We start from the raw sequence: 133,663 nt of genomic DNA on the forward strand, positions 1-133,663 counted from the left end.
TTTGGAGACACTGCCTTGTCGACTGATTTTTATTTTATTTTTTTAATCCTTGTTTATTGTCTGTTGGGGCAAGGCCCTATGTTAGACAGTACATACGGGTATTGGTAACTGCATATTTTGTAATCATAGTGTGTGACTTTTACAATGGTCCAAGTGTGAACAAGGATGGTAATGCCTGCTAAAGGTGGAATTTTGTGGTGGTCATGACTTCCCAATGTATCAGTACACCCCCCCCATTTCCCGTACAACTCTTCCAACATGTTTCTTTCAAGGATAAGTAGTGAATCATGTGACCCCTCAACCTCCACATGACCTCTAGACCCTCCTATTCCCTCCTGGCTAACAACGGCGCTGATGTGCCTCAGTGTGGGGCCGAAATTGGTACTTAGATAGCTCTCAGGTTAACCACTCCCGGACGTGTGGGCCCCCCACTCCACATGCTACCTTCAGTTCCCGGTATCGGTTTTTCCCGCTGGACTACTTGCACTTCTGAATGCAGAGATAGGTTTATTTGGTAGTGATGTTTCATGGCTGTGTGGGGATCACAGTTGATAAGCGGTTGAAACTGGAGAAAATTAAACCTGATTTTTCCTCTGGGGCAGGGGCAGGGCTCGAACTTGAGTCCTTGTCTCGCTTTTTCCCAGTTTATCCAGGTAAGCAGGCAATGGTACTGTTAAGAACATGCTCAAAGGTGTCAGATCCGAAGGGCTTGGCCTCAGCTCGTATGCTGTGCCCCTTACCTGAGTACTGCCCTTGATTTTAGAAGGCTAAAGTACCACATTCAGAAGAGTGGATGAGTACCGTAGAGTCAATCTGGATGACTTCCGTATATCAGACGAGTAGTGTAAAGGCTAGTCCAGACAAAGTCATAGACTAGAAGCGGAACAGAGAAAGACTACCCTAAGGTAGAGTCAGAGATAAGTCAAAGGAATCAATCCTAAGACCAGAGGTGAACAAGAGAGAACTCAAGTTTGGACAGAGGCAGGAATGAGCAGAATCTAAGACGATATTTGAACTAAGGTTCTACAGAGTTGTACACGAGTGAATATACTGTAGGTAGCATAACAGAATGGTCAGTCAGCACGGAACAAAGCTATGTACAAAGCATGTGGAAAGTCTAATGGTAAGTCTAACGGATCAAAGGAAATGAAGTTCGGACATGAATGCACAGGGTAGATCAATAAGCAAAGCGGAAGGGATGATAACCAGTGTACCAGAGAAGGTAACGCCCAAAAGGAGATAGATGCTGAGTTAAGGTTCTGGGCTTGGAAATGAGTTGTGGACCAGTAAACTGCATTGTGGACTGGATAGCAGTATTATTCGTCAGGATCTGATCAGCGGACCAGTGTCCTCTTACTTAAGGGTCTTATGTACGCCACTTATATAGTGACAACACAACTATACAGGATAAGACTTATTGCCAGTCCTTAAGTACACAGTCTATGGCTTTTCTAGTTTTTGTGGTAGATAATGTGTGAGTTCTTGGGAGGATTTATTTCAATATACCTTCTTTCCTTGTTCCTTGGTTAGTTTAAAACAATTTGATTCTGTATACTGAGTCTATGGTATGATTTGTGTCTGAGAGTTAGTGTGCTCGTGTATCGTGTAGCATAGAATGTGTAGCATGAATCATGTCTCCCTTCCTGTAAAAGAGAGAGGAAAATAGTATGAGTTAAACTTAGTTAGATTAGCTGATATATTATATAATCAACCCCTGTAAGGTAGTATATAATTGAATAAATGTTTCTTAGTCTTACTTTGAGGCTAATGATTTGCCTGTACTTAGGTTCTTACTTAATCTCACACTGTTTGAGATGAGTGAAGTGGGAAGTGCTCCATTTATTACATGGCAAAATTGAGCTCCTCATATATCTTTTGGAGGCCCTGATTACAAAGCATGAATCATCACATGGATTGGTAAGAATGTGCTTATTAACAATGCCATTTGATGTACTGAGTCAGCCTGTTTGCTAATTTACATTATAAATACAGTGTAGTTTACAAAGTATGATGAATCATGGCATGAGTCATCACATGGATTGGTAAGGATGTGCTTACTAACAATGCCATTTGGTGTGCTGAATCAGCCTTCTTACTAAGTAGCTTATAAATACAGTTAGGAATCTTACAAAACATGATGAGTCAAGCTCAATCTTTACAAATCATGATATCTACCAGTCACATGACATGCTTACAAACATGCTTCGTGGCTGAAAAGAAAGTCTGTTGGCTGAATATGCCTGAGGAAAATAGAAAGAGATGGAATGTCATAGAACAAAATAGAAATACATGGAAAAATGGAAGTGAAGTTTGAAAGTGAAAATACTAGCTAATAACTAGGGGAAAATGATGGGGTAACTTGGTGATAGGATACAGTAGGGTCTATTATACCTTCCTTATCACACCTCTTGTGTATCTGTCATGGTATGAGTTGCATACCATGCATGACACCAGATCTGTAGACCGGATATCAGATTGGTGGATCGGATCTGGATCTGATCTGAGATCTGAATGCATGGATATGACAGGTACTGCTACACCATGCAGCCCCCTTTGTCAACTGATTTTGTCAGCTCGCCCCTGGTCCTCACCATCGATTTGGTGCAAATTTAATGCAGGCACTGTTTGCATATCCAAGTTCTTCAAGTTTTTCCCAATGACTAGGGCACCAAATATTCAAGTTATTTCTTCCATGTATGATCTGTTCTCCACTCGCTCTGGCATTCAGCCACTCGCCCTTGACATAGTACCTGGCCTCCCTGCATCATGCACCACTGCACTTTTCCAGGCTCAATGGTAAAGACAAATCCTCCGTTTGGAGAGTGGACGCTGGGAGACGCATTCTATCGTGTCATCAACTTCATCACCCCTTCAGTTAATAACCTTCAAATGTCGCTTGTCAGAGCTCAGTGGATTCAACACACTGAATCTCTCTCACTTACACGTCCTTCGTCAACATCATTTACTTATGTAGCAGGTAGGAGTGAGTCGGAACCAGATGGTATGACCATCTGATTTAGACCTACTACTACCTGCAACAATATATGTCACTTTGAAGGCTCCATTTTTGTGATTTCTGAGTCCCCTTATCTGTAGACTGTTGTGGTGGTTCTCACTCTCACCAGTGGGACATTCGCAGACATAGATAAGCAAAACAAATTCATCCCTAAGGAAATTTCCTAACCTTTTGATTCAGAATCAGGAAGTGCGCGTCTGCTTGATCCTGCTGCCTCACTTGAAAGCGATACTATTTTCCATTGTGCATCAAGCTTGCATTGCCCTCTCTATTACTGTTGGCGTGGTGGATGGAGAAGAAGTGATTTTTAAAGACAGGACTTCTCATGCATCTTGTGCAGACTGGTAGGCATCTTTGGGAACGAAAGATCGTGAGCACATGGTATATTGTATCCATAACTCATAGTGTGAGCCCAGTGAAACTACACAATTTAATTAAGGGTGGTCATGAGATAGAATAGACTGCGAACCACAGCAAAATTTACTTTTTTTTTTTTCAAATGTTACTGCTTTCAGGTATACAGCAATACCAGGAACATAAGCACTACAGAGCAGACATACAGCAGCTACATCAACATAGTATAAATACAATCTTGATTGTGTTATGATGGAACCTCCCATGACTATGCATCATCATCTGAATCCTCCTTCACCCTCTCCTCCTCCTCCTCCTCCTCCAATTCCTCACCCTTCTGAAGTAACCTTAGTTGTCCCCATGCTTCCAACAGTCCTGATTGAATCCTATCGATATTGGGATTGCAGTAGCAATAGTACGACTTGAAATCTGATAGAGTTGGAAACACCTCAGCTAGGAAATATGGAATGCCCACAACTTTCAACACCTCAGAGTGTCCAAGATGCAGCTTTCGAAGGGCTGTTTGCATGGGCCAAAGATCTTCCATCCCGTCCGGTGCTTGAGGAATTGTCGTTGATTGTGTAGCATCAAGCGTCAGATGTAAGGTGTGGAGTGATCTGCACCTTGACGACAGCGATATCATGGCGGTGAAGGTGATGGTATAACTGGCACATCTCATTGGAGCGAACTTCAATGCCCAAATTTTCAGCCAGGCAACTGTGACATCATTGATGAACCTATCGTCAAGATTGTAATTTCCAATGCCGATGAATTTGACAGATGACAGCCTGCTGAACTTGATCAAGTGCCAGAAGATTTCGGAGGGGAGTGCGATGACCAGCTTAGGGTCACAGTCATCTGATGCGTCCATCACATAGATTTGTTTCAAGGATCCAATTTGGCACAAGGTGGACAATAATTCCACAAATGCGATGATTTTGGTTGGGGAAGCAGGTTTGGAGTACCTGATACTGATATATGATAGTTGTCAGGTGGTGATTTGATGAATGAAGTGTGTGCACTGTGGTAAGGAACTGCCAAAGAGACAGAGGTGTTCGAGACTATGCAATTCAAGGGGCATACCACCTGCATCATTGGAGGTCCCACGCAAAGTAAGCATGAGGGTTTGTGTTAAGACCGTGCTCAAGGATCGACGGGATCTGAAGGGCTTGGCCTCAGCTCGTACGCTGTGCCCCTTACCCGAGTATGGTGCCCTTGATTTCAGATGAAGTCCAATGATGGTCTGACGAAGTCCGAAGGACTTCTGGAGGCTGGCTACTCTAGTAGAGTGCTGGAGGACTTCCGGAGGAGCGTGGGAAACGTCCGGAGGAACACGGGAGAGTTCTGGAGGAGTACAGGAAAGTCCAGAGGAGTTTCCACTGCATGGAAGTAGAGAGACCCTAAGGTATTGCCTCTAGAGGAAACAGAATGGAAGGGGGACTGCAAGGAACAAAGTCCAAAGCAGGGTAGAGTGGAACTACATCAGGAGGATAGGTCCGGAGGGCCGAAGGTACAAAGGACAGGAGGACAGGATATAGTTCCGGGGGTACGGAGTATGGTGTGACAATCATATTGGCGCTAGGCATGTATACCTGCATAAGCCTTAATAGGTGGACCAAAGTTATCCCTCATATTATTCACTGCTCCCCTGTCAGCAGTTTTCACTTGTCTCAGCCATAACCCTTGTCCAACGCTATTCCGCACTTTCCTGCAGCGCTACTCATGCTCCCGCGACTTATCCGACGCTATTCCTGCGCTTATAGCGCTATCAGAACGACCAGCAATGTGTCTATAGGAGCATTAGTGCATGTCCGCTCTATCTAGTGCTTGTTCCCGCACTTAGCACTTATTCAGCGCGCTGTTCTCGCGCTCTAGGATCCACCCGAAATGTCGGAATCCATCCATTGTTCATCCTACCTCATTGGTATGTAATTTGCCTTGCCTTGAGTTTGTAAAAGTGCTACAGTCTTATTACATGTATATCCTATCCCTTCTGAGTCCAAGATGGTATAGTTTACTAGTATGAGAAGCCTATGGTGACTACTTTCAACATTACTTCCCTTCAACTGTATTTCCTTCTCCTTAGGTTTTACTTAGAAGTAGTCACCTTTAGTTGCGCTCTATAGCCCCTATTGGTTTACCTTGACTTTCCTTACCCTTGCAATCAATACCCTTGATCTCACTCACTATCCAGCACCCTCCTTTGACTCAGTGTCCGCTTTTCTTGACTCCTGCTTTTCCCGCGCACTAGCGCTCCACTACCGACGCATTAGCAACCTGATAGCTACCCGATAGCGACCATCTAGTGACCCGCACTTCCGCTTTTCTTGTGCCATAGCGCTCTATAGTTGTGACATACTTTCCCATGCACTAGCGCTGTATCTTGCAATGCACTTTCCTGCGCTATAGCGCACTTTCAGGTCTTTCTATCTTAAGTTGTCCTTAGTAGCTTTTCCCTTGGGTCAAACATTCTTGCTTATTGTTTGCAAGTATAGCAGCATAGGCAGAGCTTAGACATATACTGGCTTAGTACCTTTACAAGTGCCTAGTCAGGTTGTGTTATTCACAACGGATAGGGGCTACATCAGATGCAGTCTGAAGTAGAAGCAAACAGAGAAGGACTACACTAGGTAAAGTCGGAGGGACAAGGATTAGACAGAAGTCTTGGAAAGACAGGAAGTGCCAGAAAGGCAAAACTCTGGTCTAGGGAATCAATCCCTAGACTCAGGACGGAGACATAAGGGACATATCCGAAGGTCCGGATTTCCGGCCTAGGGAATCCATCCCTAGGCCTTGATGGAAAAGGCAGGACTTAGATGGAGTGGAGTCCAGAAGAAGATTGGGCAAGTCTAAGTTGAAAGAGCAAAGTCTAAGATAATATTTGAACTAAGGAACTCTAGGAGTTGTACAAGGGTTTATATACTGGAGGACATATGAAAGGATCAGTAAGCAGAGGGACTAAGGCTATGTATGAGCATGTGGAAACACATTAGTAAGTGAGTCGGAACATAAGTAAATGAACTCGGAGATGAAGTATGCACAAGGATCAATCAGCAAGATGGATACACAGATAACTGAAGTCCGGAGTCAAGGGGATTACCATAAGGGGATAGATGCTGATTTAAGGTTCTGGGTTCAGGGATGGATACAGATGATATCCGGAGATCTGGATATGAAGGTATGGATCCGGACATCGGGTCAGGCAGTCTGGATATTGGATGTGCGAAGATAAATGGATCTGGGCCGATAGTGGACTGGAAGTCTGGGGGCATGGATAAGGGTATGGAGGTCCTGATGCATGTCCAGGAAGGCATGGGAATGTTATTGGATGTAGGTCCGGAACATGGGAGTATTGATATGTGGAAGTACGGGGGTGCATGGATGAGGATATGCGGATGTGTGCATGTGCGAGGGTGCAGGGATCCAGACAGATAGAAGATCAGAGGTCTGGAGGCTTGTACAGGGGGCATGGAGGTCTGGATGTACATCCAGAAGGTGTGGGAATATCATGGGATAGGTCCGTGGCACAGGATATGACAGTTTGAAGACACCGAGCGTGCTGGATATTAGTGATTGTCTGCCTTGTCAGGCACACATTTATTCCATGAATGCTCAATATAATTAACTTGGACAGCTTTCTGAAACTCGGAGGAACTGTAAAAGTCATGGTACCATGGCCCTGTTAAGACCATAGCTCAAGGGTTGATGGATCTGAAGGGCTTGGCCTCAGCTCGTATGCTGTGCCCCTTACCCAAGTACGTGCCCTTAATTTCAGAATGAAGTCTGGATGGTATCCAATGAAGTCTGAAGGACTTCCGGAGGCTGGCTACTCTTGGTGGAGTGCTGAAGGACTTCCCATGGTAAGCTTCTTAGATGGAAACACATAGAGGAGGGACTGCAATGGACAGAGTCCAAAACAGGATAGGATAGGAGGAGTGGTCTGAAGGACAGGACGTCCGGAGGTCTGAAGGTTATGACATCCAAAGGTTATGATGTCCGAAGGGTACAACATCCGAAGGTTATGATGTCTGAAGGTCTGAAGGTTTAGGAGGACCAGAGGGGCGGACAAGATTAGGACAGGATGAGAAAGGCTACTATGGACAAGGTCCGGAGTAGAAACAAACAGAGGAGACTACACTTAAGTAGAGATGGAGTTGACAGAGAGTAGACAGAAGTCTCGGAAAGACAGGAAGTGCCGGAAAGGCAAAACTCTGGCTTAGGGAGTCAATCCCTAAGCATGGATGTAGACAGAAGGATAAATACAGAGGACCAGAAAGTCAGCCTAGGGAATCCTTCCCTAGGCCTAAGGAAAGGCAATACTAAGATGGACCAAAGTCCATGAGCAGATGCAAGAGAGAGCAAGTCTATGTTGATATTCAAACTAAGGAAACTTTACAGGAGTTGTACAGAGGTTTATATACTGGAAGGGATCTGAGAGGATCAGTAAGCTGAACACAAATGCTATGTACGAGCATGTGGAAACATATTGGTAAGTATGAATGGAACATAAGTAAATGAACTCGGAGATGAACAGAGTACAAGAATCAATAAGCAAGATGGAAACACAAATAACCAAAGTCCAGAGTCAAGGGGATTACCATAAGGAGATAGACGCTGATTTAAGGTTTGAGCTTTGGATATGAGTATAGGTCAGATCCAGAGGTCTAGAGATATTGGATGAGGCGTCTGGATATCGGATGAGCGGATCCGGAGATCTAGGTAAAGATGAGACTAGGATATGAATTGTGGATATAGACCGATAGTCTAGAGAAGGTAGAGTCCGAGATGGAATGAGCTCAGACCCGATAGGGTCAAGGGTGGATGAAGCAGGCTTAGCTGCGGAGGTCTGGAGGTATGGATATATGGATGTACGAAGGTATACAGATCCGAACCGATAGTGGACTGGAGTCCTGGAGTCATGGATAAGGGTATGGAGTTATGGATAAGGGTATGGAGGTCCAGATGTGCATCCGGAAGGCGTGGGAACATCATCAGACGTAGGTCCGGAATACGGGATATGACAGGCCTGCCGGTATCGACAGTTGGCACAGGCCATACACTTCTGTGGGAAGAGCATCAAGCAATTGCTCTAATTCATATGTCAAGACGCCTCTAAGTACATCAAACCTTAGCACTTCCAATCTGGGCAACATGGTTTGGGAAGAGTGTGGTGGGAGGGAACTGCTTGAAAATCCTCTGTAGGGCACAACAACTCAGGATGAGATGTGGCTTTGGGGGAAGCGCACTAAGGAAGTTATTGTTATGGAGCCAGCATACTCTTGATGCGTTCATTCTGAGGTGCTCCCACTCAGTGGGAGCTGGCTCTGTAAAGATCCTGCAAATTGGAGTACAGTGAGGATTGTCCTGTCAAGATTCAAATGGCTTACTTCACTCACAATAATTTGGTCCTTTGTGACCTTCCAGGTGTCTTGTGGTAGACACATAATGAGGGGTGCCAAACTTGACTGTTCAGACCAGAGGATATTGAGGGCTAGGACCTGCTAGTGTGGAGTAGCTCATTACCACATTGGAATGGTGACACAAAGCACACACCCTGCACACTGCAGCAACAAGATGGAACAAGCCTGAAGACCAACAACATGTGACTACTCTCTCTAAAACCCTGCGCTCGGCAACCTCCGACGACTCTGAACAGCCACTCTGCTTCTACTGCCTCCGAGCCTACATGCACCTGACCTCGTGCCTCTTGCTGACACAAGCCTGCCCAAACTAAACCTCCTGGAACACCAGCCACTCTGCTACTGGCCCTAAACCTGCCTACACTCAAGCCTCTCGCAACCTGCTGACACCAGCCACTGCCTAACCAGGCCAAACAGAGCACCAGCCAAACCTAACCGCCACAATGTTCACCAAGTCCTTCGCAGAGAACTTGACGTGTTCTAATACAGCATATATGATATCTTCAGATTAAGAGTGCAATGCATGATTAAAGTTGTTGGTGGTGTTCAAGCATTTGCACAACACTGGGTCTTATATAACCAATCTGACAATGATCCACATACCCACAGGTCTTCTTGTGATTTGTTCACCTGGGTGTGACCACTTTTGGAGGTCATGACATTGTGGGCTCCATCGCCTGACCCCTTGTGGACAGTGGCCTATGAGATGTGACAAGACATTTTTCCACATGGACTGTACCTATGGTCCACCACTGTCACTAAAACAGCATCTTTCCACTAGATGCAGAGTACTTACAGCATGGTGTTTCCTGTAGAATGGCTGGACCAAAATAGATGCAATGGTTTCAAATCGTGAAAGACTTATCATGTATGAGGAGTAACTTTAGGATGGGAGCGCTGACAAGATCCAGGTGCTGAGCACTTTATCACTCAGCGCCAGCGCCTATTTTGACCATGCAACACCAGCCAAATAGGTTTATAAAGGTCTGAGCAGATTTTCAATGTACTGACAATCTAAGCAATGGTCAAAGTCCAGACCGTCAGTATAGCTCAGCTGAAGGGAACATGGTTCGTAATAACACTTCAGTCAGAACCGATTGTGATCTGGACCACAAAAGAGACAACTGGGATGCCAATTGTTAAGGAACTTGGGCAAAGGAAGCACGGTGCAACAGCAAGGAAGTTAGAATCCCAAGAACAATATGCACCGGAGCCCCACCTCCAGATACTAAATAAGTCTAGATTTTATGGAAAGCCCACACTCCCTCAGTCAGTGTGTTACGCTTGGTAAAAGCCATACCCAGATATTGGTCTCCATCAGTAGACAATATCCTCATTGGCACACACTTAGTTCTTTCCTGTTCTCTCTCTTTCCATTTGATTACATCAGTTTCATAGTTCTACAGTATTTAAACTTGTATTGATCTACTGTAGAGGTAGTTGATCTTCCCCTGACTGAATACATTTTAGTTTGGACAGTTACCTTGTCTGAATCCTTAAGTGTATTCTCTCGCCTTCAACTCATTCTTGCCATGTGAACACTCTCTGAGTGCCACATATTTTTAACTGCCATAAACCTAAAATCTATCCTTTTGCTATAGTCGTCATCGAGGAGGACTGATCACCCTCCAAAACCCCGACTCTTATACCCTCTGAAAACAAAAACCCCAATATCAATATCAGTAGACATGCCTTCTAGTGCACTAGGCAATGCCTCTTTGCTACCCTCGACCAGGTCGAGGGCACAAAGTGTTGATGCCAGCACTAATGGACTTGGAGTACAAAACACATGGTCTTGAGACAATGACATTGTCTCTGGAAACGAGGGGTTGGGCAGCCATCTGGCTGAGCCACCCCATGGATCAGGCCTGAGGGACCAAAACCCGATGGATCCTAATCCACCACAGGCTATGGACACTGCGAGCAGCCCCACCAGTAGTAGACTACCTAAAAATGAAAGAGCCCCCCACCTATGGGAGGTATTTGACTGGTCAGACTCATATGAAAACGAGGATCCTGGGTGACATACCAGAGTTCTCTGTCCTAGACCCAATCTTGAGCCCAACTGAAACCAGCCCCAAACTGAGTAAAATTCCCCTTGGGAAGGGCGGCCCCCCAAAGAAAGAGCTGTTAAACTGATTGGTTAGGAGACTGGACCTAGTTCAATGAAAACATGGCTGAAATGTGCACACCAGGCCCCAACAACTCGGATGAATTGTTTGCCAAACTGTAGAACGATGAAAATTGCCAAGGCTCTATCCGGATGCAGAACCTGGTCCTCTGTTGTTTTTGGGAGATGGCCAGGGAGGAATTCTCTGAGAAGTGCCTTGAAGTGGACAACCTCCAGGAGAGGGTCCGCGAGTTAGAAAAGCTGGTCATTCAGTCTCAGACCCATAAGGAAATGGCACAGCAACTAGTAAATGATGCTTACCGTGCCCCTGCCCTTAGTGACTCCACTGTCCCCCCCATTTCAGAAGCCCCTGAAACCTCGAATGAATGCCCCAATAAGCATAGCAGGAGCGAGAATGCCGCCCCATCTAAAGAAAATGACCCACCAAGCATAATTAGGCCTCGCCAGAACGACCAGGCAAAGAGCGACACAAGGTACTGGAGGGCGTCGTCATTACTCCTGAATAAAAGCTCGGTTAAGCAAGCAATAGTGGGTAGCAATCCTAGTGACTCATTGTCATCTGACTCCTCATCAGACTCAGATGACAACAGCAAACAGTTCTCAGATGAGGAACCTAGGCCGAGGCCTGTGAGCAAGTTGAAAGGCAAGCTGTTAACAAGTAAGAAACAAAATAACAAGGAGGACTCAGCCGATGACCTCAATGCAAGGCTCCTGGAAATGGAACCTGAATCTGAACACGACAGTGACTCAGATGAAACAAAATGGGCAAAACGAGCTGCTTGATGTAAGCATCGAGCTCAATTGTCCCTGCTAAAATATCAGCAAGGATTTCTTGAACATGAGCCACCATTTACCTACAATGGTGAGGCCAACTCGTCAGTTTTTAAGAAATGGGTTTGCGAGGTCCGAGAATGGTGTGACAGAGTGAAACTATCTACCCAGCAAAGCCTATGCATGATAGGAAAGTACCTGGGAGGAAATGCTTACCGGTTCTATGAATGTAATGTCCTGGACCTTAAGAAAAGGTACTCACTCACCAATTTCTTTGAACAGCTGTTCAATTATGTATTCCCGATGGTCCAATGACAGAAGTTCCTGGACTGTAAGCAGGATGGACGTCAGTCGGTGTGTGACTATATACATCAACTTCGAGAACTTGCAGATACCACTAGTGATGTTGGTGAGTGGGAGTTGGTACAGCAGCTCTGGATGAACTGCTAGCCCTATATCAAGGCCTTGCTTGTCAACAAAGATTATGACCCTAGCACGGTCAGTATGGACACAATTGAGAGAAAAGCTCTGTACACCAAGCATGCCTTTATCAAAAATGCCTGCAACCCAAATGTCCTACTTGCTTTGAACCCCACCCTAGCTGCAGGAATCGCCAACCAGGCCTCATCTGTTGAGAGATGAGGCCATTACCAGAGGAGTCACGATCGACGACCCCACACTCGCTCCCTGGTAGCAAACTCCATAAGCACGTCTAACTCCCAGGATAACAGACGCCCAGGGAATACTACCAGAATGCAGGATGCTCCTCATGCCCCAGATCGCCCTAAGAAGAGTGCAGATGCCATACAAAGACTGAGAGAACTAAATTAGTGCTTCAAATGTGAACAAACTAGCCATTTAGCTAAGGACTGCCCGTGAAGGCACCATCTCCCCCTCAATGTTCCAACTGAGTCTCTGCCCTCCAATTCAACGCAGTTGGGGTCACTGCAGCCAATATCCGAGCTGCTGCTCTCAGTGAGGGTACTGCTCAAGGGCTGTATGAATTCGCTGTTGGCCTGGCCGATGATAGTGACCTGTGGCCAGCTCTTGAGGCAGCCAAACACCTCATGGTAGTAGAAAGGGCCCTGTCCCTATTAAGAATGGCTGTCCCACTACCAACTGATGAGTTGCACAACCCAATTTATGACCTGCTGGGACCCGACTGCTTCCAGTTGGCTAACTGGGGAGGCCCAGACACATACCTATTGTCAGATAAGCATAACTATGACGATTACATTGTCTACTACTCACAATTGTGTGACCCGGACTTCGACATAGTGCCCTGGCTGACCAACCTGAAACTGCGCAACTATAGTGACCTCATCATAATGAAGTCCTCATTCAGACCTACCTGGTTCAGCAGAGCAATTCCTGACAGAATGGTTCACTCCAGAGGAGACCTGTATGAGGATATCTATGACAGCTCATCCAACTCGGGATGCCGCGAAATCAATTGTAAGTACTGTGATGACAAATGGGTCACTACAGATAACAAGGGCAGAGACATGGTGATCACTGACCCAGAGGTAGACCTCCCCTCACCTCAGTTTGAAGTCATCAACAATGACGAAGATGTGCCCGGGCTCCTCAGCTGCAAATCCAGTGATGAGGAAGGTCCTGTCAAAACAGGTGAGCTCTTCTGCAAGATGGCGAACCATTCTAAGGCTGACCTTCCTGATCTCTGTGCCCTTCAGCATCAAGCTGCTCAGCCCAAGTCCTCAGTATGGGTTCTACCAAAATCGATCATTGTAGTCATCCTTCTTAATGGGAAACCCTGTTGAGCTCTGTCAGACTTGGGTTCCTTAACAGATTTTGTGTCAAGTACCATTGTCGATCAATTGAAGTTGAAGTTCGAGCTCCTGGAGAAACCCATCCCGCTTCAGCTGGCTGTGTCCAGATCTTGCAGTACAGTTAAGGCTACAACAAGTGTTGAACTATCTTACCAAGACATTTTTAATAGTGCTTGTGTACCTTCAACATCGCCAACCTCGAATCCTATGACATGATCTTGGGCATGCTATTCCTACACCAACACCAAGTCCTACTTGGGTTCAACCCTCCTGAGATAAAGATAAGAGGCCTGGATCCCCTGCCCATCCACGGGGCCCAGACTCAAGTACTTGAGTTGCGCCAATCAAGTCTCTCTTCAGATAAGATCGATACTTACTCACATAAGCTGCATCAGTATGCTCAGGACATCTGTAAGGAAGCCATCAACACTCCCCTGCCACCCCTGCGAATCATCAACCATGTCATTCCTCTCATAGATGAGAGTCAAGCTTACTCTTGGTGTCAGTCAAAGTGCCCAGAGGCAATGTGTCCATTGTGGCGCACAAAGTGGGATGACTACATCCGTTCTGGATGCTGGGAATTTTTCAGCAGGACCAACGTGGTCCCAATGATCATGATGAAGAAGATGACTAAGGATGGTGAATTGCGCCTTCACACAGTGCTTGACACTTGTCAGTGCAACAAGAACACATGAAAGCTGGCATCCCCCTTACCAGATATAGAGACCATACTCCGCAATGTCACGTCTCACCCATTTTGTTCCCTACTAGATGGTAAGGATATGTACAAACAGATTCAGATAGTACCAGAAGATGTTCCTAAGTCTCTGTTTGCCACCCCTGATGGTACAATGATTAGTCATGTCATGCAGATAGGAGATTGTAATGCAGGGGCCACATACCAATCCCTTATGAATCACATATTCGGGCTACACATAGGAGTCTTCATGGACATCTACCCCAATGACATTGTCATCTACTCCAACACAGAAGAGGACCACATCCAGCATGTAAAAATTGTGATTGATACTCTAAGGACCAATCACTTCTACCTGAGTGATCACAAACTCCAATTCTTTAAGAGTGAACTTGCCATACTGGGCCACATGATTGATAACGACGGCATTTGCCTCAACCTGCACAGGGTGGATAAAGTCCTGCACTGGAAAACGCCCACCTTGAAAGAACTGCTCATGCAGTTTATTGGATCAGTCGGATACCTAGCTGCGGGATGTGAGGAAGTGCGAGTGCACATGCAGCACCTGTCAAAGGTAACCGCCCTGACTACCAAGTGGGATTGGACGCCCATGGATCAATGAGCATTCGACCTGGTTTGTGCATGCGTTAATGCACACCGGAATGTGAAGTGGAAAGCCCTGGACCTACCTTCAGCAATTAATGGCTCCGTGCCTGTCAACATAGCGACAGATGCCTCATTCACAGGTGCTAGTGGTGTCCTGTCGCAAGGAGACCCAATCCAGAAGGCAGACATCATAGCATTCTGGTTGGGGAAGTTTAGTTCCACTCAGCAGAACTACCCTGTGCATGAGCAAGAACTGTTAGCAATTGTTGAATCATTAAAATGATTCCGTCACCTACTGATAGGCATCCCATTTCAAATATTCACTGACCACAAGGGACTGGAATGGCTGACCACCCAGAGCAAACTGTCACCTAGGCAGGCTCAGTGGCTGGAGGCACTGAGTGAATTTGACTTCAAAATCACTTACGTTCCTGGGGCTGACAACACCCTGGCCAATGCTCTCTCCAGGATGTATAGTAACAAACCTAAGGGGACAGTTAGGTCCCCAAGTGAGTATGTAAGTATTGAGGAGGATGATGAACCTAGAACTCTCCTACTCAACTTCATCATAGCCCCCCTTTATACTGGTTCACCCCTATTCCTGGGAGCCACAGAGGCATAGCAATCAGCTTGGATTGCAGAGCAGATAATGAATAAGACTGGCAATGCTGCCCCTGCCCGGAAAGCAGCAAAAAGAACCCCTACCCAGAACCCTAGACCCACTGCACCCTTAGTCCCAGATGTTGACAGTGGCGTGCTGGACCATGGAGAGACAGACAAACCAACAAACTCATTTGTCATCTCAAAACTACCTAGTGTCAGTGGAGGGATGGAGAGTAGAGAGAGGGCAGATGAATCCAAAAACTCGTTCGTCATCTCAAAACTACCTAGTGTCAGTGGTCAAGTGATGAGTGGAGATAGGATGGATGAACCAGCCAACTCATTTGTCATATCAAAACTGCCAGGAGTCAGTAGTGATGTGAACAGAGTGAGTGAAACAGGCGAACAAACAAACTTGTCCATCATCTCAAAACTGCCAAAGGTGGACAGTGCCAGCGGGCTAGCAAACGACATGAGATCACTCAAAAATGCCCCCATGGGCACGCTCACCAGGGACAACATAGTGTTACCTAAGGGGGGTGCCTCAAAGGAAGGCCAGGGCGACATGGTACTCCCGGTAGATCAGGATATTATGGGCCCTGCCTTAGTACCTGGAAACCATAAGCCATCGACGGCTGTTGCAGGCAGAGAAGGCCACTCACCTATCACCAAAGTCAAGAAAGTGGTTTTGAGATTGGATAAACCCCCCACTAAACCACTGGAGGGTGGGAAGGTGACCGAGGAATCAAACAGTGAAAGCCTACCACCAGGAACATCCAAAAATGGTGACATCAGAAATGACATCACCCAGATAAACAAAGACCCACAACATGAAGACGAATCAACAAGCATTGCCCAGGACCTGTTGTCCACGTCCCCCCCTTGCTAACAGAGGTTATCGCCTTGGGCGACCCAAACATGGATATCCATGTGCATATAGCACATAAGTACAATGAGGACCCATTCTTTGCCAAGATCCTACAAAGTCCAGTGGCCTTTAAGAACTTCAAAGTCAGTAACGGCCTAGTATTCCTGAGAGACAAGGGAAAATGTATCCTGTGTATCCCAGACACCAAAATCGGCCAACGGCGAGTGCAGGAAATTGTTATATCCCATGCTTACTCCATTTTAGCTCACATTGGCCAGTCCAAGACCCTACTCCACCTGCGTGAAAATGTATGGTGGAAGGGCATGATATCAGATGTCCAAGCGTTCTGCAAATCATGCCCCACATGTCAAGTCTCAAAACCGTCCAACCACCAACCGTATGGACTACTGGAGACCCTTGAAGTTCCAATGCGTCCCTGGGAAACGGTTGGAATCGACTTTGTCAGCCCGCTCCCTGAGTATAAAATGCTGCAAGGCATTTTCGACATGATACTGGTGGCTATCGACCACCTCACATCCATGGTCCATCTGGCAGCCACCAAGCAGACCTACTGAGCCAAAGATGTCGCTGAAGTGATGTTCAACCTGGTCTACAAGCACCACAGGATGCCTACCAACATTGTTAGTGACCGGGACACCCTCTTTACAAGCACCTTTTGGCAATGCTTCCACCAGCTCACAGGTGTCGAACTAAGAATGTCGACGTCATTTCACCCCCAGTCTGATGGAGCGACAGAGCGCGCTAACTGGACCATTACCCAAATGCTTTGACAGATGGTATCTCCCAACCAATGAGACTGGGCACTTAAGCTGCCCGCGATTGAATTCGCCATCAACTCAGTGTGCTCAGGTATGACCAAATACCCACCTTTCATCTTGAACTACGGGTGACTCCCACCACCACTTATCTGGAACACCAACTCTGAGTTCCTGGGAGTTCGTGTCTAGGGATCTGCAGGGGTAAACCCACGGGTGTCCAAGGGACAACCTGTACCCTTACCCCTCAAGTACCCATACCCGCACACCCATGGGTAGCCAGGGGTACGGGTGTCTGTGCGGGTCCGCTAAGGGTCAAGGGTATCGCAGGTAGAGGTATACCCGTGATGCAATTCATATGCACAGCTTATGGACAGCAGAAGACCTTTCTGGCGAGAATGTTGGCAGGTCGAGGGGATTCACGGTGGTGCGATGCGGTTGATCAGCGATTGTGAGGTGCGGGCAAGACTGTGGGGCTGACGGTAAATGATTGATTGATGATACAGTAGTGGTGATACCTAGTCTAATTTAATGTAGTCCCACCCATCATCAAGTTCATTATCCTCGCCATCAACATCAGGAAGGCTTGCAACAGACTGGATGTCCTTGTCCCTGACTAAACCCAATTGGCTCCACAGGCCGACACACAGCAATGCACGTGTCATCTGTGCAGTAAGCCTGTTTTGGACATGAGAAAGTAATAAGTGTCTACGGCTGAAGATGTGTTCCACGTCAACAGATGTTGCTGTAGTATACAATATTAAAATATTCACGCACTCGAAAAAAAAACTTACCTGGGATGGTGAGATAGTCTAGCGCCATTCGTGATAGTCGTGGATACATCTTGCGGTGCCCATGCCACCATGCAATAGCATCCATAACCTTCTCAATGTTGGCATTGAGATATGCATCGAGTTCGCTGAATGAGGATCGAGCACCAGGGTTGAGTTCTGCGAGAGCAGGTAGGTGGTCAAATATGTTGCCAGAGTCGTCATCCTGAGTGTTTAAAGCTAGTGTCAGTGGTAAGAACATATATGACAATGTAATTTACGCACCTCGTCAATATCTTGACTTCCTGGGGGACTCGTGTTGACCGTGATTGAGCGGGAGGCATATGAGTGCCAAAATTCATCTCAGACGAGTTTTTCAGCCGTTTTGATCCACTGCTGCTCCCAGCCTACAGATCTAAAGTAGGAGAGTTTGTGACGAGGGTGAAGAACTAAGTAAAAATGAGTATGGCATAGTAAAAGTAAGGAGGAAAGACCCACCCATAGCAATATGATAAACCTCAGATCTATCCATCATTGAGTAGTACCGGTTAAGTGTGCATTTTGCAAGTCCAAGTGCGGTGCGTATGGCAGGTTCTAGCGTCTGCTTTTGACAATACCATTAGTAAAGACTTGGTCGATGTGATTAATTGCAGGGATGACCATAGCTAAGTTTGGTGTCGAATGCGAGAAGTATAAAGTTGCATCTTTGAGAATCTGTGTTGAACATTGTTAGTGTTGTCACGTCACATGTGTCACTTCTTACCTTCAACACATCTCACAACTGTCAAACCAGAGCCCACCCGTCCTTGGTCAGTTCATAGTCACCAAGCCCCAATTTCCGCATGTCTGTTATCTTGTCAATTGCTGCTCGGTATTCCAATGCAAAATTGAGCATATCGAAGGTCAAATTCCACCTGGTGGATACATCACACGGCATGATTCGCACACAGAGATCCAAGTCCTCGATGATCTGTTTCCACACAGGCAGAACAATAGTCGTCGAATGGATGATTTTGAATGCAAGTTTTCATAGCTGTGATCTGTGTTAGTTTGTGCAGGTGAGTTTCGCTTATTAACACTGTCACCTTCACTAAGACAAGCTTCACTGGACGGATACTGTCCATCAGTTCCTCATGCTCAGCCTCTTTTAACAGCTGTAATTCATCAACCCAACCCTCGTCATTATCTTTGCTTTCCTGGTCCTTGTTTGCATCTTCGTCTGCTGTTTGAGTGTCCTCAATCTCTATATTCCCAGTAAGTTTATCTAGTTCTGGATCTGTGCTACTGCCTGATTTTGTGTCAAACTTGCGAATTAAAGACTTTGCCACGAGGTTCACGACATGCAAAAAGCATCGAGTTTGGTTTGTCTCACCAGCGAAATGCGCCACTCGATCCGCAAGCTCTGCGACAAGTGTATCATTGGACGCCGCATTATCTGCTGTGACACTCAATATCTGCCCCAGTCAGGTAAGGATTTTATGGAGTGACTAACTTAAGTACCTTGTCTGATATGCTGAAGTCTTTTAGAATATCTGCAAATGCATCTGCAAGATTTGCGCCACTGTGAGACTGCAATATGTCAGCATGTGTTTGAACTTTGGGCGAGTGTATTTATGTACCTTCGCTACCTCAACTATGTCTAGTATCATTGAGAATGGCTGACCCTCATGCTCTAGATGCACGGAGATGGCTACATAAGCCCTGTGATTGGGCGATGTCCAGGCATCTGTTCCGAAATTCAGTTTGCCATCATAATTCTAGTAATTTGCTTTAGTTTGCTGATCTTCCGCACTACATTTGACTTACTTGTAGCATCCGCGCTATTTGTTCGCAAGTCTTGACAAAGACTTGCTTTACATCACGAGCAACTGTTGAGGGTGAAGGTATGTAATATTCTGGGCGCCCGGTCTTCATCAAATTCTGAAACCCTCGATCATTCACAGTTTCGAATGGTCTTAGACTCTCCGACACCCAACGCACGATCTCCGCCCTAGGTCCTATCAGTAGTGACATCGTCAAGTGGATGGAAAACAAACCTTGTCTCTGTGTGAGTATGCTGTCTGTGCGAGTAGGTAACTTTGCCTTTACCTTTTCGCTCGAATGAGCTTTTGATAGTTCCTGTCTCAAGCAGATCCTTAACAACTCCGTCTTGTGCAGCAGCAGTGTCCCTGTGCTCCATTGCCATTTGCAAGGCTGCCTCACCCCAACAACTTTTTACATGCTTTCGCATGTTTCCGGTATATTTTGCATCTTTCTTATCGAGGTATTGCCGAACCTTGTGTTTGCAGCCCCGCACTGCACATTTGAACACGTGACAACGACGGTTGTCATGATATTCAATTTCTGGAGTAGGTTCGAAGAAAGCATATATAGGTGATGTCCAATCCGTCATCAGCCTGTCTACAATCTTGTTAACTAAATTTTTAATGTTGTTTGAGCAGGTAGCTACCTAGTTCTGCATTGGAAGATTCTGCAGGGTCATCAACTTCGATATTGTTCTTTTCAGATCCATCACTGTCAGACTCGATGATGATGGCATCTGAATAAGTAGCTTCTTCTTCTTCAGTTCAAACTGTAGCTCGATATATGGATGGTGTAGTAGTATTGTTAGATTGTTCAATATCAACAGGTGCCATTACTTTTGTACGTTTTGATATCTCCATGGGGGTAGAAGGTTTATCATTAGCCTTTTGCTTGGCTCGGCTGCCTTCTGCAGCCATCGCAAGGGCCTTTTCAGTGGGCCGTGTGGTCTGTTTAGGTAACATGATGAGATGGCATGGAGGAATAGTTGTGAAAAGTTTTATCCTAGAGTTTGCATTTGTGATGTGGTACCATATAAGTTACAGACAATCAAGGTCCATTATTTAGTTCAGGGGTACCACCCGTGGTCCACGGGTCCACAGGTCATGAAATCCCTACCCATACCCTTACCCCTGGGTACCCCTACCCATGACCCCTAGGGGTTACCCATACCCCTGCTGATCCCTATTCGTGTCTTCACCCAATGTATGAAAGATGCAATAATGGATGCCCATGACTCTATCATCCCTGCCCGAGTCAAAAGCACAGCCATCGCCAACCAATGATGGATGGAATCTCCATTTGTCAAGGGAGACCTCGTATACCTGTCTACTGAGCACTTGTCCTTGCCAAAAGGACAAGCCCAGAAGCTAGCCCCCAAGTACATTGGCCCATTCAAAATATTGACCAATTACAAGAATAATTCCTTCTTGCTGGACTTACCACCGCAGCTTAAACAGCGAGGATTGCACCCTGCTTTCCATGCTCACCTACTGCACCTGCACATCCAAAATGATGACCACCAGTTCCATGGACGCCAGCTGGAACAAGTGTCCAATATTGGATGGCTGGAAGAATGGTCAGTAGCAAGGATTGTGAATCATCAAGGTGCTGGCACTGGTGCTCTATTCGAGGTTGAGTACGCTACCGGAGATGAAGTCTGGCTGCCATACCACCAAGTCTCTCGCCTAGAAGCCCTAGTCCAGTACCTGGAGGCACTAGACACCCCAGGAGTCGCACACTTGCCAAAGAAAATTTCTATGGCATCACGAACTATCCCCGTTCACTCGATCACCTCCTTCCCCCTGGCAAAAGAGACTGTCTTCAGAGTTGTTGCCTGAATGATTGATGACTTTGGTTCCAGTCCCTCACTTAGGCCATCCTGGATCAACCTATTTAAATGACCAACAGAATCAAAACTACTCCAGCCTTCATCCCTCTCCTCCGCCTTTACCTATGTCTTCCACCACCTCTATTCCCCCATCAGTCAATGCCATGGTTGTCGATGAGCAGGCGATGAGTCACAAACCTGGCAAGTTTACTGGAGACCCCAGACCTCCTCGCCAGCATGAGCAAGACTCAGACGCCCTCAGTGCCTTTACATGCTTCTTCCATGCCAAGGTGCAAGTGAGTAAGCCATCCCAGCAAGCTCACCCCTATTCTTTTACTCATTGCAGTAATTGTCCCTCTCAGAGGAACTAGCCATCTGCAAGGAGGCCCATGCCTTTGATCAACTTGTCTGGGCTGAGCGGGCTCACCATGCCACTCCCTATCATGCCTGTGGATGCAACTTGACCCTTGATCATTGTGGTCACCCTTGCGGGCCCCCTTTAGTAAAGCCACAAGTTCACAAAACTCACCATCCCTGAATGCTTCCTCTATCCTTGCTCCAGCCCCAGCTCCCATCGTCCCAGTTCCTGATCCAGGTCCAGATGTCTCAGAGATTGTTGCTGCTGCTGAGCAGCTTGACCTCAAGCAGGTTGGCCACATGCCTCATATCACTAGTGAGGACATGTTTGGTAGATTGATCTCTATTGGCTTATTGGTGTCCAACGTGCTCATCCTTGCTGTTCTCTTAGCTGTGTTTGCTTCTGTGACTCGATCTTAGACCCCAAATGTCTCGCTTCACCTTGTTCGAAGGTCCCCTCGTTGAGTGGACCTGGAGGGTGTATGTTATGCTCGGTAAAAGCCATACCTATTAGAGCTAGACACAACGTCAGCCCTCAGTTGTGTTGGAACAAACTAAGATTATCAAGTACCTAGACACAATGTCAGCCTAAGCAGTCATTAGTATCTAGGGCGGTTCGAGTAACTAAAAAGGCTTACCCTCAGTTGTGATGGAACAAACTGAGGGAAGGTGAGAACGTGAATTGGTATATGTATGGTGGTTCGAATTTCAACGTTCAACTCCACTAATCATGTCGGTGCGCATAACGTCAACACTCCTCCTCGATTTCTCACTGTAGACCCAGGCAAAGCCATAAATGTTCGAAGTCCTTTCGCGGGAGAGCTTTTGTAAAGATATCCGCAGCGTTGTTCAAGGATTTGATGTATAGTAGTTTCAGTTGTCTGCAGGCGACACACTCGCGGATCAAATGAACAGCGATATCGATATGTTTGACCTTGGAATGATATGACATGTCCTCAGATAGAGTAATGCCGCCAGTATTGTCGCATAGAAGGGGCATTGCGGATGGTTGGACAAAGTCAAGTTTGAGGAGCAAAGTGCATAGCCAGGTGAGTTCCTTAGCAGCATCAGAAGCTGCAATGTATTCGGCTTCACAAGTCGACAGGGACACAGTCTTTTGCTGTCGCGCACTCCAAGTGACCATACCACTGCCGAGAGTGAAACAGTAACCACTGACTGAGCGTCTTGTATCGGGACAGTTGGCGAAATCGCTGTCAGTAAATCCAAGCAAACGTGCGGGATGTTTGCCACCAAGGACAAGCTTAAGGTCTCGGGAACCCTTGAGATATCTTGCGATGTGTTTGGCTGCTTCCCAATGGACGGGACCGTAACAATTGAGATGTCGACATAGTTGTTGGACTGGTGTGAGCAATATCTGGGCGAGTGCCGACAGCAAGGTACATGAGAGAGCCGACGAGGAAACGGTAAGGTGTGCGAATCATAAGTTCATGTTGGGTGTCTGTTGAAGGCGAATGCATCCGGCGGGACAAGTGAAGGCCTGTTTCCATGGGCGTGGAGACCAGAACAGCGTCTGTCAAGCCGAATTGAGTGATTATGCGATCAATAAGGGCAGTTTGAGAGAGGCTGATTGTTCGGTTAGTGTGATTGCACTCGAGTGCAATACCCAAACAGAAGCGTGCTTTGCCAAGGTCAGACACTATCCATTCGGTATGAAGCTGGGACTTGAAGTCCATGATAACAGCTTTGTTACTGCCAACAGTGAGGAAATCGTCAACATGGACAGCGACAAGGAGAATGCCTGTGTCAGTCTTGCGATAGTAAGTGAATCCCCAGGAAAGCATAGCTTCATTCATAGTGCGATTCCAGACGAGTCCACCTTGCTTCATGCCGTAGAGTCCCTTTTGCAGTTCCCAGGATCCAGTCCTCCTTCCCAGGCTCGAGGAATCCTTCGGGTTGGTGCATGTAGCATACTTCATCGGATTTGAGTAAACCATGGAAGAATGCAGTCTTAATGTCGAGCTGGTCTATTTCCCAGTCAAGTGCGGCCCCAAGGTGGGTGAGAATATGGTGGAGTGGGGCACCCCTAGCAGGAGGTTCGAGAGCTTAGTCAGCATAGAGGAGACATTAGAGGCACAGCAGTAGACACATCGAACCACATCATCTTGCATCATCAACCATCAGCACTGGCTGGAGCTACTGCTCCATCGTGGTGAGAGAGTGGGATTTGATCTTCACATCAGAAAGATCTATCAGGTGTCACAAGATAGACTAATTAGTCAAAAACGCACCGAAACGCACCACAACAAACGACAATGAGGACGCATCTAGAACGACAATAGAACCATCAGAGAACACGTGTAGAAAGCACCGAAAATGCACTATTTTCCCAAAAGAACGTACAAAGCCCAAGACAACAACGCAAAAATGTCCCCCAAAATCCTACGAGTGCCCAACGGACGATTCACAGCTAGAAAGAAATCATCCAACCTTTCTACTAGCTCTTCCACTGCAACCTCAGCTGAATCCTCTCCATTAGACACACCAGAACTCAGAACCAGTGAGCTAGCAGCCAACACCTCGGATTCAGAACATGAATCCCGCGAAGTCCAGAAACAACTAGGCTGTGCAGAAGAAGAAGAGGCAGAAGAAGACCGGGAATCCTTGACAGGAGCCCTGAACCCAGACAAAAACACGCTCCCAACCTTCGAGGAAAGCCCAGAACTGTTGAAAGCGAGCTCGACCTTAACGCTCCCATTCCAACCCTTATTGTGGCCAGCCCCACCTATCACACTCACCAAACCGCCAACCGTGAATAACCCAGTCAAGCCACAGTTCATAACTAAAGCACCAGTAAAACCGTCAATGCCACTCCCAGCAAAGAAAAGGATGGCAGGCAACACACCTAACTGGTTTCACAGAAAGGCAGATGAAAATGCCCAGAACTTCCTTTGGGATGTAGATAGGTACATCGTGCTGAACGATCTAAAGACGGAAGCAGGGAAAGTCATGGTGTTCAGCACTCTGTTATCTGCGGGATCGATGGCAGATACATGGTGGATCAAACTAGACAGTTCGAAGAAGACTACCTGGGCAGATGTGAAGACAGCGTTTATGGAACGCTGGCCCGCAATCCCAGTCGCTGAAAAGACGGGACTAGACTATCAACGCGAGATCTTAGCGTTGCGCCTAACAGATGAGGAGGTTGGAACGCAGATAATGGTGGCAGGAGTAGCCACCTGGGCGCATCTCAAGTTCCACAACAATCTTCAACAGCTTGTCAGTGAAGCAGGAGTAGCCACAACGACGGGACTTGTGTACCAAGTTCAAGAAAACTTACCAACCATCATGAAGGAACTCACTACACCCAGTCTAGCAGAATGGCAGAAATTTCTGGACGAAATTAAGAACATCGATACGAACAAGTTGCGAGAGAAGGCGGAAGGAGTGAAGAAGAAGAGAGAGATCGAGAAGACACAGAACGCCCGGCTAGCCAGACTCGAAAGCATCCAGACAGACGCTGTGGAAGTAATGAGGCTACAACTCCAATGCATGAGCATCGAGCCCAGCCAAGTGGGACAGGCAATACCAAACGCCGCATACCCATCATTCAATCAGTCACCTCGCATTCGCTACAGCACCTAGAGGTTCATCACCTAACATACGTCCATCCTTTCGTCAATGCCAACCTCTTACACCAGAAGAGCGTGAATTAATGCGCAATCGCACCGAGGAGTTGATGCACCAGGCAGATACGGACAATGGCAGAACAGCGTATGAAGAGCAGATCAAACAGTGGTTCTCGAAGCATGGTCCAGACGGCAGAGTCACAGAAAGCACCCCATTCCCCCTTCGGCCGTGGAGTGCCATGATTTGCTCGGGAGAATGTTTCAAATGCGGAGCTCATGGACACATGGCAGCAGACTGTCACGTTCTGGAAGCATCACAACTCACCATACAGGAGAAGATTTGGCGTAGCATCGCAGCAAAGACATTAGGAAACTTCAACCGTGGCAACGCAGTTCAAATTGACGTAGCATTTGAAGATGAATACGTGCAGCAGTGTGATCAGGGAAAAGGCCAAGGGTCGTCAGTGTAGAGGAACAGAACAGATGACCCACAACAGGATGACACCTCAAACGGCTGGACAACCTGTCCTCGTATGTGAAGAGGCAACATATGAGGACCACCCCATCAGCGCCGTCGAAACATGCATAGACATAGAATCTACCATTGTACCAGCATCAGTTGAGCAATGTGATGTCGTGGACCTGTATTGACAGAAGACGCTAAGAGCAACAAGCGCAAAGACCAACACTGCACACCATTCTTACAGTTCACATCATTCATTGGACCGCACGGAGAAATAATCAGAGTTCAAGCATTATTTGATGAAGGCGCAATGACAAGCGTCATGTGCGCATCAGTCTTCAAGCGAGTCAAGCATCGATTAGGAAATTGGGGCCCATCAACGAAATGACTCCGAATGGCAAATGGAACGGTCGTCCAATCAGAGGCAGTGTGGAGAGGTGAAGTAATCATCGGAGGAATTAAGGCACAGGGAGAGTTTGAGGTACTGCAAAGTGGAGGAGGGTGGAAGTTCCTATTTGGAAAGCCATTACTACATGCGTTCAAGGCCGTGCATGATTATAAGGTCGATGAAGTCCAGGTCTCAGGCATTGGTGGTACAACGACCCTTTACAACCAAACGCCGAATAACAGCGCCATCGGAGTCGAAGAACAGGAAGTTCGAACAGTGGAAAAGCAGGAATCGGAAATGGGGGGGGATAGAACCCCCCTCGAGGCGAGTCAATGACCCATCATCAAACGAGACAAAAGAACAAGCTAATCACCCACCGGAAGAGTCATCAACACCAAAACCCATCGAATATACGGTACCCATATGCATCAGCACTGAATGACGGTCCAATACCAGAAGAGGAACTCGACTCCATCCTTAGGGACGTCCCTACCAATTTTCTTATGGATGACAAGGCAATCTTCACCAGATTCACACAACCGCATAATCCACTTCAAACAATATGGATCGTCAAGCGAGTTCAGTACGGTCAAGACCTCACTGCAGAAGAACAAGAAAAGGTAAAAGCTTTAGTCTCGAAATATGCTGATATATTCGCGTGTTCGCTAGGAGAAGTCTTACCGGTACCAGGCGCGGTTCATTGCCTGGATATACCAGACGGAACAACCTTCAATTTGCGAGTCCACCAACACCCACTAACACCCCCACAGCTGCAATTTCTACATGGGAAAGTAGATGAGATGCTAGAGGCCGGAATCATAGAACATGCACCTCCAGAAGCCGTCAAATGTTGCGCAAGCACAGTCCTCGCCAAAAAAGCACACAAGCAAGAGGGCATGACGCTCGAGGAACTACAACGCGCAGTAAATGAGCAATGCCTGCAACATGGCCAACCTCCGGCATTCACTCTACCGGAACGCAAAGTACAAGAAGGCCCCGATAAGGTAAAGTCCGAAGCAAAACCGCAGAAATGGAGGATCTGTCAAAACTTTAACGAGGTAAATCATGTTACTAACATCACCCCAATGCCCCAAGGAGACATTGGAGCAAAACAGCTGCGCCTCAGCGGACATAAGTACGTATCAGTGTTTGACTTTGCATCCAGTTTCTATGCTGTTGAAGTCCCACAGGAATCACGACCATATACAGTGTTTTACATCGAGGGCCATGGCTATTTCTGGTACAAGAGAATGCCCATGGGACTCACTGGTGCCCCTTCAATGTTCTCGGAAATGACAGCAAGCAATCTCCACGACATGCTAGCGGATGATACCATGGAACTGTTTGTTGATGACGGTGGATGTGCGGCAAATAGCTTCGATGAAATGATGGACAAGTTAGAACATATATTTCAAAGGTGTCGTGAACGCTCAATCTCATTATCTCCTACAAAATGCCGTTTATTCATGACAGAGACAACATTTGCGGGCGCTACTGTAGGGCCACAAGGTGTACAACCAGATCTTGCCAAACTGACAGCAGTAGTCAATTGGGAACAGCCTCCGGACGCATTGAATCTTGAATCCTTCTTGGGGCTAACTAGTCATTTTAGGGACCTCATACAAAGTTACTCATTACGCGAAGGCCCACTGCGCGACCTTGTTAAGGCAGCACCTTTGACAACACCGTACACAAAAAACTCGTATAGACACATTCTACGAGGTTTCAAACTGCAAGGTATATGGGAGGAAAAGCACACGAAGGCCCTCCTCAATCTCAAAGCAGCCCTCGTATTGAAGCCAATCTTACAAGCCCCGAAGTATGATGGCTCGAACTTCATTGTCACACCGGACGGATGCGCAGAGGGCTTTGCAGCGGTGTTATCTCAACGGACTCGTACTCAAAGTCCATCAGGAAAATGGACCGAAAGACTGCACCCAATAGGATTTTCTTCGAAACACACGTCCTCAACTGAACAAAACTATAAGCCATTTCTCTTAGAATTCGCCGCACTGAAATTTGGACTAGATAAATTCTCAGATACCATATGGGGATTCCCAGTCGAAATCGAAATGGACTGTCAGGCACTCAAAGACGTACTTATCAGCAACCACCTAAATGCAGCTCACGCACGATGGAGAGACGGTATACTGGCCCACAATATAGTTGACATCAGACACAGTCCTGGGGAAGCTCAATGTTATTGCAGACGGACTAAGCAGGCAATGGGAAGGACACCAACGAGACATCGGACTGTTGGACGGAAGTGAATGGACTGTCAGTGAAGACTGGGAGTCCAATTCAGGTTTGGTCAACAATCTCCTACAAATCACCACTAATGTTGACGATTCTGTAGCATCACAACTTGTGCAACAATTCACCGAAGAACCAGTGTTCCTAGAGGTCATCAAGGCCATGCTGCAGATCGACCAAGGAAAGGAAGTCCGGGAACGGAAACAAGCTAGGCACAGGGCGTCCCAATATATGATTGATGAAGGGAAATTATGGCGGCTACGAGGAGGTACCATGGCAAGAGCACAGCAGCAGAGTCGAATGTGTCACGCGAGAAGAGGCTCAAGAACTAGCCAGGAAGCAACATGAAGAAGGTGGACACTGGGGATGAGATGCAGTCAAGATCGCGCTAACAGACCGCATATATAGCCCAAGATTGGACGCATCCATCATGACGGCAATAAGTGATTGTAGCAGATGCAAAAACTTCGGTACGCCTCACCTTCACTCATTACTAGAACCGATAATGCTGGCGGCACCCATTCGAACTTCTAGTAGGAGACTATCTCACATTACTGAAGGCCAGAGGATACAACACCCTAGGGGTGTACCTAGACACATTCTCTCAACATATTTGGGCATTCAAGTGCAAATCAGGGACAGCGGTAACCACAGTTCAAGGGCTGACGCACATCTTTCAGAATTTTACAGCCTCAGAAACCTTCATGTCAGACGGTGGGAAACACTTCAACAACAAGATCGTTAGGAATTTTTGCGCTAAGTGGAATTGTAATACTCACGTGGTGGCCGCGTACTCACCATGGATCAACGGATTAGTTGAGGGCACGAACAAAATCCTATTGCACGTGCTGAAGAGGTTATGCGCTCCGAATCTAGGAGAGGACGATTACGAAGGATTATCATGGGACAAACTTCCCCTTAATTGGCCGGACCACCTAGATGACGCTATAACAGCCCTCAACCACCGTATACTCCCAGCATTAAAGTTCTCACCAAAAGAACTGTTACTTGGGCAGGTCTTCAACACACCTCGCACAGATCTTAGCAACAGCACATCAGCAATACGCACATCGGACACTAGCACACAGATGGCCTATGTGGCGCAACAACAGCTCGACGGTTACGACGCTGCAGTTCGGCACGCGATCAAACGTAAAGCGGCCTTTGATAAGAGGGTTCTTGAATGGAAACCAGGTGAGGTAGTCTTCTATCAAGGACAATTAGTTCAGTTCTATCGCAGTAGTCTCGATTACACATTTGACGCAACACGCAAGCTATTACCCAAATGGTCACCACCACATCGAATCACCCGGCAATTTCGCAACTCGTATAAATTGGAAACGTTAAAAGGAGATGAGATAGCGGGAGAATTTCATGCAAGACAACTAAGGTCATTCGCACCGCGAGAAGGAACCAAATTGGCAGAAGAACAGAAGGAGTTTGAGGAACGACCAACGAAGCAGAAGGAAGATGAAGAACGAGACGAAGAAGAACGCACCAAAGTGACAGAGAACCACGACGACGAAGAAGAATCAGAACAAGAGGAAGAAGACTTAGCAGAAAGTGAAGAGGAAGAGAACGAAGAGCAGCAGAGAAGCGAAGAGTAGACGACGAGAAGGCACAAGGAGGAGACTAGCAAACGGCGATGAGGACGCTGCCGGTTTTTTTTAGGGGGGCACTTGGAGTGGGGCACCCCTAGCAGGAGGATCATAGGAGCAGAGGTTTTGCGGAGGTTCGAGAGCTTAGTCAGCATAGAGGAGACATTAGAGGCACAGCAGTAGACACATCGAACCACATCATCTTGCATCATCGACCATCAGCACTGGCTGGAGCTACCGCTCCAATGGAAAGACTCGAGTCGTGCAGTAGACGCTGATGTCTTGGTATAGTCCTGGCCCCATACGGCTGAATAACCTCGACATACATATCGCGCCTTAAAGCATGTGGGTAGGCCATGCTGGTCGCGTTTAAGCTTAAACACTGGGTGGCCACACATGATTTTTTAACTGGGAGGAACAGTGGAATGAGGAACAAGTTTGTAGATGCCCAGGTCCCGTAGAGAGTCAAATTCATCTTTCAGAGCAGCAGTCCATTGAGCAGCATGTTCAGAGGCCATGGCCTCGGTGTAAGTGGATGGGTCATCGGGAAACTCGTGCTCCAAGTTATCGGGTATAGCAGCAAAGACATCGGCTAAAGCTGCAAACTCCTCCTCAGTAGAGATACCTGCTAAGGCTCTTTCGCTGGGAGGTCGGTCAGGTGATAAGGCATGTAGACGATCAGCCGCCAAGAGCGATTCGAGGACAGCACGTTGAGTAGATGATACATATGGCTTACCATCCATGGCACAACGATGTTCAGAGGGTACTGAAATACGTGAGGAGCATCGAGGTGGATCAGGTGAGGAGGATGAAGCCTGTGTAGTGCTAGATGAGGGAGCATCAATGTCCGGAACTTCTTCAATGGAAACGGATGTGTGACGAGGTGTAGAGGATGGTGGGGAAGGTGCTGGTAGTGCCAATGAAGGGACAGGAGGGCTCGTGCCGCACTGATGAGACTCTATGAAAGATACATGATAAGAAACAAACACTTTGTGAGTTTGGCGATGGTAGCAGTGGTAAGCTTTAGAGTCAAGGGAGTACCCAATGAGGACACACTCAATAGATCGACTGTAAACTTTCGGATTATGTTGATTTTGAATCAGGACAAATGCCTGGCAGCCAATTTCGCGGAGGTTCGAAAGATCTGGTTTACACCCATTCCAACGCTCAAAAGGTGTATGCCCGGCTTGAGAAGTGACGGGGGTGCGGTTAGACAGGTAGCATGCAGTAAGCACAAACTCATCCCAACAGTTGACAGGCACTTCGCAAGCAGTCCTCATAGCACAAGCCTTTCCCATCAGTGTACGATGCAAATGTTTGACACGACCGTTCTGAGCAGACGTGTGAGGGGCAGTGAATTGGTGTTGAGTACCATGGGAGAGGAGCCACTCTCGCATATTCGCAGTCTTCAATTCACCATTGTCCGATCAGTAGATACCGATGTGAAAAACACAACCTGACTAGGCACTTGTTAAGGTACTCAGCCAGTATATGTCTAAGCTCTGCCTATGCTGCTATACTTGCAAACAAAAAGCAAGAACATTCGACCCAAGGGAAAAGCTACTAAGGACAACTCAAGATCAAAAGACCCGAAAGAGCGCTAAAGCGCGGGAATAGTGCGTCGCAAGATAGAGCGCTAATGCGCAGGAAAGAGCAGAAGTCAAGAAAGCGGACACTGAGTCAAAGGAGGGTAATGAATAGCGAGTGAGATCAAGGGTATTGATTGCAAGGGTAAGGAAAGTCAAATAGGGGCCATAGAGCGCAACTAAAGGGTTACTACTTCTAAGTAAAACCTAAGGGAAAGGAAATACAGTCGAAGGGGAGTAATGTTGAAGTAGTCACCATAGGCTTCTTATACTAGTAAGCTATACCATCTCAGACTCGGAAGGGATAAGATATACATGTAATAAGACTGTAGCACTTGTTACAAACTCGAGGCAAGGCAGATTACATACCAATGAGGTAGGATGGACAATGGATGGATTCCGACGTTTCAGGTGGATCCTAGGGCGCGAGAACAGCGCACTGGACAAGCGCTAGGCGCGGGAATGAGTGCGGTAGATAGAGCGGACCAGCGGTAGATAGAGCGGACACGCGTAGATAGAGTCGGACAAGCGGTAGATAGAGCGGACAAGCGGTAGATAGAGCGGACAGCGGTAGATAGAGCGGACAAGCGTAGATAGAGCGGACAAGCGGTAGATAGAGCGGACAAGCGGTAGATAGAGCGGACAAGCGGTAGATAGAGCGGACAAGCGGTAGATAGAGCGGACAAGCGGTAGATAGAGCGGACAAGCGGTAGATAGAGCGGACAAGCGCTAATGCTCCTATAGACTCATTGCTGGTAGTTCTGATAGCACTATAAGCGCGGGGAATAGCGTCGGATAAGTCGCGGGAGTATGAATAGCGCTGTGGGAATGTGCGCGCATAGTGCGGGAAAGTGCGGAATAGTGTCGGACAAGGGTTATGGCTGAGACAAGTGAAGACTGCTGATAGGGGAGTAGTGAATAATATGAGGGATAACTTTGGTCCACCTATTGAAGGCTTATGTAGGTATACATGCCTAGCGCCAATATGATTGTCACACCGACCTTTGAGCCAGATTCGACCTCACGAGCACGTTCCCAGGCTTGCAGGGCAGGGAAGGCATCTGACTTAGCGGCAAGCGGAATAGCCCATGCATAGGAAGAGAAATTGTCAATAAGATCCATGGCATACTTATGACCAGCGGCCGATACAGTATCAGGGTGCTCCATAAGGTCCACATGAACAATCCCCAGCTTCCTACTTGCCCTACTTCCTGCACGAACCTTTGGGATGCTAGTTCTCATCTGCTTGCCAAGGATACAACCGTCACACTTGGGCAGTACAACAGAAAGGTTAATGGGCATACCAGTAGCATTACCAGAGCGCGCAAGGTCATAGACCGCGTGGTAGTTAGCATGACCAAGGCGACGGTGCCAGTACTGGAGGGTAGGGAGCTGGTGAGCCATATATGCGTGTTCCACAGACAACTGGCCCCTGGAAAGAGCATAGAGGCGGCGCGAAGTCAGAGTGCCAGAGAGCATACGGGTGCCGCTTCGAGCCTGGACCCAGCAGTTGGTGGCATCAAAAGACACCACACAACGATGTGCTGCGCAGAGAGCAGAGCACCCATGGCCTGAATTGACGATCCACCGACTCCATTAACAGATCGGGGGGGGAATGGGACTGAAGGCTGAAGAAATCCACCTCATCATTGCTGATGTGGACCGAAGCGCCACTGTCAAGGAAGAATGGGACAATGGAGGGGTCCACTATGGTCCGTTTACGCTGGTTGGGGGCCTTGTAAGTGATTCCAGCGAAGCTGACAATGCGCGCTGCAAGTACGCCAGTCGAGGCTAGTATCAAGGAAGTCAACAGCAGCAATAAGAGTAGTGTACTCATCCTCCTCTGCAGCGGACAGCTCACGGATAAACGCAGGAGTGATAGAGTCACTGGCCAGGCCAGCAAACTCGGTTGAGGAGGCAGGGGGTTCAGCGGCCTCTGGGGCACTGGCGACATAGATGGCTTGGTGGGTCTCACTGTCAAGGAGATATGCGCGGCCAGTAGTGTCATAACGAAGACCGCCGGACTTGCCAGTAGTTACTGCAGGCTTGGGAGTGGTAGGTTTACCCCAAGAGGACCCCTTTGCCTCATGTGTGGCGTGTTTATGTGCCAGCACCTCATCGTGTTTGCCTTCCATAGCTCCTCCCTTCCCGAAGCAGTCCTTCGTGGGGTGGCTGGAGTTGCCGCAGGTGCCACAAGACACACGATCATGGTTGTGGGTAGTACCCCCTTTCCCAGTGGCAGCCATGGCGATATCACCCCTTGGATTTCTTGGTGTCAATAAGCTGTTGTTCGACATCGAGGTGTGAATGGATGTTCGACGGACCGTAAGTGTTGGTGGAGGTGCTGGTAGCAAGAGCGTCAGCAATATGGTTACGCACGTGGGGGAGATCCTCTGCCATGGTGTTGAGCATCATGATGGTAAGGAAATCTTCCTCCTTTGGCATGCCAATGGCGTAGATCCACCGGACGAGTTCATTGAGCTGAGTGCTCATGGTAGAAAGACTCTCTGAACGACGGTATTTGACCACCAAAGCCTGCTGGATGAGTAAGATCTGGGCAATGGGGCCGACTTTCTCATGGCGAGACTTGAGAGCATCCCATGTGAGGTAGGTGTTAGTGTACCCACGGAGGAACTCGTTTTCCTCAGAACCAGAACGTGTGCGCAATGCAGCGACTATGCACAAGTTATTGAGATCCCAATGGCCCGCACTAACAGGATCCAAGGACGGATCAGGACGGGTGACTAGGCCTAGGATATATCCACCTCCATGTTTCAAGAGGAGATAGTTCTGCATGCAGTCAGACCAGGTGCTCCAGTTATTCTTACTGTGGTCTAGGACTTCGATCTTGTCTAAGTCAGTTTGACTGAGTGATATGGCCGTAACGGTAGCCTGCAGGGAGGACATGGTGGTAACGGCAGGAATCGGGTTGGTTTTCGATGCGTTGAGTGGTGTACCTTTGGTACCAGAGCTCTTAGAGCGAGTATGGGTAGTGGGCGGCATGAAGACAAGAGGTGGGAATGAATAATTCTTAACTTGCGGGTATATATATGCGCGGGTGATTGTATTCAATGCTTCTCGCCCGCAGAGGAAGAGGTTTCAAATGCTCTGATGACATCAATAGAGGTCAACGTTGTTCTCAATGACGTCAATAGAAGTCAGTGTTGATCTTGATAAGACAAGCCTGATGGTTCGATAACCCGGCAGGGTGGTTCCGGTTCCTAAGTGGCCCGCTGGTGTCTAGAAGGTAATTCCGCTCCTCGTTTACGAGAGAGCAGGGCTCATAACCTATTAGAGCTAGACACAATGTCAGCCCTCAGTTGTGATGGAACAAACTAAGATTATCAAGTACCTAGACACAATGTCAGCCTAAGCAGTCATTAGTATCTAGGGCGGTTCGAGTAACTAAAAAGGCTTACCCTCAGTTGTGATGGAACAAACTGAGGGAAGGTGAGAACGTGAATTGGTATATGTATGGTGGTTCGAATTTCAACGTTCAACTCCACTAATCACGTCGGTGCGCATAGCGTCAACAATACCCAGATATTGGTCTCCATCAGTAGACAATATCCTCGTTGGCACGCACTTAGTTCTTTCCTGTTCTCTCTCTTTCCATTTGATTACATCAGTTTTGTAGTTCTACAGTATTTAAACTCGCGTTGATCTACTGTAGAGGTAGTTGATCTTCCCCTGACTGAATACATTTTAGTTTGGACAGTTACCTTGTCTGAATCCTTAAGCATATTCTCTCGCCTTCGACTCGTTCTTACCGTGTGAACACTCTCTGAGTGCCACACAGTGTCACGCGTCCGTAATAGGTAATTAGAGGACTTCGTGCACCTTCGAGTCATCCGAGTCAGCAAATTTGCACCAGACCTTAGTTCGGTTTTGAGCAAAATTTTTCCATTATTCTAGGATTCGGAACGTTGTTCAACCACTGGTTCAACCCTTACTGTAGATCTGCTTCGAGTCTCCATCATTTGATTGATGATTTTCCTATGATGACTCGCGCTCACTCGCTGTCGGTCAGAACGCTGATAATCGCCACTACTACTACTAGTATCTGCGTGACCTCCTGCATGTCCATCTATGTACCGAATATTGTGGTGACTTGCTTTTCACGAGACGTAACTTTGCTGCTGAACTTCTCCATGAGCCTTTTGCTCAGTCGAGTAAACGCGTGCGCGCTATCTCGAAGGCTTCCTCACTCTCCGAGATAGACCAGACTGAATTGCAGTTGCCATGTTGCCTCGCCTCTGTTCCAATTTCCTTACTAATGCTTATTTTCTTGAGGGGCTTTCTTGCCTTCTGTCGTTGTTCACCTTATCACATGGCCGCGTCCTCGTCTTTTGCTCTGTCTTCGCCATTGGCTTCGGGCCCTCCTGTCTTGTTTGTCACAATGGGTCAGCAACTTGCAGGCGATGCTGTGTCCGTCGTATCTAAGCCTGCTTCGCATGAATGAATTTCGCGTTGACCTCTCTATTGATACATCCGTCCAGTTGCCCGTGTCTTGCTGCGACAATCCGAAGTATGTTCCGCCCCGGCATCAACACAAAACAGGAGCGCACGCAAACTACACATGTCAGAATGATATGGCTCGGTCTGCCACTTTCAATTCTCCCACCTTTAGCGTTCGAATCATCCTCGGTCACTTTGGAAGAGCCAACGACCGAAGGAGTGTTCATCGATGAGACTTCAGCGAGGCTGGGGAGGTCATATCATCTGCCTGACCGTCAGACTCACACTGTCCTTAGCTTGCGTGTATTCTTCTGGTCTCCAGCCCCATTAATGTTTCATTTGGTGGTGAATCTCGACAGTTTTGGTTAGTCCGTAGAGAATCTAGGTTGGCACGTACATATCTCAGGGATATACCTTATGTTTCTGAGACGATCCGCACGATGCATGAAGGTGAATTATATTTCATGGACAGACTATCACATCAAAAGGAGGTTTTGGCGCAATGACTGGGCCTAGTTAAGACGGAGCTCCGAGGAGCAAAAATGTTGTCAGCAGGTTTCGAACCGATTGCAAGAGACACAGATTTTGATTCTGTTGTGGTAACCACTTGGTTAAGACCAGTTAAGATGAGCCTCCGCCATGAGTGAATGTCAAAGTGTGTTTCGACAGAAAAAAAAACCTTGTCGTCGGCAGGTTTCGAGCCTGCGCAAGTCAGATAGAAACATATTTCGATTATGTTGTAGTAACCACTTTGGCCAGGGCGAAGTTGAGATGAGCTTCTGAGGAACTGTCCATCAGTGAATCTTCATGAAGGCGTGTTCGCATAGAAAAAAAACTCATCGACAGGTTTTGAACCTGCACTGGTACAGTCCAAGAGACAGATTTTGATTATGTTGTAGTGATCACTTCGGTCAGGGCGAAGTTGAGATGCACCTCCGAGGAATTGGGCGTGTTCCGATAGAAAAAAACCCTGTTGTTCGGCAGGTTTCGAAACTGCGTAGTCCAAGAGAAACGGATTTTGATTCCGTTGTGGTAACCAATTTGGCGAGGACGAAGTTAAAATTAACCTCCGAGGAACTGTCCATGAGTGACTAGTGAATCTTCAAGATGTGTTCCAATAGAAAAAAAAAACCCTGTTGTTAGGCAGGTTTCGAACCCGCGAAGTACAAGAGAAACAAATTTTGATTCTGTTGTGGTAATCACTTGGGCCAGGACATTTTCTGACCAAGTTTAGACGAACCTCCGAAGAACTGTCCATGTCACTGGCAGCAGGTTTCGAATCCGCACCACAAGAAAGCAGATTTCTAATCTGTTCTGGTGCCAAACGGTTAGCTATGACTACTCAAGATCATGATAGGCCTTGAAAAAATCTATGAATGTTACCGTTCGGGGCGTGGTAAAAGGAAATAGAATTTTCTCATTTGGAGACACCACCATCTCGACCAATTTTGTCAGCTGGTGACTCGTCCCTGATCCTCACCGTCAATTTGCTGCAAATTCAATGCAGGTACTTTTCGCGTACCCAGGTTCTTCAAGTTTTCCTCAATGAATAGGTTGAAGTCGCTTCTTCCATGTCTGATATGTTTTCAACCCCCTCTGGAATTGGGCCACTCGCCCTTCAAGATCATCTAGTACCCGACCGCCCCGCATGCGGCATCATGCACTACTGCGCTTTTCCAGGCTTAGCGGCAAAGACAAAGATTCCGTTTGGAGAGTGTGCGCTGGGAGACACCTTCCATTAGTTTCATCGCCCCTTCAGTTAATAATTTCTGGAGTGTCACATGTCACTGGTCAGAGCTCAGCAGATTCAACACACAGAACCTCTCTCACCTACACGTCCTTCGTGAACATCATTAACTTTTCTACTCCTACCTGCAACAATATGTGTCATCTCATACGGTTCACTTTTTAATCTCTGAATCTCTGAATTTGCAGATCGTCGTGGTGGATATAACCCTATCAGATACTGGTTCTCACTCTCGCCGGTGGGACGCTCACAGGCGTAGTTTGGTCGTGATGAGCAAAACAAATTCATACCTAAGCGATTTTCCTAATCTTTTATTTCAGAATCAGGGAGCTGCGCTTCCGCTTGATCCTGCTGTCTCGCCTGAAAGCATTACTATTTTGCATTGTGCATCAAGTTCGCATCACCCTCTCGACGACAGTGTTGGCGTGATGGGTGGAAAAGAGGTGATTTTTTACAGACAGGACTTCTCATGCGTCTACTAAGCGCGAACTGGTGGGCATCTGTGGGAACGAAAGATCACGAGCACACAGTACTAGTATATCGCATCTATAACTCACAGTGTACTAAGCCAAGTGAAACGATATGACTTAATTATGTAAGGGATGGGATGTAATAAACCGCGAACCACAGCGTAATTTCCTTTTTTTTCACGTGTTGCTGCTTTCAGGCATATATCAACACCAGGAACATAAGCATTACAAAGTAGATATACAGCAGCTATACCAACATAATATAAATACATCCTCGATTGCGTTACAACGGAACCCCTTATGCTCTTCACATCCAGTCATCGTCGTCTGAATCCTCCTCCCCCGCCTCCTCCTCCCCCCATTCCTCACCCGAGTCGTCGTCGTCGTCGTCGTCGTCGGCGTTGTCGTGGTCGTCGTCGTCATCGTCGTCGTCGTCATCATCGTCGTCGTCGTCGTCGTCGTCGTCGTCACCGTCGTCGTCGTCATCGTCATCGTCGTCATCATCGTCGTCGTCGTCATCATCATCGTCGTCGTCGTCGTCCAAGTTCCGAAGTAATCTCAGTTGTTGCCATGCTTCCACCAGTGCTGATTCCATAACGATATCGATATCGGAATCCCCAAAGTAGTCATACCACTTGAAATCCGATAGAGTTGGAAATACCTCAACTAGGAAATATGGAACGCGCGCAACTTTCGACACCTCAGAGTGCCCAAGATGCAGCTTTTGAAGGGCTGTTTGCGTGGGCCAAAGCGCCTCCGTCCCGTCCGGTGCTCGAGGAATTGTTGTCGGTTGTGTGGCATCGAACGTCAGATGTAAGGTGTGCAGCAATCTGCACCTTGACGCCAGTGACATCATGGCGGTGAAGGTGACGTTACAAGTGCCACGTCTCCTTGAAGCGAACTTCAATTCCCGAATATCCGGCCAGGCAACTGCGACATCATTGATGAACCTATCGTCAAGGTGGTAGTTTCCAATGCCGATGAATTTGACAGACGACAGCCTGCTGAACTTGAGCAAGGGCCGGAAGATTTCGGAGGGGAGTGGGATCGCGAGCTCAGGGCCACAGCCATCTGATGCGTCCATCACATAGATCTGTTCCAAGGATCCAATTTGGCACGAGGTGGATAATGATTCCACGAATGCGGTGATTTCTGTCGGGGAAGCAGGTTTAGAGTACCCGATACTGATATGTGATAGTTGCCGGGTGGTGACTTGACGAATGAAGTGTGTGCACTGTGGTAAGGAACCGCCAAAGAGACAGAGGTGTTCGAGGACTATGCAATTCAAGGGGCATACCACCCGCATCGTTGGAGGTCCCGCGCAAAGTAAGCATGAGAGTTTGAAGACACCGAGCATGCTGGATATTAGTGATTGTCTGCCTCGTCAGGCACGCATCTATTCCGTGAATGCTCAGTATAATTAACTTGGACAGCTTTTCGAAACTCGGAGGAACTGTAAAAGTCGTGGTATCATGGCCCGCTGAGATCAACAGTTGACGCAGGCCGTACGCTTCTACGGGAAGAGCATCAAGCAATTGCTCTACTTCATACGTTGGGACGCCTCCAGGTACATCAAACCTTAGCACTTCCAATCCAGGCGACATGAACTGCCGAAGTAGCAAGAATTTCGAACTATACTCCGACCGACCGAATATGGCCTCGAAATCCAATGCGCAAAGGTTTGGGAAGAGTGTGGCGGGAGGGAACTGCTCGAAAATCCTCTGTAGGGTACGACCACTCGGGATGAGATGTGGCTTCGGGGGAAGCACGCTACTGAATTTATTAAAAAGAAGCCGGCGCACTCTTGATGCATTCATTCTGAGACGCTCCCACTCAGTGGGAGCTGGCTCTCTGGAAAGATCCTGCAGATCGGAGCACGGTGAGTATTGTCCTGTCAAGATTCAAATGGTATACTTCACTCACGATAGTTTGATCCTCTGCGACCTCCCAGGTGTCTTGCGGTAGACACATAATGAGTGGTGCCAAACTTGACTGTTCGGACCAGAGGATATCGAGGGCGGGACCTGCCAGTGTGGAGCAGGTCATCGCTACGTTCACCAAGTCCTTCGCAGAGGACTTGACGTGTTCTAACACGGCATAGATGATATCTTCAGATTCAAGAGCGCGATGCATGATTAAAAGTTGTTGGTGGTGTTCAAGCATTCGCATAACACCCATTCTTATATATAACCAATCTTACAATGATTCACAGACCCACAGGTCTTCTTGTGATTTGTTCGCTTGGGTGTGACCACTTGTGGAGATCACAACACTGTGGACTCCATCCGCTGCTCCCTTGTGGACAGTATGAGACGTGACAAGACATTGTTCCACTTGGACTGTAGCGGCTATGGTCCACCACTGTCGCTAAAACGGCATTTTTCCGCTAGATGCAGAGTACTTACAGTACGGTGTTCCCTGTAGAATAGCCGAAGCAAAATAGACGCAATGGTTATCCACCGATTCCACGTCAAATCGTGAAAACCTCACCATGTATGTGGAGTAACTTTAGGAGGAGAGCGCTGGCAGGATCCAGGTGCTGAGCACTTTTTCTCTCAGCGTCGGCGCCTGTTGGCTGTCCTCGGAACGCCAGCCAAAGAGGTTTATGAAGGTCCGAGCAGAGATTCAATGTACTGATAATCTAAGCAATAGTTAAAGTCCAGACCGTCCGAGGGATAGCTCAGCTGAATGAGGGGAACATGGTTTGTAATAGCACTTCAACAGTCAGAACCGATTGTTATTTGAAGTCCAAAAGAGACAACTGGGACGCCGATCGTTAAGGAACTTGGGCAAAGGAAGTACGGTGCAATGGCAAGGAAGTTAGAATCCCACTCGCCTTCAGAACAATATGCACTGGAGAACGGTGCACATCTAGATACCTAAAGGAGTCCGACATATCGGAGTTCAAAAGCAGAGGACGCCCATCGTCAAGTCATCGCATTCGGAATCACCCAGTTACGGTGACCGTTGATCTTCTGCGGTTCCTTTCCCTTTTTGCCTTACTGTCTGCCTTTCAAGTTGAGATTAGCGGCGTCTCCAGCCTCCACTGGTCTCACCAACACGATCATTCCTTTGCCGTTCAACAGACTGTCGTCGAACAGCTCCCCGTGCGGACCGTCAAATGCTGCTGCCGCTGCTTCCTATATGGACTTCTTTAATCATACTAATAAAGTCTTCATGCAGGATCCTTCCACCTCTAACTTTGGTTATCCTTTGGAGTTTTCAGACACGACTTCTTTCATTACATCTTTTCCTCTGCTCTGCCGGTCCTCCCTTATTGTTGTCTTCTCAGGTCAAGTCGCTTCTATCTCACGAGAATCTCACGAAATGCGTCGTCTAGCTCGCTCGAGTCGTCATTGTCTGCAGTTGGGGACCGAATCGCTTCGCGTAGAAACGCCCGTGAATCGACCATGATGTATGTAGCTCAAGAACGAGCTATTTCAGGTCCACGCTATGGCATGGTCTGATAACGAGGGTGACAATAGTGACACAACTTTGCCAGCAAGACCATCCCCTATGTTTGCCAAATGAGTACACTGCATGCCCGGTGCATTGCAGTACTTATCGTTGGGCCAACCACATGTCCTATTTCATTTTTTGTACTCGACCTTTTGATCAACGCCTCAGCCACCTTCGGTTGTTCCTAGCGCTTGACGCTCCATCTCATACATAAACGCGCATATAACTCTCATTTCTTCACTCAATCTGATTCCGATTCTGATCCGAGTCCATCGTCATTCACTTACTACGTTTCAGTTCTACATATCTCTATCTCTATCATCATCACTCTTCGCTTCTTATATCACTCGTCTCCATTCCCAATCGAACTTACCCTAATTCTCGATGCGTTTATGAGCTTGTGCGATAACGAAGTTCCCGTTGACTGCGGCGTCTGAAGTGACATTCTTACTCATCGAGATTGTCGCAGACAGTACCGCTTACTGTTTAATTGGTCTCGCAATATGTCCTCCCTCGGTGAATTCATGAGCCAACCTACTAGCTCTGCGCTCTGACGGTACAATATTTAATGACATGATCGCCCATAATGTAGCTTTTGCCGAAGAGTCAGAGACTATCCTTTAGGACATCGTTTAGATCATAGAGCTGAATAGAGTGTACACCATTACTTTTACCATTTGTATGTATATTATTGCATTTATATAGACGATGTGTTGGGTTGTGTCTGGCGTTGAACGTTGAGCGTTGGCATCTCGCGGAGAGACCTGGACAGGCATTAGTAGTAGTAGTTTGCCAGCGTGGCTTCAGGGCTACTTGAGTCGAATCAATTCCTTTAATATGAGTACTCATAAAACCCCAACGTGTCAAGCTGACCATATAGCAAACAATTTTCGTTTCATAAATCATATATGCATATGCATACACATAACACACGACATACACGAGTAGGTAAACCAGTACCAAAACTCTCTTCAGAAACCAACCTCCGTCTCGATAAAATCACTGATGACGACCTTCCTGAGACCAATCAGTTCAAATGATACCCATGTTGCTCACGTCAACGATGCGGCGGTAACGGCCACCAGCGCGTACATCGAGGGGACGACGTTCGGCCAATGACATATGTATGTACCATTGAAGTGTCTTCTCGGGAGAGCGCGGCTCGTCCATGTCAAGATACATAGGGCGCATATGCTCTGGGCAGCGTTCCTTGCAAACAGGCGCCAAGGGATAACGATTGATCATTCCACGGAGGACGGTCGGGTCTTGCTCGTGCGAAATCTCATCATATTGGGAGTAAGGCCAGTATGACCGTGGATAGGCTGGCGCAGGAGTCGGGACGGCGACATTGGATGGAACTTCCCGAATATTTACGCTTGAGCTGTGTGCGAAGCGCGAGAGTGTTGGGTGTAAGGCGCGGGTGGTAGGAAGAGGCGGCGCGGGAGCGGTGGGAGGAGGGATGTTCGAGCGATGAGTACTCGACTTGGCGCGAATACGTTCTGCCAGTCTGCCACTGCGAGTATGGTCGTTAGGGGTCCGTAGTACATCCGCCGAAGCTTGATCAACAGTGGCCTTCAAAGAAAGTGCTCTGAAACCGCTGCGAGGGAGGCCCTCAGTTGGTTGAGGGGAATGGGGAAACTTGGCCAGCAAGTCTGCACGTGTCTTAACGTTTGCGCGAGTCGGCCCATGGTAATATGTGTGTTGCGATAGTTTGCCATGGTAGATCTCGAGCACCCCTGGAGATTGCTCGACGTACACGATGTCGGACTTTTTAAGGGGAGTCTTTCCACCGTATGTGGGTTTGACCGGATCGTCACGAGGAGGCTCACGCCTCCTCCCTTCTGAAGAGAATCCGTATGGCATCGTTTTAGAGTGCTTAAGTGACACCTTCTGGTCGTCGTTGGACCTGAGTGTATTGATTAGTATGATGATAATGAGCAGAAAACGAAAACGGTCGACTCACTTTTGGAACATTTTCTTGAACGAATTCATGATTGATATAGGGAAACAAGGAATGTAAAGTTGCGAAGAATATGAGGTGGTAGTGTGTGTGCTGGTGTAGGGAATCTGCGTTTCAGTATATAAAGGTTGGGCTACTGTGGACGCACCACAGCATCTACAACCACAACCACAAAGCAATTGCTCAATATCTGAAAACCATTCAAGTGTGGATGCTCCGGCGAATGTTCCGATTACCCACCTAGAATCAAATCAGTGGTATCGATGTGGCCCCATTTGCATCACAAAGGTAGAATATGCGACAACCAACCAATAATGGGCCACAGTTGCCACAAGCTGGCACAATGAATGCATCACGCGTCCTGCTCATTAACTCATTAATACCTCGAGCTCATAGCTTGTGCTCAATGAACGCACGATAAGATTATCGGCAATGACGGACAGCACGCTGACTCGCATGCACGGAACACAAGGATAGGGAGCGACGTGTACAGTGACACTAACAAAAAACAGCTCGCTTCATCCTTTAACAGTCTCGGTGCACCCGACCGGCTATATCTTAGTCCAAGTTGCTCAACATCGATAAAGATGCTTGGAGTGCATTCAGGCTGAAATATCAAGTAACCTGAAGGTGATGTAAACAGTCAACCAATTATTGATATTAATTCCGACGGAATTACACACATGGTCACTATGGCCTCTGGTATGACTGGAGGATGGACTCGGGACCGATCATAACCCAGAATGAGGCTAACATTGTTGATCTCTAGAAGTGTCGAGATACTCTAACTCCCGTCAGAACGAGCGGATCGTCGGCTCCAAGTCATGAAGGTCCAGTTACCTGTTTCATGGTCAAACGACTCAAATCTGGGACTCAGATTTACTTACTCTAACCATGCAATCCGCATACAAATCGTCGTACGCCTGTACATCATCATACGTGAATATCCCTGACAAAGCTATGGTCGCAATCCAGAGTTGCAGCGATGCAGAAGGGCATGATTGCAATGGTTTTTACTTTGAAAAGAAATTGGAAATTTACCTATAGCAATGCGTCGGTCCGCAAAAAAGTATGTAGGGATTAGGTGGCTGGAAATAAATTTGAACGGCATCGACAATTCGCAGTCTAGTTTGAAAAGAATTTCATTATGGGAGCTAAGAATTTTGCCAGTTTGCTTTGCGACAAAGAGGCGTCGCGTCAGCCGGTATGTTTGTCTTTGTTAGGAATGGAAGCTCAGCGCTCAGCATTCCTCATTTGACAATATTACCATATTTACTTGGATGCAAAGAATCAAGACGCTAGTACTTACCACTGACATGTTGAAATTCCGCGGGTTGTACTAGTACCGTGACTGTCAATGGTCACGGCGCAAATTTCTTGAGTTGATTAGTTTTGTCACTTGGAATTGCAAGATGATCGAACACGAGAACTGGCAGGGACTTGGAGAACTATAGTATAAGACACGGGGGCATACATGTACGAACCTTGACGTAGCGAAGGCGTAACGAGAACATGACGATAACACAACTAAGCGTTGTGAATGCAAAGTGTGTAAGTCGCAAGAAAACAAACCTACTGCAAAGTGCGAATCCTCTTCGAAGCCGCAGCAACAGAAACAAACATTTGAGCATCACTCTTACGCTTTCGATCACCTGCACTGGTTGGGATATTATCCTTCTCCGACTTCGAGATAGTAAGAGTAAATGTTGGTCGAGATGGATTCCGCCTGGGGTGACGGGTCCCCTACTACACCGTTTGACTTGCCTTCCTGCCGCAGTTCTGCCATCTGTTTCCCGCGATCAACGGGGCGTGTATCCAATGAAGAGTTGTATGTGAAAATGGGTAATAATGCCGAGATATCAACGTCATGTGCCAACCTATAGGCTTGGGTTCACCCAACTGCTGCCGTTCAATGATATGGAAATATTAGTCTCCCCGAGTTAAGGTGTGTGGAGACCTGAGACTGACCTCCTCCGCCAGTCATTGTTGGCCTTGAAGTTGAGAAAGGACACCGCGACACGAAGTGTCGCACAACTTTCATGCAGCAACGAATGATATAATGTGTGACCTGCGACGAATCTGAGCCTGGTGCTTCCTTGCTTCGGTGCGGGGTAAAGGAGCGTATCAATTCTCGAAGACCTCGATTCTTGGAGCACAGTCCCTTCGAGGATATTATAATGACAAGCTTTTCAGCAATCGGTTACAAAATATGCCTCTTACAAAGAACGTGTTCTGTCAGGTATATGTACCGTCTGGACACATCACGGTACTACAATCCAAATCCTCAATGACATCACTCAGCAAGAAGCTTCTCCACTGTAGCATCAATCGCCTGAGGAGTAGTTGTCGATGCCCAACGGTTCACGACTTTCCCGTTCTTATCAATCAAGAACTTCTCAAAGTTCCACTGCGAGTTGGAAGTTGCGTTAGTTGCATGCATATCGGCGATCCGACCCCACATAACGAACCTTGATTCTTGAGAGACCCATGAGGCCAGGCTTCTCATTCTTGAGCCATTGGTAAACAACGTTCGTGTTGTCACCATTTACGTCGGACTTCTTCATAAGAGGAAAGTTCACTCCGTGATTGAGCTCGCAGAAAGATGCAATGGCGGTATCGTCACCAGGCTCTTGGCCGCCAAACTATTGGGTGTTATTGAGCTCTATATCGCAGTGAAACAGTGACTGGAACAACCCACCTGGTTGCATGGGAAACCGAGAATGACGAGGCCACGTTCCTTGTACTTATCGTACAAAGCTTGAAGGCCTAGGTGTCCTTTGTCAGTTGCATATCAACTTCGAGAACCGTAGACTAAACCCTTGTATTGGGGAGTGAAACCACTGGAAATTCCGAAGAGTGAATCGCTCGTAGGTCTACCATAGTTACTGACTTACCACTTCGACGCAACATTAACAATTAAGACAACTTTCCCTTTGAGCTGTTCAAAGTCATACGTTTGCCCACTAGGCAACTCTGTGTTCAGATCATAAAAAGTGTTTCCAGAGGAAGAAGACATCGTTCGTCGTGAAAGTGAAGGTAGTAGTTGGAGACGTGAGGGTGCCGCAGTGACAGGTTGACTCCACCGGAATGGCTGGAACGACCGGCGGCAAGTCCCACCGGTTTCACAGAGTGGGACGTGGCTATATCGCGCCGCCCCGGATGATCCGGATCTGATGCTGGAATATTGTGTAACTAAGCATGATTGGGTCCGCGAAGGAGTGAGACTTTTGAATGATACAACCATCATCAACGAGCAAAATGGATGGCGCTTAGTGATATGCATCTGGACACGTGTTTATCTTATCTTTCGTACAACGTTTAGTCAATGCCGGCACCAGCAGGAATTTAACTGGATCTGCCATCCGAGTCTGCCCACCAACTCACAGGCTGATAGATTCCGACCACGCTACTTAGCAGGCAAAGGTCATATATTTCCACCACAGTCCTTCCAGTCGTTCACACGCTACGGGCTATTGTATCAAGTATACAGGACAACGATATCGAGATGTTCTTACCACGGCTGTGCAGAGTGTTCAAATGGTGGTGGGATATAATACACTGTACTGGATCGAGTCACGTACGAAGTCATTGCACTGGTATTCGCGATAAGTTTGCACAGATTTAAATTGGTGAACCGGGGTATAGCTTTGCTGAATGAAATCCTAGGGCGGCCTAACCATCCAACTTTGTCTTGCAGTCTGTGAGGTTACCAACCCAATCTCCATCCGTACAGGGGAAACGATCTGAATATCATCCGAGTCAGTTTGAAACTATAGTGTGGCTAGAGTCAATTTGCTGTATACGCGACCAAAAACACCCGCCCACGCGAAAGTAAGCCGACCCCGTTCCAAGAAAAACATGTGCAAGCTGCGCGTGGAAAACGGACAGGCGGTAGCAATGTAAGGATGATGATCTCTTCATCACAACACGCCCCAATCAGGCGACCAGGCTTGTGGATGAGAAGGTCCGGCGGGTTCGAATTGTATGTATTTTCCGACGAGCAGTGACTCGCGTATTGAGGTGCCAGATATGGACATAGAAACAATCATCGGTGGCGTCTTTGTCCAGGTTTAGGGGTATGATATCGAGGAAGAGCATAGGCAATTTTACTGCCCAACACACTGATTCGGTGGCTTGGGCGATGCGGAAAGCAGTACGCATGTCGGAGACCTCATTCCGACCAAGGAACCTTGATATGTGTCTCTGACTGCAGAGCCTTCGCGAGAAGATGACCATGTCAATGACTAGAATAACAAACAATATGCTGAAGAGAACCTCCAAACTCATGATTGTTGACTCCAAAGATAGCACATAGCCGCGCGTATGGGCCTCGGAACGATGGGTTGACATGTACGACAGTCATTGACGAAGATGAACGGCAGAGCTTCGGACGGAGATACGTGATTCGGCACTGAGGCGACTCAGCAGGTTCTTGAAATGCGTACACGGTCATAAGGCTCGAGCCAATCGCGACACTCGTTTGTTGGTCGGCTGTGGAATTGCTGCACACGACCATCTCGTCGATCTAATAAAAGACACTGCTTATATTGAGCAGTAGAGTTCTTAAGATAGATCAACTTACACTCTTCGCATGTCCCTTCCTCGAATCAATCACTGGTATTGATGTGGTGGACGAAGCAATGTCACCCGTTGTCTACACGATAGTAGAATTATCACAGATTCCAGGCTGTCTCACAACAGAAACAAGATAATCGCCTGGTGCATCAAAAGTATGTTTATACTCCAAGGAAGCACAGAAAGAGTCCGGATGGGAACGCTAGAATGAAGCCGACCGAAATTTCACCCAAAATATACGGTGATCTTGTCCAACATCAGTCACAAAGACAAAATCGGGTAAGAAGATTATGACCACAAGATCTTACAGAGCGTCGACAGTAAGACCACTCAGCGACCTGAGCTGAGAGGCAAGCGTGTATGGGCCACGTCCGGGAAAGGTTGGCGTTTGCATTACAATCCCGAATGAAGAGACTGCCCTGTCCCGACATCCATACTTTGCACCCAATCGGGACCCTCAAAAGTGGCCATCAGTGGCCATCAGTGGCGGCATCCGTGTCAGTGAGTCGTGAGTGTAAACATAGAAGATGAGAAAACCGGTTGAGTCCAATGATTGGCAGGAGAGCAGAACAACGCAACACCTTCGATTAAGGATGAGAAAGCCAACCAGCCCGGTACACCAAACGCATCTGCAGCCGCGCAAAGCTGTGCTTCAGGCAGAGCCACTGGGCTAGCGCTGGGAGCCCTGCTAAATTGATGTTTCGAGATTGTAACAAGTCGTAAAATGAGCTCATTATATGACACGATGTCGAGAACTGACAAGCTGTCACTATCGGACGGATCCGTTAATTCCGGACAAACCCGAAGTGCGGCGCAACCGGACGGAGACTGCCGAAAATTCGGATTGCCGCCCCCGCCGTATCTGTGCCTCGGGCAGGGTCGTGTCAAACTTGTTCCTTACCACAACATTGTGTACTGCAACTCAAAGGATATTGCGTACTACATCTATGTCGTAGTCCGTTGACAGACAGTGCCCAAATGATTCGGAAAGTGCGGTTCTTTGGATTTTCCATTCATAATTATCACAACTGACTCCCAGGCATCAACACTGCCAGTTTCGTACTCACCAACAATCGGTGAGATAGATACAGGATGCTGGCAGCCTGCAGCAGTACCTGTGCCTCGGTCGCAGCATAGCGCTCTTGCGTGAAAGAGAACTTTGTACCGGACTACCGGATGGTATCATCTCAATACCATCGCAATCGTCCAGCTGTACCGTCGGGTGTCAGTAAGTACTGTAAGCTACAGTGTGCCGCCCGAGGCTACTGCGTCAGGAAACAGAACACACTTTCTACACCCGCTAGGCCTCTTTTCTAAGTGCACGGCCTATTTATCCCCTGATTATAGCGCCGCACTTAAGGCGTTTCGTCATATCCGAGACAGGTAACAAGGCGTTCGGGATGCACACCGGTGCCCTGATTGTTATTTCTGGCAGCCGTGAGTAGCAGCTCTCATTTCCGCCTTGCCACTGAGAAAAGAAATTTGTAGGTTCCGCGGGAGATGTTATCGAGAGTGCCTCGTTTCATGATTCAAAGATGGTGGTGCCTCGGCACCGAAAATCGTTCAGGTTTACAAAGATGTTCACAGTATACAGTGCCTGTTGCCGGAACAAGTGTCACGAGTTGATCACTGCTTCCTGGACATCGCTCTTACCCCAGAGTAATCCCGATATGACTCGTACTGGTCGTCAACGGGGCCTGAGTCATGCGCTGCAGTGCGTGTCTAGCAGCAATGACGGCGTATAAATGGTATGAGGATCCCAATCATTTCGATATTCATAGTCACTGTATCCCAACATCGTCCATATAAGCAAGACTCGTTCACCCCAATATTTCTAACAATATGTTTACCTCCTTGACCCGCTTTACAATTTATCTTGCACTCTCATCATCTGTTCTTGGTGCTGCTATACCCGCAGCCACAGTTACCACATCTACCGCGGCCGCAACTTCTACATATTCTGCAGACTCCCAATATAGGGAAGCTAGTGGTGCTCTGTGGAAGAACAATGTTCACGACAAGGTCTATTCCTCTGAAGCACCTACGACAACACAGACTACTGAAGGTGACCTCTCAAATACGTCGAGTTGCAAGTTTTTACTAACATACACTCCGTTGCACAGTTCTCCGGCGGTCCGGAGAGCTCTGGAAGGAGAGCGAACACGAAGAGGTAGACCCAATAACGGGCCCCTCTCGCCGATCCGGCGAGCTCTGGCGCGGATTGGAGCATGAGGATATTTCCGCTTCCCCCTAATGCTTGAGGTTAGTTCCTGTACTAGCCTCACCAAAGCTCCTTCTGACGCCCCACGTACAGTTATTCCGAGTCATCCTGAATCTGGTATTGATTGTTCATGATTGAGGAACTCCAGCCCTTGCTGTGTATGCGGATATACAGCAAGTTGGCTACTTTGAGCCTTTGCTATTCATTACCGACCTTCGCATGATTCTTTTTTTGGCCAGGTGCCACCTTATACGTATTAATACCCATCCTACGGCGGGACCTGTGGGCCTCTGAGGGCATACCTCACTGTATACCGGTCCATTTCTCCAATGGACATCTTATTACTTTTATTTTGTTAAGTTACTTGCGGCTGTTTGTGTTTGTAGTACAAGTAGAAATGTAGTTGTTATTTCGTGGAATTCCTACTGAGACGGCCTTACGAGAAACCTGATTCAATTGAAAATGTGTGCATAGCCTGAAGCCTGGGGGCGTGTTGGTCATTTGCTGTGGTCTTCGCGTAATGGCGCCTCTGTTAATAAGACATTTAAGTGAATCATTTCTGGAATAACAGTGCGGTGAACCGGGTATGCAGTATTAATGTTTCCAAATTGAGACATAATTTAGCCGTACTGCGTTCATGGTATATTCTTAGATCATGCCAGCGAGGCGACGTTGCTTATTTTTAGTAGGGCCTTCAAAGTATTCAGCTACGTCAGCAACTGATTACAATCTCATCGATAGTACCTATAGCCCCCACCAGTCTAGATAGTACCTTGAATGACGGAGAACAGTTGATCATTTGACCTCCTCAATCACTGATTATCCAAATCTTTTGCCATCAGAATTCCGTTGCAATATGAAATCTAAGCGCCACATGTCCACCCTATCACTGTTCCAACCAAAATTAGATTTTTCCGACACAGGACCTAATACTCCAAGTACTCTGTGACTGTACTCATTATGTTCCCTGGTACCCCATTACATATAGCCCTTGTTCACATTTTCATACCATGACACGCTTTGTATCGGTCATGGCGACTCGGCAAGGTGGAGAGCTCGGCAACACTCGGCATCACCATAATCGATCTCCGCATCATGCAATATTTAACCTCCGCAGACAAATTTTTTGAAATCGCATTTTACCATCGCGTTTTACCTCGCTGTCTAATCACTAGCCTCTGTATCGACGTTTCAACGATGGCGCATTCGAAGGGCCTTCGTGTATGAGTGGTAAGTTTTCTCTCTGAAACTAGCTTTTCTTTATGGATGATATCTATATCACCAAATCCGAAGCCTTCATGGCGGTGGTGAAAACACTAGAAAAAAAACTAAGAACAGCCATCTGATCCTCCTTCACGTTTTCATTTACGCGTATAGCATTGATGCTGATTCTATTTGTATCCGCAGGTGGTGGAAGTATGATGCTATACCGTATAGGCACGGTGGGCTCACGTCATTTCTTGGTGCAAGATGTCTCAAGAGGTGATTTACCGAAATCAACTCGTACGACTATGATATCTTCACCAAGTGTAAGGCCCTAAGGCAATATCGGAGCTCGTACGGTCCAAGAACATCCATCTGACTTTTTTTGATATTTCTCTGCGCGTTGTCGAGCATTATGGTCTCTGTTATAATGTCTTGTGCGTGTATTGGTACATAGTCGTGTGTAGGCAGATATTAACGTGAATAGTTATCACAAACATGGCACGGGTAATGGTAATGACCATTAATGGGTGAACGTGTATATCTGGGATGGCGATAGTCCAGTATGATGGTATGTAAGTATCGATCACGGAGGTCTCAAGAGGATATTGCAATGAATATGATAGAGCCGAAAAGTACCTGGTCATGTTTTCTTTCCTAACATCTCCGATATCTTGACTTCCCTTTCTCTCTAAGAGAGGGTGAGTCACAACACTAAAAAATCAATACACGCTCGTACCTCGTCTGTAGCTTTAGGAATTCTCAATTTTTCGACCTCGCGGGCGCATTCTGCCATGCGGTCCTCCGTCTCCCTTACAGTCTCCCTCTCCGCTTCCAAGCGTTCCTCTTGAGCCTTGACCTCCGCTTTCTTGCCTTCCCATCGCGCATGCTCCTCTTCAGCACGAGCCCTTGCTTCAAGGAATGTGCTCTCAGCTTTCTGAGCGGCCATGAGTGACTTGTAGTGGGTTGCCTCTGCTTTGGCTTCGAGTTTGCAGGCGGCCTTGTGAAGATCTTGCAGAGCCGCGAGAGACTGGAGAGCTCGTGCCAATGCAGCCTTTTCCGACTTGGACTCTGTCTTCAGAAGCTTGGAAAACCGCTTCGACTCTCGCTCTATCGAAAGACTTCAGTTATGAAGGAAATTCGTAATGACGGAATGCGCACGCTCATCCTTTATGATTTTATCTTTCTGTTTCTTACTCAAGAATCTCTCAGCGGTGACGCCCCTGAGGACCACGGCCTCATCTACATCAGGCTCGGCGTTTGGGCCGGTGAGAACTGATCCGCTCTGAAAGGCCGCTGTCGCCTCGGCCGTTGATATATTCGTGCGATTGCTTCTTGTTGTGCGCACGGAGGCTTTTCTTCCCAGCGAAGTGCTGTGTCCGCCACCCATATTACCAGCGAGAGATGCATCTTCATCCTCGTCTATGTCCTCCGTACATACGGGAAGCGATTGAATGGACGGAGTCCTGCGGTCTGAAAGATCTTCGCTGTGGCGGGTCGTCAACTCCGGGTGGCTGTCTTCCATAGTATTATCTTCCTTTAGAGGCGGGGCCTTTAGACTTGAGATGTTACCGTTTGGTCTAGGAGTATTGCCTGGATTGTTTGGCATCGGGACGCTTTGCCCCTGACTACTGGATTCTTTGATGTTCTCGGAAGGGTACTCGAGTGCGTCGAAGTACTGTGTTTTTTCGCTGGGTGTTGAAGACGAAACAAGCTCCATTGTTGATGTATTTGTCTAGGCAGAAATCTTAGGCTGGCTTGGAATACGACGTCATTGTCGGCCATTCATAGGACGACGTCACCGATCATGGTGACGTTCTAGATGACTCAGCGCTCAGCGATCGTGATTATGTCCTCATGTCCGGTCACGCCAAGACACCGCACCCAATACATCGTGATCGAATTAATGTTGCGTAGTGCACAAAACTGCGCCACGCACCATCCACAGTATTTGACAGTAGCAAGTATTGCAACATGTACACGAGGAGAACGTACAATCTAAGTGACGCGCATAACTATACAGATTCAAATGGTAGCGGTGCGACAGCGATGACAAACTTGCAAGGAAAGAAGTGAGTGGTTGAAATTCAAGGAGTGACATGTTGAGGTCATCGAGTGATGTCGCGAAACGCTGTAGAGGTCTACCAGAGGTCCTCAAGGTCCCGCGTGCTGACAGCAAGCAGCTCGTCATCGTGGTCAGCGTATAGAGCCTTGACGATCTCCTGCTCTTTCCATCCTCCGCCCTTGACAGGCTCCAACGTGTACTCGATCGACAGTGCCGATAAGGGACCGCCATAAGCATGCGAAATACCTTCAATATTAACACTGGTATTGAGAACACCGCGCAATATCTTAGTGTGACAGAGCTTACCTGTGTCGATGATGAGCACCTTCCCGTTGCACCTAGCTGCAATGCCGTCAAATTGTGGGGTGTGACCCATCACCATACGGCGAGTGCCCGTCTTTTCGAGAACATCATCGACCAACCGACACACCTTCTTTTCATCTTCATCGGCCCAGCCACGGTACCACAACGGCCCATCACCACCGTACAGGCGGGCTTCCTCGCGAGTCGTGCCTGCAGGAAGACCAGGGTACGAACTGGGTGGGTGTGGCTGAGGCTGAGGCTTGCGCTCTCTCAGCCTGTGTAAAAGCGATGCTCCAAGGTTATTAATAGCGCTTGGGAATGGCTGAAGATTGGGATATGTAGGAGCCAAACCACCATGCACAAATGAGAAAGCAGCATGCGAAAGAGGTCCTGCATTGGCACGTGCAAATACGCTTCCCTCTGGTGCTGGGTAATCGGTGTTGGGAGGGCCAAGTAAACCGTGAAGAGGAAGTCGTGTAGCGGTAGTGTAATTTTCTGCCCATGCATCCGCAAGCCAGCCAGTTGTAACAGCTTGCAGGCGACTCTCGCGAGGCTCAAAAGTCTTCTTCTCCGACTCCAAGACGTAACTGTGGTCAACCTCAACGACAACGCATGTTCCGTAGGTGACACCACTTACCGCCAATCACCTGTCAGAGAATTGGTTCAGTCATGCACTCCACGTTATGAAATGTATTGCATACCTATCGCATTCATATACTCATGATTTCCGAGGACCGACAACACAATGCCGTTGACAGCCAAGGCTTGCTCTCGAAGGTCTTCCATCCAATTGAACAACTCGATCGTATCGTCACCCCTGCAAAAATACTGAGCGTGATTGGAACACCAGTCAGAAGCCCTTACCTGTCAATGATATCACCAGTCTGCACAAGAACATCCACTTTGCCGCTCCAATTATTGTTCTCGTCCACGACGCTAGCCATTTGTAAAATACGCTCTGCGTTCCCGATGTCACCATGTATATCGCCTACAGCAATAATTTTGCGCGAGAAACGTGGACGAGGCTCGAGTGTGTATTCGTGCTCATCGGTATCGATGACTGCTTGTGCGGGCTGTTCTACAGTTTTGAAGCCGAAAGGTGCCTGCACGGCGGCTTGGGCGTATCCGATGAGACCTGACAGAGCTAGTGAAAACTGCAGTCCAGTTCCGAGGTGAGGTGCGGGTCCAAGAAGCGAGGAAGAGGATTGTGCATAATACGCAAGTGATAGCGCAAGTAAAGGGAGGGCTATGAAAGCTAAAGTTGTTCCACGAGGCATCACTGTAGAATGTTGTGCGCCTGTTCGATACCACAGAGTAATCAGTGAAGAGGCATACTAAGTAGAGCGAACTATATAACTCACTATTGGAACCACAACAGTTTGGAGCACTTAAGTGAAACCGCTCCCTAGATCAATGAAATGTCTGCTACTCGGAATCACTCCTGGGGGGAAGGAGAAGTCTCAAGCTGTGTTGCAGGGTTGCGGCGTGGTTCAGTATTTGAAGTTTGAACAAACACTCAACACCTCAATTGATTCAGCCTCAAGGCCGCAGTTGAATGAAGAGAGCAAGGTCACCAACGTGGTTGGCGGCGTGTACTATGGCTGTCACAACCAAATGTGGTTTAACTGCCCAAATCGGGTGTGATGTAAAAATGGTAAGTACTTGTCTAGGGAAGACCGGAAATAACATAGCGTGCATGCATGTACGTACGGTACTGACCTTAACTGCGCGGTGGGACATCCCACCAATGCCTGTCAATGTGTAGGTAGTACGGAAATCATAAATGTGGATATGATACATATTAATATGCCAGCATGTTTGCCATTTCAAAAATATAACGCAGAAACACCTTGAAGACCCTCCTTCACCACCTGCTTAAACCGGTGCCTCAGCGGTTTGTTACGATGCAAAGACAACTCGAACTGGAGTGACTTTAGCGGAATAGAACCATCGTAAACAGGTTTCTTCGACAACACGCTGTAGAACGCATGTGTCCCAAGCCTGGGGACGTTGACAATGAGAACGACGGAGGTCAATGCTCACGATAACACAGAAAATTTGTGCAGATCGCAAACTCCTCCGCTCTCGCGTGCAACCTTGTTGCACGACTTGTGGCATATTGCGTTATAGGTATATCTGATAACCTGTTTGATAACATCCGATTTCGGTAAGCAACATCAACCTAAGGTTGACATATATCGGATTCAACCTACTTTTAAGGAATTTTGCATTCTTCACAACATCAGTACCCCAGCCCATAATATAATGGTGCATCTTCCTTGCGGCAATGGTGAAACTTTGATAGACATTGATATGTGCAGTATGCAGCCCATTCAGCTGGGTGTCCGTGTAGATCATATGACTTCTAGCTTTCGCTGTCCTGGGGACATGTATTTGACGCTCAACAAAGGACATTCCATACTCACAGTAGCATCTTACAGGTGAACGTAACGCCAGGACGGTGTTTCTTGTCGACTGTGAGTGAATACTCAAGGTCTAAAACGTTGAATGTTGGAAGTCTATCATGTATACGAGAAGGAAATACTCACCGTACCCATTATACCTCGAGTAATCAGCCATGACCGAGAAGTTATACGCTAGCTAAAGACTAGCTCAGTAGTGTATCAAGACAATACTAACATTGTGAAGTACCTAGCAAAAGACTAGCTAGTAAAGTACGTCAGAATACACGATGAGTACAATATGATGACGAGCATACCTCAGTACTGTATCAAGATTAGTAGTTGAGTAGCCCGCTAGCCAACAGAGGTTAGATATATCGATCAGCAGCCACACCTCAGGGGTTCTGTTTGCTTTGTACGGTCCCAGCCGCTCTACTAGTAGGCCTAGCAGGGACTTCAGGTTCTACCGGGAGGACAAGGGGATCAGACTGGATCAGATCATCAGCTGATTCAGTTTCAGAGAAAATGATGTATCACGACTGCGCACTAGCCTTCCGACTCTAACATCTTTACTGTTCGACCCTAACCTTCCAAAGGTGAGTATGTTGAGTATTGGAAGACCGATTCAGATATAGTATGGCACTCTGAAAGACTATACCTCAGGACAGCCTCGGCTTGCGCCTCTCAAAGATTCAGCCTGTGTAAAAACGACGATCCAAGGTTATTAATTGCCCTCGGGAATAGCTGAAGATTGGAGTATGTAGGAGCCAAACCAACATACACAAATGAGAAAGGGCTATGAAAGCTAAAGTTGTTCCACGAGGCCCATCACTGTAAAACATTGTGCCTGTTCGATACCAGAGTAATCAGAGAAGAGCCATACTAAGTAGAGCACACTATATAACTCACTATTGAAACCACCAGAGTTAAATGAAACCCACTCCCAAGATCAACGGAACGTCTGCTACTCTTCGGAATCACTCCTGGGGGGAACGAAGCTACACTGCAGGGCTGCGGCATGGCCTAGTATTTAAAGTTCAAACACGCGACACCTTAACTGATTCAGCTTCAAGGCTGCGGTGGAATGAAGAGAACAAGGTTACCAACGTGGCTGGCGGCCGCGTGCTACCTGCAGCACGGCATGTTGTGAATCAATATTGCGTTATTGTGTCTAATTATATAAATTTCAAGTTTTACAGCTGTGAATATGTTCCGACGCCCATATGTATGCTGCAGTTCAAGTTGCTGAATGTTGAACGCTAACTTCGTTGTCGTAGGTTTGACCGTGGTAAGTTGCACGTTGATTTTGACGATAGCTGCCATCTTCGAGGCCCTGACATCGCGTATTATAGCTTACCTCCATTCAAATGCAAGCGTGACATTGATCCATCATGCAGAGAACGTTGATGTATTCAACATCATAAATATTCCCGACTCACGCCGATGACGCCAACTACATAAATTAGCTTACATGCGCCACATGCACCATATAACTAATAAGTACCACAGACGAAACTTAGAATCAAGCGAAAACAAAATTCTCCTGCTCCCTCCAGAGCACCAGACAAGCGTCAACTCCATCGAGCATCTCCCGTGCTACACACCATTGCCAGTCGATATATGCACGCGCTCCTGGAAAGCAATTGAGGTCATGCACGTTGCTGCGTCGGAGTCAGCCACGAGCTTAGCGTTATATTCTCGAACGCCAAGGATCAGGCGTGGTCCCAATACAAACATCTGCACGACCTGGAAAATTTGAAGAAAACCATTCCGGGGTATATTGGCCCTATAGAAATGATGAACCGTGGTCACATACAGGGGTCAGTGAAAAACCGGCATACCGCTAAGATCGCTGGAGACAAATTAATTATGAGAGTGAGACAAGAAACAGCAACAAAGCTAGCATATCCAATCCTTCAGCGGAAAAAAGAGAACAATATTCACAATAGGAGCTCACCCGTAAAGTAAAACACGTGAGTTTTAATCAACATCGTGAAACAGTCCCCAACGATTCCTCCCGTCGAATGTTGCCGTATTTCACGGAAGTGTTTTATAGCAATCCAGACTGCCAGACACAGTGCAAAGACCTCCCACACAGCGCCAAGTACCCAAGTAATGGCAGCCAGAAGCGAGGTATCTGCTGCATCAATCGTGCACTGATAGGTGCCGGAGAGGATGAGTTCCTCTGGTATACATTGATGAGCTCCATGCATATTTTTTTCATCCACAATTGAGCGTACCCCCTGAAGCCTGCATCGTTAAAATTACGGCGACCACTCCGCTGAAGATGATGGTAGCCAGGAAGGTGATGAGGAGAAATATCAGGATCTTTCTGGATCGCTGATACATGGCATATAACCGAACGATCGTGATGACTTGCAAGATGTTTTAGTCAAGCCAATATCACTGAGGTCTTGCAACTGCAAAGCTCACCCCCCAGCATTGCAGTCACCACAGCATTTGTCCAAACCCATATGATGTACACAATCCAGCCTGACGAATCCAGTTAGTGATCAGCCCCGGGTAACACACTCTAAACAGACTCACATCTGTAGTAGTCATTATAGTGAACCAACATCCTGGTCAAAAATCACACTCACCTCTACAGAGCGCCACGGTTAATTGAAGGGGGTGAATAGGCATCGGTGCAAAAGACTCACTGCGTCTGTCAACCAGATTGTTGGTACACTGACTGTATGTCGCAGGTCAGAAGAAGAAAAGAGCGTGAAGGTGAGTAGACATATACTTAGTATGTTCAAGCTGATTGTGAAATATGGTTCATTAGTACAACAACAGTGCTGAGCGTTCCAAACATACACAGCACACAAAATTCCAAGATAGCGCACCTAGGATATTTTCAAGAGTCAGCATGAATCGCCAACCACACTAGTATAATGCAAGCTACATACACCGAGATACAGAACGGTCATAAGTGACCGACGTTGCCTCTATCGCAAATCAATTTTGTCCCTCTGATGTGAGGCGTTGCTTACCCAGATCAGTTCGATCTAAAATCATTCTTAGCGTGATGGCTGCTCCGGTCATACCATCAACATACCTCTTGTCCAAATGTAAGTGCTGTAAATAGTTGTGAGAAATCAATAATTCTTTAATACCATCATGCTCACCCCAATCATACGTCACTACAACAGCGGCGGCAACTGCGAAACCATATTCAAGGTTAGATCGAGACGTCAGCGGCAGCTACAATCTCCGACTGCTCTCCACGAACCCGTATAATAACTGCCAACATGATATGAATTAATTGACGGCCACCAACTAGGGTCGTCCGAGACTAGGGTCATACTAGTAGTACTGTTAGAGGATGTATGAGTGTTAGAGCGTCGGTGCGAGTGGGGAACTTGGTGGACGTAGTACGACGAGGCAGTTGGTGCTAGATATACAACTATCCAGTGCCTGTATGGCGGAAATGAGCATAATCAAATGCATTAGATCCGTTCCTGTCTTGATTGACCTAGTATATGATGGCAATTAACGACCGGCGGGGACGGTGGACTGATGGGGGCACGCTCCACATCAGGGCATTCGCGAACCTGAGATGCACTCGAGACACTGGGAGTCTCTAGTATAGATTACATTGTCCTACATAGAGTATCACTCTGAAAGGACAGAAATTAGAAAAAACAAACAAACAGAAATCAGACCAGGAGTCCTCGGAAGAGCAACAGATTACAATTATGGTAGGGACACACATGGTTCGAAATGTTGAAACACTGCAAAAGATGAACATCCTGATTTCGGCAACTGAGTCATTCCTGGTGTGCATTTAGTACCACCGAGACTTCGATCATATGAAATAAGGCCACTGTGTCTACCACAGGTGAAAACATAGCCTCGATAGGTTAAGAGCGAGCATTCATTTCCATCATAACAACCGCTGACAATATCCGGCTGCGGAATGGTGGGACACTGGTACTATCGAGTCCACAAGAGTACCATAATGCGAAGAAACATCTTGAGAATGGCAGAAGCGAGAAGGATTGTAGAAAGTCGGTGGGTTCGTGGCATCACTGACACAGCTGATGTGAACAGGCGAGAACCAATGTATACCCGTGGCATACTGACATTACAGTTAAATGAGTAGTATTTGCGCGAGGGAAAAAATGGGTCGTACATACCTCCCTTGTATTACTATGAGCGGTGCAGAATGACTGGCGAAATACTTAGGCTTGAGCAGCAGTGGGCCTAATAATTGTGGGATCTCCTAGTAGAGAGGAGGAAACTGGTAGAGTGAATGTCTGAGGCATGCACGAGGAATTAACTTGATCGCATCTGATACCGACTCGAATATCGGATGCTTCAAAGTTCACGTACCTGTGGCTCATCTCGACAAGGCCGATCTTGATGGGTTTTCTGCTCGCGAGTGATGAATCGAAGGGCCAGAAGATGACGTGGTTGCGACTTCCGTTGGCAACTATACATCACAAAACCACAACCACCTCACATGTAGTTGCTGTGATGTTGTTAACCACTAAAACGCTCGCGATAAGGAGTAAAAGGGCAACTTGGCATAATTGGGACTTATCAGATGGTCTGGATGATGTCGGACTCCACATACCCCATGGTTATTCTCCTTGATCATGAATTATCCTCGAGGTGATTGCCGTGTGTTGCAGGTCGAGAGTACCATGATATTGGCTCACTTGTACGTGAAGGCTTGAAGCTTCGAGAGCGAGAGTGGCGGTTGTGAAATGGGGGTATAATGATATCTGAATGGAGACGGCCCAGATAAGATGTGATATGATGGAGGATGTCAGGGAACAGGGAGGGTGATAGAGAAGCCTGAAGCACAGGCGATTCAAAGCGTGGCAGGCGAGGACCACTGGACTAAACTCATGGGATGCCAGAAGTGTGGAAACATGGTAGAGACCGATAGAGATGATGGCGAGTCGAGGAAGAGTGATACTGTTCTTGGGTTACCGGAGATGATGCATATGAGCGATTAGCATCCATAGATGAGATTGGGCTGACGCATTGACGGGTGGTGGATGGAGGCAATTTGATCAGTTTACGGTACTGGAACACGCATGAGATGGAGGGTTGCCTGCGCGTGGCTTCGATGTTGGATATAATATTTATATTATGTAACAGGTTCTCGCGCCGCTGCTCTCCGAATGATGTCCAGCCGTCAGGCCTTCAGGACCCTCCAAAATGGCCCTCATTTAAATAGGCACGGTTCTGCACGAGGACGTCATCTTTCTCAACGGCAGTGTATATCGTCCATCATGAATCTGCAGATTTGAGCAAATGTGCTGAGTGCAACAGAGTGCAACGGTATTTCTCTAGATATACTTCAACCTACCACAAACATTTTAAGTGCCACCTACTATTGACTTGCAGGCAATCTGGCATGGATTTCATGACCGAGGCAAAGGCTGACCATGACGAGAGTATGTCTTTCCTTCCATTCTACCACCTTATCTGATTATACGCAGCCCTTCATACTGTCTGCAATGAGATGAGCATACTTTCCACCACTCATCATGTGTCGTGCGTCGTGCTCCTTGCATTGTCTTGATGCCCAGCTCGTCAACGCTCAATGCCTCTCAGAACAATATACAAAAGTTTACTGCATCCTTTAATTCAAATTTCACCTTTGGCACCCTCGTTTCCTCATCGGTGCCTCGTACGAGGGAACCTTCGTAGCAATTAATCGCGTCCTCGGATGCACATACACGATGGACCCTGCCAGTTTTGGCATCAACACAAATTACTACTACTTGTGCATAAAGATCTGCTATTCGTCCTGTTCGCCTCCACCCCACACTTTGACCTTCCCTCCTATATCTTCCGTCTATCTCGTCCACACCCATGCCTTCGCTCCTGACCAGTCTTTTCGTTTTCCGATCCTCAAAGGTATGTGTTGCATGACAATGGATGTCTCTCATATAGTATATGCTGACGATCCGTATTTCAGTTCTGTATTTTCTAGGGCGCCCCCACCCGCTCGTTCGTTAACCATTATGCATCATAATGCACGCTTGCACATCCCTTCGTTCTCCTTTGAACTGGCCACTGTCGCTCTCGTCCGTGCCATTAAATGCGCAGTTCACATTCAGTTTCTTTATCTCATCAATATCGGTCTCTGCGTCTCCTTGGGGCAGGTTTTTTTACGGATGGGGAAATTCTCCCTTCAACGAACGGCAGGTGTCTCTCCGATTCTCCCTCTCCTAACTGGTTATTTGCTTCTGAAGCTCGTCGACGACCTTGAACTATCTATTCACAAGTGCATCAATCTCATCACATCATTACTTGTCAGCCACCAAACTGGAGTCATCACACATTCATTAACTTTGTATTCAAAGCGTGCACCATCACCGCCCATTCGTCATCGCTTTTGTTCTTACTACTGCCTCCGTTCCTTTTGATCTTTCTTTCTTTGTACAACTACGCCCTCTTCTTTTGTACAACCGTGCCTTGCGATGTCACCGACAACGTTCACCTTTATCCCTGGATGCACATTGTCTTTCTACTGCAATCCAGGCTAAAGTACGTACTTCGACGAATCAGATATCATCCCTCAAATCTCACCTTGGTAATGTAAGCGCTGGATTGTGGTATATCAAGCACGAATGCGATCGTTATACGTCCACCAAGTTCCCCTGCTCGCTTACTCCGACCCTCCAATAGGATGACCCTAGTTTCGAATGATCCCAGTTGGTGGTCACTCATCAATGCGAATCTTATCAGCAGCTATTTTATAGGTTTGTGGAGTCAGCTGCGTGATGACAATGACTAACGTTCGCTGCCATTTTGCAGTTGCCGCCTCTGTTGGGCTAATGTACGATTGGGGTGAGCAAGACTAAGTATAAAAAACCCACTGACATCCTTATGGTATTCTCAGCGCTTACGTTCGGGCAAGAGGTACGTCGATCCATTACTGGGGCAGCCAGCTCGCTTAGAATCGTGTTATAGGTTGAACTGATCTGGGTGAGCGGACTCCCCCATCAAAAGAATGACGTGAAAATGCAACTTGTTTATGGCAGAGGCAACGGTGGTCCCTGATGACCTTTCTCTATCTCAGTGTATGTGCCTTGTGTTTCAATATTTACGCTTAGCAAGTCCAAGTTTTGCTGACTTCAAAATACATTAGGTGCACTATGTTGGGATAGGATTTGTTGTGTACGTTTGGAAGTTTAAGCAATTGATGTCGCGCTCATTACCCATCTCTCACAATCAGGATGTCCATGCTGGGTATGTCTCCTCACATACACTATGTTCGTTTTCTTCTGACTAGTGGTATACAGTCGATGTTCCGACAATTTCAGTGACAGACGTAGTGAGTATTCCGCACGGATGCCTTCTATTCCCGTCAAACAACTGAACTACCTTGTAGGGGTGAGTAAGATTCTCGAACAACTTGTCGATTCAAAATAACGACTCCTACAGTTGTGAGTTTGTGTCGAGCCTGTGGTCTTCCGAAGCTGATAACTAATGTTGCTGGATTTGTCAGGCCTTATCATAAACGACGCAATTAATTGGACAGGTGAGGTTGTACAGGTAATACTGGGCGGTGAGCTATACGCCTCCGTGATATTGACTTGACTGAAACATCATGCAAGTCATCATGATCGCTCGGTTACATGCTATGTATCAGAGGTCTAGAAAGGTGCTGACATGTCTCGTTATCATCTTTGTGGCCATCAGAATTGCCGACGCAGTGATGACCGCAATGATAACGGTGCAGCTTTCAGGGGGTAAGCTTTATTTATGTATGAAACATTTAAGTGCATCAAAAATTACCAGAGGAATTCGTTCTCTCCGGCACCTATCAGTGCATTATTGACTACACGGGAGATTCTATGTTTCTGGCTTCCATGATTTGGATACTTGGGACTGTATGGGAGGTCCTTGCACTGTGCCTCGCGGTCTGGATTGCTGTAAAGCACTTCCGTGAACTACGACAACACTCAACAAGAGGTATTGTCAGGGACTGTTTCACGGTGTTGATGAAAACTCACGTTAGCTACTTTGCAAGGTGAGTTCATATGTCAATGTGGTTTTCTTGTTCCGCTAAAGTTTTGCACGTGCTAGTTTTTTGGCTATCTCTTGCTTCAAGATCGGTTTCTTCTCTCCAACGCTCTCAGTGGTAAGCCGCTCTGTCAACGACCTCTACATGCGACCATGTTTCATCATTTCTACAGGACATATATTCCCTGAACACTCGGATTTATTTCGGTCTCGCTCAGATACTCCAGAGCATGCAGATGTTTGTGCTGGGACCACGCCTGATCCTCGGTGTTCGAGAATATCACGCTGAGCTCGTGGCCAACTCTGATGCAGCAACCGCTATGATTTCGATTGTTTTTCAGGAGCGCGTTCACGTGTCAACCGGCAGTAGTGTGTAGCGCAGAAGATGCTCGATATGATTGATTTGCGATGGGCGGTAGTGTGCAGGGAGTGGGAGAATTTGTTTTTATTTATTCCAGATTTTGTCGTGGTACTTATTCAAGTTGCGAAGTAGATATAGGTCATACAAGCGTTTTTGGTGAACCATAAGTAGAGATCTCTCCCCGACGCTGAGGTTCACGTACTCGATCTCAGTAGTGCTGTCAAGATCGTAGAAGTCCGTTCGCTCCTGATGCCATCGCTGAAAGATGGCTGTTTCCAGGACCTCAGAGAATTACTCGACCACTCAAGTGGCGCCTGTAGACCGTCTCAGTACCCCACCGAGTACCTTCTGGGAGGACCTTGGCTTGTTGATCAGTCTACTTCATTAAGCCTAAGCGGATCCGGTGCTGCAGTGCCACATTTGAATTGGGATGACGAGGACGAATAACAAGAAACTAACGAACGCAGATGGTCCGACTCGGAGCTAATTTTCAAGTGTCGTTATAAAAACATGGATGCTTCATGGTGTACAATAAACAACCAGCGAGAAGAATGATTAGATGATACCATTTGCTCAACATCTTAAAGTTGAAGGAGTCGCATATACTCAGTCGCATGCTAGTGGCGAGAGAATTAAGCTGCAGTTTGTCAACGGCATGAATCCTGCTCACATTAAAGGAAATATGCTTCCGCAGTGCGGTGTTTGACTTTGAAGTTCGCTCTGCGTTCGTGAATACAAGTTGGGCGGCTTCGCGGATATCAGGAGCAGTGCCTTCTTGTTGTAGTACCAAGTCAGCGCTTCGGCAAGATGATAGAAACATGTGCTTGCGATATAGAGTGGCTTGCGTTACTCAAAGGCAATTGACGAGGCGGCGCTTCTGAACGATGTTACAGATTATGCATATGTGCGTAGGCGTCCGGAGTGACTCGGGATCTTCGCTTGCGTCATTACCTCGGCATCAGTAAATTCACACATTCCTTAACTTCCTTTTTCGTCACTTATTAAGAGCGCATAAGAATTGCACAAGAACCACAAGCATCTCCTTGTCATAAGCTCCCACAAGTTTAAAAGCCGATCCCCTCCTCTTGTATTTAGCTTTTGCAGTTTTTTTGCACTTGTTTGAGAACGGACTGCATTGCAATTTGTGATAAGCAAATAAATAGGTGCTAAGCATGGGACAAGTATGCCAGTGTGCATTTAATACCCTCCAATGCGCTGACCATACAAATGTGGTTGTTTCTTGCACAACAATGGGCTGCCCAATTCCATCGTGTATGTCACGCCGGGTGTCGATCCTCGAGGTGTGAATTCTGCTCTTTGTCAACATAGCAGTTGTCCAGGGACCATTGACGCTTGGGCTGCATCGCTCGCAGCTCATCGTGAATGTCATCGAGACGAAAGACAGTGGAGATACGCTACTGGAAGGAAAGGACTTAAAACGGTGACTGAACTCGGTGAAGACGATTTTCACTCATCCGATTTGTATCGTACTTTTCGTCGCGGAGCCTTTCCTGTGAGTCATTCCTGTCTAGTATTTGTTATTAGTGTTGTTGAATGCCATCCTCGGGACCTCGACGATCACAGACTGGATGTTTGGCTACGCCTATGACTATTGACAGGACACGCCTTGAAGATTCACTCATGGATGGTTTCCTCAGAGGTCCCTCTTAACTGGTCTAAGTCGAGTGGTTGCCACAACAGAATCAAAATCTGTTTCTCTGGGACTGCGCAGGTTCGAAACCTGCCGATCATGTCAAGGTTTTTTTCTATCGCCACACGCCTTGACATTCACTCACGGATGGATTATTCGGAGTCTTACCTGAACTCGTTTTAGCCAAGTGGTCACATAACAGAATCAAAATCTGTATCTCTTGGATTGTGCAAGTTTGAAACCTGCTGACAACACTTTTTTTCTATCAGAACACGCCTCGAATATTCGCTCATGAATGGTTTCGTCGGTGGCGCACTTTAACTGGTCTTAGCCAAGCGGTTACTGTAACAGAATCAAAATCTGTATCTCTTGGATTGTGCACGTTCGACACCTGCCGAAGATAGGTCTGCTTTTTTGTCGGAAGTGCGCCCTGAAGATTCATTCATGGACAGTTCCGCGGAGGTGCATCTTAACGTCATCCTGGCCAAAGTTGTTGCCGCAATTGAGTTGCTCTTGGACTGCAGGTTCGAAACCTGCCGACAACAAGGTTTTTTTTCTATCAGAACACACAAATAATTAAATAATTGACATCCACTCGTGTAGTTTCTTCGGAGGCTTATCTTAACTAGTCTTAGCCAAAAGGTTACCACAATAGACTCAAAATCTGTTTCCGAAACCTGCCCACGACAAGGTTTTTCTCCATCTTCCATAACACGCCTTGACATTCACTCGTGGATGGTTTTGTTAACTGGTCTTATCCAAGTTGTTACCGCAACAGAATCAAATTCTGTATCTGTTGGATAGTGCAGGTTCGAAACCTGCAGACGACAGGCTCCTTTTTCTGTCGGAAGCACCCCTTGAAGATTCATCTCAACTTCATCCTGGCCAAAGTGCTTATCAGAACATAATCAAAATCTATTTCTCTTGGGCTGCGCAGGTTTGAAACCTGCTAACGACAACGTTTTCTTTCTTTCTATTGGAACACGCCTTGAAGAATCACTCATGGATGATCTCCTCAGAGATCCATCTTAAATAGTCTTAGGTAGGTGGTTACCATAACAGAAACAAAATCTGTCAAACCTGCCGACGATAAGGTTTCTTTTTCCTATCGGAGTCCCTCAGAGGCTCCTGTTAGCTGACCTTAGCCAAGTGGTCACCACAACGGAATCAAAATCTGTTCCTCTTGGACTGTGCAGGTTCGAAATCTGCCGATGACCACGTTTTTTCTATCATAACATGCTTTGACATTTACCCATGGATGGTTTCGGCGCTGATCTTAACCGTTCTTAACCAAGTGGTTACTACAACATAATCAAAATCTGTCTCTCTTTGACGCAGGTTCAAAACGTGCCGAATGGCAAGTTTCAGAGTCGAAATCTGTTTCTCTTGGAGTAGGTTCGAAACCTGCTGACAATATTTTTGCGGTGCAAAAGAATTATGCATCTCCGTTGCGATAGGGTCGTCTTGGGAAGGCCTGACAGTGGATATACTCAGACTGGAAGTTCTAGACATCACCAGCAGGCTACGTATAGTAAGGATGGTGGTAGGGTCGTTGCCAACTGATAAATCAATGGATATTTTGATTGACGCAAAAGTCTCGCCGCATAATGATCTTACAACCAGAGCATTTGTGACAAGCTGCTGGATGGAGACATACGGGTGACAAACATGTCGCAAGACTATTCAGCTCACGTAGATGCCAGAGCAGCGCTCAAATTCCATTCATTGCGCTGAATACGCTGATACGCTTAGCCAGTACCTACATGCCTTTAGCTCAGCACCTTGGCTCATTACGAATATGGTACTCACGCGCAACGCTCCAGCAAGGCGCTATCAGTCTTGAAAGTGTGAACGTCGGGTGCTCCCGCGAATGTCTTGTTGAACTTCATCTCCGTCAAATCATGTTGCCAAGATGTCCAGGAAGGCGTGATATCCCCTGGGGTGTATCTGTCGTCAGGAGTCTCGAACATGGTCCATAGCCATGAATGAATTCGAGAAGGCAGTGATGAACTGCGAATTGTTGTATGGAGGACCAGCCCTGAAACAGTATACAATCAAGTAGGGGTTGACCCATTGTTGCAACTTACCCATATGAGGTGAAGTAGTACGGAATATCATTTCCATGCAGGCCAGGCGGGATTGCAAACTCGCCCTGCTTGTATTGAGTATACATATATTACAAGTTGCCTCGAACTCACTTTCCAAGCTCGTTCTCCAAATCCTAAGAGGAGATAATACGTGGGGCAGACGATTATTGCTAAACCGATCCATGAAATCAGGGACATTGATCATCGCTTCAAAAATACACATACATTCACCTATCACAAGACTTGCTTGGTTAACGTTACTTCCATAGTTCTGGTACAGCGCTACCGCTCCAGCAACTTGAGCAGGACCGAAATTCGGGAAAAGCGTCTTGACATAATCTGCAACATCCAATGTCATCGATTGGTTGACGAAAGTGACCCCCTCGTGCGAATTGGTCACAGCAAGGAGATAGTTCTAAGGGAGAAAGGGTCTCAGTTTGTTTGTGAGATAGATGCATTCATGGATCGTACGCCATTCAAACGACCTTTCCTTATCGTCACGGTAGGCCTCTCCGAGATGAAAGTGCCATCCACAACAGGGACGAATGCGAACATGCCAAAGAAGTCGTTGACGTTGATGTTATAGTTCAAGGTCTGTAGAGTATTGACGTCTGCAGCGCGCAAACAAGAGAGGGTATCCGAACTTGAGGCACAGCTGCAAATTGAGGAATTAGATAGGGAATAGTGGTTTTCAAAGAATTTACTTTGTTCCATTGACGACTTCACTATACAACATCTGGTAGTGGTATTCAGGACCCTGCGGACATCATTCTCAGGCTTATGAATAAGAATCACCTCCGGAATCCGGTCATTATAGTTGTATTGGGGTCGCGAGGCCGTAGAACTAGTCATGGCGGTTCTGAAGAGGGGAGGCTGCGTGTTTCCTCCATGAGCAACGATATGTTGTATCACTGAACCGGCACCTGAAACGAAGTAGTAAATAAAGACGATAATGATGAAGAGTACCTAGTGTAGCTCACCAGCGGACTCTCCCCAAATTGTGACCTTCGTGGGGTCGCCGCCGAAGCTGCTTATCTATACGGACGAGCTTCCTATCAGCTGGGGTACACCACGCAAGTAAAGAGCTCTGCTCACGTAGGTCTGCACCCACTGTAACGCATAATTCTGGTCGACTTCGAATATCAAGTTCAGCTGAATCTCAATGACTGCCAGACACGTACGTAGTCCAGCATTGAGTGCACCCCCTTCCTTGACCGCTTCACCAGGAAGAAAACCTAATCGGTAGTGTATACCCCTTAGATGCATTTGAAACTGAGAGGAACAACAAAACATACCGAATAAACCGAGACGGTACTGAAGTAAGACAGCGATGACACCATAACTCGACTCTATAATTAGATCTGCGCCATTGAATTCGCTTATGGCTCCTTCAGTATACCCTCCTCCGTGAATCCAAACGACGACTGGTAGCCCTCCTGCCGAAGTGGCCACCATTTCACTTCCAGGAGTGTATACACTACCGGACGTAACCACTGATTGTAAATGTCAACATCATCGTTCCATGACAGGGCTTACTTCAAGAATAAGCAGTCTTCAGATTGACTAATAGCCCTTTTCCTCAAAGAGGTGCTTTCAAACGGATTTGTCGGAGAGTTGCCTATGACTGCTTGATTGCATTCGTTTGGTTGTGTGGTAGCTTGTTGAACCCCAGAGACGGTCAATGGTGGCTGCGGAGCTGCCCATCTCAAGCCGCCTATGCGCTTAGTGCGTGAACTGAGATTGTGTGCAACAAACAGAACTAGACGCACCGACTGGAGGGGCTGCGTAGCGTATTCCAAGGAAACTGGTGATGTTTGTCGCCGTGTCAACTGATCCCTGGTACCGGGCATAACCCAAGTTGACGATGGGTACAGATACGGTGGCAGACAAGACTTCTAGCGCAAGCAAAACCTGCGACACGACCAATAGATTGGCTCTAGTAGACAGTTTCAATCCCACAGATCGCGCAGTGATAAACATCTTTGACTAGGGTGATGAAGATGGCGCGAGTTATTATAAACCTCACACTGACCACTGGTAGGCCATCACGAGTTTCTCTTTTCGGTCTAATGTGACTTAATTTACGGAACAAGGCGCGAAAGTACGCTAATTACCAGGTTTGGAGACTCTATTATGTAACGAGGTACGAGCGAAGGAATAGAGTAAGGTCTTCGAGCGAACGAGAGGCGCGGGGAACGCACGTCTTGCTTCCGCGCCACGTCCATCGTTCGTCACTCCGTAGCTCGTTCTGCTTGCTCTTCTTTTCTTTCAAAACAACATAGTCAATACACTAGCTTAACCTACTAGAACTACCCAATTTCCTCTCTCACTCGCGAAAATGGCCGATCCATCTACTGAAGTCCGCCCAGACTTCGCCGGCGGCCTCTATGCCGGAATAAGGAACGACCTCATGGCGGCCACAGGAAGCACAGAGCAAGAAGTCATAGATCGTTTGGCCGAAACCTGGGACACTGACCACGAAGAACGTGTCCGGGACTGGAACCAGCGACAGGAAGCAGATGCCCTCGCTGCAGAAGAAGCAGAAAGAGCACTCCGCACTCAGCGAGACGAGGAACGCGCCCAGCAGGAAGCAGAGGCTGAGAGGGAACGCTTGGAGACGGAGAAAAGAAACCAAAGATGAATGGTTTTGACCAATCCGCATCAGTAGGGGACTTCCTATCCCCTCGACCCGCTCAGTATGCCATCCAGAAACTCACCAACTTTGAGTTCGTAGAACTCTGGTATTTCTCACCAGACGGCTGCAAAGAAGCCTTGAAGACCTCGCGGTCCATCGCCGAGAACGACCTTGGCCTCACCAGAATCGACGACCAACTAACTGTCCGTCCAGCGTCAGCCTTCAAAGCTTCGAAAGCTGCCCTCGCCGACCACGAACTATCCTTTTCCACCTTCCTACGGGCTAAGAACCTGTATCTTGTCCAGATCAGCAAGGCCAAATGGCCCCAGACCCACATAGACACCCTGTCCCTTTTCTTCTGGCACCTCGAGAATCACACCATCCGCAACAACAGCGAGATTGGTGACCTGGTCATCCTCAACTACGCCTCCCGTGTTCGCCAAGACTGGCATGACAAGCTCAAACGGAACGAAGGCTTCAATATCGCATCGATTAACGAGAACCTCATCCGCGTGATCAACGAGGAGTTATGGGACAAGATTCGCTCTCGGGCTTTAATTGTGGTGGGTCCCTCTATGTAAATACTACGTCTAAACCTTTCCACTAACAAACGGTTTCTTTCCCTACCAACCTTGGAACCTTTTCCTCCACCCCCACCCCAACATAACCTACACCCGGCTCAACTGCCAACAACCATCCTTTAACGCCCGCGATGACATTCCCGCGGATGCTCGCAATGACACTCCCGCGAATGCCCGCAATTTGTTCAACGCGGATGCACGACCCTTCTGGCATACGTGGTTACGTGCCACAGCCCACGAGCAGAGCAACCCCAACGACTTACAGCCACAATCGGAGGTCGAGCTATCGTGATCCCAGAGACTCTGGCCACGAGGAGTACCGCTACAGGAACTCTCGTTCACGCTCCCCATCTCGCGGCACCTCCGAGTCGAGGAGAAGCAGAACTCCATCCCCACGGGGCAGCTCCCATAACCGTCAACGACGCGGGGGTTTTTCCCGCAGCGCAGGCTCACGCGGCCGTTCAGCCTGCGCAGTCTGCCTGGGCCGCTTTGCACACGACATCAAAAAGTGCGAATCCCACAACTTATGGGACGGATCCAATGGCCACTGTCGTCGAGCCCAAGACGGCCAAATCACCAACCTCCAAGGCCTACCTCTCTGCCTCAAGTGGCAACGCCCCGAAGGCTGCCAAGCCACCAACCACGAGCTGTCACACGAATGCTCAGGATGCGGAAGCAAGGAGCACGGAGCCCAGAAGTGCCCTCGAAGCGAGAAAGCTTAAGGCCCACACTCCTTATAACCCAGTTGAATGGCAACGTCTCCTCGAAGAGACGGGCCTTATACATAGATACCCTTTTGTCCCTGCTTGTCTCGCATCTGGTTTCTCTGGGGGGATCCCCCCCATTACCTGTACATACACACCACCTAATAACCCATCCGTCGAGGAACACTCCGAAGCCTTTGCAAACATCATCAGTCACGAATTTGCAAAGGGTCGTTTTATTGGCCCTTTTAATGCTGCAACCCTCGAATCAATCATTGGTAAATTCCAAACAGCTCCTTTGTCCATTATTCCGAAGCCAGGCAAGCCTGGAAGATTTCGTCTCATTCAAAATCTATCATACCCTATTAGACCCTCTCCCCCCATTAGCTCCATTAATTCTCGTGTCGATTCCGATCTTTTTCCTTGCACATACGGAACTTTCCCCACCATCTGCAGAACAATATGGTGTCTTCCTCCAGGGTCGCAAGGAGCTGTTCGAGACGTGGCAGAGGCATACAGAACAGTCCCCTTGCACTCATCTCAATGGCCAGGCCTGGCAATCCGTCTCCCAGGGGAAGACACCTTTGCAGTTGACACATCATTTTGCTTCGGGTTCGGCCCATCAGCGGGAATCTACGGAACCGTTGCAGATGCAGGTGCAGACATTTTTCGCGCCAAGGGAATTGGCCCTTTATCCAAATGGGTCGATGACCACTTATTCTTCCGAATCAGAAAAGAACACCTGGCCGAGTACAATAAGCGACGTGAAACCTGGGCCAAAGACATTGCCAACAACGAGGGTGTCGTCATTGAAGGTGGGCGCAAATGGTTTAAAGGAGCAACATGGCCAAATGGCTCCACAGAAGAGTTCGACGAAGACGTGTACTTTCCCATCTTGGATTTATCAGCTCGTTCACCACGATCACGCGAAGACCTGCAATTTTCCTTTTGCATGGATGACATTGACCACCTCTCCATACTTCTCGGCATCTTCTGGGAGGTATCGAAGGACAAACCCTTTAGCCCCACCCCCCCCATTCATTGGGTTCACCTGGAGCATTGAAGACCGAACAGTGGCCTTATCAGCTGAGAAGCGTGCCAAGTACCTCACTGCGGTCAACACGTGGCAGTCAAACGCACCCACACACTCCATGAGGTCCAAAAACTCTACGGAAAACTGCTGCATGCCTGCCTTATCGTCCCGATGGGCCGCGCTTACCTCACGAGCCTGGAATGCATGCTGGGTATATTCGGAGAGCACCCACACCTGCCCAGAACTCCCCTCGTAGCACCCCCGAAGATATCAACTGGTGGAAAAGCACCCTCAGTTCCCCCAACCTCATTCGTCACATCCCAGGACCGTGCGTGGTACATGACTTCAACGCCTATTCGGACGCTAGCTCTGGTCATGGCATCGGAATCGTCATCAACGGCAGATGGAGAGCCTGGGTCCTCACACCTGGTTGGAAGCGAGACGGACGGGACATTGGATGGGCAGAAAGTGTCGGCTTCGAACTCCTCGTTCGCACTATCATCAAGGCCTGCCCCCCCGGGATTCATTTCAAAGTATACGGTGACAATCGAGGGGTTGTGGAAGGATGGTGGAAGGGGTGTAGTCGCAGCCGCACCACTAATGCCGTCTTCAAACGCATTCATCACGTCGTCGCGAGTACCAAATGCACAGTACTTACTCGATACATCCCAAGCAAGGAAAACCCAGCAGACGGCCCCTCAAGAGGGATATATCCCCCCACATGTGATGCACTTCCCCCAATCCCAATCCCAAGTGAACTCCAAGCATTCATCTCCGACGTCTCAGAACTCGACACATCCAATTCCTCCACCTGGCCCAGCCATAACTCCCACTTCCCATCCCCAAGCCGCGCTACCAGTCAATCGCTTCGAGAAATGGGCAAAGAACACCTCGACCTCGAGCTCCGACGCCGCGCTTTCATCAACCGCGAGTTTGAGCGGAGGGGAGAAGAGCTCCACCAAGCGTCGCAAGGCTATGTATAACACTGACCTGACTCCAATCCCATCTGCCCTCCGTCCTCACTGCAGCGCAAAGGATCGGCTCCATCTATGGTTGCCACAATCCTCTCGGTCAACCAAAGACGCGCAAGGAAGACTCGTCCCCTTGGCACCCTCTGACATCCAACGCATCCGCGACGTCATGCTACATGGATACTCAGAAGGGACTCGCGAGTCCTATGGCTCTGGCCTCCTCGTTTACCATGTGTTCTGTGACAGCAAATCCATTCCAGAGACCCAACGCGCCCCAGCTAGCAGCATCCTAATCGAATCTTTCATATCGGCCATGGCAGGGAACTACTCTGGGAAAACAATCGCCAATTACATCTTCGGTGTGCGGGCATGGCACGTACTCCACAGCATCACCTGGGACCTTAACGACATGCAAATCAAGACGTTACTCAAAGCAACCGTCTCGCTCACCCCAACCAGTGCACAACGAAGCAAACGCGAACCTTACACCGTCGAGCTAATCACAGCCATAAGAGACCAACTAGACCTCAATAACCCACTAGATGCGTCAGTTTTCTCTTGCCTAACGACGACCTTTTACGCCACTGCAAGGACCTGCGAATTCACGGTACCCCGCCTCGACTCCTTTGACCCCAACCTGCACGTCACCCGCAACAACGTCTCAGATGTCCGAGACAGACAGAACCTGTTAACGAAGAATTTCCACCTTCCGCGCACCAAGTCAGCATTAGAAGGAGAAGACGTGCACTGGGCACAACAGCACGGCCCTTCAGACCCTGAAGAAGCCTTCAACAACCATATCCGCATCAACGACCCTCCAGCGAATGCCGCACTATTCTCTTACAGGTTCAAAGACTCCCACCATCCTCTCACCAAGACAAAGTTCCTGAACAGACTAGCTTCTGCAACCAGAGCTGCGGGTCGCAAACCAGTGCACGGCCACGGCATCCGCATCGGTTCCACCCTAGAATACCTCCTACGGAACATTCCTTTCAACGTCGTCAAAGTTAAAGGACGCTGGGCAAGCGATGCATTCCTCGTGTACCTGCGGAGGCACGCCCAGATCCTGGCCCCATATATGCAAGCCACTCCCAACATCCAAGAACAATTCCTTCGTTTCACCCTCCCATCAGTGCGCTGATCGCAACACTGAAACACACAGATGTAAGTCACCCTCGTCCATCTCCTAAGAACTGGGCACCCGAGTTTCGCTGGATGCGTCGTCGGACTCCTGGTGTATGGGAATCGCAGCTCACCTCTTCTTCCCTTAGGTTTGGACTCTTTCCCTTGGGGCCGGAAAGCGCTGCGCGCCTTCGCCCAAAAACTTATCATTACCATCACTCTCCCTTATCGTTACTTCACTTCTCTCAGTTGGGCTTTCGCCAAATGAATATTATTTCTTCTACTCCCTACAACGCGCTGGAGTGAACCTCCAAGACCTTCCCATCCGCGGTGTCGAGAGAAGAGGGCTGCATCCGAGTACATAGAAAAAATAAAATAAAATCACGTGCACTTTGAAATGTCCAAAAGCAGCCCAAACCTTATCCCTCGTTCTCTCTCCACAGTGGCTGGCAGAAAATATTTGTAAACAATGTTCAGCCACCGTAGCAAACCCTTCAGACCTTGAAAATTAACTGGCAACTTCGAAAACTGAACTTAGGGTTTAAATATTTTAGATTATGTAACATTACCATATTCCAGACTCGGTGACGTCGATAATTGATCCATGGCGCCTTCTCTTGCTTTGATTCGTGCACGGACAGAGGAGGTATTTGGACGCAGGGCTTGCCTTTGGCAGCTCAGAGTTGCTGAAGCTTTTCTGCTCCGAGATCGTGATATTATTTGTGTCAAAATTATTGTATGCATATGCCGCTAGAAGTGTTTGTCCAAGATATTGCAGCGCATGACTTGATTCTGCAGATAGTGAACGGACTGTATCGTGAATTGCATCGACGGATATCGAGAGACCCATCTTCGCCATCATTTCGATGACTTTCTCTGGTGCATGTGTTGAATGCAAAAATATTCCGAGTATGCTTGACAGCGAGTTGGCTTTCTGATTTGTGCTTTTCTTTAGAAGTGAAACAATTACTACTTTCTGCTGGATGAGGTTTGTTTAGATCAAGCACAAATTTTATCTATATTTTCCATACCAGCATCATTGTCGCACTACGTTGAGATGTGAGGCGCTCAGCTCTCGATATACAATCACCAGTGATGCCTTCTATAACACCTTCTAGGTCATCTACTTGAGCCCAGTATTCTGAGTCCTCAGCTTCTTGCGCATCTGATACCAAAATTCCGATCTCCGTGTGCCCTTTGCTTTCGATTTTCGAGACTTGAAGAGCTCTCGCGGACAAGAGGGAATCAAGCAGGGCCCATAGCACTGGTGCCTCTCCCGCGATCTGTAGAGCCATATCATCAATTTGGAAGCCCTCTATTTGCTCAGCTTTCGCATGCACAGCGCTAAAATGCAACCCGTTCTCCACTTTTGTGAGCTCTTGAACCTCCCTTGCACATTCTGCGCTAATGGCATCCTTGGCCCACCCAATTAAAGGGTTATATAGATTCTGGTGTCGCGATAAGGTGCAGATAATGTTACCTATGTTGGCCAGAAGGTCAACAACTGCAGGGTGGTTGGCAAATTGAGGTACTGTGAGGATCATGACGAGGAATTGTGAAAGACTTCTGTCTCCATCAAACATATCGAGGACGCTGCAGTATGTTTCCATATGGAGTATAGATTAAATATTTAAACCCTAAGTTCAGTTTTCGAAGTTGCCAGTTAATTTTCAAGGTCCGAAGGGTTTGCTACGGTGGCTGAACATTGTTTACAAATGTTTTCTGCCAGCCGCTGTGGAGAGAGAAACCCCGCCATGTCGATTCGGTTTCTTACAGCTGACTACTATACATCATATGCGAATCAGTGGACTTCTCACTATAGAAGCTGGGTAGTACCTTCACTCGTTACAGTATGGCCTGGGACTGTAGGCGAGCCTGTACAAGTTACTTGCTGGTGCCATCAGCAAAACGCTCCTGAGCCGATTAGACCATGGCTGTGCAGTAGTAGTATGGCCGCACAGCAGCCTCGTGTCCTCCTGCAGTTGTCCTGCAGTGCAAGCACTGGACGGCAAGCACCTCTCGTCCTTCAACTGTATTCCACAACCATCCAGCGAGCTTTCTATAGCAGAATAGATTGAAACATCCATCCGTCCATCCCATCTTCATCCCGCTCAGGCTTCGCACTTTCCATCGATTGACAGCTGGATCGTTCCGCGATTTAATCACAACTTACAAGCTTCAATTCAAATTTTCGTATGTCGTCCCTCCAGATAACTATCACCAAGATTATTTCTAACCACACTCTCGACCCAACTACTTAGTACTTTTTATTGGTCCATTTCATCACACATATCGCAACCTTCGTCAATGAGTGACGATCAAGGTCAGTACTTCTTTCTCTTATCTCTCGCAAGCTCTCTGACCTCTTTGACAGTCCTTCAAGGAACCTGGGCAAGGCTTTCCGAGGTCGCTGTCAAGGGTGCCCAATATGACTCCCGTGAACGTCAGCCCCACCCAAAATGTTTGGAAGGGACCCGGGTGGATCTCCTCAAATACATCCACGGATTCCTGGATGACACAGAGACGAATCAGCTCGTGTGGCTGCATGGCACAGCAGGCGTCGGAAAGTCTGCTGTTGCATTCACCGTAGCTGAGAGGATGAGAGGTCTAAAAGTGACAGAAGACACCAACGTCGAAAAGCGGCTAGCGGGGACATTCTTTTTCTCGCGCAAGCACACGAAACGTTGCACCGCTGGATATTTTTTTGCAACACTTGTCTATCAGCTTGCCACCAATTTCCCCAGCGTCCGGAATGATGTGAACAGAACTATCCGCGACAATCCCGCTCTACTAGACCCAGACACACCTCTCCGCGACCAGATGGAGGCTTTCTTTCTCCGGCCTCTCCGTAAACTCCAACCCAGATTGCGTGGGTGTCAGCCTTTGTCATTTGTCATCGATGCGCTTGATGAATGTACATTCGAACCCGAGCTTAGCGAACTCATCCTTTCCCTTGCACGGGCTCTTCGTGAGCCTGATCTACCCGTGACCCACATTCTGCTCACAAGTCGCTCGGAATCGCATATTAGCAAAGTATTTCAGAATGACGAGGTGCGCGCGTTGGTGCGTGAGATACCTGTGAGAACTTCTGGGGAGGGTGGAATCATCTCGTTAGACGGCGCAGACGTTGACAACGACATCTGTACTTTCTTGCGGCATTCCTTCGAAGAGCTGGAAAGTCGTCATCCCAATTTCCCGCAGCCATCGGAGGCTGACCTTACGAAGCTGGCGAGTCGAGCAGGCAGACGTTTCATCGTGGCGTCTACGATGATGAAGTTTATTATCGATGATGAAGACAACGATCCCCGCGACCGGTTACAGCTGATGCTTGAGCTCACGAGCGAGCTGCTACCAGGAACGGACGTGTACAAGTTATACGACCGTATCCTCTCCACGTGTGCCAACCCCAAACGGGCATACCTACACTTGTCCATTGTCGCCGCCCTCGCAGACCCTCTTCCCATTTCACAAATCTCGACACTTCTTGGCCCTGGTTTGGGGAGGGATGTGCAAACAACGCTGATACAGCTGCGGTCTGTAATGGATATCCCTGCAGATAGCACTCTCCCCGTGAACATCTATCACTCGTCCATTCGCGACTATGTTTCCGACCCTTCAAACTGCAGCCTCCCTCAAGTACGAGATATCGAATCACCTCACTCCCTACTCGCACGTTCCTCTCTCCGCTTGATGGAGGCGATTCCAAAAAGCACGGGTCTCTTGCATGCGCTCTCAGAACTGAAGAAGCAAAGCAAAGCTATGCAACGTGAGGACTCCCGTAGGTTAAAAGACACATTAGCGTTCCTTGTTCAGCCACCAGAGCCACTGTCAGCTGTCATCTGTATGCTGTGGCTTCGAGGAGATCGCACTTCGGATTTAGAATCTTGGCTGGGGAGTGTGGACGGGGATGCCTGGCTACAGACCCAGGCAGGACAAAAGTGGCTGCCGACTCAGACAGGACAAAAGTGGCTGCTGACCCAGGCAGGCAAAAAGTGGCTGCAGACCCAGGCAGGACAAAAGTGGCTGCAGGGACGAGAGATCTTAGCAAGCCAATTATTGCTGCTGCTGCCGCCGTTCCTGCTGCCGTTCCTGCAGCCGTTCCTGCAGCCGTACCTGCAGACGTACCTGCAGACGTACCTGCTGACGTACCTGCAGACGTACCTGCTGACGTTCCTGCTGACGTTCCTGCTGACGTACCTGCTGACGTTCCTGCTGACGTTCCTGCTGACGTTCCTGCTGAAGTTCCTGCTGCCGATCCTGCTGCCGATCCCGCTGCCGATCCCGCTGCCGATGATCCTGCTGCCGATGATCCTGCCGCTGCTGCTGCTCCTGCCGCTCCTGCCGCTCCTGCCGCTCCTGCCGCTGCCGCCGCTCCTGCCGCTGCCGCTGCTCCTGGCGCTGCCGCTGCTCCTGCCGCTGCTGCTGCTCCTGCAGCTGCTCCTGCAGCCGTTCCTGCAGCCGTTGATCCGGGCAGGACGAGACCGGCTGCAGACCCTGGGAGGACATAAGTGGCTGAAGACCTGGGGAGGATGCAAGTGGCTGAAGACCCAGGCAGTGCACTGGCTGCGGACCCAGGCAGGGCCGGACTTGCTGCAGACCCAGACAATGGAGGCCTGGCTGCAGGCCCATATAGAACGAGACTGGCTGCGGATTCAGGGAGACGAGAGTGGCTGCAGACCCAGGAGGGACGAGAGTGGCTGCGAATTCAGGGAGGACGAAAGTGGCTGCAGACCCAGGAGGGACGAGAGTGGCTGCAGACCCAGGAGGGGCGAGAGTGGCTGCAGACCCAGGGAGGACGCGACTGGCTGCAGACCCAGGGAGGATGCGACTGGTTTCAGACCCAGGGAGGACGCAAGTGGCTGCAGACCCAGGGAGGACGAGGACTGGCTGCAGACCCCAGGAAGACGACAGTGGCTGCAGACCCAGGGAGGTCGCGACTGGCTGCGGACCCCGTGTGGGCGCGGACTGGCTGCGGACTCCCCATGGTCAAGCGTGGCAGTCCACTCCTGCGGCTTCCGTCTGGGTGACACTGGATGAATTCGTGAAGATATCGGAAGCAACCCACCACGAGTATATCGTTATCAGCGATGTGCCTTTACCGCCCGCTTTCCAAGTAATCCAGCGTTCAAGACCTTGCCTGATTTCTTGATGTTCCCGGTCTTCCTGGCATTCAGACATCAGCATCATTCTAAGCTCTGCATTACCAGAGAGTCATCTTCTCCCAGACAGGGAGATAATTCATTGCTATGAATGCCCTTTGAGAGGTTCGCCAACGAAGCACAGGAACGAAGTCAATCAGCTTCCGATGCTCTCAAGTACGCCTGTCACAACTGGGGCTGTACATCTCTCGCGCGCTCCCCATCCATGCGATGAACACGCCTCAACCATATATTCCGGGCTTTTTGGAATGATCATATTATCTCCTGGCTGGAAATGGAATGGTGTTTGAAGGGTCTGGCGGTCTTGCCTTGTCGTCTTATATGAAGGGCAGAAATTTGTGAAGGTGTGTGTTTCAACCATTCAAGGTAACCACAATTGATTGTCGCCTTACGTTCCATGATATTTACGTCCATGACGTGACGCCTTGGAATTCTCTCTTATCTTCGGTCCGGATTCTTGAGTCATTGACGCGTAGCCCGGCGCTAGCACTCGGATCTTTCACCCCCTACTTGAGCAGTGGCGTGTTTAAAAAGCCTGGTTGCACTATCATAGAGGTCCCTCATGACTGTAGTTTGATGGCGAGGACTATTTATTTTTGCGTATGTTGTTTTAGATCAAATACGTTTTGCCTATCTTGTAACTAGGGGTCGGCGCTGCCGACGGGGACCTTGCTCCCCTTATCAGTCTTCGTTTTGCTTTTGCTGTACACTTTCAATTCTCCTGCTGTTTGGGCTTCAAATAGGATGATGTGCCCGAAAGAGATGCTGCTGCTGTAGCAGTTTCAGGGAGCAACACTTTCCCGAGTGTATCATAAGGTCTAAGCACTGGCCTGTAAGGAGGCTTGGACTCTTGAACGCTTGCAACTGGAGCGTTCGCTGGTCCTTGGCTGTCCGACTCCAATCGAGTCTACCATTGCTTCAGCACACGATTGACATCTCATTCTTAATCTTAACTTTTGTCGGCTCCATCATCGGGCAGTTTGAACCTCCTGCAGACACGCTCTCCTTCTTCGTTGTTTGGCTTTCCCATCACATCGAACAGCGTTCCGTGGATTCCTATCTTTCGGGGATTTTAAATCGCCTCAAAACTCATTTTCCGACAAGTTTTATCATACTGAAAGTTAACTTGAGACAAAACCATTGCATGAAGCAGCAACCAACGTGATTAGCCCTATACTACAGTCAAGCTGATGACCGGCGCTATGATTAGTGGCGGCCTGCTTGGTGCTCAATGAAATAGCTTGATCAACGAGCTAAAGTCCTGCGAGGAAAGAGGTCCACAGGCGCCACTTGGTTGAGTACTTCTCTGAAATCCTGGAAACAGCCATTTTTCAGCGATGACATGGGGAGCGAACAAACTTCCACCAGCCGCCAAGATCTTGACAGCACTACTGAGATCGAGTGCGTGAACCTCAGCGTGGGGAGAGATCTCTACTCATAGTTCACCAAAAACTCTTGTCTAAACCTATATCTACTTCGTAAGTTGAATAAGTATCACAACAAAGCCTGGAATAAATAAAAACAAATTCTCCCGCTCTCTGCACACTACCCCGCCCATTCGCAAATTAATCATATCGAGTATCTCCTGCGCTACACACTACTGCTAGTTGACACATGGACGGGCTCCTGAAAAGAAATTGAAGTCATAGCAGTCGCTGTATCATAGTAGCTACGAGCTTAGCATGATATTCTCGAACACTGAGGATCAGACGTGGTCCCAGCACGAACATCTGCACGAACTGGAATATATGAGTGAAACCAACATAAATCCGAGTGTCCAGGGAATATATGTTCTATAGAAATGATTAATCATTATCGCATGTAGAGGTCGGTGACAGATCAACATACCGCTGAGAGCGTTGGAGAGAAATAAACCGATCTGGAAGCAAGAAATAGCCAAAACACTAGCACACAAACTTCAGCGGAACAAGAAAACCACATTCACATTATGAGCTCACCTCGCAAAGTAATTCACGTGAGTTTTTATCAACACCGTGAAACAGTCCCTAATAATACCACTTGTTGAGTATTGTCGCAGTTCACGGAAGTGCTTCACAGCAATCCACACTGCGAAAACATAGTGCAAGGACCTCCCATACAGTGCCAAGTATCCAAGTCATGGTCTGCAGAAATAGGGAATCTCCCGGGTAGACAATAGTGCAGTGATAGGTGCCGGAAAGGACGAATTCCTCTGGCATTTGTCGATGAGCCTGATGCACTTAAATATTTCATACATAATTAAAGCTTACCCCCTGAAATCTGCATTGTGAGCATTGCGACCATCACTGCGTTGGCGATTCTGATGGCCAGAAAGATGACAACGAGACATGTCAGCACCTTTCTGGATCGCTGATACATTGCATGTAACCGAGCAATCATGATCACTTGCATGATGCTTCAGTCAAGTCGATATCACGGAGGTGTATAGCTCACCGCCCAGTACTACATTTACAACGTCACTCATCCAATTAAGTACGTCATGTATGATATGGCCTGACAAATCCAGCAAATTAGCTATCAGCTTCGGAGGATCACAAGCTCGCAACAAACTCACAACTGTGGAAGTCATTATGTTGAATCAACAAGTTGTTTGAGAATCTCACTCACCCCTGCATGGTATTTCAGTTATTTGGACTGGAATGGAAGGCATCGGTGTGGAATACTCACTGCATCTGTTATCAAAATTGTTGGAACATCGACTGTGTATGCCGCCCGTCAAAAGAAAGAAACAGAGTCTATGCGAGGATACATACCTAGTATGCACATCCTGATTGTGAGAGATGGGTAATGAGCGCAATATCAATGGGTTTAACTTCCAAACGTACACAACACATCCTATTCCAACATAACGCACCTAGGATATTTTGAATTCAGCAAAACTTGTACTTCCTAAGCGTACATATTGACACAAGATACATACACTGAGATAGAGAAAGGTCATAAGGGACCAGCGTTGCCTCTGCCGTGAACAAGTTATATTCTCATGTCGTTCTTTTGATGTGGGAGCGCACCCCACCCAGATCAGTTCAACCTATAATACAATTCTAAACGAGTTGGCCGCCCCAGTAATGGATCGACGTACCTCTTGTTCGAACATAAGAACTGAGAATATATAGCATAAGTATATCAGTGGTTCTTTTATACTTGGGCTTCCTCACCCCAATCATACATTAGCCCGACAGATGGCGGCAACTGCGAAATGGCAGCGAAGGTCAGACATTGTCATCATGCAGCTGACTCTCCACAAACCTATAAAATAGCTGTAGATAATATTCGCGTTGATGATTGGCCACCAACTGGGATCATTCGAGACTAGAGTCATACTATTAGAGGATGGGAGTGAGCGAGCGGGGGAACTTGGTGGACGGATAACGATCGCATTCGTGCTTGATATACCATAATCTAGCGCTTAAATTACCGAAGTGATATTTGAGGGATGGTATCTGATTGATAGAAGTGTTCTCAGCGTAAATTCCAGTAGAAAGAAGATGTGCATCCAGGGATGCCGGAGGTTGTGGGTTGTTTGGATTGAAAGCTTTTGCCACTGGTGACTGAGTGACTAGGCTGAGCTCGAGCCGACAATATCAATAATCAACGAACAGTTAGTATCCAATTTAGAATTGTAATTGGAAAAAAACGATCACAGTCCTTGTCGGTGCTGTCCAGGCCCGCCTCGCCAGCTCATCTTTTCCCAGGTGCGACGTGCGACTATGTTGTTTGGTCCAGGCACGGAGGACGCTCGTACATGCGTGGCCTGATAATGCGGGGTCTAGGATGAAGGAGGAGGCGGCGCAGAGCTTGGTTTTGAATTTTTGGGGATATATTGAGGGTGTGGCTGAAGAGCAACGAACTGCCAGGCTGAAGCACCCTCCACATGTAAGTACTACGTCGAGTGTTTGGTGCCGCGGTATTCAAGTAAATTTATCTTCGTCATGGTCGTGTAAAATGGCATGCACCTCTACTTCCAGCAGAATCTCCGAGATCCCAATTATCAAACACGCTACTGTACTGCCACCGCAGAGCTTTTATAACTCACTTCCCACGCGCAGCCCAAGTATTATCAGATTCCCTCCAGAACGCACAGCGTGGCAGATCTGTTTATCTGCGAAAGGGTTGGAGATGGGTCTCGGGGTGCTGGTTTAGTTCCGGGTGAGTCAGTGTAGTTCCAGGGTATCGTTGTACTACTGAGATATCGGCACTTCTATTGCATATACACATATATTGTGTTCATTCCTGGTCCCTATCCTACAAGTTAAGAATGACGTCATAAACGAACAGATTACTGTCACAAACGCATACAGCATGACGATAAGACTACATACTGTGATTGTGCTGCAAGTCTCTGGCACCTATCCTAGCTACTAGTAGCAGTATCCAAAACACCAAGGCGTCAACTTCATGATAGATGTAGTTCAGTACGTTTTGCCGATCTGTTTGCATCAGAGTCGCACCGCCTTCACCATAGGCTTCACATATGATAACCAAGATAACTTAGACAAAAAGGGAAGAGGTGCGCATGAGGTGTTATTGTGATTGACTTGACGGTAGGCTTTTTCGATGGTCACGTCACACCTACTAAGTACCACTAAGCCCGTGTTGAACCACTGATGGAACTACTTAACCGATGCACATCCAAACTCACATACTTTTTGATCGAGGGCCCCTGGATTCATTTCACCTTCATATTTGACATCATGCGACAAATACTCGTTTTGGTCAATCTAATAGATCCGCTGTAACGCTCCTTGGGACATAAAAGCGCTGGACGGAGGAATTTTCTAGCACGATCACCCCCTTCATACGTCCCCCCAAGTTCACTGCTCGCTTACACTCGCCCTAGACCAGAATGACCCTAGTCTCGAATGAACCCAATCAGTGGAATATCATCAATGCTAATCGTACTGGCAGCTATTTTATGGGTTCGTGGAGTGCCAAGATGATGACGGTGATGTCTCGATCTTAACCTTGGCTACGATTTCACAGTTGCTGCCTCTGTTGGAGTGTTTTACGATTCGGGTGAGCAGGGTAGTCTTCAAGAATCCGCTGATTTGAATTTCTTATAGTATTTCCAGTATTGACATTTGCACAAGAGGTACCAGGTTGATCCCATCGGAGTAGCCATCTCGCTAAGAATGCTTTTTATAGATTGAACTGGTCTGGGTGAGCAGACTCCCACTTCAAAAGAACGACGTGATTAATTCGTGGCAGAGACAACGCTGGTCGTTGATGACCTTTATGTACCTCAGTGTAAGAAAACTTATGTTATGGTGTAATTGGCAAGTCTTGCTGATTTAAATTCTAGCTACGCTATATTGCAATAGTATGTGCTGTGTATGTGCGGAAGACTAAACAATCGACGTTGTGCTAATCAACCATCTCTCAATCAGCATTAGTATTCTGAGTATGTCTTCCCGTATTGCCGTGTTTGTTTCTTCTGATCGGCGGTATGTAGTAAGTCTTCCGACATTTCCGACAACGGGTACAGTGAGTATTCTACACCCATGCAATAACATTCCCCAGATTAATCAACTGTACTCCCACGTAGGGGTGAGTGATATTCTTGACCAACTCCCAAGTTCAACTTGATGACCGCCACAGTTGTAAGTGACTTTGCAGTGTGGTCTTCCGAGGCCGATCGCTAACTGGACTATTCAGGTTATATTATGTGCTTCGCGCTAAGCTGGATCACTGTGGTCGTACCTGCAATGCTTGGTGGTGAGTTACGCATTTGATGACATTGACTTGACTGAAACATCATGCAAGTCATTATGATCGCTCGGCTACATGCCATGTATCAGCGGTCCAGAAAGGTGCTGATATTTCTCGTCATCATTTTCCTGGTTGTCAACATCTCTGGCGTGGTAGTCACCGCCATACTGTGGAGGCAGATCTCAGTGGGTAAGCTTCAATTTATGAATGAAAGACTCAATTGTATCAGGCTCATTGACCAACTCTAGAGGAGGTTATTCTATCCGGCACATACCAGTGCACTGCTGATTTCGAGGGAGATGATATACTTCTGTGTGCCATATACTGGATACTCCTTACTATATGGGAGGTCCTCGCACTATGTCTCGCAGGTTGGATTGCTGCGAAACACTTCCGTGAACTGCGACGACATTCAACAAAAGGGATAATCGGAGATTGTTTCACAATCTTAATGAGATCTCACTTTGTTTACTTTGCGAGGTGAGTTGATGATCACAAGGCGAATGGAATTCTCTTTTCCCGCTGAAGTTCGCACACGCTAGCTTTGTTGCTGTTTCTTGCCTCTTGTTCGGTTGTTTGTCTCCGATGGTCTCAACAGTATGCCGATTTCTCATTGATCTCTACGTGCGAGCATGGTTCATTATTTTCATAGGTCCCATATTCCCAGGGAGCTCAGATTTATTTGGGCGTTCTTCAAATTGTTATGCTTGTGCAATTATTTGTGCTGGGACCACGCCTGATCCTTAGCATTCGAGAATATCACGCTGAGCTTGTGGCCAACTGCGATACAGCAACCGGCATGACTTCGATTGCGTTCCAGGAGCGCGTGCATGTGTCAACCAGTAGTAGTGTGTAGCAAGGCGAGACATGTCGAGTACTCTACAGGGGGCAACAGAACACGACTCTGTACGTTTCGTTGTGATACTATATAATTTGGTGTTTCGAAGTGGCATACCAGTGGTTCGAACTTTGCGGGACAGTGGCGATGTGGTAACACCTTACGATCTACCCGGTAAGCAAGCTGATTGATGTACCTGACTTCGTCACGAAGGTCCGCGAGAATCTTTCTCAGATCTCCACACTGCGCTGATCGGGTCTTTGCAGTTCTCAAACAATACCTCTTCCCCGAGAGTGATGCAACGGCATCGAAAAAGACGGCTTGCAGCTGTCTTGGATAGTCTGGCCGATTCTACTACAGTAAACAGGAAGTCAATGTCACAATCGCAAATATATGCCCGCTCGTTGTATGTCAAGTACCCTCTGTAAATCCGTGATATTCAGGTCGTTTCCCCTGTGCAGACCAAGGTTTCAAGGTATTGGCCCAGATACTATATCAAACTCATCATGGGCACGAACCGGTGTTGATGTCTGGAGTCACTGGTTGCCAGTACTGTGATAATTATGAGCGGAAAATACAACGGAAGCTCACTTTTTACTTGGGCATGATTTGTTAACGGATTACGATGTAGGTGTAGCGTCTTGTACCTCGGTCATTTTTGGCCTAAACTCTTCAACGCTGAAGTCACGGCCTTGCTTCTTCCGAACCCACCAATCGTCAATTCTGAGATGCAATTGTAAGGCTGGTTCGACCGGACTGTAGCTCTCACCCTAGTTGACAGAATCGTCTACGTGCGAAGAACAGCAGCATGTCCTCAGTTAAATAGAGGAAGGGGTAGATAGTGAGGTGACAACGTGGGCGTGGACAGAAGGTTTCACAGATAAAAGAGTCACCTTGCAAAACGCGTGGACATTAATCAGATGATGGTGTATAGAAATGCGAATTAATAATCGACAAGGATAAGCTACAGATACAGGCCTTCAGGAGTACCCTCGTTCTTCCTGTACAAAACCTACAACGGCTCAGCAATATCACCCGCAGTTCAAACGTTCAACTTACCTTTTCCCTTGCAGCAGTGAAGTCTGCTTTCGTCACCCGCATCCGACGTTCTCGCAAAGCCAGCATACCAGCCTCTGTGCAGACGGCCTTGATATCAGCACCAGAAAGATCATCCTTGGCCATGATGAACTCCTCCAGATCAACATCTTCGTTCAGGCTCATGCGTGACGTATGCAATCTGTAATTATCCAGTCACTGTTAAATTTGTAAGGGAAGAGGAAAGGCTTACCGGAAGATATGCCGCTTGGTCTTCACATCAGGCAGTGGGAATTCAATCTTTCGGTCTATACGACCTGGTCGTATAAGTGCGGGATCTAGCGTCTCAATCTTATTCGTGGCCATGATAACTTTGACGTCGCCGCGAGTATCGAAGCCATCAAGCTGGTTGAGTAGTTCCAACATTGTTCTTTGAATTTCACGTTCGCCACCTGATGTTGAATCATACCTTCAAAGATATCAACGTCAATATTTGTGAATGAAAAGTAAAACACGCCGTTTACCGTTTGGTACCTATAGCATCGATCTCGTCAATGAAGACAATACTTGGGGCATGTTCTTCAGCTACGCGGAAGAGTTCGCGAACAAGCTTCGGACCATCACCAAGATACTTCTGAATAAGCTCAGAACCGACCACGCGCAAGAATGTTGCGGACGTTTGGTTTGCGACTGCCTTGGCAAGGAGGGTCTTTCCTGTTCCGGGAACCCCGTAAAGGATGACACCCTTCGGCGGCTTGATTCCCATCTCCTCGTATAACTCCGGATGTGTTAGCGGGAGTTCGACGGATTCCTGGGTTAAGGAAGAGAAACGTCACAAGATAACCCCGACAATAAAGGAGGAAATTACCTTGATTTCTTGGATCTGGTTCTCAAGACCACCGATATCGGCGTAGCTTTCCGTGGGAGCCTTGTCTAACTTCATGACACTGACTAGAGGATCGGTATCGTCCTCCAGTACGCCGACTACCGCCTGGTTCTTGTGATTTAGTAGGACTGAACACCCAGGCTCGATCCTGTCCTTGTCAACGAAACTCATGATCGAAACGTATGACTCCGGGCCACTTGCGGTGCTGATGATTGCGTGGTCATCATCAACGATCTCCTCTAGCGTGCCCACCATCATCGGCGTCCCCCTAATATCATCCACCTTAGACCTTTCATCTTGATTCTTCTCCTCACGAGATGATTCGGGCTTCATGCGCTCTTGGTTGTGAATGAATTCCTCTTCCAGGAGCAGGTAGTCTTTAATGCGGTCCATCTTAAGTAGACGAAGTCTACACCGTGTAGCAGGGAAGACGGGGGGTAGTTTAGAGGCAGTAGCTGGTCCACGTCTTTTCTTCTTGCCAACACGAGTCGGCAGAGGCGGCTCCCATTTCTTCTTTGGCGGCTCGGCTTTTTTATCCTTATTATCCTTATTATCCTGTCCCTGAGGTTGGCTAGGAGGCATGCCTGATGGTGCGTTTCCCTGTAAGACAGTCAGATAAATGTGAAAGACCGCAGCTGGCCACAAACCATGTTGCTGAAGTACGATGGTACAGGTGCGTAATATGTTACAAGAACTGCTCGACGCGTCAGTCCATCCAAAACAGGCGCGGGAAAATGATTCCTTATATGGATTACCGTGCCAACGTCTGCGCCCAAGCGTCATAACCACTACTGCCCAGTGCCCATACTTACATTTGCAACGTAAAGCTAACCATGAGCCATTCTCCCTTGACTTCTACTTCGCGATTCATAGAAGCAGGTGGGTTTTAGATTTGTACGACGTTCGTAGTCATTCGAACAGGAAGTCATACAGACGACGATGACGATGACGACGACCTAGACGAGCAAGACATCCCCGGGTTCTCAGCACCATCACCAGCCGTAGACAAGGGAAAATCAAGGGAACCAGAACAGTTAGCCAAGCCTTCGGCAGCTCCCGCTTTGAATCAGAACATGACCGGCAACATTGGTTCCAATGGCTCGTCTAGCAGTTCCAATAGGCAAACCGTCGGCGGCATTCGAGTCGAGACTCGGTAAGCCTTGCATACATATTTGCAACACCTGCACAAACATTCTTTAGGTATTCTGGAGCGGACACTCTTGATGAGCCTGTCACCACCACAATCGTCAGTGCAGCCACCCTTACTCCGTCGTACGAGCTGACCCCATGCCCAGGCACGCGACTTGTTTTCGATATACTCGAAGTTAGTGCATGTTCTTTACCCTCGTAAGTCTGGTGGACGCGAAGTCCTCAGGTTTGTGGCGCCTGGCACTCTAGTCGGGCCCGTTTGTTGATATCGTCTTTGCAGAGACTGGGATCTTTGGGGTCCGTTGTTGCTTTGTCTATGCCTAGGCATCATCTTGAGCGTGAATGTACGTCCTTTATTTGTTGTACGTACAAGGAGCTACATGCTGTCCACGACCACAGGCACCATCCAACCAATCGCTAGGGGTATTCACTTCCGTGGTTGTGATCGTGTCCGTTGGCTCCCTTGTCGTGACCGTCCAGGCTAAGGTGGGACACACTCATCGCCGCTTATGCAATAACACTAATAATGGTCCTAGCTTCTTGGTGGCAGAGTGTAAGCAGCGCATTTTGGCCTTCCTGATTTCATTTCCGGCTATGATACTTACGCTCCAATGACTAGATCCTTCTTTCAAGGGCTCTGTGCACTTGGCTACTGCATAGCGCCGTTAGATATCGCTGCACTTATCTCATGCTTCGTGCGTGTCATCTGGGTGCGTGCGCCCGTGGCCCTGGCTGCCTGGGCTTGGTGCATATGGGGTATGCTCGGCCCACTTCAACTCATCCAATCACTGACTCTCAATTTGGCTCTAGCATCCATCAACTTCTTGGACGGCACAAAAATTGAACCACAGCGCATCTTGCTTGCTGTATACCCACTCCTGTGAGTCATATCTGAAGTCTATTGAGCTGCGGGAATAATGGTATTCTCGTGTTGTAGACTTTTCTACTTTGTCCTGGCGTGGATGATACTTATCCAATGATTCAAAGAGCTGCTTCTGTGGTAACATGCTTGTACCAAATTTCTTGGCTCAATGACATGATACTTACTACGTAGCATGCGCCCCGATGTGAAAAGAGCGAATACCCACCAACTTTGCTTTGCAAGGGGACGAGGTTTGAAAGATACAACGCTTTCCAAAACTGACTCGTCCAGACACACATACCAGAACATATCTGTCCCCCTTCTCTCTCCTTGAAGCAGAAAATATCATTCTCGACTCGCAAGACATGCAAGGCTACTCGGTCTCCCGTCGCACAAACGACAAGACTGAGACGGCATTGTGCGCATGCACGAACTTTTATATGCGTGACATTACGACTGGACATTCAGAATCAGTGGCTGCATGTTTGGCGGTATTACATATCTGACTAATCGAAGTCGTGATAAAGATTATGATGTAATGAGAACAATTTTCGGCCTCCTAAAGTTTTCGTCATCTAGAACCACGACGATGGCGAATGTTGAGTTCTTGTCGCTTCCTGCAGAGCTAATATGTTACATCTTGTTTTTACTCACTCCAAGGGACCTTTGTTGTTGTGCAATAGCAGTCCGCTATTTATTATTGTTCCAAGGTTCCCCCTGGGCTAACTTCCATTGATGCCAGACCTGCAAAGCCCTTAGGGATGCGGCCCAAAATTCTATGCAAATTCAACACAAGCTTGAGCTTTTTGCTCAGGGCTTTACCGAGACCATGACCCGGGACTCGATCGACTTTTTTAAAGAGAACAGTTCATTGAAGAAATCAGCATTCATGTCGCAGTCTGATTTCCATGTGAACACCATTTTTCAAGAAGCAGCGCCCACTGTGCATGCCGCTACCCAAGAGACACAATCTATGAAGTGTGGGCTTTGGTGTATGTCCAGAGATAGCGATCTCTTGACTCAGGAGTGCAGCTCAAATGCTACCCGGACGTGGCCCAACCACAGCTTATCTCCCATGCCGCAGCATGACTTGGCGGCAGTCATCGTCGACCCTTTGCAGGATCTTGTGGTTACAATCTCATTGCCTGATTCCATCGATGTGCACAATTCCGTTCAGGCTCAGCACAGTTTTTTGGCTGAAGATCCGCATGCTATCGTCGCAGGCTCCGCATCCGGATTCAGCGTGCACTTCCTTGGACTGCAAACATCATTTTAATGCACGCGGCACCCACCATGTCGTGCTTATGAAAGAACCTGCAATCTGCGGGGATCGTATAATTGTCCCCTATTGTACATACACAAGCAATATATGGACGAAGCTAATGTTCATACAAGTGGTGGATTGGAGGAATGGGCAGGCAGCATGTGTAAGTCCCGTTATTGAAAATTTTTACCACTCTTAGCATCAGCAGCATTCTATAGGCCACGAAGAAAGGCATCATCAGCTCATTTTCCATCCCATAGACCAACGGACACTTGTTGTCATCGACTTGGAAGCTTCTATAACCGTGTATACGTTGCAAGAATTTGGCGGGCCTCCTCGACGCCGAATCGTCTACTGCTTTCCGGTGTACAACTCTGCACGTTGTCCATCATGTGTTGTTCACACCACTCCAGTACTTCAAGGCACAGCAGCTCGCCCAGACCTTATGCCCAGCTGCGCGCCGTCTCTAGAGTTCCAAATTATGGTCTTGGAGATGCTCCTTCCCGTATTACCCGTTATTTTGGTCATCGATATGGCCATTTTCTCTGAAAAAGCCCTGCATTCAGAGACGCTTAACACGATTCCCTGGTCGGACTGGGGACCACAGCATACGTGCTGCTTTCCGCACGACCCAAGCCACCGAATCAGCGTTTTCGGTAGCAAAATGGCCTATGCTCTTCCTCGATATCGGACCCCCACTCCTGGGCATAGACTGGAAGCACTATCTGCCGATGGTCGCTTCTACGTGCACATATGGGACTTCAATCGAAGAGCCGTTGCCCGTTCCAAAAGCATCTCCAATTCCGACTCACCAGACCATCTGATCCGCAAGTCTGCTCGGCTAGCTCACATGTGCTACAATAGCGACTTTAGCTCAAACCATTCTTACACTGCTACCGTCTGCCATGAATCTTTTCCGACGCGTGATTTTAAGGGTTTATTCTTGGAACGGGAGAGGTTTGCCTTAACATGGGTGAGATACTCTTAGTTGTGACATACATCGTTTAACACGGTTTTACTTAGGTTCGACCTGACGCGGTTGATATTCAGGTCGTTTCACCCGTACTACTAGAAACGAAGGATTTTAGCTGTTGGCTCAGAGACCATATGAAACTCATCAAGGATTTTTGGGATCGGCGGACATTGTGGTATCATCCCTTACTCCTGATAATCATGATGAGAGATTACGCCCTCGCCGACTCCTAGTGCGTATGGGTAAGGTGTTCGTAGTACTTCGTCAATGCAGCCACCAGTGATGGCCAGGTTTCAAAAATTCACATTCAAGTTGGTTGTAATCACAAACTGATTTTGATGCTCGGGTCGTTCCCGGGCCTATACAGACGGCTACACACGGAGGTTGGCCGTTGGCTCAGACTCCAGAGCCTCATACCATCTGGCTCAACTGCAATGCATGCGTTACTGCCCACCAGACGATTTGTCATCAATGTCACACGTGATGAATTTTACTGCAAGCGCAGCACTGGCAGCAAGTCCGAGTCACTCAAGTTTTCAATTGCTTTTTACTGACAATTTCCAGAGCTTCGAAGTCGCTTGTTCGCCTTTTCTTTCTGCCGTCAATTTCCCCGCGCTCAGACGCCCTACTTTTTCTAAAACCACAGCCCACGGTGATAGCTATTGGATCCATGTCGCCGCTTTCCACAGAATTGATATGTCGCATCCGATTCCTAACCCTCACGCCAGACGTGTCATTCGCCATTGACGGTCGCTTGACTCGCTTCTACGTGCACATGTGAGACTTCAATAAGCGAGTTATTACTCGATCTGAAAATATCCACGATCCCGACTCATGAGTTTGTGGCGGCCATGTTCGGGTGGAGTATCATCCCGAATCATCTTTACACTGCAATCGTCTGTCATGTGCTCCCCTCGGGTTTCAAACGTGCTTTTGGAACAGGACCGTGCCACAATAGCATAGGCAGGTGTTCTTAATTTGTATTAGCTGTGAGTACAGCAATGTGATGCGGTCACACTGTAGTCGCAACCCGACGCTGCTGATATTTAGGTCATTTCTCCTATACATACAGAGGTTGGCTTCGGACTAGAAATGATTTCTGCTTCGGCGGGCGCCGATGATTACGAGGAACTCAACCAATTATACCCCAGGCTGGCCACTGTATTTTGAGTGATGTGAGTTTCTGGATGGTCTGCATTCGGTTTCTCCAGACCATCCTTGACCGTATGTACGAGATGCTTCTCTTATACATACGGAGGTTGGGTCGGACCTCACGGTCTAAAAAGGATCTCGGCTTCGGCGTGATGATAATCAGGAACACGACCAATCATGCCCGAGGCTCTCGTGTCAATCGGTCCAAAATTATCGCAGACAGTTCGATGATCCAATATGTAAGCATGTTGCTTGGAAATAGGTCCAAGGGCCAACACAGTATACGTACTGGTGTACTGTGTAGCGAGGCCAGATTATTATCGTCAGAAATAAAACAGGCCAGCTTGCTATGCCCGACCAGGTACATGGATTCCTGGGTATGTAATAATGTCAATGTCTTATGTAGACATGTCGAAAGTTGACAGTTCGTGGTTTGACGTTAACTGACTTCGGTGATGCTGTGATCAACCCTATTCTTCGAAATTATACAGGTCCTACAGCATGCACAGGTTCAGCAGATGCTGAAGACCTCACCATACATAATAAGTCCATTGATATTTTCGCTTTTTTTCTTGTAAATGAGCTACAGAGCATTATAGCTAGTATGCACTTGCATGATGTATCCATCAGAGCCAAGGAGGTTTCCGAGGTCTTTTCGTGCTGGTACCTAGTTTTCGCCACGGCTTGGCAGCCGGAGTGCCATCGCACACTTTCTTGCCGACCTGAGTTTTCTTTTTTATGTAAATTTAGGTTTTTACAAAGTTCAAACGGCTGTAATCACGGGGACTTTACATAATAGGCCATAAGCTCCCGGCTCAGCAGTCCCCCTGCAGCGCTCATTCTTCCTCCCGTGACTAACGCGTGAAACTCGAGAGCATGGCATATGCGTTGATGAGTCTGCCGTGAGGTCACCTTTCCAAGCCACCAGCTTCAGTGACTCTCTTGGTTCGGTCTCTTATTCATGCTAGTGGCAGGTAGTAACGTAGCTGGTCTATGGTTCACATTTATATACACTCTACAGGCGCTGGTACGGATCAATCAGGTACTATATTTTCAAAGTTTAGAATACAAAAATACTCGAATCAAGACCGCCAACATGCAGTGCTCATGCGCGAGTGGCCATTTTCCTAGAAAGGGTCCTCAACCGCTCAGCATTAACTTTCCTTCGCACAGTATCAGTATCCACACTCGCGTTACTCTTCATCACGCTCGCACTCGTCCTTGGCGCAACCGTGTACGTGCCAATGTCCTTTTGCGGGATCATAACGGCGTTCTTCCGGATGCGATTCTTTTCTCCCTCCTTTGCACGTGCTAAAATAGCGTTGAGACGTTCGTTTGTGCGTTCTGTGCCGTCCTCCTCTGCAATCGGAACGACACGATCACGGTATGAAGCGCTGCGCTTGATGATGGGGCGTGACCAGGTGGATACGAGTTCGTTGGCAAGGCGCTGTACGTCAGATGTAACGCGTTTGCATTTGGTGTAAAATAACACGACGCGTCCTAGGCCAGATTCTTTGAGTACGGCACTGTCGATAAATTCCATGCGTTTTAAAATTGGAAAAAAGTCACGCTGGATATTGAGGGCCGGGAGAGAGCGATCTGGGAGCGGTTCTAGCCAGCGACGGACACCTTCCAACAGGTTATTGTCCATTATAGATTGTGACAGTGATTGCCTGGGGGATATTATTAGCATTCGGATGAAACAAGAACAAAGGGGTGACTGCGCACTTGCGGAGAACCTCCATTACTTGAGGAAGAAGTTTCAATTTGTTGGTAGCGGGGAGCTTATCGCGGTTAGCTTGTTCGTCATCAGCTGCGGCACCAAGCATGGCCTCCCTGAGACGAGATACTTCCTCGTCCGCGAACCGGTCTAGAATCTCCTCGTCATCTTTTTTTGGCTTCTTCTGCCGATTTGCCTTTTTTGGCTTGAGAATAGCATCGAACTGCATGTCTAACCGAAGTTTGTTTGCTGGTGGAACGGTTGGTCAGGGCCGGTAAATTCAGTTCTGGGACGAACCTTTCTCAGGGGGAAGTTCGTTAAGGTCTTCCTCAGTGAGCGGTTGTTTTCGCTTGCGTTTCTTCTGTACCCTGCGAGGTTCATCGTCCTCGCGACGTTTGACGCGACGTTTGGGTTTGGCCTGCACATAAGCATCGCTGGATTCTCCAGATGAGCCAAATGTATCTTCTTCGACGGGACGGCGTTGCTGCTGTCTCTGACGCTGCTGTGGGACATCTGTGAGAGAATGAAAAGCGGTGAGCTGAAGATAATGTGAGAAGGGAGAGAAGAACGTGCCATCTTCCTCTGAAGATAGCTCAGAGCCATCACCAAAGATGTCGCGCTCGAGATTTTCGCCTTCCTGGTTTGAGTTAGCAGCGTTATTGTATGATTTGTTTGAAATAAAAACCTACTCCTGCTGCTGTTGCTGCTGCTGGTGGCATTAGGGACAATGATGAGCGTAATTAAGGCAGTGAGTAGAGCAAACAAGGGTAAAGTGGAGCTACGGATTATTACATAATATGACAGGGACCCTGAGCTGAGGGACCACGCCTAATTTGTTTGTACCCCTTCCAATTACCAACTTAAAGTGACCATGATTCATCACCACTGAAATTTGGCAACTGTCGATCCCCCCTACCACTCAACCAAAAAAATTATTGATGACCCATGCTCCTTCCCTTCCTTGCCATGGATCCATACACTGAGCGCACTCCATCACTCACTAACTCTGGTTCTTCAAGCTCTAGCACTTCAAGTGATCTCATTTCGCCGGTACTCCCAGACAGAGACAGGGCTCTTCCTTCAATACCCCGTGAATTGTCTCGAAAATCATACCACATACCTCCAATTGGGGAAAGTCCTGCATCCCCAAATAACTCACTGAGGTCGGCCAGAAGGCCTAGCCTCGTTCACCGTCCACCGCAGCGTGCTTCATCCTTGGCCAAATCGTTGGCATGGAGGAGAATGCACCGTGCGGCCGTCCGTACCCTCAAACAGCCACATATTCTTGCGCGCCTATTACAGTTCATACCATGGACTGATTTTTACGTCCTGTTATCAACTTGCGCCGATATGAGGCATCTCTGGGATACTCGTGATTTCAGGGATGTCATACTATCCCATTTTGTCCCGGGCTACGGCTACGCTCTCAGGCATCGTGACTTCTCCAAGTATCAAGACTTGGACATATCCCTTCAAGACCTGGACCTCTTGCGTTGGTTCTTTTGTTCGGTTTACATTCTGACGCTAACGTCACTACGCACATTGCTAATTTTAGTTATCTCGCAACGGGTTCCCCCTCATCAATACCCTGTTCACGCACTCAGGAGCATATCGAGCCTACCACCCAGCCGAGATTATGACGCAACTGCCGCGAAATTAACCCATAAACTCGCCATTCTCTGTCTCACACACTCACGATTCGTACTGCTTCTTCAGTCCTTCGTCCATAGTTCTCCTCTCCCCCTACCAATCGATGATGACTCCCATTTCCAACCACCACGGTTCTCCTCAGTATCCCCCACATTGCCTCATGGCCTCCGCGAGCTCACATTTCCTGCTCCTCTGTCATTTGTATCTGACTCATCCGAAAAGGCTCCGCCTAGCGCCCATTCTTCAGGTTCTGGATCAGAATGGAGGGCGTCCGCCAGTCATCCTCGTGACCGAGCAAATAATAGTCAGTTATCGCCTGATCCCATGCCAAGGAGCCGAGACCCTTCAAAATCCAGGACTTCTCCTGACTTTAATACGTCAATCAATCAACGTAGACAGAGGAAGCTTTCCATATTTGGAGCGAGAAACCCTCCGCCCCCTCCGCTCTCGGAGCCCCGGTCTCTCAAATACTACGATGCCAGATGGCGGCGCACCATCACTGGCACGCCATCCCAAGCGCCTGCGCCCATGGGCACGTATGCAGATAATCGGAATTTCATGTCAGCAGATGACATCAGAAAGTCGGTAGCGCATTCCCACCGACGCACAGGATCCAGTGGGATGTCCAGTGCTTCATCTTCGGCTAGTGGCAGTCCATCCCCACCATTCTCTCGCAAAGCGACACAAGACGCTTTTGGCGTTTCCACTGGCTCCCCACACGAACTTCACACGGCAACTTCACGAACCAGGGCACCCGTGCTGCGCGTATTCGTACCTTGCACAGACCTCATCCCTGCATCAATCTCATCATGCGAACAACAGCTAATCGACAACGGCCTCTGGGAACACCTTTCAACTGGGGATATCGTGTGCAACTTCGGTTACGTCCCTGCAACTCCCGAATCGGACGAGATGTCATCATCACAAGAGTCCGACAGAAGCGCGGTACGCAAATCATGGCTGCTTTACAACGGCTACTCGCTTGTTCCGTTCATCCCTCCTGCGTCCCCGCCTGTTGATGACCCCCTCAGCCTTCCATCACCGCTGTACTATTCACATATCATGCCTTCGCATGTTCATCCCCTATTCGCGTTTGCACCTCCAGGTGGCGGTGGCGTCCCTGAGCTCAACCTAGTACAAACAACAGAGCGTGTCCGGTCGCCACAGTCCCGCGGAGGATGGGCCGCAGCGAAGAAGCACATGTGGATCGCGCGTGCACGTGTCGGGATGGGCTTCGTTGATGTCGACGATGGACTCGGCGAAGGGTGGCGAGGTGAATGGGTCCTCGAGACGGAAGGCACGCGCGAGGGGCGACAAACGCTTGTAGATTGTCTGTCTGGGGACGCAGGCGAGGTTTTCGTGTGGGAGTTTGTGAGGGAAAAGAGCGGTGGTGGGCGAATATGGCTCAAGTGAGTATCATTCTATTATTTGGATAGGTAGGAGTGCTGATTTTATTGTTCTAGACTTGTAAGACCGCTACAACCTCTCTCGGACTCGTTAATGGACCTTCATATGTTACGATCTTGAGGACTTTTATTGCTGTTTAGAGAACATGACTTGTACTGCATTCGCCATTTACATCATTCCTACGCCGGACGCTGCATTAATATTGGCTCCATTTCTGCATACTGACTTTTTTCACGGCGCTCATTGGTTGGATATTTATCGACTATATGTAACTGTCATGGATCAGCGCTGCGCTACCCCCGTTTATCTACGTACCATAGTACCGACCACACACTCTCAAATTTTCTATGCTGCGGAACGTTTTTCAATTAGGACTCGGACCGTGTTTGCATGCATGTGTTATAATTACCGCTCATCTGTAATTTGAACTTCATCAGGTGTTTCAATCGTGGCCTTCTTCTCTACAGATACGATAAGTATCAAGGAATTAACCAATCAAGATCGTCGTAAAGATTGTTCACGTGTCAAACGAGCGTCACGACGTCCAGGTTTATGAATTGGTCCCGCTTGATAGCTCCTTCAGGTGGGGCCACCACGCCGGCTTGTTGTAGGACACTAGACGCTGCTTAGCACGAAGAATAAACCGGAACGCGGGGAAATGACGCGTACCCCAACGTGTCGGTGATGACGTTCCACGGTATCGTTGAGCAGTCTTCAGGGTACTCCACAGCATCGAGCCACTCCTTTACAAATAAACGCACCGTCAGCACTTCCTAGATCGCCCGAAGAAGTACGTGATAAGATAATATCACCTTGACGTCCTGTTTCAGGATACCCAAAGGTGTCCATCACAAACTTTACGCTCGGTCCTGCTCGGGCCTCTGCAGACGCAAACGCACGAACGTGGCGCGAGAGATTGGTCGAGGAACGTGCGTACTGCAACTGGTTCTCCACGTGTCGGGTGCGCTGCAATGAGCCACGAGGGCCATGGCGTTGGGACTTGACCAATCTAAATCCGAGGAATTGAAATGGAACTGGTCAGTATAGTATAATACCACCGGTGCCATACAACGCACGAATCGACACTCCCCCGCATCAGCAAATGGCTTCGTTGTGAACCATTCCCACATGAATGCGCTTGTTGTCCCGTCGTTCACGGAGTTAATGAGGCCACGAATGTCGTTATTGACTGCGCGTCGGCTTTTGGGTGAGTCATGCCGATGAAGAATGGAGGACGGATCAGATACGCACCTTGGAACTTGAGCTCATTTGTAGGCCAGCGCTGTTGCAACGCCATGACGTACGCCATCGTCTGACTCCCGCTACGTCACCAATCCCGATATATGGATTATGGACTCGTGGTAGAAGCGTGTAATTTTGAATGAGAGGCTCACCTGCCATTTCTTGAAATACCGATTGTGCTGCCTTGGAGATCGGAGATTTGATTGTATGCAGAAGGTTTGTGGCCCGTGATGACCGCCCTACGTCGACAATGATGATTATGCGTTCATTTATAAGTCAATCGGTGGACGTGAGAAATGGACCCGGGCGTACCAGCGGAGTGGTGACGTGACATAACTCCCTACGAGCTTGTACGCCTCGGAGCCCTTTGCGATCCCTGCGATCAAGGGATCTGTGAGAGCTCTGTTTCGTTATTGGACGATAAGAAATGTTATTTTAAAGATCAGCCGAGGCGTACATTGCGATATCGATTTCATCCTTTGTGAGTCGGGAGATCAGTTGGCCTGTGCCACCTGTGTCGGATGTTTGTTTCAGTATCGTAAGAGAAGAGTGGATTGAGGAACGTACTGGGGCACTCGACGAGAGTAAACGTCGAGCCCTTATCTTCTGCTTCGAACTGCAGAAGAGGAGAACAGAAGTGTTCTCGGACTAGTTTATTTGGTGTCAGATGTCATTTTCTTTTAGCGGTTTGAGTAGACAGCACCATATCCGATCCTTAGAACCATGATAAGTATTAAGAGTACAGGACAAGTCGTTTCCGAGTTTTCCGACCTCGATCGGACTTCTAATCTGGGATATTGGCCCCTATCACATGAGCGGTGCTGTGGTACATAAGCTAAATAACAGGCGTTATGCCGTGACTCGTCGAAACGAGATCCTTGCTATCTTCCATAAAGTGCAGACATGCCAAACCACCAACTGGGATCACTTGAGATTATGGTCATACTATTAGAGGATGTGGGTGAGTGAGCGGCGAACTTGGTGGTCGTATGACGATGGCATTCGTGTCAGATATACCACCTTTTATCGCTGAAATGAGTACCGTATTTGTCCGTTGATTGCACTGAAATAAGGGCCCATTTGTGCCATGATGATAAGGGGAGCCTGGAGAAGCAATAATTTACACAACCACGCACTAGAAGTTGGAAGGTTCGAACCCAAAAAAAATGAACATCCTGATTTCGGCGACTAGCTTGTTTCCATTGCCGTTCATCCCGGCTCGTTTGTGTACCACTGGATCTTCGTAGACTCGTGACCAGCCCCCGGTTTGCCTCATAGAGGGGCTGGTCACGAGTCTAGGATCTTCGATCATGAAAAGCCATACCTTCCCGTGTCTACTGCGGGCAAGGTCCGGCTTCAGGCCGTGGGCCGAGCCGAGCCTGCTTACAGCCACTTGTAAAGGCCAGTCCCAGATGGAGCACGTCTCACATCAGGACATTCGTGACTCCAGAGATGCGACAGGGCACCGGGGCCCTTAGACTAGCAAGTACTGTCCTACACTCTCAATGGACACAAATGGATACAGTAAAAAAAAAAAAAGGCCAGTCCCAAAAAAAGAAAACGTAAGTCGGAAAGAAGTCCGAGTCATACCACGAACTTTAACTCACGATCGGCATCAACCTACCACTATAGGACGTTACGACTGTTTGCAAAACGCTAGGCCAATCCCCCAAGAGAAACATGAGTAGGCAAGAAGTCAAACCGGCGAACTCTCAACTTCTGACAGTCATGTTCCGGAACTTCCTACCATGGGATGTTACAGGACGTTGCACAGAAATTTGTGGAATCTGACCGGACATTGTAATTCAAACAATGCTGTCCTAATTTATTTTTGACGATTGGCCTTAAGCGCAGGACGTTCGTCACGTTACATACGTGATATCTGATCGAACATTACAATTCACACAAGGCGGCCGTCCGAGTCCTGTTTTATTTTTGATGACTGGCCTTGAGCATTCTGCAAACGGCTAAAGGCCCAGCACTCAGTGCGTAACCCCGGAGCAGCTAGGCCTAACGGCTGGGGGTGCTGACAGGGTCCACAGGCGTCACTTGAGTGGTCGAGTACTTCTCTGAGGTCCTGGAAACAACCATCTTTCAGAGATGGCATCAGGAGCGAACAGACTTCCACCAGCGTTACGATCTTGACAGCACTACTGAGATCGAGCGCGTGAACCTCAGCGTCGGGGAGAGATCTCTACTCATAGTTCGCCAAAAGCTCTTGTATGACCTATATCTACTTCGCAACTTACATAAATAAGTACCACGACAAAACCAGTGAAATAAATAGGAACAAATTCTCCCGCTCCCTGCACAGTACCCGCCTATCGCACTGAATCAGTCATATCGAGCATCTCCTGTGCTACACACTACTGTTAGTTGACACATGGACATGCTCCTGTAAAGCAATTGAAGTCATAGCATTTGCTGTACCACAGGTTGGCCACGAGCTCAGCGTAATATTCTCGAACACTGAGGATCAGGCGTGGTCCCAGCACAAACAGCTGCACCAACTGGAATATCTGAGTGAGACCAAGATAAATCTGAGTGTCCAAGGAGTACAGGTCCTATAAAAATGATGAATCATGGTCCCATGCGGAGATCGGTGACAACTCGACATACCGCTGAGAGTGTCGGAGAGAACAAACCGATCTGGAAGCAAGAGACAGCCAAATAACTAGCACATGCAAAATTTCAGCGGAACAAGATAACCACACTCATGTTATGAGCTCACCTTGCAAAGTAGCTAACGTGAGTTTGCATTAACACCGTGAAACAATCCCCGATAATACCTCTTGTTGAGTGTCGTCGCAGTTCACGGAAGTGTTTTACAGCAATCCACACCGCGAGACATAGTGCAACGACCTCCCATACAGTCCCAAGTATCCAAGTTATGGAATTCGAAATTTGGACTCCTCCAGCATAGGAAATCATGCACTGATAGGTGCCGGAAAGAACTAATTCCTCTGGTATTTTTCAATGAGCCTGATGCACTTAAACATTTCATACATAATTAAAGCTTACCCCCTGAAATATGTATCGCCGTTATTACGCCGATCACTGTGTTGGCGATTGTGATGGCCAGAAAGATGCCAACGAGAGATACCAGCACCTTTCTGGATCGCTCATACATGGCATATAACCGAGCGATCATGATGACTTGCATGATGTTTCAGTCAAGCCAATATCACGGAGGTGTATAGCTCACCGCCCAGCATTGCCTCTAGAACGTAACCCGTCCAATTATATACGTCGTATACGACAAGGCCTGACAAATACAGCAACAATAGTTGTCAACTTCGGAAGATCACAGGCTCGAAACAAACTTACAACTATGGGAGTTGTTATGTTGAATTAACGAGTTGCCCGAGAATCTCACTCACCCCTGCATGGCAGTTCAGTTGTTTGGACGGGAATGGAAGGCATGAGTGTGGAATACTCACTGTATCTGTCATAGAAATAGTTGGAACATCGCCTGTATGCCGCCCATCATAAGAAAGAAACAGAGTCTATGCGAGGATACATACCCAGTGTGTACATCCTGATTGTGAGAGATGGGTAATGAGCGCAACATCAATGGCTTAAACTTCCAAACGTACACAACATATGCTATTCCAGTATAGCGCACCTAGGATATTTTGAAGCCAGTAAAATATGTACTCGCTAAGTGCAATTTGAACACAAGGTACGTACAATGAGATAGAGAAAGGTCATCAGGGACCAGCGTTGCCGCTGCCGCGAACAAGTTGTATTTTCACTTCGTTCTTTGATGTAGGAGTCCACTCACCCAGATCAGTTCAACCTATAACACAATTCTAAGCGAGTTGGCTGCCCCAGTAATGCATCGACGTACTTCTTGTCCAAACGTAAGCGCTGAGAATACCATAAGGATATCAGTGGTCATTTCATACTTAGTCTTGCTCACCCCAATCGTACATTGCCCCGACAGAGGCAGCAACTGCAAAAACCGCAGCCAAGGTTAATCGAGTCGTCATATGGCTGACTCTCCACGAACCCGCAAAATAGCTGTAAATAAGGGCCGCGTTGATGAATGGCCACCAAATGGGATCATTCGAGACTACAGTCATACTAAATATTAGAAGATGAGAGTGAGCGAGTGGGGGAACTTGATTGACGTATAACGATCGCATTCGTGCTTGATATACCACAATCCAGCGCTTAGATTGCCAAAGTGAGATTTCAAATTTGAGGGATAAATGATTCAGCATGAATTCCATTAGAGAGACACTAGTGTGCATCCAGGGATACCGATGGGATCAAGGCACAAGTCGTTGGTGAGATCCCAGAGCAGCGAAACGCCGCAAAAGATCGGAGAACTCCTCGTGATTTCGCCAGTGCGATCATCGAAGTATTCTTTTGGTAATTGGTATTCTTGGTACAGTCAAGTGAGGGGTTCGACCTCGGCCCATCTATGACATTAAAACGGCGCCCAAGTTGACTGGTAACCTCACAGCAGATATTGCCAATTACGACGTGAACGGGGTCCACAACCTTTCTTCTAATTCATGTACACGCTGATCAGTATAGATGCGACCAAAGTACATACATGAGTCGTATCCAATTCCCTGTCATAAAACACGATCAATATGTGTAGCGACGAGGGCAGTCATGCAAAGAAAGTGGGAAGTTGTACAAAGAACTTGAAAGAAGAGGGGAAAGGCACGGTCGTCCAAAAGAGGAAGGGGTCACTGTTGTACAACGAAAGAACGATCAAGTGAGGTGAACAGGAACGGTGGCAGTAGAAATGAAAGCGACGACTGCCGGTGATCGTGCACGCTTTGAATGTGAAGTTGATGGATGTGTTATGGCTCCAGTTTGGTGGTTCATATGTAAGAAATGGCGTGATCGGATGGATGCAATGGTGAATAGATAGATGAAGGTCGTTGACAAGCTTGAGGAACGAACAGCTGGTTGGGAGAGGCAGAATCATACAGTTCATATTTTCCTCCATCCGTAAAAAAAAAACACCGTCCCAAAGAGATGCAGTGATCGATATATTGATGACATCGAGAAATCGTAAAATAGGGAATGTGAACTGCGCGTTCCATGGGATGAGCGAGAGTGACAGTAACCGCTTAAGAGGAGAACGGATGAGAGTGTGGGCGTCCTAAGAAAGAAAGAAAGAAATATCATATACAAGGTGAGGGACATTCAAGATATACCTCTGACGATTGGACAACGAAAAAGACCAGTCAGCTGGAGCGAAGACATATGCATGGGTGGGGATGAGATAGGCGGAAGTAGTTCAAAGTGTGGTGTGGAGGCGAACAAGATGAACAGAAAAAAAAACTCGGAAACAAAGTACTGAAACCAGATCAATTTTCAAAAAGACGACATGAAGAGAAGATTTGAAAATATGAGACGTAAATGTACATGCTATGAGAAGGAGTTTGTAGAGTAGAAGAAAAGAAAGAATGGTCTGATAACTGAAGGAATATGATATGTGGAGCAGAGAGATCAACGGGAGTGCCGAACGTCGATTTGGAGTGGAAGAACTTTGAATATGGCTCTGTAATGCATTGAGCATTGAGAAATCAGGTACCGAGGGAGTATGTGAACGTCCTGGGGGACGACGCAAGTGAGTGGGGTGCTGGTGCAGATGGTATCCTCGGAGTCCGCCTGATTTCAAATTATCAGCGGCAGGACGCACAATCTTGTCACGAAGGTTTGGAGGTGGCATAAAACTATTGAAAGGGCTGAAAAAGATGAGAACCGGTAGCGCGTCCAAGGTCCGCGCATTTTCAGTCAATCACTGTAATTTATCGCATGCTGCTGAGGTAGTCTCCCCTACTATAGCCAGACGATAGCCGTTCCTTGTATAATTACATAAGCAGGTGTCAACCTGCCTGCAGGCTGCAGCACGCTCCTGGTCCGTCGACTTCAGCTTCAAGCTTCAAATCGACAAAGAGAATCTATTATTAGACTCAAGCTAGCTCTGGCCAGAAGGAAACCTTGGCACGTTGAGTCTGCACTTCTTCTGTAGTTGACCTCTACTAGTCACTCGTTTCGATTCCTATCGACTTTTTATCGCTCCACGCCCATAGTACCTATTATACAAGGAGGCGTCACTAGTCACTGAGTTCTCCTTGCGTTTCGGGTCTCCTTACGAGACGCGGCCTCAGGTGCGTTGCTCTTACCTTTTCATGCCATCCGCTCATCACCTCACTCGCCACAATCTCAGCCTACCCAACACTTTCGATCAATTCCTAATGCCTATATCAATGCATCCTCTGCAAACGCGACAAGTCCCAATACCTGCAGTTCGGCATGTTACCGTTAATACCAACACCAACATCGTTTGTTCCTCTGTCCAAAGTAGTACTCCAATACCCATGACCTACTCCATAAGCATAACCAACTGCACAAATGCGAGTTTAGTCGGTCCGCCTGTGCCCGCGCACTTCTCGCCATTCCCCCTCGTTATCCCAATTTCGAATGCAGTTGATGGCACCTGCAGTACTGGATCCGCTTGGGACCCTAATCGACGAGTCACGGTCCTGCTAGAGGTACTCTGTGCATTGGAGCAGTTAGGATGAACAAGGGTGCTGAAAGGGTCTACAGGCGCCACTTCAGTGGTCGAGTACTTTTGGAAACAGCCATCTTTCAGCGATGGCATCAAGAACGAACAGACTTCCACCAGCCGAGACGATCTTGTGAGATTGAGTACGAGAACATCAGCGTTGGGTTCTCTACTCATAGTTCGCCAAAAGCTTTTGTATGACCTACTTCGCAACTTACATAAATAAGTACCACGACAAAATCTGGAATAAATACAAGGAATTCTGCTGCTGCCTGCATAGTACTACCCGCCCATCGCAAATCAATCATATCGAGCATCTCCTGCGCTACACACTACTGCTAGTTGACACGTGGACACGCTCCTCAAAAGCGATTGAAGTCATAGCAGTTGCTGTATCAGAGTTTGCCACGAGCTCAGCGTGATATTCTCGAACACCAAGGATGAGGCGTGGTCCCAGCACAAACGTCTGCACGATCTGGCATATTTCAATGAGACAATTATAAATCTGCGTGTCCAGGGAATATATGTCCTATAGAAATCTTGAATCATGGTCGCACGTAGAGGTCGGTGACAGATCAACATACCGCCAAGAGTGTTGGAGAGAATAAAACAATATGGAAACAAGAAATAGCCAGAAAACTAGCACGTGCAACACTTCAGCGGAACAAGAGAACCACGTTCACATTATGAGCTCACCTCGCAAAGTAACTCACATGAGTTTTCATTAACACTGTGAAACAGTCCCCGATAATACCACTTGTTGAGTGTCGTCGCAGTTCACGGAAGTGTTTTACAGCACTCCACACCGCGAGGCACAGTGCAACGACCTCTCATACAGTGCCAAGTATCCAAGTCATGGAAGCCAGAAATATGGAATCTCCCGATCCGTCGATCGTGCACTGATAGGTGCCGGAGAGAATGTATTCCTCTGGTATTTGTCAATGAGCCTGATGCACTTGAACATTTCATACATAATTAAAGCTTACCCCCTGAAATATGTATCGTCGTTATTGCGATCATCACTGCGTTGGCGATTGTGATGGCCAGAAAGCTGACAACGAGAAATATCAGCACTTTTCTGGATCGCTGATACATGGCATGTAACCGAGCAATCATGATGACTTGCAGGAATGTTTCAGTCAAGTCAATATCACAGTGGCGTATAGCTCACCGCCCAGCATTACCTCTACAACGTTACCCGTCCAATCATATACGTCGAATATGACAGGGCCTGACAAATCCAGCAACAATAGTTATCAGCTTCAGAAGATTACAGGGTCGAACAAACTCACAACTGTGGGAGTCGTTATGTTGAATCAATGAATTGCTCGAGAATATCACTCACCCCTGCATGACAGTTCAGTTGTTGGGACGGAAATGGACTCGAGACATCAGTGTGGAATACTCACTGCATCTGTTGTCGAAATTGTTGGAACACTGCCTGTATGCCGCCCGTCATAAGAAAGAAACAGAGCCTTATGCGAGGAGACATACCCAGGATGTACATCCTGATTGTGAGAGATGAGTAATGAGCGCAACATCAATGGCTTAAACCTCCAAACGTACACAGCATATCCGATTCCAGCATAGCGCACCTAGGATAGTCGGCAAAATTTGGACTTGCTAAGCGTATATATTGACAGAAAGGATACATACACCCAGATAGAGAAAGGTCATCAAGGACCAGCGTTGTCTCTGCCGTGAAACAAGTTGTATTTTCACGTCGTTCTCTTGATGTGGAAGTCCGCTCACCCAGATCAGTTCAACCTATAACACAATTCTGAGTGAGTTGGCTGCCCCTAGTAATGGATCGACGTACTTCTTCGTCCAAACGTAAGCACTGAGAATACCATAAGGATATCAGTGGTCATTTCATACTCAGTCTTGCTCACCCCAATCGTACATTATCCCCGGCAGAGGTAGCGACTGTAAAACCGCAGCCAAGGTTAATCGAGTTATCAACGTCGTCATGTGGCTGAATCTCCACAAACCTATAAAATAGCTGTAATCATGCTCGCATTGATGAGCTGGCCACCAAATGGGATCATTCAAGACCTACAGTCATACTATTAGAAGATGGGAGTGAGTGAGCGGAGGAACTTTGTGGATGTATAACGATCGCATTCGTGCTTGATATACCACAATCCAGCGCCTTAGCATTACCAAAGTGAGATTTGAGGGATAAATGGATTCAGCATGAATTCCATTAGGAAGACAATGTGCATCCAGGGATACCGATGGGATCAAGGTAGAAGTTGTTGGTGAGATCGCAAAGCAGCGACTCGCGTGGAATGTTGGAACGCCGCAAAAGATCGGAGAACTCTTCGTGATTTCGCCAGTGCGATCATCGGAGTATTCTTTTGGTAATTGGTATTCTTGGTAGTCGAGTGAGGGGTTCGACCTCGACTCATCAATGACATTAAAACGACGCCCAAGTTGACTGCAGGTAACCTCGTGACAGACATTGTCAATTACGACGCAAAAACCTTTCTTCTAATTATGTACACGCTGATTAGTACAAATGCGACCAAAGTACATACATGCGTCGTATCGAATTCCCTGTCATAAAACACGATGAACGTGTGTAGCGACGAGCTCGGCAGTCTTGCAAAGAAAGTGGGAAGTTGTACAAAGAACTTGAAAGAAGGGGCAAATGGCACGGTTGTCCAAAAGAGGAAGGGGTTGTTGTACAACGAAAGAACGATCAAGTGATGTGAACAGGAACGCTGGCAGTAGGAACGAAAGCGATGACTGCCGGTGATCGTGCACGCTTTGAATGCGAAGTTGATGAATGTATTATGGCTCCAGTTTGGTGGTTCATATGTAAGCAATGGCGTGATCGGATGGATGCAATGATGAATAGATAGATGAAGGTTGTCGACGAGCTTGAGAAGCGAATAGCCGGTTGGGAGAAAGAGAATCAGAGAGAAATCTGCCGTTCATTACATGAAGGAAGAATTTGCTGCATCCGTAAAAAATTCCGTGCCAGAGAGATGCAGCGATCGATATTGATGAGATCAAGAAACCGAAAGATAGGGAATGTGAACTGCGCGTTTCCTGAGATGAGCGAGAGCGACAAGCAACCGCTTAAAGAGGAGAACGAAGGAGTGCGCAAGCGTGCATTATCTTGCATGATGTCGAACGAAGGAGCGAGTTTGTGGGCGTCCTAAGAAAGAAGGAATGAAATATGGATTGTCAGCATACACAAGGTGAGGGACATTCAAGATATACCTTTGACAATTGGCAAACAAAAAACACCGCTCAGGCCTCAGGAGTGAAGGCGTGGGTGATGAGACAGGCGGAAGAGATATTAAGAGGGAGTTTCAAGTGGGGTGGAGGCGAACAGGACAAACAGAAGATAAACGGAAACAAGGTACTGAAACCAGGTCAGTTTTCAAACAGACGACAGGAAGAGACGATTTGAAAATATGAGACGCAATTGTACATGCTATGCATGAGAAGGAGTCTGTAGAGTAGAAGAAAAAAAGAACCTGTTGAAAGACACGGTCTGATGACTGAAACAAAGGAATAAGTGGAGCAGAGGAATAAACGGGAGTGCAGAACGTCGAGTTGGAATTGGAGAAATCCGAATGTAGGTCTGTAATGCATTGCGCGTTGATAAACTAGGTATCGAGGGAGCATGTTAACGTCCTGTTGGACGACGCAGGTGAGTAGGGTGCCGGTGCAGATGGTGTACAGTATGCTCGTGTGGTTACAGGGCCCGCCTGATTTCAAATTATCAGCAGCACGCGCAATCTTGTCAAGAAGGTCACTTGGGTGAAAAAGACTCGGATGAGAACCGGTAGCGCGTCCATTTTGGGTCGATCACCCCTAGTATCTTGCTCCTTGGCGTCGTTTCTGTTTGCTTTTGAACTCCGCCATTATGGACTCACTCACGCGGTTTGCCCACTATCTCGCGAAACGAATATAACGATGTTTTCATTCGGGCACGTCATGAGTACTTGAGTACCAACTCGATCGTTACCCAGTCGTGCCTGCCAAATCTTCAAGCTGATCAGCTGTTTCATTTTGCATTCGATTACCAGCTGCCATACCCTTGCACACTTGGGTGTGTCGAACATGGGTTATCAACGTTAACCACTATGTAAGATTGGCCCAACGCAGATTTCAGATTCGCAGGTCCACTAGCCAACCTTGGTGTGTCACTTTCACTGATATAACCAATCATAACAAATATCGTATTTGTGCCTACTTCAGCTTTATTCAGCCTCCCCTTTTCACCCTACTGGCGTCTCATCCTACTGCTCATTTTACCCCACTCAACATACCCTCAACTTTCCTTGCCATTTGCTTCAACGCACCATCAGCCAGCATATAAGGCCTGAGGCCTGAAGGTGGGCAACTCCACACGTCCTTGGTATTCATTTCATGAGATTCTTGCTATGAGCGGACATAATAACAAAGTTCCTTCCTCCCTCACACTCGCAGGACTCGACGCGTCTGCCAACGTCGACTCCAAGAGACATCGCATGTCAGCCGTCCAAGTGTTATCATCCGACAATTCTGTAGCATGAAGCGATACTGTGACCTTGTAAAGACTTCCACAGAGACTTGCGAACGTGTTTACAATACTCATTGTTCCTTTGCAGATCGCCGTATGTTGTAGTTCATTCTTAGATTTAGGAATGTTTGATGCATATACGCAGGCCACACACGATTTACTAAACATCCAACAGGTAAGATTGTCTCTGACATGGCCGATGCGGTAGGGAACTTACACTTCGTCCTAGGCCAGTATCTGGCTGACCATTCTGACTGTGTCTTCACTCTCATCAACCTGGTGTAGGCCCGTTTTCAATGCCACATCTACAAGGATGCTCACAATTTGACTCTATTACATTTCTATGCTGCAATGCCTTCGCACTGCATTTCAACTTTGCAGTGTTACCCAGACCATCCCGTATCTCTGTCATCTCACCGAAGCGTTGATTTGGCGCTACAACAAAAAATGCACCGTCCCTGACATCCGCGAAGCCGCCCAACATGTATTTACGAACGTAGAGCGAACTTCACATACAAACACCACTACATGAACATATTTCCTTTAATATGAGCAGCATTCATGCCATCGACGAACTGCAGCTTGACCCTCTCGCCACTAGTACGCCAGTGAGTATATGTGACTCCTTCGACTTTAAGATTTTGAGCAAATGCTATTGTCTAATCGTTCTTCTTACTGCTTTGTGTGTTGTACACCGCGAAGTATCAGTTTTTGTCTAATGACACTTGGAAAGTAGTTCCGAGTCGGACCATCCAGTATACTCGCTAGTTTCTCTCTTTTCGCCCTCATCCCAATTTCAATGTTGATGGCATTGGAGCATTGGATTCACTTGGCTTTAATGAAGATGAAGCAGGCTGATCAACTAGCCAAAGTTCTGCTAGAGCTACTCAGTGCATAACCCTGGAGAAGCTTGGATGAACGGTAGTGCTGAAAAGGTCCACAGGTACCACTTGAATGGTCGAGTAATTCTCCAAATTCCTGGAAACAGGCATCTTCCAGCAATGGCAATAGGAGCGAACAGACTTCCACCAGCCGCTACGATCTTGACAAGGCTAGTGAGATCAAGCGCATGAACCTCAGCGTCGGAGAGAGACCCCTACTCATAGTTCACCAAAAGCTCTTTACAATCCAGCGCTTACATCGCCCAACTGAGACTTGACTCGGATGATAACTGATTGATAGAAGTATGTGAATTCCAGTAGAAAGACAATGTGCATCCAGGGAAACCGATTGGATCAAGTTAGAAGCTGTTGGTGAAATCGCAAAGCAGTGACTCACACAGCATATTTGAATGCTGTAGAAGATCGATCAGAGAACAGTTTGTGATTTTGACAACGTGCTATGTAGTGCGATATTCGGGGCGTTCTTGGCATTGCTATGTTTTGTCCAACAAAGACACTGCCATAGAAGATCATAGATCTAACACAGGTTTGAACAACGCCCAAGTACTTGTGAAGACGTTTTCTCTCAACGTTAGCAATGTTCTTCCTTGAAATTCACTCTACTCACTCGATGACGATGCTCAGTCACAACACTGAGCGAAAATCCACAACCTTTTTCTAATTCATGTGTGCACACATAAAATGCGACCACAAGTATATACATGTGTCGTATCCAGCTTCCTGTCATAGAATATCATCAACAGGTGAGGCGACGAGGGCAGTCGTACTGAATTGAAAGAAGTGGGAGGTCGTATAAGTCGGAATGGGGCGTCTGGGACGCGATGAACAGAAAAGTCAGAAGTTTTGAACAGACCACCTTCAGCATCCACGTGCATGTCACAGGAACTTGCGAGGGCTACAGTGGATGGCCGGCTCAGAGAAGACGAACACAGATGTTGAAACAGAAGTGCCGAACATTGAGTTGAAATTCGAGGACGCAGAAATATGGCTCTGGGAAGCGTTGATGAGCTAGGTGACGAAGGAGCAAGGAATGTTCCCAATTGGTGGAAAGTGTGCTCATCTCGATGAGAAAGGCCTTGGAAACGAATAGTAGTAAGACAAGTGGGTGGTAGGGGAGGGAAAACATACCGAGAAATGTTCTCCTTATAATTAATTTATGAAATTGATGCTACTCTTGTACATATCATGTCGAGCAGCGTCGTGATGATGGAAAGGAGTGCCTTTGGCACTGGGCAGGAATGATACCGCTGACTTTGAACTCCGATTTTAGTTCCAGAACGTCATCTCAGGGAACCCGCTCGATCGTTGCGTAGCCATATCTTGAATATATCGGCCAAAGCTCAGCGCTCGCCAGCGCCAACACAAGTGATTGGGTATCTCATCTTGCATTCGATCAGCTGCCCATACTCCTGCACACTGCGACGGCACATTTACGTGTAAGAGGTGTAAAGCCTTTATTGGGGCACTCATTCCCAAGATTGTTATGTCCTCGTGTCCATTATCACTGAAAGGAAAACGGAAGGAAGGATACATACTATTTTAAGAAATCAAGTTTGAAGGGGTTCGCTGAGCAAGCAGGTTTCGAAAATCGAAATAAGCGCACCGTAGTTGTCAACATGCCGCTGTCTGCGCTCTGGAGTTGTTACGCTCGTCAAAAGCAGACATCGTATATTGGTCCTAACAACCAATATACTCGTCGGCATCCTCCTCATTCCTTCACCTTCCTTTCTTTTCCTTAGATTACTTAAGACACGATACCCTACAGTATATAAAGCCTCGTTTACTTACTGGCAGGGTAGTTGATCCTTTCCCCACCGAATACCATTTAGTTCGGACAGTTCTCCCTCGTTCGAAACCTAAGTTTATTCACTCGAAGTCAACTCTTACCGTGTGAACACTTTACAAGTGCCACATATTTTGAACTTCCTTAAATCTAAATCTACCTCTATACTACGGTTGCTGCCCTCAAAGGACTGATCACCCTTTGAAACGACGACCCTTCTCACTACCCCCTATCACCCAACAACTTCCCCCAACAATGTTGACAAAAGAAAATGTACCTGGTACCTATCTGCTTGGCTCCCTGACCCCAACAGGCGGGTTGAGCCTCGATGCGGGCGCTCTCCACCTCGGTGTTGAGAGCGCATGGACTCGCAATGAGTTGATCATTGCTGGAGCCGAGAGATCGAGCAGTAGGGGGGCTGAACCCCCGACTATTGACCAACTCTCCACAGATTCGTGGATGGGTGCTCTGGGAGCCCCATCCAAAGCAAGCACCCTGTCCTTGAAGGGTGGCAAAAATGCAGGCATCACACCTGATGATGGCAAGGGCTCTGCCGCCATGAGCATTAGCCCGTTGCTAGGCAGTGTGGACGGGTTGCACACCTCCCACATCAAGCCTCACATACATAGAAATGTAAAATTTAACGCCATCAATGACAATATCAGCTAGTTTGACTTACCTAACGACGGTGACCTCGGTGAAGTCCCTGAGTTCCCAGTACTGAACCCAATAGTGTCAGTCCCCTCTACTCCCAGGATTCCCGCTGAGTTAAAGGGAAAGGGTATTGACCCAGCTGAAATTCCCCACAACAAGGGTAACAATGACCTTGACCCTAATGACTGGTTCAATCAGTGGTCTGACCTGGATGAACAAGTAGCTAAGCTAAGCAAACCTGGCCCAGGAGAATTGGAAGATTCCCTCCAAGGGCTTTGGGACGATAACAACAGGTGTGAATCAGTCCATGTCCAGAACCTAGCCTTATGACGGTTCCACAAGGTGGCTAAAGAGGATATAAAAGAGCACCTGTCGCGAATCGACATGCTCCAAGAACAAGTCCGTGGGCTAGAAAAGCTCGTGATCCAGAATCAGTTGCGGGAAGACGAAGCCCGTCAATGAGTGACAGATACTCACTCTGCCCCAACTACAAGCGGACCCCAACCTGCTGCTCCTCCTGAACCAATTAAGCCTGGAAAGACCAAGACCTTGACGAAGGTCAGAGGAGACTCTCCAAGAGCGAAAACCATAGAGAGCTCTCGGTTCCAATGAGCCTCCTCTGTACTGCCTACCGGTAGCTCCGTTAAACGCGCCATGATGGGAACTTCTCCCACAGACACTTACCCTAGTGACTTGGATTCTTCGTCCTCAGATGAAGACGAGCTTTTGTCCACTGAATCTGAAAATGATCAGTTGAATAAGGGAGGTACTAAGAAATCCGCGACCCCGTCCAGGCCCAACATACCGGAAGAAGACTATGGAGTCGACTTCTTATGTATCGTTAGAACCTGATTTGGATCATGATAGTGACTCACCCAAAACAAAACGAGCCAAATGTGTTGCTCGGCGTGACTATCGAGCTAAACTGAACCTCTTAAAGTACCAGCAGAGCTTCATTAAAAACGAGCCTCCATTCACATACAATGGAGAGGCGAATGCTACTACTTTTAAGAAATGGGTTAGAGAAGTCCGCGAATGGAAAGACTGAGCTAGACTGACCACGGCACAATCCCTCCGTATGATAGGCAAGTACCTGGGAGGTCAACCTTACAGATTCTTCGAGAGAGACATCCTTGACCTTAAGAAAGGGTACTCCCTAACGGAGTTCTTCGAACAACTGTTCGACTACATATTCCCGCCTGACTTCCGGATGCTGCAATGTCAGAAGTTCTTAGACTGTAGACAGGACGGCAAATTCACTGTCCGAGACTATCTAAGACGCCTGTGAGACCTTGCTGAAACAGCCGGAGACATTGACAAAAGAGAGATAGTGCATCAGTTTTGGACGCACTGCAAACCCTATATCAAAGCGTCCTTAGTAGACAAAGGATATGAACCAAATTCTGTCAGCCTCGATACGATTGAGAAGAAGGCCCTGTGTACCGAGCGCGCTTTCCTAGAGAACTCTCGCGACCCCAACGTATTACTCGCGTTGAACCCCACTGCAGCCGCGGGGATCGCCAGCCAGAGTGCAAGGAATGAAAGGTGACCTAGAAACAACTTCAGACCTCGATGAACTGACATAAGGGAACGTACCTCCTCCATATCAGCTAATGCTGTTCACTCCTCTGGTGACCAACCTGGGAGGACTAGGAGAAGGGACCACCGCGGGACTCAACAACCTGCCCCTCTACGGACATCTGGGAACCCACCTAAGAAAAGTGCTGATGAGATAAAGCGCCTGAGAGACAACGATCAGTGCTTTGAATGTGAGCAGAGAGGACACTTAGCTATAGATTGCCCTAAATGCCATAGGCTGCCTTACAGACCCCAGTCAAAGGTCTCTAACCTCCAAGTACATTCGGTAACTGTGACAGACACAGATATCAGAGCAGCAGCAATAGAAGAAGGCGTCGCCCACGGCCTGTACGGCATGGCTGTCAGCCTAGACGAGCCGTCAGAATTTGATGCTGCAAAGAGGTTAATAGTCATTTCCCGATCTCTGGCTCTCCTGCGCCTCGCAGTACCCCTACCTACAGATGAGCTCCATGACCCCTTGTATGATCCCTATGGGAAGGACCAGGTTTAGCCTATCGATGCACAGAGGCCCAAACACCTTCCTCCTGTCTGATAAACACAACTACGACGATTATGTCGTCTACTTTGAGCAGTTGTGTGACCCTACTTTTGACATAGTAGCTTGGTTAATCAATCTCAAACTAACGTTCTGTCAAGACCTAATACGTACCAAGTCTTCCTTCAAACCGACCTGGGGTAGTGTAGTTTGCGACTCCTCGTGGGTATCTTCCTGCATGAAATGTCTAGAGGACATCCCTGTGAGGAAACCCGTGGAGGTCCTGGTTAACTCTGAGGATTGGGACTCTGAGTCAGCATGGGAGACCACAAACAGCGAAGACACTACCAGTGAGTACTCTTCCTGGGAGAAGATTGAGGAGGACGACGTCCCCGTCCTTGTTGATTATGAGACGTCCGACAGTGAGGACGTCATTGACACTGCTAGCAACTCCGTGACCGAAGAGGACGGTGACCCTGATGGACCTATGTTCTCGTTTCTGGACCCCAGTGAACTCCTTGAAGCTGAAGAACCGGCTAATGAGCTGTATTGCGCTGGCAACTCGAAACAAGCCGACCTACCCGATCTTCGATCTCTCCAATGACAGGCTGCTCGTCCTAAAGGCACGATGAGGATATTACCCCTGCTCCATTGTAGTGGTCGTCCACGTGAACGGACGTCCTTGCAGAGCCCTTCTCGACTCCTGGATCCCTGACTGACTTCATCTCAAGTACGGTCGTCGACCAACTAAAATTGAGATACGACTTACTGGAGAAACCCATCCCACTACAACTAGCCGTCTCCGGGTTGAGGAGCGTAGTTAAATCTACAACCACCAGTTGACTTGAAGTACCAGGACATATCAGGACCACGTACCTTCGACATCACAAACTTGGAAGCATATGACGTCATCCTAGGGATGCCGTTCCTATATCAGCATCAAGTGCTGCTGGGATTTAACCCTCCGGAAATCAAGATCTGGAGCATCCTGCCTCTCCCTAATCCGAGGCGCGCAAACTCAAGTCCTTGAGCTCAAGGAATCGAGCCCAGAATCAGACTTGATAATGTCATACAGATGGGAATTGTCAGAGTACGCCAAAGACATCTGTAAGGAAGCCATTGAGACACCGCTTCCACCCTTAAGAGCTATTAACCACGTCATACCTTTAATTGATGATGACCAGGTTTATTCCTGGCGTCAGTCTAAGTGCCCAGAAGCCATGCGCTCACTTTGGAGAGCCAAACACGATGACTATGTGCGAATGGGCCGTTGGGAATTCTTTAGTGGCTCGAACACCGTACCTATGATCATGATGAAGAAAATCACAAAGGATGGCTCACTTAAGTTACGTACCGTCCTCGATACCCGGCAACGGAATAAGAACACCCGGAAATTAGCATCTCCCTTACCTGATATCGAGACGATCCTTCGAAATGTCTCGTTGCACCCATACCTGTTCTCTCCTTGACGGAAAGGACGCATACGAGCAAATCCGGGTCGTACCTGAGGACGTACACAAAACCCTATTTGCTACCCCTGACGGAACAATGATCAGTCATGTAATGCAGATAGGGGATTGTAACGCTGGAGCAACTTACCAGTCACTAATGAACCATATCTTTGGTCCTCATTTAGGAGTATTCATGGACGTGTACCTTGATGACATCGTGATCTACTCTGACACCGCCGAGGATCATGTCAGGCACGTCAAGATTGTTATTGATACCTTGAGAGAAAACCAGTTTTACCTTAGTGAACACAAGTTGCAGTTCTTCAAGACCGAACTCTCCATCCTAGGCCACGTTATAGACGAGGGAGGAATCCGTCTAGACCCACATAAGGTCGATAAGATTGTGAGCTGGAAAACTCCTACCTCGAAAGAGCTCTTGATGCAATTTATCGGCTCGGTAGGGTATCTTGCTTCCGGATGTGAGGGTGTGCGTGTTGACATGCAACACCTCTCCAAAGTTGCGGCTCAAACGACCAAGTGGACCTGGAACCCCACTGATCAGAGAGCCTTCGACCTAGTGAAAGCATGCGTCGAAACGCACCGTAATGTAAGGCGTAAGGCCCTTGACCTCCCTTCTGCTCTAAATGGGATGACACTGGTCAACCTAACCACCGATGCATCTCTCACCGGCGCGAGTGGGGTCCTGTCTCAAGGCAACGACTTGCCAAAGGCGGACATCATCGCCTTCTGGTCCGGGAAATTTAACTCGGCGCAGCAAAACTACCCTGTTCATGAACAGGAACTCTTAGCCATTGTTGAGTCCCTTAAACGATTCCGGCACTTACTCATAGGCTTAAGGTTCAGAATCTTCACCGATCACAAAGGCCTGGAGTGGATTGCCACCCAAAGCAAGCTATCTCCCTAGACAGGCACGCTGGCTTGAAGCTTTGAGTGAGTTCGACTTTGAGGTGATTTACGTACCGGGCGCAGAGAACACCCTGGCAGATGCACTCTCCCGCATGTATAGCAACGAGCCTCACGGCACTGTGAGAGCACTTAGTGAGTATGTTAGCATTGAGGAAGACGACGCACCACAAGCACTTCTCCTAAACTTCGTGACCACCCCTATCTATACTGGAACCCCCTTGTTCCTAGGCGCGACTGAGGCTCGACAGTCTGCTCAGCATTGCTCAAGCCCAGGTCAGCAGTAACCCACTGGGTGGTGTGACTCCACCCGCAAACCAACAGCATAACGTGCGCGCCGCTGATGCCCCAGTCAAACTGCTGAGTGACCTCAAACCAATGTCTGATGGAGACACTGTGCCTCCAGTGTACCTGGACACATATTATCCCCTTGGGGTACCAGAGAGTGCGACCGCGCCAGAGGGCGTGACCTTCTGAACATGTCGCTGAGAACGTCATGAGATCGCTTAAAAAGGACGATGTGAGATCACATACCGCCCGAAGTAACGTGCCAGGAGAGCCTCTCAACAGACCTGTGGCCCACCAACAGATGGTGGGAAGAACTCCTGCACACACCAGTCCTGGGAAAGGACTGGCACCAGGAGAGCCAGGGAAGAAAGTCAAGAGAGTAATCCTGAAGGTTGGAACCCCATCAGCATCACTGGAGGGCGGGAATAGAGCTAGCAAGGAAAACTCACCTCCTAGACCTGCGCTGACCCACCATGTACCTGCTCCAACAACTAGTGCCACACAAGCCGCAGACGGAAAGCCTAGCATAAGTGAATCACACAAACCAAGTCCAAATGCAGTCAACAAGGACCTGCAAGTTCACGTGGCACCTGACGTCAACGAACCAGGTGCAAACATGGACCTACAACGTCACGTGACCACTGACGTCACTGAACCAAAGCAGGACGTTCAACAAAGAAACAACGCTGAAGACCTACTTGAGTGTCCACCTACCCTAACTGACGTTATATCACTCGGTGATCCGTCAACAGATATTCATGCGAGCATTGTTAATAAATACGCCGAGGACCCATTCTTTGCTAAAATCCTTGAGAACCCCGCCGCCTTTAAGAACTTTGAGGTTAGTAACAGCAGGGTCTTCATGAAAGACAAAGGAAAGAGGATTCTATGCATCCCAGATATCCGTCTCGGCGAGCGACGCATCAGAGAGGTGTTAATCTCCCATGCACACTCCATCCTTGCTCACCTTGGACCACACAAGACGCTACTGTACCTTCACAAGATTGTTTGGTGGAAAAGCATTTCCTCGGATGTAGACGCATTCTGTAAGTCATGCCCGACCTGTCAAGTCGCTAAACCCTCAAACCACCTACCATACAGCCTTCTAGAGACCCTAGAAGTTCCCTCACGCCCATGGGAAACTGTGGGTATTGATTTTGTTGGTCTGTTACCCGAGTCCAAAACCCTCAACGGCATTTTCGACATGATTCTGGTCGCCATCGACCACCTCACCTCAATGGTCCACCTGACCCCGACGAAACAGACCTATCACGCTAAAGATATAGCCAAGGTCCTGTTTAACGCTGTGTATAAACTACATGGGATGCCCTTGAACTTAGTAAGTGATGAAGGACGCAACAATGTCAGCCCACGACGCAGTCATTGCTGCCCAGGTGAAGAGCACCTCTAGCGCTAACCAGAAGCGCAGACAATCCCTGTTCGTTGAAGGGGACCTCATCTACCTCTCGACGGAAAACCTATCACTCCCAAAGGGCCATGCTCGTAAGCTCTCACCTAAGTTTATTGGCCCCTTCTGCATCTTCAAAGACTACAAGAACAACTCATTCTTGTTAGATCTACCCTCAGAGCTTAAACAGTGAGGCGTACACCCCGCGTTTCACGCCAACCTCCTTCGCCTCCATGTTCTGAACGACGACAGACACTTCCTGGGTTGCCAACTCCAGCAAATCGCTGATATCGGGATTTTGGAGGACTGGTCAGTCTCCCGAGTCTCGGATCACCACGGTCAAGAAACTGATGCACTTTTTAAAGCGGAATATACCTCTGGCAACCACATTTGGCTGCCCTACCACTCAATCTCACGTCTCGAGGCACTCAGGCAGTACCTTGAGGCCCTCGGGGTACCAGGGATACGCCACTTGCCCAAAAAGACCTTGCCTAACGCCTCAGATATTGCGCTCGCAATGGTTGACTCCTTTGAGGAGGCCCGTAATATTGTAAATTCCTCCGTGGGCCTCTTACTCAAGGATCTGACTGACTCACCCTTCGGATGACTCTCCGATACCCAGGCCTTAAAAGACGCCTGCCCAAGTCATCCTCAATCCCCCTCTTCTCAACCCTTGCCGATGTCACTCCCTACCCCTGATCCTATGATGGTTGATGCTCCCCCCACCCTTAGCGAGGCTGGTGAGCTCCCCAGCTTCACTCGTCACGAGACTTCCTCTCATCAAGGACACGGTGGTTGTTGCCATAGAGGACATTGTGGTCGAGGCCACCCTTCATACCCTGGAGAGTCTAACACGGACACTCTTCAGGCGTTTACCCAGTTCTTCCGAGCTGAGGCACAGGCTAGTAAGCTTCCTGTGTTTGTTAAGCCTAGGCATCATGCTTATCGCAGAAACCCTCATTATTCAGAGGAGTTGGCCACAAGTAAAGAAGCTCATGCCTTTGAACAAAAAGTTCGCGCTGAACGCGCACGCGAACTTTCCCATCGTCAATACTCCCATAGGACTAAGCACTTGACCTTGGATAATCGTGCACCTGGACGCCACCCCTCCCATCATTCTCACCCTGCTCCTCCCAGGGCAAAGAAATCTCCCATACCTCTTCCTGCCACAGCAGCTCAAGTGATCGCCGCTGTAACTGCCAGCCGCACCTGCTTCCCCTCCTGCAACTACGGTACCTACTACTACTGCCCCTATTGACCCTGGGGCTGATATTGACTCACTCATCGCTGAGTCTGAAGCAATGGATCTTGAGGCAGAAGCGCGCCAACACAGATTCACTAATACTGAGGAGATGTTTGGTAGGGTGGTTATCATTAGCTATCTGGTGACAAACTTCCTCACCCTTCTTACCCTTCTAGCGGCCATGAACCTCCAGGCTGCCGCCGCGGCCCAGACCTAGCTCCCTTACTCACTCCACCCATGATAGAGGTCACCTTTAGCTGACCTGGAGGGCGTATGTTACGCTCGTCAAAAGCAGACATCGTATATTGGTCCTAACAACCAATATACTCGTCGGCATCCTCCTCATTCCTTCACCTTCCTTTCTTTTCCTTAGATTACTTAAGACACGATACCCTACAGTATATAAAGCCTCGTTTACTTACTGGCAGGGTAGTTGATCCTTTCCCCACCTGCATACCATTTAGTTCAGACAGTTCTCCCTCGTTCGAAACCTAAGTTTATTCACTCGAAGTCAACTCTTACCGTGTGAACACTTTACAAGTGCCACAGGAGTCTGCAGGCTGCAGCACGCTCCTGGAGCCTCGACTTCAGCTTCAAGCTTCAAATCGACAAAGCGAGTCTATTATTAGACTCAAGCCTGAGCTAGCCGCTCTGGCCAGAAGGAAACCTTGGCACACTTCACACCCATAGTACCTATGGCAGCAAAGAGGCGTCACTAGTCACTGAGTTCTCGTTGCGTTTCGGGTCTCCCTACGAGACTTGGCCTCAGGTGCGTTGCTCTTACCTTTTCATGCCATCCGCTCATCACCTCGCTCGCCGCAATCTCAGCCTACCCAACACTTCAATTCCTAATGCCTATATCAATTCCTCCTCTGAAAATGCGACAAGCCCCAATACCTGCAGTTCGGCATGTTACTGTATATACCAACACCAACATCAGTTTGTTCCTCTGTCCAAAGTAGTACTCCGATACTCGCGACCTACTCCATAAGCATAACCAACTGCACAAATACGAGTTTAGTCGGTCCGTCTGCGCCCGCACATTTCTCGCCATGCCCCTCCTTATCCCAATTTTGAATGCAGTTCATGGCACCTGCAGTACTAGATCCACTTGGGACCCTAATCGATGAGTCACAGTCCTGCTAGAGGTACTCTGTGCATTGGAGCAGTTAGGATGAACAAGGGTGCTGAAAGGGTCTACAGGCGCCACTTCAGTGGTCGAGTACTTTTGGAAACAGCCATCTTTCAGCGATGGCATCAAGAACGAACAGACTTCCACCAGCCGAGACGATCTTGTGAGATTGAGTACGAGAACATCAGCGTTGGGTTCTCTACTCATAGTTCGCCAAAAGCTTTTGTATGACCTACTTCGCAACTTACATAAATAAGTACCACGACAAAAATCTGGAATAAATAAGAACAAACTCTCCCGCTCCCTGTGTCCATTGCAAATCAATCATATCCAGCATTCCCTGTGCTACACATTACTGCTGGTTGTCACATGGACGTGCTCCTGAAAGGCAATTGAAGTCATAGCGGATGCTGTATCAGAGTTGGCCACGAGCTCAGCAGTGATATGCTCGAACACCGAGGATCAGGCGTGGTCCCAGCACAAACAACTGCACGAACTGGAATATCTCGGTGATACCTAGTATAAAGCTGAGTGTCCAGGTAATACATGTCCTATACAAATAATGAATCATGGCTACATGTAAAGGTCGGTGACAGATTCGGCGTACCACTGAGAGTGTTGGAGAGAATAAACTGATCTCGAAGCATGAGATAAGCAGAAAACTGGCATGCGCAAAACTTCAGCAGGACAAGAAAAATACATTCACATTATGAGCTCACCTTGCAAAATAACTCACATGAGTTTGCATTAGCACCACAAAACAGTCTCCGATGATACCACTTGTTGAGTGTCGTCAGCAGTTCATGGAAGCGTTTTATAGCAATCCACACTGCGAGACACAGTGCAACGACCTCCCATACAGTCCCAAGTATCCAAGTCATGGAAATCAGAAATACGGAATCTACTGCATAGGCAATAATGCACTGATAGGTGCCGGAGAGAATGTATTCCTCTGGTATTTGTAATGAGCCTGATGCACTCAAACACTTCATACATAATTGAAGCTTCACCCCCTGAAAACCGTACCATCGTCATTGCGACCATCACTGCGCTGGCGATTGTGATGGCCAGAAAGATGACAACTGAGAAATATCAGCACCTTTCTGGATCGCTGATACATGGCATGTAACCGAGTGATCATGATGACTTGCATGATGCTTCAGTCAAGTCAATATCACGGAGGCGTATAGCTCACCGCCCAGGATTACCTCTACAACGACATTCGTCCAATCATTTATGTCATATATGACAAGGCCTGACAAATCCAGCAACAATAGTTATCAGCTTCAGAAGAACACAGGCTCGAAACAAACTCACAACTGTGGGAGCCATTATGTTGAATCAACGAGTTGGTCGAGAATCTCACTCACCCCTGCATGGCAGTTCAGTTGTTTGGACAGGAATGGAAGGCATGAGTGTGGAATACTCACTGCATCTGTTATCAAAATAGTTGGAACACTGTCTGTATGCCGCCCGTCACAAGAAAGAAACAGAGTCTATACGAGGAGACATACCCAGGATGTACATCCTGATTGTGAGAGATGAGTAATGAGCGCAACATCAACGACTTAAACCTCCAAACATACACAGAAAATCCTATTCCAGCATAGCGCACCTAGGATAGTCAGCAAAGCTTGGACTTGCTAAGGGTAAATATTGCCAGTGAAGGAACATACACCGAGATAGAGAAAGGTCATCAAGGACCAGCATTGTCTCTGCCATGAATAAGTTGTATTTTCACGTTGTTCTTTAATGTGGAAGTCCACTCACCCAGATCAGTTCAACCTATAACACAATTCTAAGGGAGTTGGCTCCCCCAGTAATGGAATCAACGTACTTCTTGTCCAAACGTAAGCACTGAGAATACCATAAAGATATCAGTGGTCATTTCATACTTAGTCTTGCTCACCCCAATCGTACATTACCCCAGCACAGGCAGCGACTGTGAAACGCAGCCAAGGTTAATTGAGTTATCAATGTCGTCATGTGGCTGAATCTCCACAAACCTACAAAATAGCTGCTAATCATGCTCGCATTGATGTATGGCCACCAAATGGGATCATTCGAGACTACAGTCATACTATTAGAAGATGGGAGTGAGTGAGCGGGGGAACTTTGTGGATGTATAACGATTGCATTCGTGCTTGATATACCACAATCCAGCGCTTACATTGCCAAAGTGAGATTTGAGGGATGATATCTGATTGATTGAAGTAAGTATTTCAGCATGAATTCCAGTAGAAAGACAAGGTGCATCCAGGGATACCGATGGGATCAAGGTAGAAGTTGTTGGTGAGATCGTAAAGCAGGGACTCGCGTGGAATGTTTGAATGCCGCAAAAGATCGAAGAACTCTTCATCATTTCGGCAACCTGGCAGTGTGATCTTCGAAGTATTCTTTTGGTAATTGGTATTCTTGGTACAGTTGAATGAGGGGTTCGACCTCGGCTCATCGATATCAATGACATTAAAATGGCGCCCAAGTTGACTGGTAACCTCGTGGCTGACATGGTCAATTACGACGCGAACAGGGTCCACAACCTTTCTTCTAATTCATGTACATGCTGATTAGTACTAATGCGACCAAAGTACATACATGCGTCGTATCCAATTCCCTGTTATAAAACACAATCAATGTGTGTAACAACGAGAGCAGTCATGCAAAGAAAGTGGGAAGTTGTACAAAGGGGGGAAAGGCGGGTTTAAACAAAAGAGGAAGTGGTTGCTGTACAAAGAAAGAACAATCAAGTGATGTGAACAGGCATGGAGGCAGTGGAGCGAAAGCGATGATGAATGGGCGGTGATGGTAAACACTTTGAATGCGAATGAATGTGTGATGGTTCCAGTTTGGTGGTTCATATGCAAGCAATGACGGGATCAGATGGATGCACTGCTGAATAGATAGATGAAGGTTGTCGACGAGCTTGAGGAGCGAATAGCCGGTTGGGAGAGAGAGAATCAGAGAGAAATCTGCCGTTCATTACATGACAGAAGAATTTCCTGCATCCGTAAAATATTCTGCGCCAGAAGGTGCAGCGATCGATATTGATGAGATCAAGAAACTGAAAGATAGTGAATGTGAACTGCACATTTCATGGGACAAGCGAGAGTGACAAGTAACCGCTTGAAGAGGAGAACAAAGGAGTGTGCAAGCGTGCATTATCATGCATGATGTCAAACAAACGAGTGAGTTTGTGGGCGTTCTAAGAAATAAGGAATGAAATATGAATTGTCAGCATACACAAGGTGAGGGGCATTCAAGATATACCTTTGACGATTAGCAAACAACAAACACCGCTCAGGCCTCAGGAGTGAAGGTGTGGGTGATGAGACAGGCTCATGAGATAGGAGAGAGTTCCAAGTGGGGTGGAGGCGAACAGGACAAACAGAAAAAAAAACGGCAACAAAGTACTGAAACCAGGTCAGTTTTCAAAAGACGACAGGAAGAGAAGATTTGAAAATATGAGACGTAACTGTACATGTTATGAGAACGAGTCCATAGAGTAGAAGAACAAAAGAACCTGTTGAAAGACACGGTCTGATAACTAAAACAAAGGAATAAGTGGAGCAGAGGGAGAAACAGGAGTACAGAATGTCGAGTTGGAATCGGAAAACTTCGAATATGGGTCTGTAATGCATTGAGCGTTGATAAACTAAGTATTGAGGGAGCATGTTAACGTCCTGTTGGATGACGCAGGTGAGTAGTGTGCTGGTGCAGATGGTGTTAGTGTTGTTGGCAAAACTGGTTGTACCCGGTCCTCGGCAGAACTCACGCGAAAGGGGGGTGGCAAAACTTGGTACAACTCCAGGATATCCAAGACTCGTGGAGATGTAATTTAGCTCTCTGATAACATAGTTTGAAATTCAAGAGAACATGCAAAATGACGTCCCTAAAGTAAGATGGTGCATGCTGGAGGGCATCACTGATCAACAACAATTTCGAGCGCCTGGAACAAGTTGACAACAGCTCGCATTGTTACTATTAGTGGTACTCAAAATAACTTTCAAAACTTTTTGGAAACTCGCCTAGAGCACGGCTAAACCTTCCAACACCGGCTAAAGGTGTCAAGAAACTCAGTTGGAATAACGTCCAACAGCTGCGGCACACACGGCATAACATAGCGGACTTCGAAACACTTAGGAGATTTCAATGGACTAAGGACAAAACAAATATATTCGTAGCTAGTGAATGCGCTGACATGTAATCGAATATTGACGGAAGCAAGTAAGAAATGAATGGCGGGAACGAGTGCTCTCCATCCAGTCTGCCCACCTGCTCAGACTGCCCTCCCGCTCAGCCTACCCTCCCGCTCGGACTGCCCTGCCACTCAGACTGCCCTCCCATTCCCAGAATATTGACCATGAATAACGAAGGTGGTGGGAATGTTAAGCGGCAGTAATGTGCTGATAGCGAGGTGGGTATTGGTGAGATAAGGCATCCAAGCGCTGATAACGATGGCAGTCCACAGGCCAAGCCCTGTTGGGGGGCCGAACAATGGTGAGACTTGGGCTGTGAAAGTGCCGCGCACTGGGGAGATGAGAGGCCTGTGGGTGTGAGTGATCTCAGAAGTGTTGATTGCAGGAAAAAACCTGGAAGTAGGGGGAGTGCAAGACCTGCAGCATCTGCAGCAGAAAAATTCCTAGGAGTAGTTTGGGGTGTGAGATGGGCTGAGATTGCCATTCGACGAAGGTTTGGCGGATGTCAGCAATGGTGAAGGTCAACAAGGTCAGCACGCCGATAGTGGGGGATATTAAAACTCAGATTAAAACTCTGACAAATCAATTGCGAGATCGGACGAGCTGATAAGAGATTACACTGCGAATTCCCCACCACCATGCCTCGTCAATCCACACGTAAAGACATCTTGAATGCTGTTGATCAGGCTGCACTTTCATTAGCTAAGCTGCAGTATCATGATATCCTCAATGACTGGTCAGACTTGGATTCTGATACCAACTGGACTCAGACTCGGACTCACTTTCTACTTCAGATGATGATGATTCTATCAATCTGTCTTTTAGCTCCTCATCCCCCCTCTCCCCTATGACAGGGATTTCAGATTCTTCCAGTGATGAATCCGATAATATTGCTACACCTTACGACAGGCTCCAAGACACCATTGCCACTCTTTGTGATGAGGTCAAGATGGCACGTGTACTCCATAAGCCTGATGAGCCTCCTCCACGAGCACCCCAGCTTCATATGCTAGTTCACCATGAGGAACACTGCCCTCACTTATGTCAGCAGAAACTTCGTGTCGAACCAGAGATCTTTGATGATATCCTCGATCATATCTCTAATCACCCTATCTTCCAGAACCAGTCTAACAATCCCCAGCTCCCCGTCTCCATCCAGCTTGCCATTTTTCTGAATTGTGCAGGCCACTATGACAATGCTATTACTCTCGAGGATGTTGCTCAATGGGCAGGTGTGAGTGTTGGGTCAGTGGTCAATTGCACTAATCGTGTGATGGTCGCGGTGCTTGATGCCCATGATCAGTTCATCTGCTTCCCAGCAGGTGACTCTGAGGATAGTGACCTAGCTCAGAAATTTGCTGAGTCACGTACTTGTCCGGAGTGGAGAGGTGGTTTTCTAGCCATTGATGGCTCAACCATGGATCTGTTCACAAAACATGGATCTGTTCACAAAACATGGTTATTTTGGTGAGACATTTTATGATAGGAAGTCTAAGTATTCCCTTGGCTGTCAGGTTTTTTTTTTTCATCTTCATGTGCAAAAATTAATTTAATTCTATTAATTCTAGGCAGTCATTTTGCCCCACAACCTCCTGATTGTCAACTACTCTCTTGGTCATCCTGGGAGTGTCCACAATGCATTTGCTTTTCAATCTACTTGCCTCTATGAAGAGCATGCTGATCTTCTGCCTGATGGTCATTGGGTTTGGGCAGACAGTGCCTATCCATTGGAACCATGGTGTATCGCCCCTTTCAAGAAGCCTCGCAATGGACAGCTGACAAAGAACCAGAAGACATTTAATTATCACCTCTCTAAGGTATTTATTTTATTTTATTTTGGTGGTTTCAATTGATTTATATTTATTTAGATTCGTGTTCATGTTGAACACACATTTGCTGTTTTGAAGGGACGGTTCCAGTCCCTCCAAGAGCTCCAGTTCAGGATTCAGGGAGAGAAAGACCTTGATTTTGCTGTGCAGTGGATCAAGTGTTGTATCATCCTGCACAACATGATCATCTGCTTTGAAACCGAGCATCACAAACAGGATGGAACATACGAGAGTTCTCTAAAGTGGGCCTGTGTAGAGGGTGAAGATTTCATTGCTCAAGAGTTTGAGGCCCCAGATGGTGATGAGGCAGTTGGTGACAGGACTTATGAGGGCACTCCAGGTCAGGCTACACGTGCAAGGCTGATGGATGAGCTCTTTGACAGTCCTCAATCTAATGCACAATGTAGGGCAGGATAAGGATCATATTAGCATGTACTACTTGACATGTGCTACTACCAAATGTACAACATAAATATGTACCTATGTAACACCAACATGTACCTATGTAACATCAACTTGAATCAGAGCATTACCAATGAAGGAAGGAATGAGAACATGAAAAACATACATGTAACAACAACAAAACGACGACACAAAATGACAATGACGAAATGATGACACGACACGACAAGACGCTGACTCGACGAAACAACGACATGACGACAGCACAAAAACGAAACATATGATGGTAAGTACAAATGAAAAAAAAATGATAGTGAGAACACGCAACAGCAACAGCAAACAAAGTGAGACAACAACAACGATGACAAACGAATCACACAGCTCCATCTGATGCCGGGGTCCTGTTGCCCTGCGTCATTTGATGGAACTGAATCTCGAGCTGGAGGGTCTCGGCCTCCTTGTTGAGCACCAACGAATGTGCTTCATGCACTCGAATATCCGTCTTGCGAAGCCGAATCTCGGCGTCTTGCTTCTCCTGCAGACATTGATGGGAGACAGTGGCTTGGGAGGCCTCATGCTCGCAGGCGCCGCGAAGCCATTCATATTTCTTCGAGTCGCGATTGTGTTCGCTCTTCACATCGAGCTTTGCAAGGAAGCATTGATACTTGTTGCCGTGGAGTGACATAGTGTCGGAATGTAAGCTCTCAATCTCGTCCTGAATGTGGTCCACCTCCTGCAAAATGTCCGACTTTGCTTTCTTCTTCTTCGAGCCCCCTGCACTGTTTGGCAGGGAGGTCTGTGGGGTAGGTGACATACAGTAATCTGACGAGGGGGTAGAGTTGCAAGTTGTTGACGAGGGTGTCGAGATGCTGCGGGAAATTTCCGACAACGGTTTGCGTCGCCCCCCACAGCTGGATGGCCTCTGTGTGCCAAACGCCGTACGACTGTCGTAAAACAACGTCGCCGACTTTGAGGGCATTTCAAATGGGTGGGGGGGAGGGAGGAGGAGATGGGGATGTTGGGAGCTGGCGTTTCTTCCCCATGGCTCAGGAAGGGCTCTCAAGAGCACCCCCGTCATGGTCCATCATCTCATCACCATCGAGATGTTCTAGTGCATTTCTGAGGGGCACGGAAAATGGGCCCGCACCCTCTGAATACAAGTCGTCGTCGTCACCAGGTTCAAAATCATCGCGGATATCAACATCAGGGGAATTAAATAGTCCGGGAAGGTGGAGGGGAGGACGAGGGGAGGGTACCAGGGTATGTATTTGGGGGGGGGGAATGCATTGGGGGACGGAAATTCATTAGGGGCTGGATATGCGTTAGGGGGCAGATATGCACCAGGGGGCAGGCCAGGTGTTCTGGGAAGCCTCTCAGGAACGTTCGCATTCGACAGCTTGTTGATGGATGAGGTTGGTGGAGGATATGCGGAGGGGGGTAGATATGCAGGAGGGGGGAAGGCTAGACGTTCTGGGACGCCTCATGGGAACGTTCGCATTCGATGGCTCGTTGACGGATGAGGTCGGTGGATATGTGGAGGGGGGCAGATATGTGTTGGGGGGCGGACACACATTGGGGGGGCGGGCACATGTTGGGGGGCGGATATCTGCGGGAGGACTGAGCAGCCAGGTATGGAGGAACCAGCCCCAGCAGTGGCGCCAAATTGAGTGAGGGACCAGTCCCTGCCATGCGGTTGGACAAGTGAGTACAGCGCACCAGCGTGATCAATGCCCGGCTGAGATGAGTAAGTCTTTGCCGCCATGGAGGGATTGTTATGCCAGATGGAATCAAGATCTGAGTACCACGGAAAGTCCGCATGAACAACTTCTACAAAAATCAATCAGCCGCAGACCAAAAATAAGGCATGAGGGACTCACCTAAGAGATTTTGTGCAGACTGCCCATCAAGCGGCATGACACCAGTGCCCGTGGCATTGAACTTGGCCTTGTGCCTCTCTCGACTGAGCCTCGCAATACAGATGACCTTCTCACTGGTCTAGAGAGTATCTCACCTGATGACATTGCCGCTGAATTTGCAGCTCTCGAAGAGTTGAAAAGGACTGAAGAAGTTCAGAGCATTAATGAAGTTGAAGTTCTCATGGGAAATGCTTTTGATTTTGACAAGTTGGATCCTGTTGGATTGGGTCGAACAACCACAGACTGTTCTAGATGAGATTGAGGTGGTTAATTACAATGGCGAGGATGACAACTGGGATGAGGCAACATTAATATTGATAGTGCTGCTCAATTCTAAAATGTCGTTGTCAATGTCAACTTGACCTTACGGCCAACCTCTCGTAAATTACTCACGTGGACCTAAACCTTTCCTTATTTGGCCACCTCCGTGTCAGTTAGACCTTCGCATGGGAGATGTTCTACTACACCTTGTCGCAGAGTATCCTTGTTCTAATCCTCGCTGTTAGAGACTTAGAGCCCAACTTGAAGTTAGCTACCTAAACCTTTCCATGCAGTAGTAATAGTAGTAGTATTCCTAAACCTTTTCATATTTATTGCTAAATGTCCTCCTAAACCTTTTATTCATAATACTTGTAGTCTACTAGGTATCTGTTCTGCTCGGGCAAATTTTGAGTGGTTTAAGCATTTTGCACGCAGTATTTTTGGTACTAATGAGACATGTTGAACTGGAATATTCAAAGACTTTGATTTAGGGAAAGGTTTAGAAATTATGGAGCAATACTACATGGAAAGGTTTAGGTAGCTAACTTCAAGTTGGGCTCTGAGTCTCTGTCAGCGAGGATTAGAACGAGGATACTCTGCGACAAGGTGTAGTAGAACGTCTCCCATGCGAAGGTCTAACCGACACGGAGGTGGCCAAATAAGGAAAGGTTTATGTCTGCATGAGTAATTTATGAGAGGTTGGCCGTAAGGTCAAGTCGACATTGACAACTGACATTTTAGAATTGAGCAGCACTGATGTCATCATTAGGAATGTCATACATATAGTCTACATAACCTAGCTAAGCGCCTAGAGTTTTGCCGAGTTTTGCCACCCTGGCAAAACAACCGGTTTTGCGAGTTTTGCCCCCCACACTAGATGGTGTACAGTATGCTCATGTGGTTACAGAAAGACCATCTGATTTCAAATTATCAACAACACTGTGCAATCTTGTCAAGAAGCTTGGTGAAAAAGACTCGGATAAGGTCCGCGCATTTTGGGTCGATTACTTTACAAAAACAAGTCACCTAGTATAGCCAGGCGATTGCCGTTCCTTATACAATAAATTCCTCCTTGGTGTCATTTCTGTTTGCTTTCGAACTCCGCCATCATGAACGCAAACAGGTTTGCTCAGCTATTCAAATTCTATCTCAGGCTGAAGGCGAAACGAATATAATGATGTTTCCATTTGGGCACATCAAATGCTTCAGTGCTATGATCACCAACTCGATCATTGCTCAAGCGCTCATACAAGTCGTGCCTACCGCCCTCAAGCTGATCAGTTGTTTCATTTTGCACTTAACGACTAGCAGCTGCTCATATTCCTCCACACTCACTGTGGAAATGAGATTTTAACCCTAATGTAACCAGAGGGTGTTTAGGTGCATAACCCAATGTGGTACAGACATAAGACCTTTTCCAGACTCAAACTCG

General features: G+C 47.7%; 31 protein-coding genes across 31 annotated transcripts; 12 read left to right on the top strand and 19 right to left on the bottom strand.

The window, feature by feature from the left end:
• Positions 1–3,638: 3,638 nt before the first annotated feature.
• Positions 3,639–4,241, bottom strand: DFJ58DRAFT_845684 (uncharacterized protein; the record flags this gene model as incomplete). Its single annotated transcript, XM_041393183.1, has 1 exon — positions 3,639–4,241. The coding sequence occupies one exon, from the start codon at positions 4,239–4,241 to the stop codon at positions 3,639–3,641; it is 603 nt and encodes a 200-aa protein (XP_041238603.1).
• Positions 4,242–11,086: 6,845 nt separating this feature from the next.
• On the top strand, positions 11,087–11,704 carry DFJ58DRAFT_733304 (uncharacterized protein; the record flags this gene model as incomplete). The annotated part of the gene is made up of 1 exon (XM_041386279.1): positions 11,087–11,704. One exon carries the CDS (start codon positions 11,087–11,089, stop codon positions 11,702–11,704), a length of 618 nt encoding a protein of 205 aa, XP_041238604.1.
• A 48-nt stretch (positions 11,705–11,752) lies between these two features.
• DFJ58DRAFT_667755 (uncharacterized protein) lies at positions 11,753–12,007 on the top strand (the record flags this gene model as incomplete). Its single annotated transcript, XM_041382644.1, has 1 exon — positions 11,753–12,007. A coding segment is annotated over one exon (255 nt), but the record flags the coding sequence as incomplete, so codon positions are not given.
• Positions 12,008–12,792: 785 nt separating this feature from the next.
• On the top strand, positions 12,793–13,473 carry DFJ58DRAFT_733305 (uncharacterized protein; the record flags this gene model as incomplete). Its single annotated transcript, XM_041386280.1, has 1 exon — positions 12,793–13,473. One exon carries the CDS (start codon positions 12,793–12,795, stop codon positions 13,471–13,473), a length of 681 nt encoding a protein of 226 aa, XP_041238606.1.
• A 1,961-nt stretch (positions 13,474–15,434) lies between these two features.
• DFJ58DRAFT_733306 (uncharacterized protein) lies at positions 15,435–16,274 on the top strand (the record flags this gene model as incomplete). Its single annotated transcript, XM_041386281.1, has 1 exon — positions 15,435–16,274. One exon carries the CDS (start codon positions 15,435–15,437, stop codon positions 16,272–16,274), a length of 840 nt encoding a protein of 279 aa, XP_041238607.1.
• A 1,888-nt stretch (positions 16,275–18,162) lies between these two features.
• DFJ58DRAFT_718543 (uncharacterized protein) lies at positions 18,163–18,694 on the bottom strand (the record flags this gene model as incomplete). The annotated part of the gene is made up of 4 exons (XM_041384489.1): positions 18,163–18,248; positions 18,298–18,393; positions 18,417–18,513; positions 18,590–18,694. 4 exons carry the CDS (start codon positions 18,692–18,694, stop codon positions 18,163–18,165), a joined length of 384 nt encoding a protein of 127 aa, XP_041238608.1.
• A 628-nt stretch (positions 18,695–19,322) lies between these two features.
• DFJ58DRAFT_667761 (uncharacterized protein) lies at positions 19,323–20,200 on the bottom strand (the record flags this gene model as incomplete). Its single annotated transcript, XM_041382645.1, has 3 exons — positions 19,323–19,556; positions 19,606–19,789; positions 19,836–20,200. Coding segments are annotated over 3 exons (783 nt in total), but the record flags the coding sequence as incomplete, so codon positions are not given.
• A 1,355-nt stretch (positions 20,201–21,555) lies between these two features.
• Positions 21,556–22,207, top strand: DFJ58DRAFT_733309 (uncharacterized protein; the record flags this gene model as incomplete). The annotated part of the gene is made up of 3 exons (XM_041386282.1): positions 21,556–21,730; positions 21,793–21,909; positions 21,993–22,207. The coding sequence occupies 3 exons, from the start codon at positions 21,556–21,558 to the stop codon at positions 22,205–22,207; spliced, it is 507 nt and encodes a 168-aa protein (XP_041238610.1).
• A 1,965-nt stretch (positions 22,208–24,172) lies between these two features.
• DFJ58DRAFT_733311 (uncharacterized protein) lies at positions 24,173–25,390 on the top strand (the record flags this gene model as incomplete). Its single annotated transcript, XM_041386283.1, has 1 exon — positions 24,173–25,390. One exon carries the CDS (start codon positions 24,173–24,175, stop codon positions 25,388–25,390), a length of 1,218 nt encoding a protein of 405 aa, XP_041238611.1.
• Positions 25,391–38,644: 13,254 nt separating this feature from the next.
• On the bottom strand, positions 38,645–40,776 carry DFJ58DRAFT_859478 (uncharacterized protein; the record flags this gene model as incomplete). The annotated part of the gene is made up of 3 exons (XM_041393996.1): positions 40,261–40,776; positions 39,635–40,199; positions 38,645–39,612 (listed from the first exon to the last, which is right to left on the bottom strand). Exons 1-3 carry the CDS (start codon positions 40,513–40,515, stop codon positions 38,645–38,647), a joined length of 1,788 nt encoding a protein of 595 aa, XP_041238612.1. The 5' UTR covers positions 40,516–40,776.
• A 1,942-nt stretch (positions 40,777–42,718) lies between these two features.
• On the bottom strand, positions 42,719–43,919 carry DFJ58DRAFT_105817 (uncharacterized protein). Its single transcript, XM_041378639.1, has 2 exons — positions 43,760–43,919; positions 42,719–43,702 (listed from the first exon to the last, which is right to left on the bottom strand). The coding sequence occupies exons 1-2, from the start codon at positions 43,786–43,788 to the stop codon at positions 42,829–42,831; spliced, it is 903 nt and encodes a 300-aa protein (XP_041238613.1). The 5' UTR covers positions 43,789–43,919; the 3' UTR covers positions 42,719–42,828.
• A 2,130-nt stretch (positions 43,920–46,049) lies between these two features.
• Positions 46,050–46,772, bottom strand: DFJ58DRAFT_845691 (thioredoxin-like protein; the record flags this gene model as incomplete). Its single annotated transcript, XM_041393184.1, has 5 exons — positions 46,050–46,163; positions 46,225–46,398; positions 46,455–46,522; positions 46,553–46,596; positions 46,651–46,772. The coding sequence occupies 5 exons, from the start codon at positions 46,770–46,772 to the stop codon at positions 46,050–46,052; spliced, it is 522 nt and encodes a 173-aa protein (XP_041238614.1).
• Positions 46,773–49,847: 3,075 nt separating this feature from the next.
• DFJ58DRAFT_105855 (uncharacterized protein) lies at positions 49,848–50,775 on the top strand. The gene is made up of 3 exons (XM_041378640.1): positions 49,848–50,396; positions 50,455–50,593; positions 50,646–50,775. The coding sequence occupies exons 1-2, from the start codon at positions 50,174–50,176 to the stop codon at positions 50,583–50,585; spliced, it is 354 nt and encodes a 117-aa protein (XP_041238615.1). The 5' UTR covers positions 49,848–50,173; the 3' UTR covers positions 50,586–50,593; positions 50,646–50,775.
• A 1,623-nt stretch (positions 50,776–52,398) lies between these two features.
• On the bottom strand, positions 52,399–53,280 carry DFJ58DRAFT_708823 (uncharacterized protein; the record flags this gene model as incomplete). The annotated part of the gene is made up of 3 exons (XM_041383795.1): positions 52,399–52,446; positions 52,495–52,865; positions 52,917–53,280. The coding sequence occupies 3 exons, from the start codon at positions 53,278–53,280 to the stop codon at positions 52,399–52,401; spliced, it is 783 nt and encodes a 260-aa protein (XP_041238616.1).
• A 321-nt stretch (positions 53,281–53,601) lies between these two features.
• On the bottom strand, positions 53,602–55,787 carry DFJ58DRAFT_812141 (Metallo-dependent phosphatase). The gene is made up of 6 exons (XM_041391531.1): positions 55,485–55,787; positions 54,988–55,420; positions 54,825–54,940; positions 54,761–54,770; positions 54,127–54,710; positions 53,602–54,066 (listed from the first exon to the last, which is right to left on the bottom strand). The coding sequence occupies exons 2-6, from the start codon at positions 55,398–55,400 to the stop codon at positions 53,897–53,899; spliced, it is 1,293 nt and encodes a 430-aa protein (XP_041238617.1). The 5' UTR covers positions 55,401–55,420; positions 55,485–55,787; the 3' UTR covers positions 53,602–53,896.
• Positions 55,788–55,949: 162 nt separating this feature from the next.
• Positions 55,950–56,481, bottom strand: DFJ58DRAFT_667754 (uncharacterized protein; the record flags this gene model as incomplete). The annotated part of the gene is made up of 3 exons (XM_041382643.1): positions 55,950–56,124; positions 56,167–56,267; positions 56,317–56,481. 3 exons carry the CDS (start codon positions 56,479–56,481, stop codon positions 55,950–55,952), a joined length of 441 nt encoding a protein of 146 aa, XP_041238618.1.
• A 6,537-nt stretch (positions 56,482–63,018) lies between these two features.
• DFJ58DRAFT_106010 (uncharacterized protein) lies at positions 63,019–65,011 on the top strand. Its single transcript, XM_041378641.1, has 14 exons — positions 63,019–63,035; positions 63,092–63,250; positions 63,306–63,338; positions 63,391–63,410; positions 63,462–63,476; positions 63,533–63,571; positions 63,640–63,668; positions 63,727–63,740; positions 63,794–63,829; positions 64,000–64,059; positions 64,109–64,243; positions 64,293–64,524; positions 64,581–64,635; positions 64,691–65,011. The coding sequence occupies exons 2-14, from the start codon at positions 63,178–63,180 to the stop codon at positions 64,892–64,894; spliced, it is 945 nt and encodes a 314-aa protein (XP_041238619.1). The 5' UTR covers positions 63,019–63,035; positions 63,092–63,177; the 3' UTR covers positions 64,895–65,011.
• Positions 65,012–67,852: 2,841 nt separating this feature from the next.
• Positions 67,853–70,596, bottom strand: DFJ58DRAFT_908038 (Alpha/Beta hydrolase protein; the record flags this gene model as incomplete). Its single annotated transcript, XM_041395088.1, has 15 exons — positions 67,853–68,288; positions 68,339–68,476; positions 68,617–68,681; positions 68,728–68,786; positions 68,842–69,031; positions 69,088–69,271; positions 69,321–69,352; positions 69,412–69,539; positions 69,597–69,651; positions 69,712–69,749; positions 69,798–69,851; positions 69,912–70,093; positions 70,153–70,330; positions 70,386–70,527; positions 70,576–70,596. The coding sequence occupies 15 exons, from the start codon at positions 70,594–70,596 to the stop codon at positions 68,252–68,254; spliced, it is 1,503 nt and encodes a 500-aa protein (XP_041238620.1). The 3' UTR covers positions 67,853–68,251.
• A 5,748-nt stretch (positions 70,597–76,344) lies between these two features.
• On the bottom strand, positions 76,345–77,071 carry DFJ58DRAFT_640413 (uncharacterized protein; the record flags this gene model as incomplete). The annotated part of the gene is made up of 2 exons (XM_041381339.1): positions 76,345–76,641; positions 76,694–77,071. Coding segments are annotated over 2 exons (675 nt in total), but the record flags the coding sequence as incomplete, so codon positions are not given.
• An 11,039-nt stretch (positions 77,072–88,110) lies between these two features.
• DFJ58DRAFT_812236 (P-loop containing nucleoside triphosphate hydrolase protein) lies at positions 88,111–89,960 on the bottom strand. Its single transcript, XM_041391532.1, has 6 exons — positions 89,937–89,960; positions 89,272–89,889; positions 88,928–89,214; positions 88,657–88,872; positions 88,428–88,605; positions 88,111–88,380 (listed from the first exon to the last, which is right to left on the bottom strand). Exons 1-6 carry the CDS (start codon positions 89,937–89,939, stop codon positions 88,333–88,335), a joined length of 1,350 nt encoding a protein of 449 aa, XP_041238622.1. The 5' UTR covers positions 89,940–89,960; the 3' UTR covers positions 88,111–88,332.
• Positions 89,961–90,090: 130 nt separating this feature from the next.
• Positions 90,091–91,854, top strand: DFJ58DRAFT_689632 (Yip1-domain-containing protein). Its single transcript, XM_041383369.1, has 10 exons — positions 90,091–90,168; positions 90,223–90,442; positions 90,490–90,535; positions 90,585–90,664; positions 90,719–90,782; positions 90,838–90,924; positions 90,975–90,991; positions 91,058–91,194; positions 91,249–91,318; positions 91,376–91,854. Exons 1-10 carry the CDS (start codon positions 90,123–90,125, stop codon positions 91,416–91,418), a joined length of 810 nt encoding a protein of 269 aa, XP_041238623.1. The 5' UTR covers positions 90,091–90,122; the 3' UTR covers positions 91,419–91,854.
• Positions 91,855–95,641: 3,787 nt separating this feature from the next.
• DFJ58DRAFT_812247 (transcription factor iws1) lies at positions 95,642–97,182 on the bottom strand. The gene is made up of 5 exons (XM_041391533.1): positions 97,099–97,182; positions 96,983–97,046; positions 96,707–96,922; positions 96,418–96,658; positions 95,642–96,362 (listed from the first exon to the last, which is right to left on the bottom strand). The coding sequence occupies exons 1-5, from the start codon at positions 97,126–97,128 to the stop codon at positions 95,795–95,797; spliced, it is 1,119 nt and encodes a 372-aa protein (XP_041238624.1). The 5' UTR covers positions 97,129–97,182; the 3' UTR covers positions 95,642–95,794.
• Positions 97,183–97,375: 193 nt separating this feature from the next.
• Positions 97,376–99,472, top strand: DFJ58DRAFT_667731 (uncharacterized protein; the record flags this gene model as incomplete). Its single annotated transcript, XM_041382642.1, has 2 exons — positions 97,376–97,901; positions 97,965–99,472. The coding sequence occupies 2 exons, from the start codon at positions 97,376–97,378 to the stop codon at positions 99,470–99,472; spliced, it is 2,034 nt and encodes a 677-aa protein (XP_041238625.1).
• A 48-nt stretch (positions 99,473–99,520) lies between these two features.
• Positions 99,521–101,433, bottom strand: DFJ58DRAFT_859507 (periplasmic binding protein-like II; the record flags this gene model as incomplete). The annotated part of the gene is made up of 11 exons (XM_041393997.1): positions 99,521–100,081; positions 100,136–100,235; positions 100,279–100,347; positions 100,370–100,475; positions 100,543–100,655; positions 100,718–100,788; positions 100,861–100,947; positions 101,021–101,110; positions 101,166–101,220; positions 101,276–101,356; positions 101,412–101,433. The coding sequence occupies 11 exons, from the start codon at positions 101,431–101,433 to the stop codon at positions 99,991–99,993; spliced, it is 885 nt and encodes a 294-aa protein (XP_041238626.1). The 3' UTR covers positions 99,521–99,990.
• Positions 101,434–102,800: 1,367 nt separating this feature from the next.
• DFJ58DRAFT_106557 (uncharacterized protein) lies at positions 102,801–103,913 on the bottom strand. The gene is made up of 4 exons (XM_041378644.1): positions 103,730–103,913; positions 103,440–103,671; positions 103,328–103,382; positions 102,801–103,272 (listed from the first exon to the last, which is right to left on the bottom strand). Exons 1-4 carry the CDS (start codon positions 103,869–103,871, stop codon positions 103,081–103,083), a joined length of 621 nt encoding a protein of 206 aa, XP_041238627.1. The 5' UTR covers positions 103,872–103,913; the 3' UTR covers positions 102,801–103,080.
• A 1,843-nt stretch (positions 103,914–105,756) lies between these two features.
• On the bottom strand, positions 105,757–106,511 carry DFJ58DRAFT_106573 (uncharacterized protein). Its single transcript, XM_041378645.1, has one exon. It carries the CDS (start codon positions 106,404–106,406, stop codon positions 105,972–105,974), a length of 435 nt encoding a protein of 144 aa, XP_041238628.1. The 5' UTR covers positions 106,407–106,511; the 3' UTR covers positions 105,757–105,971.
• A 552-nt stretch (positions 106,512–107,063) lies between these two features.
• On the bottom strand, positions 107,064–108,753 carry DFJ58DRAFT_845704 (uncharacterized protein; the record flags this gene model as incomplete). Its single annotated transcript, XM_041393185.1, has 10 exons — positions 107,064–107,309; positions 107,465–107,528; positions 107,594–107,721; positions 107,960–108,075; positions 108,233–108,367; positions 108,418–108,477; positions 108,539–108,540; positions 108,592–108,593; positions 108,656–108,687; positions 108,741–108,753. The coding sequence occupies 10 exons, from the start codon at positions 108,751–108,753 to the stop codon at positions 107,064–107,066; spliced, it is 798 nt and encodes a 265-aa protein (XP_041238629.1).
• A 5,955-nt stretch (positions 108,754–114,708) lies between these two features.
• Positions 114,709–117,785, top strand: DFJ58DRAFT_845706 (uncharacterized protein; the record flags this gene model as incomplete). Its single annotated transcript, XM_041393186.1, has 7 exons — positions 114,709–115,086; positions 115,123–115,400; positions 115,746–115,942; positions 116,193–116,391; positions 116,518–116,652; positions 116,935–117,190; positions 117,360–117,785. The coding sequence occupies 7 exons, from the start codon at positions 114,709–114,711 to the stop codon at positions 117,783–117,785; spliced, it is 1,869 nt and encodes a 622-aa protein (XP_041238630.1).
• Positions 117,786–124,711: 6,926 nt separating this feature from the next.
• DFJ58DRAFT_812304 (uncharacterized protein) lies at positions 124,712–125,244 on the top strand. Its single transcript, XM_041391534.1, is given in 5 exon segments — positions 124,712–124,789; positions 124,818–124,865; positions 125,028–125,091; positions 125,111–125,161; positions 125,181–125,244. The coding sequence occupies 5 exon segments, from the start codon at positions 124,746–124,748 to the stop codon at positions 125,235–125,237; spliced, it is 264 nt and encodes an 87-aa protein (XP_041238631.1). The 5' UTR covers positions 124,712–124,745; the 3' UTR covers positions 125,238–125,244.
• Positions 125,245–130,427: 5,183 nt separating this feature from the next.
• DFJ58DRAFT_733340 (uncharacterized protein) lies at positions 130,428–131,132 on the bottom strand (the record flags this gene model as incomplete). The annotated part of the gene is made up of 1 exon (XM_041386284.1): positions 130,428–131,132. One exon carries the CDS (start codon positions 131,130–131,132, stop codon positions 130,428–130,430), a length of 705 nt encoding a protein of 234 aa, XP_041238632.1.
• A 383-nt stretch (positions 131,133–131,515) lies between these two features.
• Positions 131,516–131,968, bottom strand: DFJ58DRAFT_733341 (uncharacterized protein; the record flags this gene model as incomplete). Its single annotated transcript, XM_041386285.1, has 3 exons — positions 131,516–131,736; positions 131,771–131,881; positions 131,932–131,968. The coding sequence occupies 3 exons, from the start codon at positions 131,966–131,968 to the stop codon at positions 131,516–131,518; spliced, it is 369 nt and encodes a 122-aa protein (XP_041238633.1).
• Positions 131,969–133,663: the final 1,695 nt, after the last annotated feature.

The sequence above is a fragment of the Suillus subalutaceus genome, assembly GCF_016647625.1.
Source record: "Suillus subalutaceus strain FC151 chromosome Unknown DFJ58scaffold_145, whole genome shotgun sequence".
Classification (NCBI taxonomy): domain Eukaryota; kingdom Fungi; phylum Basidiomycota; class Agaricomycetes; order Boletales; family Suillaceae; genus Suillus; species Suillus subalutaceus.

What these genes read in the sequence shown, in the direction of transcription:
- DFJ58DRAFT_106557 (XM_041378644.1), bottom strand. Translation starts at nt 103,871, where the DNA reads ATGCAAGTCATCATGATCGCTCGGTTATATGCCATGTATGAGCGATCC. An exon ending in CACGTTAGCTACTTTGCAAG is followed by an intron (nt 103,383 to 103,439) that starts GTGAGCTCATAA and finishes TGCATGTGCTAG; the next exon opens with TTATTTGGCTGTCTCTTGCT. An exon ending in TCTCTCCGACACTCTCAGCG is followed by an intron (nt 103,273 to 103,327) that starts GTATGTCGAGTT and finishes TCATTTTTATAG; the next exon opens with GACCTGTACTCCTTGGACAC.
- DFJ58DRAFT_106010 (XM_041378641.1), top strand. Translation starts at nt 63,178, where the DNA reads ATGACCCTAGTTTCGAATGATCCCAGTTGGTGGTCACTCATCAATGCG. An exon ending in AACGGTGCAGCTTTCAGGGG is followed by an intron (nt 64,244 to 64,292) that starts GTAAGCTTTATT and finishes AAAAATTACCAG; the next exon opens with AGGAATTCGTTCTCTCCGGC. An exon ending in TCTCTCCAACGCTCTCAGTG is followed by an intron (nt 64,636 to 64,690) that starts GTAAGCCGCTCT and finishes TCATTTCTACAG; the next exon opens with GACATATATTCCCTGAACAC.
- DFJ58DRAFT_106573 (XM_041378645.1), bottom strand. Translation starts at nt 106,406, where the DNA reads ATGCCACCTCCAAACCTTCGTGACAAGATTGTGCGTCCTGCCGCTGAT.
- DFJ58DRAFT_105817 (XM_041378639.1), bottom strand. Translation starts at nt 43,788, where the DNA reads ATGAATTCGTTCAAGAAAATGTTCCAAAA. An exon ending in TTCAAGAAAATGTTCCAAAA is followed by an intron (nt 43,703 to 43,759) that starts GTGAGTCGACCG and finishes CAATACACTCAG; the next exon opens with GTCCAACGACGACCAGAAGG.
- DFJ58DRAFT_105855 (XM_041378640.1), top strand. Translation starts at nt 50,174, where the DNA reads ATGTTTACCTCCTTGACCCGCTTTACAATTTATCTTGCACTCTCATCA. An exon ending in GACAACACAGACTACTGAAG is followed by an intron (nt 50,397 to 50,454) that starts GTGACCTCTCAA and finishes TCCGTTGCACAG; the next exon opens with TTCTCCGGCGGTCCGGAGAG.
- DFJ58DRAFT_689632 (XM_041383369.1), top strand. Translation starts at nt 90,123, where the DNA reads ATGAGCCATTCTCCCTTGACTTCTACTTCGCGATTCATAGAAGCAG. An exon ending in AGCCTGTCACCACCACAATC is followed by an intron (nt 90,536 to 90,584) that starts GTCAGTGCAGCC and finishes CCCCATGCCCAG; the next exon opens with GCACGCGACTTGTTTTCGAT. An exon ending in CTTGCTGTATACCCACTCCT is followed by an intron (nt 91,319 to 91,375) that starts GTGAGTCATATC and finishes CTCGTGTTGTAG; the next exon opens with ACTTTTCTACTTTGTCCTGG.
- DFJ58DRAFT_812236 (XM_041391532.1), bottom strand. An exon ending in ACCAGATCCAAGAAATCAAG is followed by an intron (nt 89,215 to 89,271) that starts GTAATTTCCTCC and finishes TCCTTAACCCAG; the next exon opens with GAATCCGTCGAACTCCCGCT. An exon ending in GATGCTATAGGTACCAAACG is followed by an intron (nt 88,873 to 88,927) that starts GTAAACGGCGTG and finishes ATATCTTTGAAG; the next exon opens with GTATGATTCAACATCAGGTG.
- DFJ58DRAFT_812141 (XM_041391531.1), bottom strand. Translation starts at nt 55,400, where the DNA reads ATGCCTCGTGGAACAACTTTAGCTTTCATAGCCCTCCCTTTACTTGCG. An exon ending in ACTGGTGATATCATTGACAG is followed by an intron (nt 54,941 to 54,987) that starts GTAAGGGCTTCT and finishes GTATTTTTGCAG; the next exon opens with GGGTGACGATACGATCGAGT. An exon ending in GGTGCTCATCATCGACACAG is followed by an intron (nt 54,067 to 54,126) that starts GTAAGCTCTGTC and finishes TTAATATTGAAG; the next exon opens with GTATTTCGCATGCTTATGGC.
- DFJ58DRAFT_812304 (XM_041391534.1), top strand. Translation starts at nt 124,746, where the DNA reads ATGGCATGTAACCGAGTGATCATGATGACTTGCATGATGCTTCA. An exon ending in ATGACTTGCATGATGCTTCA is followed by an intron (nt 124,790 to 124,817) that starts GTCAAGTCAATA and finishes GGAGGCGTATAG; the next exon opens with CTCACCGCCCAGGATTACCT. An exon ending in ACATTCGTCCAATCATTTAT is followed by an intron (nt 124,866 to 125,027) that starts GTCATATATGAC and finishes TTGTTTGGACAG; the next exon opens with GAATGGAAGGCATGAGTGTG.
- DFJ58DRAFT_812247 (XM_041391533.1), bottom strand. Translation starts at nt 97,128, where the DNA reads ATGCCACCAGCAGCAGCAACAGCAGCAGGA. An exon ending in GCTATCTTCAGAGGAAGATG is followed by an intron (nt 96,923 to 96,982) that starts GCACGTTCTTCT and finishes ATTCTCTCACAG; the next exon opens with ATGTCCCACAGCAGCGTCAG. An exon ending in CGAACTTCCCCCTGAGAAAG is followed by an intron (nt 96,659 to 96,706) that starts GTTCGTCCCAGA and finishes CCGTTCCACCAG; the next exon opens with CAAACAAACTTCGGTTAGAC.